The sequence below is a fragment of the Megalops cyprinoides genome, chromosome 13, assembly GCF_013368585.1.
Source record: "Megalops cyprinoides isolate fMegCyp1 chromosome 13, fMegCyp1.pri, whole genome shotgun sequence".
Classification (NCBI taxonomy): Eukaryota; Metazoa; Chordata; class Actinopteri; order Elopiformes; family Megalopidae; genus Megalops; species Megalops cyprinoides.
The window spans coordinates 25,031,550-25,175,728 of record NC_050595.1 but is presented as its reverse complement, the minus strand read 5'-3'; positions in this window follow the sequence as shown (position 1 = coordinate 25,175,728).

Here is a 144,179-nt window from a genome sequence, read left to right as displayed (position 1 = left end):
GGGGGGGGGGGGGGTCCTTCTTATACATCAACAACCCTGTGCATTTTGATTTGGGATGCCAATTACATGCTTTGCTGAATGAAAAATGGGCCTCAGCTATTACGGGAGCTTACATATAATTATGAGACTAATCTGTCATCCATGTCTGCTTGACCTTTCGCATTTCCTGCCAGTGCCAGGACAGAAGCCTCTCGCACACCACGCTGCCAGTTCCAGTCTGCGTTAGCGTGGGCATCAACCCTTCTGCATGCACATATTTTTGTCGCCTGTTCGTGCCTTGCTGAAAAATCAGCTGCTAACTGCACCTGCTGAACATCTGATCCGCTTTACGTTGAAATGCGGGCAAAAACAACAGGACACCAGAGAGCCTCTGGCCTTTGTACATATTTAGCTCATGCTAACTGCCCTGGCTCCCCTGTTAAGGAGATAAACAGGTCCTGCAGCCCTGCTGATTTAAACCTCCATTTGACATGGTCTGGTAAAAGCAATTCAGTTTAAGTCTACTGCATCAGTGCATACATAACCATACAAGATATAACCTGTCAATCATCTCAAACAGGAAGCAAGTGCTACTTTCAGAGCACATTCACAAATCAAAAGAAAGAAATCCAGAATGAATCACCTTCATAATAAGCTCACTTGAAATAATTAAATAATTACCACTCCACATTAAGTGGCTGTTTCTAGAACTCAGAACTGCTGACATACTTCCTCCATGCCCAGCTGAACCCTGTGACACGTATGGTTCTGGGCTGGGGCTGTTCAGCCAGTGGCTCCAGGTAGGCCTAGCCTGGTGCCTCCACCAGAGCTCTGCCCTGAATCCGAGCAGGCCTGGAAGACATAGCATGCTGAACAATGCCACCTTCACCCCCATCCAGCTGAATCCCTGCAGACCCCTGCCTCACAGTCGGTCCTGTCGCTGCCTGGTTAGCCAGAAAGGACATCTGTTTGTCCTTTCAGATCTATTTATTCCCTTCAAATCCTTTGCTTGATTCCCAGTGCTCAAAACAGGCAGGAATTAAAGCACACAATTAAAGCGACTGGAAGAAAGAGTGGTCTCTGCCTTGAAGCTATCAAAAATTCTCCAAATGGCCAAATATTTCATTATTTTCAGTAACTCGGCACACGTTGGAGACGGGCCGAAAAACCAAACCATTGCAAAAAGCAGTCCTGCGTTTTCTCTGAGCGCAATCCCATTTGAGCTGACAATCACCTGACGTCTTCTGTAGTTTAGCCCTGTGTAAAAGCACCTCTGATGTGGTTCTATGTCAGCGCCCGCGAGCAGATGGAGGTGCACTCGATATGATGGGCGGTACCTGCCGATTCAACTGCTAAGCCAGGAATCAAGGGCCTTTCCTTCAGAAGCAATTAGACCGTCGCCTGCTTGAGCACAATCTTAATTAAGTGAATTATAAAGGGGCGTCGGGGCCGATGTTGAGAGCGCGCTTTCTGCACGGAGGGATTTGATGGATGAGAGTGGACAGAGGAGCCAGGCTGACCCTGTTCCCCCTGCACCCGGTAAAAGATTACACCTGTAGGCAGTGACATTAACTAAGAGATCTGAGGCCGGGGAAGAGGGAGGCCCTCTAATAGAACCAGTGAAATGTAGCCTTTCGTTCGTTGGGGGGGGGGGGGGGGGGGGGTGACAGCTTATCTGTGGTTTTTCATCTTCTCCGTCGACACCGGGGTTCAGCAAATGCCACCAAGAACAATACGCCCTCTTTCTCTCTCTCTCTCTCTCTCTCTCTCTCTCTGCAAGGCCGTTGAAGCTTTTTCAGCTTTTTGTGAAGCCGTTCGCCGGCTTGTCTGAAGCGCGCAACCTCGGAACAGGTTGTACTTAACTCGCTAATTGGGTTTGCCAGCGCTTGATGTTTCCCGTCCTTTGTGTTTCTACTTGACCAATGTTCCCCTCACTGTTACGCCCTGCATATGTGCGCTTTCATTCAAATATCAATACTGACACTAAGTCAAATGACAACATCAGTACCGCTAACGCTGACAATGAAATTATTAACAACAGCTGTAGTGGTTATAATAGCTCAGGAAGGCAGCAAACGTGCGCGGAATAGGTCAACACTTTTCCACTATTACGGTTTGCACACGGTATTATGATAACGAGGAAGATTGACTATTAAACCCAGAGCACCTGAAGGGGTGATAATTTCCTCCCAGAGACCTGAATACGGAGCCTCTTCTGCAATGCAGAGGTCGCCATACTGCAGCACCGCCCTGCAATTTAATTCTCACATCAGCGCACAAAAGACTGAAGGTTGAATACTAAATGTACATTGCACCTATAATGACCTGGGAGCACATTCAGCATCTGCTCTCATTTCCTCTGGCTGCAGCCACTGTGTACATTTCAGTGTTTGTTGGCCCTTCTCCTGCAGGGTCTTTCGCTTCTCAGGTGGTCCATGGAATATTGTTGGCAGAGATCTATGGCGCTCTGTGCAGCTGTAGTGATTATAATTTTCTCTGCACAGAGTAATGATCATTTTCTGTATTACAGAGGCTCAAATGCATAATAGAACTCTTATAATTTTTATTTTATGTTAGGATTCCATTTTGTGCTTTATTAAATATCTGTTACTATTACTTTTTACTATCATATCATGCATACAATGAACCTAAGTTACAAGATTGTTCATAACATTTTATAATGTATCCCTAAATGAAATTATTTGAATTGCACCAGTGTAGAGTGCAGGAAAAAATGATGAAAAAAACCTCAAAAGAATTAAATCTCTAGCACTCTTGAATGGTTTAACTAAATTATAAACTGATATCAACTCATATGAACTATAAAGCTGACACCCTTGAGATAAATCTAAAAGGGTATATGGAGTCGGACGTCACTCTTTTTCTTGGCAGGAATGAAAAATCACCTGATCGTTATTAGGAAACGGCAGTAATGGTTCTAAAACCTCGTCAGGTAGCACATCATTAGCCTACACACATAGCCTCCTGAATAAAACTGAAACAGAGGATAAAGAGAGCATTGGCATAATGTAATTCCCACTGGGAATGGCCTGTCCTGTTGAGATTAATGGCTATGATCAATCTCTACTGACGTGAAGCCGGGAGAAAAGCAGCATTTTCCTAAAGTGAACTGTGCGTTTAATTGATTCCATCTTCTGTCTGACTTACACACTCACAAAAAGTCTCCAGCACTGATTTACACTGATTTTATTTTTTACCACTGTGGACTGCAAATAAGCAAAGAGTTTGAAGGACACAACAAAAACATTAACAATCCGCTTTTGTTGATTAGCAGTTTGTTCTCAAGGACTGACCTGTCCACCACTGCCAGGTGCAAGGTCAACGTTTAAGTCCCGTGGGGGTGGGGGGGTCAGGTCAGCCATGCTATACCTTGCTGGGAATTCAGCCGTGCTGAACAATGGTATTGATTGTGAATTTCAAAATGCTCAGAGGCAGTTCATTTTTTTTTTTTTTTTGCCACAGAACTTGGCAAAGGGGGAGCTGACATCTGGCAGACTTGGAGACACGCTTAGCCCAATCACTGTGACCTCTTGTTTCAGATGGCAGGATTAAGCCGTCTTGGGGGACAGTGGCGAGCGGAATGCCGACGAGGTCACGCCACGGCCACGTGTGGCCCTGTCACCCTGTTGTCCTGTGCGTGATTACCCTCCGTCCACGGAGCAGATCTGAAATGGCATCTAAAATTAATCTCTCGATGAAATGGCGGATGATGGCAGAGGAATTCTGGTGAGCGATCAGATTAAAGCAAGCTCAAAACAGTGCCTTTTAAGACTGAATAAAAAACCCCAGGAGGCTAAGTATCTTTTTATTTGATTTCCAAGCAAGAACAGTTGAAAAACAAATTGTAGAGCCACTTTGAGAAGAAAATAAAAATAAATCATTTCAAATAAATACCCGCAAACACAGCCTGGTCCTAAGTGAGCTCATGATGCCTAGGCCTGCTAATGTCATCAGGTGTTAATTAAAACACAATGAATGAGATTCTTATTGTTCTGAATCAGCAATGAGAGCGGTCTCCAAGCAGGGTGTGCTATTGTAACAGGATGCAGAGCGGTGCTGAGACACATGATATACATGTGATCTGGGACAGTGATTAAAAGTTCGTACTGAGTGCGGAAATGTCTTTGTTCTCTAAAGTCTACCCAACAAGCGCGGCCACTGAGATGTAAACAACCCAAGACATTGATTGGACACGGCTTTCTCTGCAAAAATGTCATGTTTCCGTTTATACACCTACAATGTGGTTCTGATGTGCTGTCACAACTGTGGGGTTGCCGTGTAAAATTCCAGGCAATTATGAGCTCTCAGGGAATATATCAAAGCCTTTTGTGCTTGAAATAGTCAGATAGAAAGCACATCCAGAAATACCTTTTAGTCCTTGCCAGTCTTTGTGCTGACGCCATTAATCCATTCATAACTAATCTGCTGAAAATCAGGCTTATTTGTCCCACAAGGACGATATAGGGGTGATATCAAATATATCTTCTACTTCTGCATGCCGGCAATGTAAAAAAAGGGGTAAACAAAACAAAAAGACCATAAAAAATCAGCGCCAAAGAGCAATGGTGGTAATTGCAGATAGCCTGGCAGGAAATTAGACAAAAATTATTGCGGGTCGGAAGCTATGGAGGAGCCAGGACCTGAGCGGTATCATCCTCCACGCCCCGGTGAAAAGAGGCAACACTTCGTTAATCACGCAGAAACAGCAAAGCCCACAGAAATGGATGTGTAACATGAAAAAGTACTTAACTGAAAATATGGGAATGCAACACCACCAGCTGGGCGGCGCAAATGGGTCGTTCCTTTCTGTGACACGGTAATCTAATAACACGCAGTGGCCTTGAGTGAAGAAAAAAAAAGCAAGTTTATGGCCCGCCCCCAGCCTGCCTCCACCACAAAGCTGATATTAATTCATGTTTTGCACAATGCATAAGTTACGATTGCTATTACAGAGACTGCGCAAATGACCAATTAAAAATATGTCGTGTACAGACTAATGACTCTGCAAAGCATACAGCCTTTTTGACTACACTGCTGCAGTGAAGTAATTTCTACTTAAGAGCTGGTCTCCCTCACAAACACTGACAAGCATTTTCACCAACTGATAGTTCCAGTAAACAACCACTAAGTACTGTACTGTCCTGCTTTCTGTGAAGCACCTGTGAATACTGTACATTCATTACAGATTGTCATACTGTACATCAACAATACAGTGTCAGAGTATATAATGAAGCACTCCAAACCTTCTTAAGGCTGCTTGTGATCACAGACACAAAACATTTTTAGAAGACTTAACATATTACGGACACACATTTCATAAAATGTTATGACATCAAGCATATCATTTATTATAACATTCATAATGTATCGTTACCATATTATTTTGTGGTATGAATACACTCATAATACATTATAAGGAGGTGCCTCATAGAAAGTGCTACCAATAACCTTTTATGGGACAATATAACATAACAACACATATAATATACCCCATGTAGTGAAACACATTTAGCTTGGAGTTACGATGCGCATGAATCATAAACTACTCCTGCTGAAATAGGACAAACTGCACCCATGAAGGTAACCTTGGCTTCCACATCATAGTCTTGTAAATTAAGACCAAAGTAACAGCTTGTAGAGGCCTCCTGTGGATGAACTTTACAAATGTGGCCCCCACTGGAGGGCTCTCTGATGGCTAAATCAGTCCCTCTGTGTGCAGTATTTCAGCACTTTCCCACTCCAGGTTCACCCAGGTGCACTCTGATTCATTACGTAGTGTGTCATAATACAATCAATGGACACAGAGTTTCACAGGGAGGGTGCAGACAGGGAAAATAAAATGAATGCTGACAAATTCAAATGCAATCGACTGTGCTATCCACATCAACATTTTTGTTTACAACACGGAAACACATTTCTAGGCAAGATTTAAAAAAATAGATTTTACCAAGACCTTTCAGTGCAGTACATACACTTTCATAAACAACTGTACCCATATACATTTCTATGTATGTATACTTTTTGAATACAATGATTGCATTAATATCTTTCAGGGCTGTACCTCTTCTCCATTTGCCCACAGTAATTTTCCAGCTGCGAGACCAGCATTCAGTTTTTTAAAAAGGAATTGGCTGCACAGACCTCTGTAAAGCTGCATCAATTTTGTGAATTGTGTGTGTGCACCTTCCTGGATGCACGTGTGTGTGTCTGTGTGAATGAACATTCTGGAATACACATCTGTGAGTGTGACTGTGTGTGTGTGTGTGTGTGCGCACGTGTGTGTGTGTGTGTGTGCGTGCATGTTGGGCTGGCACAGTGTTAGAAATAACACAAAGCAGCCTTCCTTCCACAGTCTGATCATTGCATCCAGGGTCATATGACAAAGGAATTCTTAACCTTTTACCCCATAATTACACATTTCTCCTGATTTTATCTGCCAGAGATGATTCTCGGTGAAAAAGTTATTCATCCAATAATCAGCTTTCCACCACTTTGCCATGACAATGCATGAGCCAATCTGCTCTACTTCCTCTCTCTCTGGTCCGGGGGTTTATTTCGATAACCACATTATTAGCAGTAATTTTTGATGTCTGCAACAAGTGTCATCTTCTTGTAATGATCACGCTCTTCAGTTTCATTTTCCACGCACCAAATTTTAGAGTCAAATATTTGCTTGGTGTTGCACGAGCTGTGGAAATTACCCTTATGGGGAAAATAAGCTGAAATTGCTCTTTACATGGGAGAATTCAATCCTGATATTACTAGTGGTTTTTATTATTTATTTATTTTTTAAAAAATAAGATTTCTTAGCCCTTAACCATAAATAGTAATGTGAAATTATATGACATTGAAGATAAATCTCTTTAAACCTGGCAGTAAAGAAGTACACATATGAGGAACAGTTTGGCATAACATTAAAATTCTTTAATGTAGATATATAGATAGCATGTATGTCTTGATGGATTGAAGCAAAGAGAGAAGCATTTGTGATTTACTAGTGTTGTCATTATCTAACATCTAATTTGCCATCATGACAGAAACCAGCCATCAGATTGCTATCAAAGCATGGCATACTACAAAAAAAAAGGAAGGTGGGGGCGGGTGGGTGTTAGACAGTTAACCGAATTAGAATTGCAAAATAACTCATTCATCAAAACTTAATTATTAAATGAACAATGAGCATTAACAACAGCAAAACCGTATCCACAGCAATAAGAGGCAACTGCTTCTTGTCAAACCTGACAAGAAGTCATCCTAATTAATTTAGCACATTGAATAATTAGAGCACTTTAATCAATGAGGCATTCTGCCACCAGGTAACAGATTCTAATGCTGTCGAACCGCAGCAGGATATTAATGTCACGTCCAAAGGTCTCCCCTTTGGCTCCTTCCCTCCCCCCCTCTCTAGTCTTGCCAGGGTAAATAAAGCACATCAGCTCAGGTATAAAGCTGTACCAGGACCGTTTACTCACAATGCTATGGGGAATTTCACTCCCCATCTCTAGGGGGGGATTTGAACTTGCCGAGGGGTTACAGAATGCACTGAAGCAGTGTCTTCAGGTTTACAGCTCTCAGGTCATTTACTTTACAGGGGATGAGGCATCCCAGCGTGGAGGAACATGCCGATTTCGGGGGGAGGGAGGCGTTCCCTGCTGTCATTTGTGCACCTGTTGGAGGCTGTACTCAGGCAAACCAGTGTAGATTTAAACAACATGCACCGCGTGTGAGTTCCGTTCCTGGGAGGGACCAACCACGCCGTTCCGAACATTTCCTAGACAGAGGACAGACTTCCCGAACCTTGCTCAGAACTATAAGAGGGAGAGGAGTTGGGAGGGGGCAGGCAGTGGCTGAGGGTGAATAAAAGACATCTGACTCAGCCCGGCAGGACTAAACTTACTCCCCTGGGTGCTGCTCAGGGGCGCGAGACGCCTCGGCAGCTCCTCGCACCCCAGCGGGAGCCTCCCATCTGTAACACCTTCAGTCAAAAAAACGGCTTTTTTCATCTTAGCGGCTCTGTTTGTCTCACTGAGTGCAGAGCAGATTGCAGCTTTACAGCGGCAAGAGCACAGCAAGGATTTTATTTATTTTTTTTTGTTCCCGCTCCTCTTCTTTCACCTACGCAAGCGGCTGCTGGCGCCTTCAGAAAGCATCCGTTTTGTGTATAGGTCCTAGAAATATGCTTTCACAGATCGAGGAAAGAGAGGAAAAAAAAAATCACCTTAGTCTGCTAAATCAACCATTTATGGCCCTTTAGTAATTTCAATAAGGGTGAAACAGAATGATGAAATTTAATTTATTCAGTGGCAGGTGAAGAAAAGGACACCTTCCACCCATTTGTACCATGTGACATAAGGTCAATCAATGCCAATGAATGGAAAAAAATGGAAAATTTCAGCTACATGTGTTTGAGACCTGAGGTTCACCCTTCGAACCTGAACTCCCCTGAAAGACGCATTAACAATTCAGACTGGAACTGGCACCCGTGTCAACAGATTTGCAGCGCCGAGACCATCGACCCTTGAAGTGCGCATGACCGAAGGGAGCTGGATTTCGAGCTAAGCGACGGGATCGGCTCCCGCCCCGGCGGTGCAGCGCGGCGGATGGCGGCGCGGCGTGTCGAGTGGCGGGAGGCTTGGAGGAAACAGAGCAAGAGGCTTGCGTGAGCAGGTGTTTTCCCGGTGCCAGAGCTCCAGGATCAATCACAGAAAGAGACAGCTCCATCACAGGCGCTAAACGCTCTCACTGCGGGCTCCAGCCACACCCGTCTCCCGCGGTGGGGTGTTTCACTGGATGGCGGTAAAACCTGTGCGGATGGGGGGCACCATCGCCCTTCAACCCAAACCACACCCCACCCTCCCCACCACCCCCAGATGAACGCCCTCTCATTCTGCGACTGCTTTCAACGTCGCCGAGATACGTGAAAAGGATTTCACAGATTTTACAATGTGTGCCATACGCTACATCCTCCGTCAGCGAGCTGCTGGGATTCTGAGCCCTGCCATGCTTTATACCTTCATCAGCGACTCTCTGGAGAGATGGAGAATAGCCGTGCCGCTCTGAGCTGCTCTTAAGTGTTAGGAAGAAAAGGCTCCTGCCACACAGAAGCTCGCGGGGGGTGAAGCACATTGCCGGGCCTGGAACACGCCAGTTGTGCACTCGTCAGTAAAAGGAAAAAAAAAAAAAAAAAAAAAGCAACGGCACCCTGGAGAAAAGTCCCTTCTGACAACGTTACCGCGTCAACAGTGGCTAAGCCAGCCTCGGCAGCCACCGCATTTGCATACGGTGATAGGCTGAGAGCGAACAGTGGCGGTCCTCTTCTGCAGCGAGGCAGATAGAGTAATTCCTGCTCCGCGGCTCAAAAATCACGTTTCATGCTGCGCTGGTGCCAGCGCGGACAGCTGTCAGCGGGAGCATGTGTTAACTTGCCAGGAACTGGGAGGCCGGTGTTTAAAGCGCCCGCCCGCCATCCGATCTCCGACGCGATAACGGCGCTCGGAATCTATACCATCAAGGCTGTGCACTGCAGCTGGGCAAATGACAGCCAGTGGCACAGGCAGGGCAGGAGCTGTCTGTTCAGGTGTCTCTTCCTGCATGTGCCCTTGCCCAACACACACACACACACACATACGCACGCACAGGCACGCGCACACACACACACACATGCACACACACACTTCTATTTTCATTTATCTTTCAAGCAGCCGGGATTTATGAAAAAAAGATTCGGAAAACAGCATGAGTCATTCACTCTAATATAAGCAAACAATTAAGCCATGCTCTTTAATTTGCACAGGAGTTTAAGCCTTTTTAACTATGAAACTCTTTCCCAGCATTCCAGATTAGAGGTTTGCTTTCTTGAAAACAGGGAAAGAGCAAAAAAAAGAATACAGACTAAATCACTTATTCTCAGAACATTAGATAAATTAAAATTAATTTCACAATTTCATTACAATGGTTTGGATGTTTTTTTCAACATGCTGGCCCTTGTACTTTTAACTCCATGATGATGTCACAATGACTGGATTCTATTCAAACTGGTTGGCGAGGAATCAGATGACTGACAACAAAGAAGGGCCCTTTAATTTTTTTTACTTCCATACCCGTTTCATGACTAGAAACCCAACAGCCCTTTTGATTAGCAGGTCATCCAACTCTCTCCAGTCCAGCCCACAGGAAGGGCAAGACACACCAGGGCTGAGTGTCCACTGACAGGCCAGCTGTTCCATTTGCAAGCAATGAGGCAATGACATGCAGGCCACATAGCTATCAGTCCATCCTCAAAGACAAGGAGGAGAGGGAATCAATAGCATAGCTGTAGTGCTGCAGTAGTATCTAACAGAATGAAATTATCTTATCTAGTACCGTACATATCAATCACTGGCCTGGATTCAATCAATATTTGTTCTTTGATGATTTGAATAAAAAAGAAGTAACACTCACATTTAAATGTAATTCAAATTTAAGAACAAATTTAAATTTCTTCCTAGTCTATGTCCCTTAAGACTTCATCAAGCAGACAGTTATTTTGGTTGTAATTATTCTGATTGATCATGTGGATGCAGGGGTACTTTTAACAGACGAAACAGTTTCGTATTGCATTCTAAAGCAGTAACTGTGCTGAACTGAATTCCCAATGGCAAAACGCTCCCAGTCTCTCTCGGTGTGCTTGTATTCAGTATGCTGCTTGAAGAAATTATAGCTGTAGTTGATACTGAGTAATATAAATAAAATATGTGCCATCCAACAACTAATAATATTGACAATACAGTTTAATTTGAGATGAGGTAAATTGCTAAACGTAGGCCATGCATAAAATATAGCAAATGTACTGATGAAAAAATGTGGAGATAAAATGATGTTTAATCCCCTTGCAGTGATCTATGCAGTGTAGTCATTTCATTTCTAAAGCACTCCCAACAGCATTTGGGCCCTCTATTGCCATATTTTGATGTTCCAAAAATGACTACTACTTAATTAGTCTCTCCTAAGTGGCAGCAGCAACTAAGATGACTGACACAGAGGCATATAGAGATTCTTTATCATGACACACCCACAAAACTAAAGAGAACTACCTTGTGTGGTAAAACACTGTCAGCAGTTTTGAGTACAAAAGGGCAAAAGGGGCGGGTTCTGAAGCTCTGTGAATGTGCCCCAGTCAGGGGTCACCTGTGTTAAAGGAACATGCTCCCTGTTATGTCCTCTGGTTGGAAGATTAGATTCCCAGGCATTGTTGTTGTATTCTTATTCAAGATACTTCTCCCAGACACCTTTAATAAACACACAGCTGTATAAATGTATGATTTTGAAATGGCCATGCTGAATGGTTCAGGCATGAGCTGATATAATATGACCTCTCTAGTTTTCCCTCCAAATTGCTAAATTGGGGGGGAGCCATTAAAAGTACATTCAAAATATGACCTGTCAATTCACCTGTGTAGGAAGAATATTTTTTGGGGAGTTCCCGGTTAGTCATTATTATTCATCATCCACCGAAGGTGCTGATGGACAGGTCCATCAGCACCGGTTTGATGAACAGTAATAACGTGCCCTACTTTGCACGTTTGAGGCAGCCTCAATAGTTGCATAGGAAATCAGTAAGTTTATGTGTAACAGGTTTATGTGCATTGGCGATGTCTGCTTGCAACAGGAAAGAGCCATAAAGAAGCTACAGTATAGCGAGATGAATTACGATGGCTTTGACTGCTTTCCAAGTTCTGAAGAAGAGGAATTTTAGCCTCCACTGTCTGAAACATCACAATGAAGATTTAAAACACAACGGAGGGTAACAGCTGTCTGTGTCTGAGGCAGCAGCCAGCAGCCAGTAGCGATGATTCTTAAGGTTTTGAAGCGAAGAAGCAGATTAAGAAATGGTATCCGCTCAAACGATTTTCAACAAAGCTGCGGCTCTTAAGGCAAAAGGTAGAATGAGACCCATCTGTGTGACCACTCCTGGCAACCAATCACAAGGCAAGCAGTAACCATTTTATACACAGACGATTGATTGTCATGTTCAGATAAGAATTTCTACAATGGCAATGAGTGACTCCCTTCAAAAAAAAAAATCCATGCTATCAAAGTAATATGATAGATCCATGCTGGACCATGCTGGAAGAGCTTAGGCCAGAGTTAAATCTTTGAAAGACTGCTTTCCTTTGAACTTTGTGGCACATGTGAACAATTACAACAATTTGCTTGTGAAGAGGAAGCAGGACAATGTGATTTGATGCAAAAGTGGTTTGCAATTCAATCACAACTGTAATACCTCCTCTTCTCAAGTGTGCAAACGGTTGGTTTTCTGGTTAAATCTAATGAAAATGTAAGCTTGTTTGTGTATGCTGGTTTTGTTTCACTTAGTTCCTTTCCACCATCAAAAGCGATAAACTATCTAAAACAATTTCAGCCTGTAGTGCATCATATTGGGCTACATGATACATTGCCTCAGGCATTAAATAAATGATAAATCAGTAGCCATTGGCCACTCTTGCTCTTCCAGATAAACTCTAGGTTGCGCACTGTGCATGAGCCATGAATGACATATAAGGATGATTTTGCTTGTAACGGTGAAGAAAAATTTAGGTCATTTCACTGATTAGATACATGCTCTGTATATTCAGTTGGTATTTTTGTACATTTAAACATTCCCTGAGAATATATTTGTTGAGAATATATTTGAGAGAATACATACAAATATGTATATTACAGCCATTTTGGCATGTTTGCTCATGATATATCCTTGAGTTGAACAACATATTTCTCAGTATATTGCAATATATTTCATTTTTGTAGTTTCAACCCTGAGCAGCGCAAAAAAAACAATCACAGCAGGGAAATAGCACATTATTTCCTCCCAGAAACTGGTTGACATTTCCATTAAGCTAAGAGGTCAGTGACTGAAGGACTGAAAGTGCATTTGCTTGTTAAGTTGAAACTTGCCTTGTCATGATCACATCTGCATAATGGTTGTTTTTTCCCCTGTCAGATTACCAACAGGGCAAAGGGCAGCAAAACATTCCCATAACCATAACTAATGCCATACATGAGATAACCACAGATTGAGTGAAGTTTGTACAGGGTAGATCACTTCCAAATTATGGATATTAAAATAGTTGAATTGCATTTCAGCTGTAGTGACACTGATTCAATCATTAACCAGAGACAAAAGGCCTAATTTTCATGATTTTGGACTCATACAAATTCTCTAAATTTAAGCAAACTAGAACAATAAACCAGAATGATACTCAGGCAATGGTTATTTGACTCAGATGCAGAGAATTCAGCTTGTCCTGCATACGTTTTGCTTGTCTGTCTTCGCTATTGTTTTTGCTGCAAATTCAAATCAACCCCCCTCCTCCAACCAAAACCCTCACAAAACAATCCCCTGCTATCTCTCCCACACCACATTAACAGCGCAATTCCCTTCAGTGAACTGTAAACAGACAGAGCCGGCACAACAGTGTGGACGGGCGAGAGGGAGCGACCCTGGCATTCCGCATGGAGATAAGGTGGTGGCAAACACTCTGTCACCTAATAAAATGGCTTGTCTTTTGATTGCCTCCTCTTGTCCTGTAATCCTATCCATGCATGTGGGAGCCATGGACACTGGCTGATTGCAGGTGGGGAAGGGGGTACACGTGGTGTCCTGGGTGGGGGGTGGGGAGTAGGATGGGCATTATCACCACGCAGCTGACAGCTCTGCTTGTGTTGCCTGTCACCGCAACATTACCCATAGCCAATGTGATTGCAGATGGCAAGATAAAACAAAATGAAACAGAGAGGTGGGGGAAAAATGATGATAGAAAAACACATAATGTCACACTTTGCATCAGGCCTTGCTAATGTTCCCTGGACCAGAGTAAAACATCCACATTAAATTGAGAAATGCCATATTGATGAATGAGCTGATATCAGCACCACTGACTCTGGTGGAATCTCAGAGAACCCTTTTCACAGTTATTAGTGCTACGAGCAAAATATGGCAGCGCTGTTTTTTTTTTTTTAACCCTTTACACTTCCCACAATGCCAGAGTCTGATCATGTTCAATTATTACTAAAATTAGTACAGAATTATTCATTAATATTTCACATGAATCATAAATATTAGCAACAAAATTATTAGTGCCAAGAATAGTCAACCAGGGGTCAGACTCCACATCTAAAGTAGTTAAATGTGGTTTGTCTTGTTGCAAACTGTGAGTCATTGCATGGCAGGTGTTAATAATTATGTACACAATGATTATTATCAGCTTCTGGTGAATTTATAACCAAAGCAGCAAAAAAATCACTTAAACTTCATCCTCAAAGGAAAAAAGCAATTGCTCCAGAACTGAATACAGGGCAAAAAGTCTCTGGAATCTGATGTGTGTGTTTGATTTATGGCAGCGCTGAACTCTGGGAAAGATTGAAAAGCTTTAGCATTTAAAAGCTGGAAAAGATAACCACAGCTATCAGCTGTCTCTTAACCACTTTTCAACTGTATTGTGCCCTCACAGTTTGAGCTACCCAGTATCTCGGATCGCAGTCATATTGCTGAACCGTTGAGCTGAGCGGTCACAGTGAGAGGGAGGGATGCCAGGACCTGAGGTGCTTTGGAATGAGCCCCACTTCTTCTTTTCTCCTCCGCTGGTGTTTTTAGACCATCTCTTTTATAGCTTTGGCTGACACAATGCCAGTATGCAAGCAGGGAAGAATCTGTGACATTCATCTCATTGCACAGTCCGAGGAGCACCGGACTTGTGATAACATAAAAAAAAATAAATAAATAAAAAAAACAGGGAACAGAAACAAGCATCACTTTAAATGCCAGGCCAGCAACTTTACCCGCTCCCCAACCAGAGGCCACTCATTGATGTTCTTTTCAAAAAATGAACAATACACACTTCAGTGAGACCTTGGAGCGAGCGATAAGGTCAACAGCTCTGCGCGGCGTGATTCTGCAGCACCCACGCTGCATGAGGCTGACCTACAGTACATGCCGGGATGACTTAAAACACTGGAATTACTGCTCTTTTCTGCAGAACAAGTGAGCGAGGGGAAAGGGGGAGAAGGAGATGAATGAAAACAGACAGAGCCCTTGTGCTTTCCCAGGCTCCGGGACAGGAGGCACTAGGACTCCTCTCGGGGAGCCCGGCTCGAGAGGGTGGCCCTGCTCTGCTCCCGCTTTTGATTCCGTTATTTTGACAGAGCTGAAATGAGCTGAGAAATGTCTGCCAGCGGGAAGTGAAGGCGGGGGGAGCGGGGCAGGGGACGGCGGGGATGGCGGTGGCGGTGGCGGTGGCGGTGGCGGTGGCGGCTGGAAGTGGGAGGGGGGCCCTGATTGGGGTGTCATGATCAGGGCCCCTTCGAGCGGGCTCAGAGGCGCGGGAGACGGACAGGTGGAGCGTTTCTCATTTCCCGCCGTCCCTTGACAATACGACCCGACGCGTCAACCACGTGTGGCTCTTCGCGACGGGCGGGACCCCGACTCAAACCCGGCAGTCTGCTGTGATCGCTGATCCCTCTGATACGCCGGCCTGGCTTTCACAAGGACAAAAAAGAGGGAGGAGAGATTCACCGTCTCTCCGGGGACAGGCCATTCCAGGCACTTGGGCTCCTTTTTTACTGACAACAAACCAGAGCTGAAAAGCTTTTATGCTGTTGTGTCTTTTTTTTTCAGAGAAAGGTGCCTGTATCAGAAAAGCTTTGGCTTTATCTCTCCAAACAAACAAGGTTACTCTCATGCAGAGTGCACATAAAAGACTGCTGAAACAGGTCTCAGTTTGATAAATATTAGAAACAGGAAGAAGTCAAACAAACCTAACCTAAAGAGAGGAGTTTTTGTTGATTTGTTTTGCTGTGAAGCATTAGCATAATTGTCTCTGACTGTTACACAGTACTAAAAAAGATGGCAGGCGTGAATAAGCAAAGTTCTTTGATAAATTCAGAAAGATGTACTGATTGGAGGATTGGATTAAATTCAGAGTGACAAAGCAGTTCATACAAAAATTCATATCATTCCTAATAATTTAATCTTTCTTTCCCAGTCCTCCAGCAGACTGATCAAAAAGAAAAAGATTACCTCTCCTAGTGAAAGAATTAAAGACAGCACCTTCACTAACCCATGAAATTGATCTCATTCAATAACAGTCTCAAAGAAAGTGATAACATGACAATGAAAGTTATTTTCTAATTGTTAAAAGATTGTGAACCTTCTTAGTGTCAGAGACTCAGATCTAAAAAAGAGAACCACTTGGGTCATGGATATTACATTAAAGGACACCTTTGTCAGATAAAAAAGAGTAGTTTACCTTAGCATTTTCATTTAAGATGTATCTAAGTGAAGCCTGAACCTTTTCTGGAGGAAAAAGTCAGTAATTATTTGAAAATTAAACCCAGTGTTTAGAGAGAGTCATCAACTCTGTGGCTGATTCACACTTGGTTCACCCAACCAAACACTCCCTGGATTTTATTTTCTCACTGACCCACACAGGATGGCTTTTAATGGATTGCCTGCATTGCAAAGCATTGTTTTAGTCAAGACTAAGGGGTCAGCTGGGACAGCAGTACCCATTAGGAAATGCAACACTGGAGCCAAGAAGCCATGAATGGAGCAAGCAAGAGTGTATACCAACTTAAGTAGTTTCCATCCATACTATCCATACATATTTCATAAGATAGCGCATTAAAAGCCCGGGAATAAGAAATGCCTGGCTAGGCAGCTGGGTTATTTCTTTTCCCTTCTTTTTTCTCTAGGTTCATTATTTCTCTTTCAGTGTGGATTGGGTTTTGTCACAGAACGCAATATCCGGCAAAGACAATGTCACCTGGTTTAAGCCCTGGGGAAATGGAAACTGGTTTGCGTCAGTGGGCTGACGCACTGTCTTTGAATACATTGGCAGCTCCTGCGAAGATGGCCGGATTACCCCTTTTTTTTCCTTTATGCACCTCCTCCACATCCTTGAAGGATCTTGGCTTCAAGACAGCAAGCTACCAGCAACAAACAGCCACAACGACAACGAAATATGAGACCAGGAGAAGCTGTGTGTCAGTATATTTATGAATGATAATTATGGGCACAAATGCAGGCATCTTTTCATGGGGCAAAAAAGCAAGAGATGAAAAGAGGGAAAACACGCGCACGCGCGTGCACACACACACACACGCACGCGCGCACACACACACACACATCACAGTGATTTATGATGTGTGTGGTGTCAGAGGTCAGTCCCAAGTCTCAAACTACAGAGACCAGACCAAATGTTCCTCACTTCAGTTGCTAGTCAGATTTACATGCCGTCTCTTGGGGAGTGGAAAACAGATTTCTTGAGCAAACCATTCATTCATCTTTTCCTGTGTATTAATAAAAATCAAAACCCTCATACATTTTCCATCTGCGTGAGCAATGACCATTAACCCTGAATTTTAATCAAAATGTGATTGCCAGACACAGAAGTCATGGGTCAATAAACCCATCCATAAACAGCAATTTCAACCTGGCAGTATAGTCCTTACACTGTACAGTATAAATGTAAAACACATTACAGCACATTAGAGGTGGATATGGACTTACTGCAAATGATAATACAGCAGATATATGGCTCAAACAAACAGGAGACCATTAAAGATAATCCCTGTTGCCCTTTTTTGTTCACTTTGAATGTTTGAATGAACTGATTTCAGCAAGTATTAGATTTAATAGACAACTAATGCACACCATTACACATTTTGAGGTCAATGACACAAATGAAAAATATGATGACAGTTATGATCATAATAAAAGTAATATCTGCATGCACTGTGTTATTCAAAGTTAAGGACAAAGCACCATGGTGATTACATCAAATGCCCCCAACCCCTGCCCCTCCCTCAAAATCCACTCTGAATGAAACCAGCATGGCGATCTGTTATGCTGTTATTTTGCTGGCAGAGGGAAAATGCAGGTCTAATTAGAACTAGGTTCCAGGCAGCGAGGTCCTCGGAATACGCGGGTCTGTCGTACCTGGCAACCAGCACCTGCAGCCTGGCAGCTCTCAGCCAGGGCCAAGTTTGAGTACCAGGAGAAGCAGCTGGCACCCGCTCAGTGCCACCTGCAAGCCTCTGGGAGCCAGCCCCTCCTGGTGGGGTGCCAGCCCTCCATCACGGACAAAACTGAAATGAGAAAGAAAGGGGAAAAAAAAAAAAACAGATCGTTAAGGAATAGAGCACTGTGTGCCTTCACCTAGTCCTGCACGGTGAAAAACATACAGCGCAAAGCCACACTGTTCTCCTGTGATGCGCCACAGATTCGAAGGTCTGCATTATTCATCCTCTTTCTACGATTTCTCTTTCACGTCCTGCTGTGCTCAGTTGCTGAAATATTAAAAGTAAAGGGGGAAAAAATAATGAATGACTGAATGGATAACAAAACACACACACGTGCATACCACACTGCTCACACACATGCAAAGTACTTTAAATAGCCTGGCAGAAAACTACTACTGCATTTTAAATCCCTTTTCGCTCATAGTCTAGCCTGCAATACCTCCAAGTATAATTAAGCAATAGGATTTTTTATTATCATTGTGTTAAGGAGTAAATATATAATAACTACGGTTTATTATCTCCTGCAAATGGGCTAATTGCTTGCAATCTACCATTGTTTCTCATAATTGTCAGAAGCTTTCAGCAGATTGCATCACTCCTCTTTGATTACCAATCTCTCTCTCTCTCTGGAGGTCAATAAAGATAACATGATAATGCACTCCAAAATAACAGTAGCCATTCTTGACTCAGCTCATTGTTGGTTTCCCTCCTTCGCTTCAACCTTTTCAAATTGACTGCAGTGCAAACAGCATTATGTGAAACAGATATTAGATATGCCAGATACTGTACTGTATATAGCAGCAATAGCTAATTACATAGAGAAGACACTCAATCAGGAGACAGAGCAATTTACAAACGATTAATTATATACATCGTCTTCAAACGTTTGTTTGTATAACTGTGTCATGAGTGGGTGTTGACAAGTTGACTCACTTGAAAGATTATGACATTTGTTTTATAAGCTGCAGCTGATTGCTGGAACTGCTTTCTGCAATCGGTGTGCTTGTCTTATCTCCCACTGAAGTGTCCAGTCAGAAGCCTTTTGTTTGTTTCATAACGAACGCAGCGGTGCAGCTTTGAAATCATATCCCCTGAAATTTGCGTCCAGACTGTTTGGCTCAAAGCGTGGACAGACTCCCGCACTCTTTTGAGCAAATTAGAGATCACAGTGCTCTTTTCAAGCAATTTCATATGTTACTCCATAGCTCAGCCTCAGGCCCAGACAGTGCCCGCTAGCAAAAATTTAATCGCTTCTCTTTTTTCCCATTTGTCTGCTAAGAACAATTCAAAATTAATAATCAAAAGAAAATGTGTCTGTCTCTGCACCCTTAAGCTTTATGGATGAGATTTCAGAGACTATTCGAAGCCTCTCTTAGGTTTCGCAAAAACCTCTCAGATAGAATTTAGCTCATACTCCACTGGTCTAATTACTTCTCCCTTTTTTCCTTACTCAGTTTGCTTCACTTATAGGACAAAGGGGGTCTACGTGGTGCATTCAGGACACATAAAAAACTGCTCTTGCGCCCTGCAGGAAAGCATTCAGAGGCGAGGCCCCTCACTCTCACAATATTCATTTGGTGGACTGAAGAGATTCAGGAAGAGCTCTCCGTGTTTCAAAAACAATCAGAAACCATGCGTCACAAGAAGCGACAGACTAATGTCTCAAGTAGACCCTTTAGTTTACTGCTAATTTGATTCCTGCATTCAATCACATGATGTATTCAGTGTCTCCGCAGCTGACGACAACCAGCGCGATCCCATCACAGCATGGGGAGAGCTTCAGCACTACCACATGACTCTGGCTGAAGATTAACCCCAGAGTCACCCATTCTGAGACATCCCTGTCAATTTAAAAGTACAGCTCAAAATGTTCAGATCTCACTAATGTTAAAAAAGGAAGCAGCAACAGAATAAAATAAATGCATAACATACCTAACAGGTACTTGATGTAAAGTTCCTATTTTAATTAAGAGAATATGAGGATACAGAGACATTTCACTATTCTCATATAACCTAACAGTGTACGTCATTTCTAGTCTGACTCATGTGACCTTTCCCCTTGAAGAAACTCTCTCCTTCCCTTTTTTCTCCTTTTTCCAATTGCGAACAGTCATGTTGCATATGTCAAGGCAGGATTAACAACCGAAAGAACTGCAAATCCTTTAGAATATGAGCTTCTGCTGGCTAAAAACAACCAGCAATGTCTATTTATTTCATTTTTACATATGGGTAAATCAAGTTAGATTAGGTAAAAGAATTCCCTAAAGCCCTTGATTATTCAAGTAAAAGAAAACTGGAGTATAGCTATTAATTTATTCTTTTTATGCCACACCACTCAGTAGACCGTGAACTACCTCTTCTTCAAAAGAACACATCACTGGATTCATGGGAAATGAGCTGAACATAACGAGACTTTAAAAACAGACTTTGGCGGCAAGTTTTGTTTAATGTCTGCTGGGGTTTGAAGGGGTGACCCAGACGAATCAGCTTTTTGAAGGAAGTCAAGGGCGAATTCTGCAGTGGGAAACAAACAGAGGCGAGAGATCTCTCCCGTTGTCAGCGCAGGCGCTCGTCAACGCCGCCGCCGCCTTCTTCTCTCTTGCCCGCTGTCATTTGTTATTCGCTTCCTTCCCTCGTGGGTCCGGCATAAAGTCCAGAAAACCAGGGGCTGCAATTCCCTCTGCTCCTGTAAACAGAATTCAGGAGACATCAATTCCCCCAACCCGCTGGAGAGAGATGTTCCATCCCAGAGACTCCATCCTGCTGTATATTTATCAAAACTGACAGGAAGGAGTCACACTTTCAGCATTTCCCACAGAATCAGTTTGTTTTTTAATGGCCAAAGCGTACGGCTCATTATCTCTCACGCACTTGGTCCCCAGCTGGAGCAGAACTCAGTTAGTGGGTTTCACTGAAAAAAAGAGAGTTTGTCTTAAATGCAGAAAACATGGTGATTATCCCCACAATGACTGCAGTTTATGTTAAGACATAGACACAGTCATCCCAAAGAGGACCCATGTTGTGCGTCCAAGACCTCAGTGCCTCAGGTGAATCCACTGCACTCAAAGTGTGATGTAGAGGTTAGAGCATTCCTCATAGGATGTGATGGTAACCAATTATGCTAGCTTTTTTACTGTCAGAATTATCAAATCCTTTATGCGCACCTATGTCTGCAGGTGTGACCACGTTCAGGAAAGTCATGTTCTGCCTGCAGAGCGGGCCTGGATATTTTATCTCACAAGCAATGAGTAACCAGAGTGGATATGGAAATGGAAATGTTGTGCATCAGATACTTCCTAAAGGCCTTTTTCCAGCTGTGAGACCCATATCAACTATGAAGTCATTTCACAGCAGTAATGAAATACTGTAGCAACAGTCCTTCTGTCTGAGTCTTATTAATGTTTCTCAAGGTTCCAGTGGAATCTAACTGAGACTAATACTCCCTTTCCACCAACGCAAACTAGGTGCTAGTTCTGGGCTGGTGCTAGTGCCAGTTCAGAGTTGGTTCACCTTCTAAGAACCAGTTTGCTTTTCCACGGGCTAGAGAGCCACCATAGAGCCACGTCATCACGTCACTATATATGTCTGTATACGTCTCCGCTTTCCCGCTAGCGCCAAGCACACTTAGCTAGGTGGTTGCTAGCTAGCTGTTGGTCAGCTAACATTACCCAAGCAAGCATAGCTACTAATTTCTCGCATCAATGTTATGAACATCAAACATAACATTGATGTGAGAAATTAGTAGCTATGCTTGCTTGGGTAATGTTAGCTGACCAACAGCTAGCTAGCTAGCCAACTAGCTAGCCATCAATGTTACATTCGTAACATTGATGTGAGAAATTAGTAGCTCCCTAAACAGCTCGCGCTGTATCTGTTCGAACACCGGTTTTGTTCCTGAAGTTCCCTCTAGCTCTGTTTTTTTTTAAATGGCAGCCACAAAATTTTAGTTGGTCTTGTTGTTCATGATAATCCCACCCTCCGCCCCTGATGTAAGCGGTTCTTGGTTCTAGACCAGCAAGGTGCTGGTGCCACTCTTGAACCAGATTTCCAGGCCGAGAGCCGGTTCTTTGGCTGTCGAAACACAAAGAACGGTTTCGAGATTAGGCATCAGCTCTGAACTGGCCCTCAAACTGTCTTGGTGGAAAAGGGGTAGCAGAGAACATTCTTCACTGAGAGGTGGAGTACAGCGAATTCACTGATCTGAGATGTCCAGTTGAGCAAGAATTGGAATGACCAATAAGAATGCACAACTGGAGCAGGAGAGGGGTCCCAGGCTGAACTGTGCCCATGGGATTGGGCAGGAAGGAAATGAGTGTGCCATGTCGTTTTTCACTATAAGTCCATGAATGTGACTGGCTGGCATTTGGGCCTGTGGTTTAGAATTCTGTGGGGACAATATCCTGTCCACAACAGTTGGTGGCCTACAGCAATATGGTGTTTTGTTTGGGTAACCTTAGCAGTTTTCCATAGAACCTTGTGCTAATTCAATTCAGTATGTTTTTATTACACCATTGAACATATGAAAACTGACTTGCACACCACACCCACATAATAGTTTTGCTCAGAATAACTTGAGGTATTAAAATCCAATTCCTCAATATGTCACATTTAATCAAGCTTAAAAATGTGTGTATGTATTTATACATATAATTTTTTTACCTGAAGCAAGATGTATAAACACTCTCATTTGATTCTTGAAAATGTAATCCACAGTTCACCACTGTAAATTTAACAATGATTAATATTTAATAAAGTAAACATGCCTGGAGGAAAGCTCTTCTCCAAAAGAAGAAATTTATTTTGTTCAGTAACACAAATGTAAAAATAATACCAAACAATCTGACAGATAGCCTGCATGAAAGGAAGTAATACTATGCTTACAAAATGGAAAAACAATTCCCCTGATCATTTAGGAACTGCAAATTAGAAATTAGAAACTTATGGCTGCAATGTGTCAGAGTCGAAATACATGACAAATTCATTCCAACTGAAAAAAAAAACTGAAATCTGTGACTCTTCCCGAAAAGTACATAGAACAGAAAAGAGAAGAAGAGAAACAGTACACACTGGATTACTATTATCATCACTATTTATTTGCTTTAATACTTGCTAACGGGAATTGAACCTGCAAAGAAGTTTCATGTTTAATATTACTAGCACAGAAATTAATAAAAATACAGTAAAAACTTAATGAACATTCCAATTATTATTATGACAAATGCATTTTCACAAAAGTATTTTGGAGATATATATATATGTGTGTGTATATATATACATATACATCCATCAGATATGTGCATGCATATACTACAATAGTATAAAATAATATAACTCTGGCTTCACACTCCCACTTTATATTTTGCCACGTACACAAAGAGTGAGTAAAAGAAAACATGCCTTCGGGTTCCATTGAATGTCTGCCGAAGACAGCCTCAGAGAGGTGTTTTTAACAGCGTGAAACACAACACTGTCAGAGGTGAAGAAGTTATACACAGACAGTAGTGGCGGTGAGCACAGCTGGGAAGGTTCAGAGTGCCTGGGATTTATTTCTGTGGCATTCAGACCGCCAAAGTGCTTGCCCACCGAAGGAGGCTTGCCTTGCCGGGGGAGATGGCTCTAAATCTAAGATAAATCATGTGAGTCTCTGTGGCCAGTACCTTTTGTAGCATGCCTGAGTTTGTGAGCGCATGATGCGCCCTTCCAATGAAGGGGGAATTACAGCAAATTCTCTTAAAAATCAATGGGGCTTTCAGAATCAGGAAACATAATTGCCTATTAAGTAAACACTGAATGTGCATGCCACTGTATTTAATAATTCATGAAACAGAGGAAGGGGTTCTATATGTTACGCAGATGAAACTTGTGGTAGTATAAATCATTTAAAGAAAATATTTAGTTAAAAAATGTAACCTATTTAAATATCTAAACCCCACTTTGAGTGTTTCTAACTTTATTTGCATGTGCTTTTAACATTTTAGAGACGGTGTGAATCTTTAAGGCTCCTGTTCTGCCTTCTGTCCTTGCCTGGTATAGAAACAACATTAGTATCCCATGGCAACGGCCAGGACGGGGCTGAATGAGGGCTACATTTGGGCACTTTTTGATGAGGGTCCCTATTGATTACTAGCCTTCTGTATTAAACGGGGGTTTGACCTGCCCTGCCATAAAGTGCTCCGGTCGCCAGGAAGGCGACCCATTGGCCCTCCGGTTGCTACGGTCGCCGCCAGTGACCTTCGGCCTCTCCTGGCACGCCACGCGCAGCATTAATTACAGAGCCCCTGCACATCGGCTGGTGTTGAGTTATCTGCCTTTCTGGCACCGTTTTTATCTGATGACTGATCTTAATTAGAACTATTCCTGGCCTCCACCTCCACCTCCGCCTCCTCCTCCTCCCCTGTGAAGGACGCTCTCCGTCGACCTTGGCGAGGTGCTTTCCGTGGGAGGCAGCGCGGTGCCTGCGCCGGTGACCTCCGAGCGCCTCCCCCGCTCCCCCCCCCCACGCACACCGCTCCCTCCGTCTGTTTCCCTGCGCCTCCCGGCCCGAGGCTGGGATGACAATGGGTTTGACAGCGCCATGATTATATTACGCGAAGGCTGTCATCTGGCACGTGATGTTTCGGTCAGGAGCTAGACCTCTGAGATGTGCATGAATTTATGCAACCGCAATGCCAGCAAAACAAAAACCGGGACAGATTCAGTGTGCATCAATAACCAGCTTCCAAATGATGTTTTTATACCATTTTTCTTCCAATTTCTCAGCCTTGTGGTTATTGTATGAATATTTAATATCCTAATATCTTCAGTATTATTTTATACAGTATAATTAAGACTCCTGACTGTGATTTAAGGGATAATAAACGATTTTAACCCTTTGTGAAGAGCAGCGATCATAATTCTGCTGTGTGAACAGTGTGAACCAGCAGAGAGTTCAACAGAAGGGTCCAGGCCTGGACTCCACATCCTTGCATTTGGCCAGCATCCCTCTCTCTCTTGCCCACTGCGTGGTCCAAGCCAGGCTTTCTGCAATGGATTAAAAAACGTAAGACAGGCTGAACTTGCTCAGACTCTTTATAGGGAAAAAAACCAACTGAGCACCAAGCTGCATTCCCTTTAGGGTTGTGTTAGCTTACACAGTGGAAGGACTTGTGTAAGCCTCCGCAGCCTTGCTACGTAGGGCATTTTAAATGCTTCATCATGACAAACTGGAGAAGGAAAAAAAAAACCTTATTTCATGTCCAGCTGAGCAGGATCGGGACCAGGGCCGAATTCAGGTGAAACCTGGCCCCTGTGAAACTTTAATTTCCTGTTCTCAGGGTACGAGGTCCATAATCATGCAGAGAGACATCCTGACACAAATATTAAAAAAATCTGCACTCCACTGCACAATCATGCACATCTACGAGGTCTGCATGCTTTCTGATTTTATACTCGACACACACTGGCTTACTGAGCAAAGAAACAGCTTTTTCAATTCTTGAAATTTTTGTTATTTAGGTTTACAAGAAATAGAGTGCTATTAAAAACATTTTAAATATATACATATATATAAAAACACCTTGATTATTCTGCTCTCTGGGCTTTTTGCGAAACAGTCCTGTTCTTTAGAATGTCCACCCTTTCACACATGCTGTATCAAAAAGAGCCAGCTGCCAGGGACCATTACTTTTGGCAACCCAAGCCTTTCAGGGTATTTACAAAATCCAGTGGCTCAGTGGGTCAGGATTAAGCACAATCATCTATAATGTAGCCTGGTGGATACGAAGCAACTCCCCCTGCATGACAGCTTTGAAAGTGAAACAGCGGTAGACTGAAAGGTGTCCCTCTGTATCAGTGTGTGTGTGTGTGTGTGTTGGGGGGGGGGGATCAGAGAGCTTCTAAATAATTCAGCGCATTGAGCCGAGCCTGGCGACCGCGCCCTGGCAGACCAAGGACAGCAGACCGAGGCTCACACTGCAACAGCCAGGGAGCGGGGGAGGGGGGGGTGCCCCCTAAACCCCTTAATACCCCATGATGTGACCGCTATTAATTTACCATGAGAGACTCAGGTGAGCTGCGTTCATTTTCCATAGCTGTCCACTTCCATGTCACTTTCAACCATTTTGCTGGAGCCATAATAGCAGGAATGTACGTTTTGTTCGCCCATTTTGGCACTCACATTAGACATTGGTTATTACAAAACCCCTCAGAAATGAATTTCCCCAACAACACACATTGGGCAAAGATTGGCAGCTATTTCCCGCTCAGTGGCTATCATTGGTCAACACTATAGACGTAATGTCTGTTCATACACTTTCAAGGGATTTTTATCACAGAATTTTCACGACATGGTATATTAAACAGTACTTAATCCTCTGACTCCACAAATAATTTATCTGTAGTTGGTATCTGGATCAGAAAAGACTCTATGACATTATCATTACATTGCTGAAAACTTTTTGTTTCACTTGAGTATGGATTTTTTTTATTCATAGATCTAATCTAATTATAGTGTAAAAGACAAATTTTAAAAAATCTGAGTTTTTTTTTTACATCTCTGGCATATCATCCTATTAAAGTAAGTCTGAGCTGGATTTTCTAACATACTTGAAATGCATTTAAGGTTTTAACAATGTCTCATTTACGATTCCATATGCAAATGAAACATATGTTTTGCCAGTAGAGCTTTCTCTTAATTTGCTTTAACACTGGAAAGCTGATAAATTAGCGCTATAAAACAATTATTACATTTAGGCCAGTAGAGTGCACAGAAAAGCAGGAACATCTGGAACAAAGTAATTTAAACTTTTCAAGATGGAAATTAGTTGTTCATTTCTGAGTAAAAATTCCTGAAGTGCCAAACCTGAACAAGGGATCGCACGTAATGGATTTAAGAAACTCCAAAACTTTGTACTGGTTAGACAGTGATTAGACTCAAACAACAAGACCACAGTATTTCACACTAACACAAGACGGGATCAAAATCTGACACCAGGGACACAGTTTTATATGATCTGAAACATTCCATTCAACCTGTACCATTTCAAAGAAAAGCACATGTCTTGTGGCTGACTTTACCAGTAACCAGAATACACACCACAAACATTTGCCATTTAACAATTTACTGAATAAATGACTAGTTTAATACTAAAACACAGCAGAACAGCACAAACAAAAGCAAAAGAGAGAGGACAAAATGCAAGAAATGCATAAAGAAGTAAAGATATATTTAAACTAAGGACTAATGAGCTCTATTAAAATCAAAACCATTGAAGTATTTTAAAAATAACAGCAATAATGCATTGTCAGACAGGATGAAAACACACTTCTGAATTATTTTGCAAGGGTTTGATCACTGAGGCAATTCTAGACCCACTGAGTCAGTGGGCTGAACTTCTGAAAGCTTCTTTGTTAGGCAGGATTGACACATAGCAGAGAAAAGGCCACAGAGATCAGTCTGTTCTCAGTCTTTGTGGTACTAATGGGAGAGCTACTGTATGACGAAGTTTGTAACACTGAAACATTATTTATTTATGAAGCAGTATGCTGAACTTCTTTATACTGTTTAATAAGTTAATGATATTTCCTCAAGGCAAGTACAAATAATCCTATCAGGTGGGGAAATGTTTTTTGAGCTGTTTCATGTAACCAGGAGAACACACCTGTTAAACCTTAATGCCTGGTTCACAGGGGCGATTAAAAAGTAATCGCTGCCTTTGGGTTCTGTTTGAGTCAGGTTTTGAGATGCTCCCACACAAGAGTTGTAGTTTAAACAAAAGGAGCTGCTTTTCTGAACTTCAAAGTAGTCCATACATTACTGCATGTCATTGCATGTCCTGCCCCCTTGAAAAGTGTATTTTTTTATTTATTTATTTATTTTTATTTTTTTTTTTTCGGGGGGGGGGTCCATTTGGCTGGTGTGTCTTTCTGTCTGCAGTTGAAGCACAGTGGGGGGCCTCAGTGTCTGCTTCAGGATTAATGAAAAACAATGACTTCATGCACAAAGGAAGCTTTTTTGTAAAAATCAGCGTGGAAGCATCATACAGCTTTTAGGGTTATTAACCAGTTAGCTTCAGCTCTGAGGATTCATATGCACATTTGTACTGTTGGTTCATTATGGTAGGGCTGAATGGGTCTATCTGTGTCTTTTCTGAGTATGTTTCCATTCGATTGCGTACTTGTTGTGTTGGACAGTTTACCAAGAGATTAATCTTTGCTGGAACTGATCTTGCTTTGTCTGCAGTTTATATACCAATTATCAACACATCCTTTCATTTGCCATTGATTGGTCTTATCTGCTAAATTACCTGATATTATTGTTGTTGGTTACATATGCCCAGAGAAAACAAAACCAACTTGTTCAAATAAATCAAAGAAAACAATTGAAAGTACAATTTTAACACACTCTGTGATTTAGTTTACAATTTATTAGGAATGGAAGTAGTGTCATTTTTACAGTACGTTACACTAAGGTCAGCCAAATTGAGTACTTTTATATACTCAACAGAAGCAGGAAGGTATTTAAGAGCCGTATATATTTTTTCCACACCATAACAAACGTGAACACACGGTAATGCACTTATTCCGGCAAACCAAAAGATGGTTTCTCAACCCTCCCCTCTATCCCATACAGATTTGTCAAAGGATTTGTAGTGACTCATGGGAACAGCAGACAAAAAATAGATCAAAAGTGTGAATCAATAGGCTTTTACATTGCCTCGTGGCGAAGCCATAAGTCGATGACTACAGGAAATTAAGCTGTTGACTAAATTGAAGCTATAGATGCCAGTTACAAATGGCAAAACAAAACAAACACTTATACCTCCACCCCCCCCCCCCCCCCCCCCCCCACCAACCACCACCATCACCACATACACACACTTCCCAGAATGAGTTTTTAAAAACTATTTTAAAGCTATTATGTTTTCATGTCATGTTTTGTATCCGAGGACATGAGTTGATATTACCCTGAAGCCACGGAGCTGGGTTAGTAAGTTATTTATGTGTTATAATTTGTATTTATATGTAACTTCTTAATGTCTGTTTCACGGGTTAATACAATGGATGGTGACCCTACACAGTGCTGATCAATAACCTCTTCAATACTCTTTACAGCAGCAGCACAACATGATGGCAGAAGGGTACATTTGCTGTACATTTCAACATGACACAACAGCATGGGATATATTTATTCTCTCCCTCAACCCAAACCTGTTTGAATAGACTCCTATTGGTTGGGTAGTTTCCTTTTGTTTTGGAACACCCTGGAATTATCGGATTATTTCCCGTTTCATTTAGCTTTGTCTCCATGGCGCTGGAGAAGAATACTAGGCGTGGCCACCCCTGCTGTTTGTCAGAGCTGTCAGAGGAGACAGTTTGCAGTGAACCCCGGAGACAGAAACCGAAGCAGAGGGTTTCCTGGCTGGGGTGGGGTGGGGGTGGGGAGGTTCCAGAAGGAGACTGACTGGATCTGAAGGACTCTCCTGCTCAGCAAAGTGAGTGGCAGAGCTGAATCACATTAATTACAGAGCCACCAGTTAATGAGGTCTGTCTTTCCGGGGATAGTTTAATGGATGGTGCACTTTCTATCGTGAGTTAATTGCTTTATAAAATGACTATGTTAATTCATTACAGAAATCTCTTCATCTCTCCTGATAGAGCAGCCACTTTTCACAAGAGTTTCTGAAGTAATAATGGGGGGCAAAAAAAAAAATGTACGTCTTTTCAAATGAGCAAGCTTTCTGTAAAAATGTCTGAGCACTTCGCAATTGTCTGTCATTATGTACTCCAGTACAAACAAGCATTCCCTTGATTAAACAAGAGTGCAGGTATCTGAAAAGCTGGAGGTCATTGTGGGAGCTCCAAGTGTTTGCCACACATGAAGAGAAAGAAGCGGAGAAAAGAGAAGCCATGCGGAGGGAAGATGTACTAATCATCGTTGAGATGTTCAATGTGTATCTTCATTTCAGAATCTGAGGGTGGATTAATAAGGCACCATGGGAGGTTCTATGAGAAAATCTACCCCAGGGAAAGCAATCGGTAGGACATGCCAAGCAACTGGAAATCAGTCTGGCCAGGACAAAGCTCTTGATATGGGCCTGATCCCTCCATCCACTTGCACCTCGGGCTCACTTTCACATATTCACTGACTTTCTCAAGTCAAATTTTATTCAAGGTCCCATTAAATATACAACACAAATTGATTGATTTTAAAAATGCCCCTTTAAGGCAGATAAATGACAGAATTGCACAAAACATTGTGATAAAGCACAGGTCGGGGGGGGGGGGGGGGGGGGGGTTAGTAGTGTCTAAATTGTATCAGCTCCATGCACTTCAAAAACTGGATTTGTGAGGGGAAAAACTTATATATACATATCCATTCCCTATTCTGAGCATGAAATTGTAATGCAATGGCAAGTATTGTTCATCTTGTTTCAGGGTCTGTTTTTATTTATTGCCTTTTTTGTTCTATTACAAACCAGTACAAGAAATCAGACATTGTAATTTCACTGCCGCTGCCACGGACACTTTTTGCAATTGTCATACTGCAGTGGCCTCACACCCTTTACCCTGCTTTAATTTAGTTTATCACTGTTTTTCTCCCATTGCTCATGCACCCTGTTTGTATCAATCTACTGTCTCTGTATCAGTCTATCAAGTCCATTTTGTTTTGGTAATGCTCGTTATCTGATTTAACTTTCTAAAGAAAGAAATATTCCTTTCTTTATCAATGCCACGGTACCATCGGTGCTGCATCTGACGGAGCAAATCTTGAATGAGTTCATAACACAGCCAGTTACATCATATTCATATTCCTGATGCTGACACCATCACCATGCTGTTTCCACCTTCCAACTTGTGCTGATTTAATTGATGCCCATAATCATTAAATAGATCAGTAAAACAGCGAGCTCATTAAAAAGATCAAAATTCACAGCCTACATAATATATATATATATATATATATATATATATATATATATATATATATATATATATATATATATATATAATATAAACATTGACAGGATGGAAATAATTACATTATTGGTATTTAGAAGACACTCTTATCCAGAGCAACTTACATTGGTTACAGGTTTTTACAATGTTATCCATTTACCCATCTGGATATTTACTGAGGCAGTTGTGGGTTAAGTACCTTACCCAAATGTACAAAAGCAGCACCCCAGCAGGGAATCAAACCAGCAACCTTTTGGTCACAAGTACTGCTCCTTAAGCACTATGCTACACTGCTGCTGGCATTTTGAAATGGGATTTGAACTGAGATTCATACTGGACTGCAGGGAGTGGTGAGTCCTTGTGTGCTGCAATCATATACAGCACTAATAACCATCACTGCCTCCCGTTCAGTGGAACAGTTTTTGCCTGAAACTTTTGAAAGTGACAGACTGATACGCCTCCACAAATACATCTCACATCCTAATTAATTTAGTGCATCAGAACAGTTTCCCCTTGTCCCCACCTCCTCTCTCACAAAGAGATGGCACTTGAGGAATGCCTTACAAAGCAAAAGGGACCAGCATATAAGCTATAATGCTCTCCAGTTATAATTATGTGTAAGCAAACTACAGCCCGTGGTTAATTAATAGATAACAGGACGTGTACACTGTGGGGGATGATTAATTTGGTTGTCTCTAAATTTTTAACTTTAATCAATAATTCATTTTAACGTGGGCGCTTTATTTAAATCAGTCTGAATTAAAAAAAAAAAAGGAAAATAGCGAACTGAGAGCATTTCACAAGGGAAGTGAAGTGTGATAAAGGTAGACTCTTCAGTGTGTTTTGTAGCTGAGAGGAAGGCTTTCATTTCAGTCAGGAGATGGGAAACAGCCCTCATTACACCTTCCAGCATTACTCTTCTCCCAAACTTAATTACTCTCTTATGGGACAAAATGATCCATATAGATTTGGTCATTTTCACAAGCTTTAATGAACTTAAAAGCTGCGTGTGGAACTTGATAGAACTTTTCAAGTTCAATTGCACAGTCGGTGTGTCAAAAAAAATTCTCAGAGACTGAAACCTGATGTTTTCCTCGGGGTATGTACCAAGGTAACATGTGTATGTACATCAACATGTGCATGTTACACAAAACTCTAAGCTAAAGAGATAAGAGAGATTTCAGTGTAAAATTTCACATGCATCCCACGTTGTTCCGATACAACACCCAATCATGACGCAAGGCTAAAAATGGTAAATTACCATGCTGGTCATTGATCTATTGTTTGGGGTGGGGTTGGGGGTGGGGGTGTTGAGTCAAAACCACATGTGTTACCTGTAAATCCATTACTGGCAATCCTGAGTGATGAAACCCACGTGCAGCCCTGAGCTTGCCATCTCAAATCCATGACTTTGCCGTCTGTTGAGCGCGGGGAGAGGATCTCAATGATACAGTATAATTGGCTAAATACAGTAAAGACTGAGCAGAGTCAGCTTCCTGCGGCCCCGTGACCTCTATCATTGGCTCAACATTTCATGGGATTGAGTGTTATCACTTCAAAGCTGTGGTCATCCCATCACCGCCGCGGAGTTACTGCTGCTCCAGCAGTTCCACCGCTGTGTGCATTGAGGACGTAATTAACTGTCTGAGCAGAGGGGGGGAAGGCGACACACAGAACAGCGCTGGCAGCGCGTCCGCCCCGCTCCTCCGCCAGCCGCTCCACCAGCGGCTGACTGCTCCAATTATACTGCGTAGTTACACCGGCCTGGGGAGTTTGACATTTAATTCCAGAATTACAAAGGAAAGGGAAAAAAAAAAACGTACACTGATTGATATCCAAAATCTGAATGAGGATTGATGGATTTTCATTTCGCATGATGTGAATTTCTCCAAACGTAATAAAAACAGAGGATTTATACCACTGGCTCAATCACGCTCCGTCCCATGTGACTGTGATGTTAGCGAGAGAGAAGGCTTGTAACCTTGACAAATTGGGTCCTACAGAGTTAACGCATCTGTCTCGCTCCCTCCCGCCACTCAAACACTAGTCCCGGTTTTCATCGCCTGCCTTCCCACGCATGCGCGCTCAGTAAGGAAGACGCTAATTCACATTCTTGGTATTCATTTCTAATCAAATGTGCTTTTATATGATTATCAGCCACTCCTGTGACAAGAGAGGTAGTTAAACAGAATGCAAAGTGGGCAGGGAAACTGAGCCGCATTGAAACAGGCCCGTATCGATTCCAATTGTCCTTCCACTCCGGCGGACTCATCAAACATCCATCCACTCAGCTCAACAAACTATGGCTGACATTCAAAGCCCCGCAGCTGAGCAGAGTTCTCCACCTGTGCCCTGTGACTGATGGAAAAGAACTCATTTAAAGGTTGCCTGGGATTTTTCTGAGCCACAGTGTAATTGCATCGAATCTAACTTTAGATTTAAGTCTAAAAAACGAGCACCACCACTGATTCTGCATTAGTGCTGTTCACTCCAGTCTTTGCTTGGTCTCATGTTGTCATTGCGTCCAGCTGAGACAGAGCGTTTTTGCTGCTTATGTGCGTGCGGGTGTGCATCTGTGTGCAATCACGTGCGCCTGTGTGTGTTTCTACATAAGAGATGTACACTTTAGTACTAAATTATAGGGGAAGAGGTTAATTTAGTAAAGAGATCATTGGAATGAATAAAAGATGGGGTCCTTGTAAAACCCCTCCGAGAAATTCGTATTGACAGGCTCTGGTCTCGAATTTATTTTATCTGCATTTTTTCTGCTGTATTTTTTCTTTTTCTTCTTCTAAATTTATGCACACTCTTCCAAATATCCCAACGACTCCGCATACCGTCTGCATCCCAGTAAAATTCAGCCTGAAATCCCTTGTCTCACCAATGAGATGACTTCAGCATTTTTATCACTGTAATTTATACCCAACGCTCACTGCCTGCAGGAAGTGGTTTCACATTATGTTGTTTCATAACAGGCTATATTTTGATGGTATGACCTTATGTATGAATCTAAAGGCCCAGTCAGTCAAATTTATGAGGCTTTGTCCTTAAGTTTGACTAATAAATGTAAACAAGCATGATGACTTCAATAAGGAACACCAAAATGTATAATACTAATGTTATCTGATTATCTATTTGTTTAATGTCATTGTTTGAAGTTTAAGTACATTTCAACCAAAACACTTTAAATGCATTTATTTCTCAGCAATTTTCAATAAAGAATGTCTATTATTTTTCAAGTAATAAAACAAAGTTTTCTTTTGTGGTTTAATGACCAACCATAATTCAAGTAATTCAAGTCTCATACAAACCCCAGAATGCATTTCACCTTCAAATATAGAGAAGAGGCTCACACCAGATTGCTGTGTCTTCTAGGTTTTGGAGGCATAGAACACTTTTTCTTAACTGTCTTTTCTCAACTGTAATTATATAAAATGCAAACATCCCTATATGAATATAGAGCACATAAACATATAATAAAAATGCCAGCTGGTTTCAGGGACAGAGATCTCAGTATTCAGGAGCTCTCTGCTCCAAAAATAAAATGTAACATGCGGGAATATGCACCTGTTTTGAGATTAAATGTGTCCCTTTAAGGATACAGCCCCATAACAGTTAGATTGAATGTTTCTCTCAGTGAACAAACCTGTAACAAAGAACATTTTGACAGTTACCCAATGCAATAATTAAGCAATATTTTCTGATGAAAAAAGAACAAGTTCCTGTATACATATTAAAACTGTATTGTAATTTAATTAAAATTGTATATCATCAAATGTTCTTGACAGTGATTTTATAATGCAATAGATATTTCTGACAGATCCTGATAATGACACAGTAAACCAATGTTATGAAAACATTTACCAAAAGCACATTACATTAATTTCTTGAAATGTATGCTTATATGTCACCTAAAACCTGTTTCCAAGCAATACAAAAATAAAATATTTTATCTGACACAATAATTATGTTATAATTATACAGTATATGCTGTGTTATGTGTATGAGTGTGTATGCATATCCCGCCAAAACAAACTATTTAAAATAGCCTACTCAATAGTTTGAAATCACTTCAAATGTATTGTTTTTTTAAATGTCCTTCTCTTATGTGATGCTTGTTGGTGTTGTTGTTGCTGGAATTGATTGTAATTCAGTTATTATATTTGTAACTAATCTTGAAGAGAATAAGAAACTTGACATTAAAATGAGACCAGAGCTTTCAGAAGTTTCTGATTCCAGCTTTTTTTTCTGTAAGGGATTTGAGAAAATCTCTCAAAGCTGTCAGGTTTCATGTTTCATGAAGTCTGCTTTTGCAAGTTTAACCTCAGATGGTATTCCTATCAACAGTCAGCACCACTTGAGAGACTGAGAAATACATTTTGCAAAAGGAACTAAATACTAAAAAAAGTCTTAAGTGGCCACTTATTGAGAAAGTATAGCCTTCATTTTGAAAAGGAGTCGATGCCTGTTACCTTCTACCTTTTATGAATTGAGAGGAGAGTTCCGGAAGGAAAGAACACCCGCCTACCGGTAGCGCTACAAACCAGATCACAGGGTGGCTTCAGTTTGCGCAAGGCCCGATAATTGCCTTATGTTCAGCCAGTCGTTGTGGTCCAAAGGCCCCCTCTCCAGCTTGACACTCATCTCTCACTTGTCCCTGGATGTCCTCCGCGTGTGGCCCGCAAGGAAGGCTGATGGATGGGCCTGTCAGATGGGCCAGGCCTGGATCCAGGGGGGCCGGGTGGCATCACCTCAGCCCCCGTCCCGCAGTGGCATTTATCAGTCCACGTCAGGAGAAACCATCCTGACTGCCGTCAGCCGCACGGACCTGACAGAGGGTCAAGGTACACAGGTCTTGCTGAGCGGTCCAAGACTCCCATTATCCTTTAGCCAAGTCTCCATTATTCAAGCGGCAGCCCACATGCTCCTGTTTAGCAAGTCAGTGACTGCAGATCGTGATGGAAAAACAGGGCTTTGCATTGTCTCTAGACATTTGAAAGTGTGCACAACAATTTATGGAAGGACAGATATCTGATCCAGCACACAATACCCAGTGTGGTCTATTACCTGCTCTCTGCTGCTGGGTTACTTGGTATCTGACAACAAATGCAGCTTCACTATTTTTTAAACTAAATTAAGATGAAAATCAAAATATGTCAAAGGAATTGTTCAACATCCTCAAGAAAATAACTCACAATAAAAAATAATACTAATTAATCATTAGCAGATAATGGGACTGTAAAACTCCTTAATGGGATCTTGAATCTCAGCAAACAGTCGTCGCTAGAGGCTGAGGGGTAGGGTTCATCCCCCATGTTTAAAACGTTGTTTGTTCGGTTGGTCGTGGTATATTTCCAGAAACAGCCCCATATTTCAGTTTCCAGTGTTTCCCCATCTCTGTAATTTGGACACTAAAGTCTCTAATGCAACAATAAATCCAAACTAGCTCTTCCATCTGTTATGTGTGTTGTGCTGTGTGCCGATTCCTAGCGCCGAGATGTTCTATGGCCAAAGAGACAGCTTGTAGAGGCAAAGTGATGAGAATTGATTACTGTGCACGGCATGACTCATCTGCCTCAGGAAGTACTTTAAAGCATTATTGGAGGATTCCCTTGTAATGGATGTCCATGGGCAGGTGGGGGGACTGAGGATTAGATTACCCCATACATTCTCATTGTTTTAAAATAGGACAGCAGTTTTCAGAATGTCAGATCACATGTTGGATGGAGTTGAGTACATCATTTTTGGGAACTTGCCCTCCTTCATATAAATGTCAAAGCACACTATGTCTACTGCCCTTCGGGGAAGGCTTTTTGCAAAAGACCTAAGATACTTTTGCGAAGATACTTTTTGAATACATACATCCTTTTTGGAATGTGTGGAGACAGTGCATGGCAATACTGAGGGACAGAGAAGGTGTGACATAAAATCTATTTGGTTATTTGAAACTGTAACTGCTCTACTGCAAGCTGGGAAGAGTAAAGCTGACTTGCCTGCAAACATGATTCTTTCTTATGGGGGTGGTTGTGATGGCGCTTCTGAGAAAAATTGTGTTTTACAGCCAGATTGTTCAGTTTAAAGCTCATGGTTATGGTTAACGACACTTTAATTTATTTTGGTTTTCCCATGACTCATAATGACTTCAATGGTGTTAACTCCTGATGGTCGGATTGATCTTGAGGTCATTACATCATCATGTGATTTGACTTAGCCAGATTTCTCAAAGTCACTGTAGTCTGTACCAGGCTTTAAAGTTGATGTCTGACCAGAACCATCCCACAGATGTCAGATTTGTTCAAGATGACCTAGTCTAGTGGTAAATTGACTGAAAACATGACCTAAAAAAGATTACTATCCACACACACCTAAATAAATGAAATATTGCGATGTGTCAGTATTGTAACCATATAAATGTGCCTGGGAAAAACATGTTCACTTAGACAATGGTTTTGTTTTTATTGTCTTCATGAACCATATGAACCAGCAACTGAACAAAACGGAACAAAAAAAAAAAAACAACAAACTGCATGTATAAATTAAAATATTTGCAAGGAAGAGAGGGTAAAGTGAAGTTTGGAGTAGTCTGCCATAATTAAAGGGTGGACAGTAAGGGATTTCACGGTTCTGCGGTCATGATTATTCCCCTCACAACCTCAGCACCTGAGCTGAATAAAAACATGATTTCTAATTACAAATGAGCATTACAGGTAGGTTAATGTTCCTCAGCTAATGTGAAGTACAGCAGATGTTTATTAACATTTCATATTTTTCATGTCTTGTATAATGCTATGTTTAATATCTTTGATTAATTGTGGCACATTAAGTGTAATGCTCCCCTCCCCCCTCCCCCGCTCCGCCCCCGGAACATTCACACCCCCGTTAGTTTTGACGTTGCAAATTACAGATAAGCTCACCTCAGTGTCCCCAGTGCGGAGGTGCCACAGAGCTGTGGCAAGGTGACAGCATCCATCAAGCATCACATCTGCTTAATGGCATCTTCAAGGCAGAAGTGCCACCAAAATGCCACCATTTGCATTCCGAGGGCGAGGGGGGAATAGGAGGCTCGTCCAATCGGAAACCTCAGAGCCAGCTGACGGCTGATTCTCTCTGCGTGAGACTCACTAACCACTTACTTGGCGCCGAAACTCATTTTGTGGCCATATTGATTTTCCTAATGACAAAGCAAGAAAAGACAGTGGAGGGGGTGGGGGGGGGGGGTAGGCGAAGGATGTCACAGCGGGTCAGCCGACGCCACTCTCGACAGCTCGGCGACAATGACATGAGCATGTACGTACACTGTGTCAGGAGGACAGCGTTCAGCCGGGCCTCTGAAGGATGCCAGTTAAGAACACATCCATTCTCCTCGCTCATTGTGTGCGCCTTCGTGCCATAGGTGTTCTCCAGCAGTCCCTGCATTGTTCATCCCTGTCCCCCCCCCCCCCCCCCCCTTTTTCCCTCAGCTGGCTCTTTTGTTCCCAATTTCTTTTTCTCTTCAGCATTGTCTGTCAGAATCTTCTTTCCCTAACTACCGTGGCGAGTCTTCCATGCCAAAAAGACAGACGAGAATAACAAGCGATGGATTTAAGAAACTTACAGTTTCAAGATCATTGGCCTAAACGGTTATTCTCTTTCCCAGAAACAACGTTTTCTGCGTAAAACCATTTTGTTGTAATTATTCCCCGCTGATGCCCTCCCAGGCCTGCGGCAGATTGTTAAAAACTGAACTGAATACATCTTTAGCATTTAAAACTATATACTGCACTCTTGTTCCTTTTTAATGTTGAATCACATAACAGCCCAGGTGGGACAGTGCTTAGGTAGCCTTAAGCAAAGTACAATGGCCTGAGTAAAAACAAACTGCTCAAATGGGAATCAGAATGTCTAAGATGTTAAACTTTAAGTATTTGGATAAGGGCATCTTTTAAACAGATAGATGATGATAACATCTGGGACGAAGCAAGGTCCTCATTTTGCACTGTACCCACGGATGTTTGTGAAACCCTTCTGGCAGACCCCATTATGAATACATTAACGCAGACACAGACGAATGCTGATTATGAAGTGCGGATTGCGGAGTGAGAGAGTTAAGCACAGTGATGAAACGAATTACTCTATGAAGGCGTTGGATGTGGCATCAGGTTCCCTGTCCAAGGCCTGCGAGGTACAGTGGCCAGCAAAGTCTTCAGTCAATCAGAGCTTTCTGGCCACGTCGGTGAATATTTACTCTGCGCCGACAGGAGTGAGAACCACCTGGGAGGCTGGGAACCAAACTACAAACAAATTAAGTGAGAGGCAAGTGTTGACAGACAACAACTGTGGGCCTTTCCCAGAATCCTCTACTCCGGGTGCAGCGGAGTCACCCAGAAGACTTACCCACTAATTGAAAAATGAAAAGTTGAAAAGCCAATACTTGTGCAGCTGGAGCCTGCCGAGGAAAAAATGGGAGAGTGAAGCAGGGCTGGACCTAAATTCAGTTAAGTTCAAACCGGCCCGAAATCCCAAGTGTTGTTTAATGCCTGTAACTAAGGTGTTCTAACCTAAAAGTAGTACCATCCCTTCAAACAAATTCTCGCCTTGTACAATTTGCCCACTCCATTTCTCCACATTTCTGTGGCTGTGCATCATGAGCCCCAGAGTTTTGAGAAAGATATACCAACATATCCACATGCCACCAACTAGAACAGGAAAGATCAGACTGGTCAGATTGGATGACGTTTTACATGCTGCCATGTCCTTCTTTGGGTTGTTGTGCTTCTTTAAAAGTGAACTGACCCTTAGCCCTAAGTAAGGCCAACACAACTGACTAATTCCATCTGAATGAATGAAAATGAATGTAGCAACACGGCTCAGCCTTTCAAAGCTCCCAAGCTCAGCAGCATGAGAAATTCACCTCAGACGAACTATGCTGGCATTCTGCTGATATGTGCAAAAGCAGGCCATTTGAGGTAAAACACCTTGAGTCACACAAAAATCTCCTTTCTCAAACACCCCAGATTATAGGTTATTCAAGTTATCCACTTGAGAGTGTATCTCTTATGAATATTAAAGTCGATTGGTTAAATATAGCTCTGATTGTTCAGAAAATTAGCCCATGTCTACTTGAGAAATAGAGAGCTTTGCTTGAAATTCAAACTCTTGAAAGGAAATGCTTCCCAGACAACGATCTTAAGTGTAAGACATAGGGATAAATGATAATTAGAGTATGCCTCATATATCACATGTGCTTCATTCTTAAAATAACATTTAAACATCTGAGCAGGCTTACACAATATGTCTGTGCGGACAATAAGCAACCTTTTTGGCATTCAAATCACTTTAATATCTGATTTCATTGCAATTATTCAAGCAATCTAGTTCTTCCTATACCAATTACTTGGAGATGATGTTCACTTGCTTTAAGAATGGGGAGGTAATTACGTTACAACTGAACAGGCAGCAAATAGTAATTCATCTTTTTGACAACATGCATGACACCAGATACCTGACATTCAAGAGGAAACTGTATGCATATAGTGTACTTCAGTTGTCATCCTGTCCCATCCCTTCATTTAATGAAATAGCCTGAAAAAAACACCATTGATTATCACATTTAATCCAATGTTCATGTGCCTGAGAATTCAATATTGATATAATTTTCTCAACATGATGTTCAATTAAAAAAAAAAAAAAAAAAACTGGTGATATCTCACCCTGTGCACTCTCGAATGGCTGAAAGTCAGAGCACGTCGTCCATCTCACTGATTTGTCGGATGTTCAGGCAAAAGCTATTAAGATTTTTTTTATGGAGTTCAATTAAAAACAGAGAGTAAATGTTGACTATCTTTAAAGTCTAGGGATCCCCTCTCTCAAGCGGGGTCAGTTTAGCCTGCGCTCTTCAGTGCTCTAATTAGCCGTTGAGTGTCTTATCTGTAATGATTTTAAAAAATGTGCAATGACGAAAGAACACTTTATCCCCCCTTTCACACAGTGAGAAGCTTGTAAGCCGTTTCCATTAAATCCATGAAGGAGATTGTGTAACCATTTTAATTAATAAAACGGATTAAGTGGAAATACTGACAACATGAAATTCATGTATTTGTGTTTCACATTTTGTTTCAGTTTCATCGAACGTGAATATCTTTTTTTGAACGGATAACAATAAAAAACGATGCGAGTGAGGGAAAGAGGACGTTCCCCCAAGTTTGTGGAACCTGCTCATTCTGCCTGCTTCGAATGTTACACAGGCATTCTTCACTGTGACACAGACAGCCCTTGTCACCTGTCACAGTAAAGGTGACATAAAGTTTGCCCATATTCATCATATCAACCTCAAACATAGCAACTACAACAGGAGCAGTGTACTAATGTTGTGCTTCATTAGTAAACTGTGCTGGACCAAATCAACTCAGCGCAACTTAGCGCTTTTGTGAGAGTATGCTTGAACAGCTGATTTACACTGATGAACAGCATTTTGTCAAAGATTTTGTCAAATGTATTATGAGACCAATGAAATTAGCCTAATGGTCTAAGAATGCGTACAATTACTTTTATTACTGTTTGATGAGAAATGGGTTATTATTGCCAGGTGCTGAAGTTTAGACAGACTAATGACCTACTCAGAGCATGAACTTTACCACTCAGGCCTCATCGGGGCAGCAAATTATCGGACATTTCATGACTTTTTCATGACTAATAACTTTGAAGGGGTTAAAGTTATAGTCTGCTAGTTTTTTCAAAAGGAATATAGTATTTCTAAATGAAAGATTCATTTTTAACCATCCATAACACCTGGAACTTCTGTCTGCTGTCTGGCCCTCTGTGTCATGTAATGACTTCTCTAAAACATGACTTTTCCTCCTGAATAATTAATTTCAACCTGTGACTTGTCTTCACATTCTGAGCCTTTCTTTAGCATGAGGCAATAGATCTCATATCATTTAAATGCGCTCAGGTGCACTGGCAAGGGGTTTATGTGCAGGTTTGAGCTCCTGTGTGGATATTTGATGCAGTACGCAAATCGGACAAAACCGCTGATAAAGAATATTAATTAACCAGAGGTCACGACTCAGTGGTTCTGTTCATTTAAATGAATACCATTTCATTTAATAAATTAATTTCAGTGCTCCTGCTAATGCATTCTATTTCGGCAAAACATTTGATTAAAAATATTTGTGTAAATTGCATTTGATCGCCCAGACATAGTAATCTGATTCGGGACATGCCGTGTAAATAGGTGCTTCAAATTATACAGAGGCATTTAATTGCCAGATGGAAGGCATGCCAGCCATTGTGATCCTGTCCCAGTTGCAAACATGAAAACACACACACACACGCACGCACACACACACACATGCACGCACATGCACGCACTTTCACAGAACTACCATTCAGACAGCAGGTGCCATTATCAAGGACCTGATTCCCGATAACTAGAGCAGGAAAGTCTTTACTTAATGATGGGTGAGTGGTTGGACATTTAACGTTTATGAGGGTGTGAAAAATACAAAATAGGAATATTTGTTCTGGACCAGCAGGAAGCAAAAGGCAGGAAAGGCATGCACAGGCCATAATTGATCCTGCTATATGAAACTGATGGCATAAAATTGACAATAGAGCGGCGCGCTGTAGACATTTGAGTAAAAGGCTGAATCACCTGGGAGTCATTTTCTGCCTGAGCACAGACGAGGTGGTGTGGACACTCGTTTGCTTGCACTGAGTTGCTGTCAATGATCCTAATGTAAATGGCCGAGCTAAGCTGAGCGTGCTTTTTCATCTTCCAAATGAACCTCACACTCCGATGCCTTGGCACTCTGATGTAAGTACCAGTCGGGCACACACCATGTGCTTTAATGCAGTGGCAGCCCAGTGCTACTGTATGGAGGAACCCTCGCCTCCTCTGGCGAACGGGGACTGGTGGGAGGGAAAGGTACATTATTGGCAGGTGAACACAGGCCGCGTTTGTTTGCCTCCGCTAATTTGGTTTGAAAATTCTATTCATCAGCACTAATTCCCCCCTCGCGCGCTGTGGACGGTGTGTTTACGCGCCGCACTCCAAACACCCGAATTAGGTCACCTTATTCGTCGGATCTCAGAATGCCAATGAGAGATTTTACCTGGTCATTGCAGTCTCTGTCAGACCCAGGGAAGTGACAGGCAAGTCAAACTAATCGCTCATTTGGGTAATGTGTTCCCCTCTGCCCACTCCCCCCCCCCCCACATATGCCACCCCCCATCACCATTTTCCCCTTATATTATAGCTGAACCTCAACAGTCTGTTAATCATAAGAGAGGCCTCCAAGCAGCAATGTGTGGATATTGAGAATTGGCTAATGGATAGAAAGTACATTCTCCGACACATTAATTCCCTTCCCTGTCAGGCTGCATCATAGTGGAACGTGCATGATGGGAGACGCGGTCCCACCACACCAGGGCACCTGCTGCTTCTCCATCTGCCGTGCGGAACAGCCTCTTTCATTGCCCATTTTTCAGACTAATGGCCCCGTTTCTCCTCTCTTTGCGAACTTGAAAAAAGTGATTGTTTTCAAACCCTGTTCTTTTCTTTCGGTTGCTCTTGCTTTTTTGGGATGTTCATCTCTCGTGCTGTCTCTCCTTCAGAATGAGGGTGTCAGTTTTTAAGGAGCAGGCAGAGAGTAACACAGACCTCAATTCCATCTGCCCCCTCTCTCTCTCTCTCTTTCTCTCTCTCCCTCTCTCGCTCTGTCTCTCTCTCTCTGCATTGTACTTTTAATTTGATAAAGTTGTCATGGCAATGGTGTCTCAGGAGAAATCCTAAGCCGTGTGCATGACTGATTAAAGGAAATGGCTCGGATGGTACGCAGACTGGTACATATTTAACCCAGGGGCAGTGTTTCCTTTTGCCAGGAATAAATTGCTTTTGTTTGGATGCGTTTATTGCTGCTGGAGAAAAACACATATCCAAACCTATCAACAGTTTTGGAAAAATAATTTTGAATTGTTCATGTAGGTGACACTTTACATGGCAGTGGCATTGTAATTGTGTGATTACACATGCATGAACTACCGGTAGACTACTCTAAACACAATATCATTTGACAAATGTAACATACCTACATAATATATACTGTACATAGTTTGCTCATGTGACTGCCACTCATACACAGGCAAAGCATAAATGTATAATTATATTAGGTTTTGAGAGATTACCAGATTATGGTGTCATATTTTGTATATACATAGTACTTATATGTTACATGTTACCTTCCTTTATACTCATACTCGTAAACCTAAATGCTTTAAAATAGACCCAGCTGAGGCAAAAGAGGGTTCATTTATTTGAAGATTCATATACGGAGCCAAAACTATTTGCAATCAGCAACTTCAAATTGATGGCATCAGACAGTATTATAGCCCTTCCTGTGGTGATTCCATTAGGCCAGGTGAGGTCCACCGTAGAGTAACAATGTTATTTCCCTGCCCTCACTGTCCTACAGAAACACCGTTTTGAACGCTGGTGCTGTGGAACGAAGAGTGTTCATTGGAGTACTTTAAATCAGATACTGTGCGATACAAGAACAGATATAATTTTGCACAAGAGTCTGTGGTGCAGTGCCAATGGTTGCAAGTAGCTAACTCACAGCAAAGCTAGACTGTGTTCTGTGCAACTAAGTGCCCTCAACCTCAGAGCCACCTAGACATTGCGTGCTCAGCAATATAACTCTGAATAATTTAGCAGCATGATCTCACTTGTTGCATTTGAAAGACAGGGAATGACAGGACCATGTATAAAATGTGTTAACCATATTTTGCAAGGAAAGTCGCCCTACGTGTGACACCCACTCACACATGTGCAGTGCTCAAATGTGTTTTGGTGGCTAATTCTACTCTGACCTATCCAAACAACCTGTGTGAACACTGGAGCAACCTTGGGATTCATTCCCATACCTATTTTCTTCACTTATCTTCACCTTATGTTCTTCCAAGATTGGCATCTCCAGAGATATTCAACCAAAAAGGTTGGGACTGAATTGCATAAACATGCAAGAGTTTGCACTGTTTTTTTTTTTTTTTTACCTAAAGCCAAGAGCTATCGATGTGCTCTTTGCTTGCAAGTGCAAAGCAGATCAAGATGGCCCCTGAGAGGACGATCTCCTGCATTGTTATGCCGTTTATCAATAGCGGCGACAGGCTGTGGTGACCTTTGTACAGTGCAGTGATGATGTACAGTCTGTCTGACAGCTGCTCTCTGCAGCATCACTGCTGTCTGGAGCAGACAGACACAAGGGTATCTGGCCCCGGCTCAGGCCCACTTCTCGTGTGTACTAACCCTGTTTTCTCCTGTCAGTCAGAGGTCTGAACTTCCTACATTCTAAAACATGGGGGGAGGGGGATATTGCACTTTGTTTACGAATGGTCCCAGGTCTGTAATGTCTGAAGCTTGATTTCAGCATTGCTACAATGAATAAGAAAGTATGGTCTGAACCATTCACTTCCGCACTTGCTGCTATATATATACGTATACTCTCAGTGCAGTCTAGGCACCAGGTGTGTGCCGACAATATGGCCCTCCAGCAACAAAGCACAATTTTTCTGAGAGTTCTCTTCAAGTGAAGAACAAATATTGGCCCAAAACTCATCTGACCTCAGACTTGGGCTCTTTTCCCCGGCGTTCCTGTTTTTTGCATTATGAAACGTGAGCACCACCAGTTTCTGCTGCAGTGGGCCCCATATGCAGTTTATCCAGGAAGTGTTCCAGGTTACGCGGTACACACCGAGCGTGTGGCCGGTCTTCATTTCTCCAGAGCTGAAGGTGAACACATCTCTCTCTCATCTCCCCCACTGTTTCTAGCATACATTAAATGGCTGCTGAGATATCTGCATGCCAAAACACTACCCCCCCCCCCCCCCCCCCCTCCTTTTTTTTGGCCACATCTTCTTCCATTTCATGCACCTCATCTATGGGGACTGACTTGCTACTAATACTAATTGTCTAAATAAGACAAATGAATTTGTTGACACTGGCGACCTTAAATAGTAACATTTGTGAGGCACCGCTGAATTAATTCAGCACTCCAACCAACATTGACAGGCCTGTTGAATGACGAGATACAAAGTACCAGTCGAAACACTGCACCAATCTCCATTTTTGTATTCTGTGCAAAGACACAATTACCTCTGAAGGTTAAGCTAGCTGACACAACACAAATAATGGTTGCAATTCAAGGAGGAACACTGTTGTGACATCACAAAAAAGTGACACCTGTTGTTTTTCCCTACCCCCTTTTAGCTCCCCATCTTTGGGGTCTGAGGTAATGCGTACAATGCATCTGCAATGCTGTAAATGTTAACGATTTACTCCTTTGGGTCTCCTCCCTAACTCTTTTGTTGATAGCCATGCTTCTTTGTGACAGTAGCAGGGCCATTTGTGTTCATTACCCTGAAATACAAGCCGATGCAGCAAATCCGTTTATGTTTTCAATTTGCTCTGGACTGCTTTACAATAACTGGGGTCAAGACCTTGTATTTGAAGCAATTGTCATAGGATCGTATTGTTGCTGTTCTGGGTTTGATTAAAGACCCTTGTCAGGAAGACTCTCCATTCCTACAGTGTGGTTGGCTTTTTCAATATTTTTTTTTCAGTTTTTCATCACTCGCCCCGTAAAATTGACTCCTGAGGCAGAATGAAATTTGGGCTTTGTACACATAATAACACAACAACAACTCAGTAAGTGTAAGCCAGCAACAGCGTTTTGTATGGAAGAAATACCTTTAGCCACCCACCTCCATATCTCCCTTTACTTGAAAGAAAATCCTCTATGGCAAATGTCAAACAGAAATCCTAGGGTAAAGCGTTTGATTTAATCCTTTGTTTTCACCTGTGATAAAGAACATTGGCCTGAACGCGACACCTGAACAGAACACTGTCACGGGTTTTGACATGATAATTGAGTTCTTTCTTTTGACAGAACATGCCTTGGGGTCTGGAGTAATTTCAGTCTCTTTGTGAGGACAGTCCGTCGCCCGGTATCAGAGGCGTGCTCCCGTCCCACTGCAGCAGAGCCTGCCTTGGAACATCACACGAAGTGTGAGACGCGTGACCCTCAGGGCATTCGATTACCATGGTCAGCCGGATCTTAGCTGTCATTGCGAGCGGGGTGGGGAGGGTGAATTCGGGGGGCCTTAGAACAAATCTCCTTTTAAGCTATAACCAATGCAATGGACAACACAATCCCATTCTGCCCTGCACTGTTTTCACACCTTTTTGAGTGAGCACTGTTGTTCGGCAGGAGGAGGATGATAACGGAGCACCCCGGTTGTTTAACCAGATCGGTGTTTGGCAGGGAGAGGCGGCCTGGCAGTGGTTGCCATAGTAGCTTCCCGGGCTACCTACACCATCCGCAATCTTAAAATGCTGACGGCTCTGTTGCGCGCAGCCCCCCTCCACACCGGAGGAATTTGAGAGCTCCTGAAATGCAGCACTTAAACCCCGTACAGACTTAAGCAAACAGCTTGACCTTTTGAAGGCATCACTGTCTCCTCCAGAGCCCCCATCCTACACCTCAGTGTAACAACGCCGCATGGAACTGAAATATTAATGGCAGCTTCAGAATTTATCTATTTTTTTTCTTTAAATTGGTAAATCTTTTTCGCTGAGGCCCGGGCTTTGCAGGCAGGGGAACTGGTGAAGAATATCACCTGGAGCAATCCTGTTAGTTTTACTGAGTTTTTGAACTTTCTGAAAATTGAATATATGTGTAGCTGGCTTCCTTTGTGCCTTGGGAAACATGTTTATGGAAAAGGCCAAAGGAGAAAAACAATGCTAAGGAACAATAAGAACCATGCTTCTATTTACAGGCTGGTCTGTTGCCACCCCACCAAAGTGATTCGGTTTGAAAAATGAGAGTAGCATTGCAGTGGTCAGAGTACTGGATTCTGCACCGGAGGGTCATTGGTTCAGAATCCAGCTGGGGTGATGTTTACTTCAGCTGCTCCTGCAATAATCCAGCTGTCAATCAGAATATGTAAAGTGTATAATAATAATCTAGCGAAAATAAAGACGTCTACTAAGCAAATAAATAGCATCACGCAATGTGCACATTTCCAGTAAACATCTCAGCCCACTGACTGACTGTACGGCTTAAGATGCTTTTAAGTGACCTGCATAGCTGGCAGAGATGGTTCCAGGAAAGAGCATTACTGGTGTTTTTGACAAAACAGAAAACATTACAATAATATCATGACTATTCTGGGAACTCAGCATTTGCGCTAAAAACCCTACTGGTGCATGAAGTAAATGATTTAAATAATGAACTACTATCAAAAACGAATTTTGTTTCTGTATGTAATTTATACGAATGCATGAAATTCATATATAAAGGCACTCCAAACCCTATATTAATGCATGTGTTCTGAGATTGTTGTTATTAGACTAATTTTGTCAATCCACTACCCACGGAAAAAAGCACATAATTCAAGCACACGGAGTACTCCATCAATTACCTCCATTCGAGTGGCCAACAAGCAGCTCCATCAACAGCACTAATCTGTGTGCAATAACCATGAGAGAAATGAGAGGCTGTACATACCACACGCAACAGGAACATGGCGACGATGACACCATTTCAGGGGAATTGTGTTAAAAATGAGATGATTAACTTCACATTAATAAAGTGAGCGGTGAATTCCATGTACGCACAGATGAATATGGACACCGGTGTTATCAGTAAATGAGATTCGGAACGGCGGGTGACAGCGCTCTGACCTGCGGGTTCTGTCTTATTGGGTGTCGGCCCGGGCAGGAGATGAGGAGGTGGCTCGTGGCATAAGAGCATGTTCGAATGCAGAGTCACAGACTCCGGGGCTGAATACAAATGGCGAGCTCCAAAGCCCATCAAGCCTCATTCTCTACATCATCGGGATGGGCTCATACACTGGGAGGGTAGTGGAGGAGTAGGGGGAGATATGGAAATATCCATAATCGGCACCCTGAGGGTCACGACGCTCCGCGTGCTGGCGGCCGGTGAGCGTGTGGGCACACGTTTAAATTTGCCTCTCAGAGAGTGGCCATTCACACAGTCACCCCCCCACATACACTCCCACACCCCCACCTTTCCCGGAACCCCACCCCTGTGCAACACCGCAGACTCCCCCAGCTCTGTTTCATTGACCGGCGGGAGATCTACCAGTGCATTTCCGAAACAAGCCCTAATAAGCCCTCCAGAAATGATCTATTTTCCTTGAGGCGGTTATTATATGGCATCAGTGTTCTTGAAAAACACAAGCGTAGCACGGGCCTTTGAAAAGGGGAAGCCGCTTCCCTTTATCCGGGTCGGTTGCTAGGCTGGTTTTTTGTCTCTTGGATCAATGATCCTTTCATGGCCAGCCTGGCATGGCCTGTGCCCACAGGCTCATTTCGCTCTATAGGACCAGTGTGCAGGAACTGTTAATGCTCCTCTGCGCCCACATGCCAGTGCACCGGGATAAATGCCGGCCGCTCAGAGGGCTCTCATTTACTTTTGCCAACGTCTGTGCCGAGCGGAACACCACGAGCGAGGAGCCCATTATCAGGCCCTGAAAAGTCATTTACATGACAATAAATGGGCATAAAATAATTTGCTGTTCCCTGAGAAATCTATGTGACCCCGCACACTCTGAAAATCAAAGGACGTGATTTCTGATCTGCGGTTAAAGCCGTTCAACGCCATTCCGAAGGCACATGTAGGTTAGCTGATTTGAACAGCTGAATTTTTTTTCAAAGGTCTTGCTCCAGGGAAAGCTTTTACTGCTACATTTTCTGGAACAAAATGTTGTGCAAAAAAGCCAGAGGGCCCTGTAATGGTTTTAAATTACAATAGAGGAACTTCTTAAAAACCAATTAGCCACAACAACACATGAGTGTTATAAAACCTCACCTCATCCCACTATTAGGGAACAATGCATTGTCTATAGCCAGCGGTCACATGACTTGTGACATCATCTTTTTTTTAAGGCTCCAGAGGAATCACACCACTGCAAAACACAGGAGGGGGGTTTCATATCCTTAGATTTTTTTAACATGTCCAAAGGCAGTATAGATATTAATTGTCCTCTGGTAGTATTTTGTCCCTTTTCATATCAGCACAAAGGCTTTTTTACCCAAGGAGAAGCAATGGAGGGTATTCCCTCAGCTCCTGCCTGTCGAACTGTTACCATTATAAATAAAGGAAAGAACAAAGAGCTTCTGGATGTTCCCTCTGATGCTAAGGGACTGTTCCCTGTGTCGTAGTGAAATGAACTGATGCACTTCTGACAGGTTCAATGCAGTAGGCAGCAGAAGTCAAAAAATGTCCTACTCACACTTTTTATGGACAATCTGGAAATACAGATATGTGTATTTGTTGATAAAAGTGTGGTTAGGAGGCTGGCACTACTTAACATGGCAAAATTATGATATGAAAAAAATCTGAACTTTGAGACATTCCTCCCTACTGTGAGAACTCTAACGAACAGTGAAACTCAAATCTTCATTATGTACTTGGGTAAAGTGTACATATGCCCATCAGCCATGAACTGTGTTCACTTTGTCAAAGGCTTCTAGGGCACAAGATATACAAAAGATCAAAACACAATGTGTGCATGTATGTTTTTTGGTGTGTGTATGTGCATTTGTCTAAGGAACAACCAGTGCCATTGATACTGACCAGGTGTGCTTGATGACTGAAAGTTACCTTTGAACATACAGTATGTTATTTAAAAAGTCTGTATTCTCTCTGACCTCTTCTCCTCCCTATCTTTCCTGCTGTCTTTGTGTCTTTGTCTCTCTCTTTTTTTAAAAGCCCATTCATCTCCAGCACTTAGAGTATGCCACCACATGTATGCCGCTTTTGATTTATTGATACTAACAACTCCATTTTAACAAAACACAGACACATTAAATGAAAGAATAATCACCATAAATATAATTAACACAGACTTACAACTGAGCCGCAGTCTCCAGCTTTGTAGATGCTTTCATTCTGAATACAATTAACGCATTACACTGTAATCCACATCATTGCTCTCTCCTGGAAAGGGAGCTACTAACTCCAAAAAACACACTTTCAAAGATTAAGTGATTTATAGTTAAATAAGGAAATTCTTTAAAGGTCATGGTTTAAAATGACTGTACTTTTTAAACAGTTTTACGACAATATTAAAGTCTTTTGTCTGTTTCTTGATTCAGAATTCACAGCGGCTAAATACCACAGCCGCTAAGGTCAATTTCATCTCTAAAGTTTTATTAAATTTTCAAATGGTTTTGCTTATAGAAATTCTGTATGAAAAGTAAATGCTTTTAACAACTGCAGGCCACAAAAATTCAAAGGAAGTACAGCATTGACTAGAGTGGATAATACAAATGTGCCCTTTGTGTAGCCACATCACTCATCACACTAATGTTATTATTCTTTTCAATAATCGTCATACGAGAGTATCAATTAACACTGGGGCTGCAGACAGCAGACGAATTAAAGCTCCTTTTAAGATCACCTCTGGGCTAATTTATCTACAGTACACCTTGATATTGACTGTCTTTGTTGATGCTGCACAGATCGATAGCTCAGTGTCCCTGGAACTGAAACCCCAAGGTCAGCCACCTGCCACCGTGTACTGGGGAGAGGATGGCTTGGCACAGTCTCCATCCATCTTACATCTGCCAATGTCATTTCCAGTCTCCTTTTCTGTGTGGAATTCTGGGGGATGCAGAACAGTCATGAAGAGAAATGGAGAAAGCATTACTGTTACAAGTACTACAAGTATTACTACCACTACCACTACTATCACTACTACTAACATTACTACTATTTTTTATATCATTTAAATAAAGATTAAATGAGATTAATAAAGATTAAATGAAATAAAAACTAGTAGTCTTAGTAGGATAGTAGTATCAGTCTCTTAAGGTTGAGCTTTTTTCAAGACAGACCAGGAAGCTGATAGTAATTACAAACAAAAAATGGAAAATTGCATGTTTTCATATTACCAATTATGACAACAATACTAATTGCTGGGATGGTTGAAATACTAAAGAAAGGGAGAATAGAGGTGTTTTATATAAGAGGTGTCACAGGCCAATTAGAGACTGACCAGTTCTTACTTCACTCACAGCTGGGGCGCTGCAGAGGAGAAAGCTTCGGGATGTGACAGAAATGAGATGGGAGATCATTCAGAAACGATCCACAGATGAATTCCACAGCTAACAACAGCCATAAGATGTAAATCATTTAAATACTGGAGCAGGGGAGACACATGACTCTTCTATGGGATTTTTCTTGCCACGAAACAGCCCAAGGCGCTGGAAAGCACGTGATCTCGGATTAGACATTCTGGCAATTCCTCAGCTGTGCAATTAAAATACAGACATTCCCATCCTTCACCATCTCTGTGCTCCTGGAGGCACAATCCACAATCACCTGTGACTGGTTATTTATGATGAAAACTGAGAATATGCTAATTCTTTTCCAGGTGTGTAAAACCTACCCTCCATCATTTTCATACTTAAAAAAAAGCAATGTTCGACTTGTAAATATTCAAACCTGATCCAAGCCGTCTGAAATGATGATGCCATCTGCGGTCTGTGGATAACTGCAATTTAGGAATCACATAAAAGGGAAATATGACAGCACATTCCTGTCTCGTTCACTGGGATCTTAATTATAGTTACCGAGGTTGTGCTTCTTCCCTGGAACTCACAATTAACTTCATTAGTTTCCAGGTTAATCTCTCATTTGGCGTTTTTCATGGGAATATACACAGGCTATTGCTGTGATTGTGTAAAATTCCAAATAGAAAAAAACAGCCTTTGAAAAAGTATTTAAAAGAAAACAGATGAAGACAAACAGCTCTGGATGAGCCAAATGTTACTTCAGGGGTGCAAATTCACATTAAAGAAAACGTTTCTTTCATCTGCACATTACAAGTCTGAATTATAGATGGATAAAACTGGAATGAATTACCAGACAATATTTGCATAGATATACCCATAAATCTGAGACTTTATTACCTAACGTTTCTGATGAGCGGTTGAAGCCGATTTCTCAGATGATTAAGCACCATAATTACAAACAAGTGTCCATTCTGCAGGGGCAATGAAACTGTTTAATGGCAGACACTATCCATTTCTGAGCATGGTTATATGTGGTGCAAGCAATCATGCATATATATAAACATACATACATACATATCATACAAACACACACACACACATGTGCACACACACACACACACACACGCACACACACAATATCTAATTTATGTTTAAGTATCAGATACCAAACCATGCTTTCCATTGTATTACATTTCAGCTCAGCCTTCATTCTCATTTTAAAGGGCCATCCATTAATCTCAAATGTCTGAAGACTTAACACCCATATGATGCAATTAGAAAAGGGAATAACAAATAAATTGGTTTGAATTTGCCATTAGCCTCTCTCCACTTCGCGAGCTCGGGGAAGAGCCAGTGGGCTGGAAGGGAAGGCACGTGGGGCCTGCTTCCTGTCATATCACATCCCGGGGTGGCGGCTAACGGACGGAAATGTCCTCTGATTGAAATCGTTCCCTGGCTCGCGTTTAAGAGGCACGCCGGGACGTGCCGTCACTCCGCATCTTCCCGACGCTGATCTGAGAGGCCTAATCCACGCAGGTGCAAAAGCGGAACTAAACGACAGAGTGGTGGCCCCGGGGTGCCCCCCCCCCATCACTCCGGTGACTGTCGGGGGGAGGGGGGAGTGCTGCTACCCTCTGTACAACCCTCTGTCCCCTACCACTGTTGTGGCAGCTAGATGGGAAGCACACCGCCAACCGCAACAGCTGTTAATGTGCGCACAGGACTTCATAACACGGAAGCAACTAGACTAACACTTAGCATATTGTCTCAACATAAATATTTCACCCCTCTGCACTGCTGGCAACAGGGCATGCATAATCGAAGGAGTGCGGTCACTTAAAATTCTGCGTACTAAAATACTGATTATGATAATAGTATATTTTTCAAGCCAAAAAAAGCATATTTAGTTGACTGTGTGAGTTCGTGTGGAAATAAATCAAAAGAGTTTTTGATTAAAATGTATTTCTTAACTTCAGTCCATGTGGATTCCTTTTAAAAAAAAAAAAAACGGATCTTCAAAGATTAATAATCATTCTTTTTTTCCCCCAGCAGAACACTGTTAATGCTCAGTTCACTTAATCTCCTCTCTGACATTTACATTTCTAAGATGGGCACATTTAATATTATAATCTGAAATTTTAGACAGAAACAGGCTGCACTGTGGCTGAACACAAAGCATCCAGATATTTCAAGAAAGTCCGTTCCCTCATATTCATCCACATATTGTGTTGAAAGCTTCAGGCCTTGGATTATTGGAATGCTGCAATTAACAGAACAATAAAGAAGTAAAGTTAGTGATATCCAACTCAATTTTCTCAGGTAGTCAATTTAAATATGAATGAGTCCTGGGCTAATGAGTTTTCATTAGGTGACATGAAACATTAAGTAACATTGCATGAGTTGCAGATCATCAGCACCAATGTTGTAGGGCTAAGGATGACCTGTATCTGTTTTCCTAGTTGATTGTTTCATGAATATGAAAATTAGGCTTAGAGGAGTGTGACAGACACCTATTTTGTGGCAGTGGATCTGTTTAGATGAACTCCTGTACTTCCACTTCTCACTTCAAAGATTTAGTGGCGGTGTAATGATCATTCAGTTGGAAAGTTGCACAGCACTCGAATGAAAACCCTGATCAATGTTTACACAGCATGACAGCAAGCCATTATTGTGCAATTTGACTGTCCTTTTTTGAAAACAATGGCATGGTTCACTATCAGACCTTCACAATCTAATCAATTAAGTAAATTTCAAGAACCACAAGGGTCAATTAGAGATTAAAAGGCATGCAATGTTGGATAAAAAAGCTATTGACGCTCTCCAAAAGCAATAAAAGGCATTTCTGACAGTATCAATATTTGTTCTTGTTACTTGGGGTCAGATCCAGTCTAACTGCAATACACCTTGTTGTCTCTGAGAAACAGATATAAGCATGTGTTACATTTTTTCTTGAACAACATGAGTGTGGTGGTTACTGAAATGAACAAAAAAACCTTTACACAACTTTGCACTTTAGTGGGAAATGGCTCGAAAACATTTACTTGGCCTAGTGCAAAAAACACTTGCTTTTATAAAGGTTAAGGGCAAAATAGATTGTCTTTAGGTTGAATCTGGGGCTTAACTATTGTAAGTATTGTGCAGCCACTGAACAAATCCAATGGCAGAATAATTTCCCATACTGCCATATTGTTGGAACTCTGCGGTAGAATTCCAGAAAGGCAGGCTGTATACAGGCTATATACAACTAATAGATTGAGACCAGAGCTGTTCCTCCTCAGAAGGAAACTGTGACCTTTTTCCAAAGTAATTAATTCTACCTGCCACCATGAGAAATAAACCCATACACATTTTGATGTGTTGCCTTCCTTACTGTGCCACACAGATGTATCCCATCAAATGAACGATCAAAGTTATGTTCCTGTGATCATCATAAGTACCCCACAGTGCCACAACATTTCACATTTACAGAAACGATGCAATATAATTACTGCCTCATATTTTCCCTAATGATTCACAGCCTTTAACATTTCAATAGATTATCATGTACTGTCTCTGATTAATAATTATCTGAAATAGTGGGCCAAACAGTAACATGTTATGGGCCAAAACATGCCAGTGCAATTTAGCCACTTCAAACCTACAGTGAAGAAGGAAAAAAATTGGTCACAACTGTCCTTGTGAATATGTTCTGGAGCAGTAGGAACATACTAAGCTATGTATAAATGGAAATATGTTGTGGAGACATACTGTAGCCCAGTGTGATAGAGATATTAAATACATGTAAATTCAGGGAATGTTGTAATAATCATGATCATAAACCTCTGCAGAAGTCAGCCAAGGGAAACATGAGCTGCCATTTGTTAAATGACAGTGTCACCTGTGGATGTCAGGGCATTTCTCCAGACCTCTTCAACAGAGCGCTAATTACAAAAAAAAAGAATGCAAACTACTAATAAGTGGAACAACTGATTCACTCTGAAAGCGAGTTCTAATTTTAGCATGAGGAGTAATCAGGAGATGAAGAGACAAGAGGAGCTGGCGCATAGATAACCATGTCTGGAAGCGTTTGGGAGGGACCTTTCTTCGCCGAGGCGCTCGAGCGAGCCCACGTGAAAAGGGAAAGACACACAAAGAGAAAGCAGACGAGAAAAGAAAACTTCAAACTTGGCAGCGCGCAAAGAGACGTCCATCTGTGGATGCTTGTGGGGAGACACTGAGGAAGGAAACAAAGAGTTCTTATCTGTGGTTGTCGGCGTGTTCTCTCCTCGTCCACAGACCTGGTGGTGCTGTGGGTCTGTCCTCCCCCCTACCCACCCCCGAAACTCTAAAGAGTGCATTGGCACAAATCTGTGCATCCAGGCTGAGTGCTTCCCTGCTGAGGCCAGAGCAGTAGTGTAAGCTGGTGCTTGAGGTCTCCTGGAACCCGCGATGTGGAGGGCAGGGTCTGAGGTGCTAATCCCTCTCCCGCCGCTCCTCCCTCTGGCAGAGGAAGCCTCACCCTGGCACCGCTGCTCTGTCCTGCGGGGCACCGCCCTGCCGGGAACGGGTGGCGAAGGCCCCTTCCCCCAATCCGCCCTCAGCCCCTCCGGCCTCACTCAGGATTTCTTTTCCCCGTGACAGCCATCTGCTCGGCGAGTCTCCCCTTTCGGGCGATCGCATTTTCTTTCCATTTGGTTCTCGGCGCAGACCGGCAACAACAATCTGCCCGCCTATCGTAAAGCCAAGAAAACATCTGACAAATTCTGGGAAGGAGGCCTGCACCGGCACCTCGTCTGCGCCTCTTCCCAACCTCCCCACCTCCCCCCCTCCCCACCCCGGGCGCTCGTTCCTTTGCCAGACACAATAACGTGAGAGATCTGTTTCTGTTGGACTGCATTTCAGGGCAATTGGAGCCTGCGTCTATGGAAATGTTTCTTAAAGGCAGTGGAGGCTGAACGTATGGTGAGAGGGGGCTTATCTTTAACTTAAAACCCTATAAACAACCACACAGCCCAAATTAAACAGCCCCATAGTTCCAATATGATGCTGCTACCACCAGCCCACCTCCCCACCCCCCCACAAAAAAATATATCTATAAATATGTACATATATTTTTTCTAATGTCCTAAAATATATGCTTTCCCTCATCGTTTTACAGGGAGTCCAAACTGCAAATGGATTTTAGGCCGCACAGTAAGTCAAAACATATGTTAAAAGACCCTCACGTGGGTCTTTTCTCTGCTCCCCCTTAGGAAAGGATTCTGGCAAGATCCTTGTTTTTTTGCCAAGACTGTCTAGCTCCTCTGTGGTGGGGTTCATCCCCTGGAGCCTGCCAGCACACCGGAGGAGCTGGATTCTGGATAGTCAATGTGCAAAATCATTTATGGCGGTGGATGTGAATCAGAAAGGAGCGCAGAGAATTCCCCACTAAAGGGGGAGGCGGGAGGAGAGGTGGGTTTCAGAGCTCAACTCCCGCCAGGTTATCGACTTTTCTGTGGGCCCGTTCTCCCAGCTGCCCCTGCTCCTCTGCTCCCCAAAACCTCTGTGCGGACTCTGCGGGGAGGCGACTTGGGGTTAATTAGGAGAAGGAATATGACTGGGGGGGGCGGACAAGCGCTCTCTGAGGTCTTCGTCCTTGCGGAGCATCTGCCAAAGTCATCCCTCAGCTCCAGCAAGATTGGCAGTCGGCACCGCTCCCTGTTACAGTCCTGAACACATGTAACCACATGTCTCCATAGCCGTGGCCATATGTTTGTGGCTCCCCAGGTGTCCGTCTCAGGCAAGGCTGCCTCCAGTGGTTATTCCTGCATACGTAAAGCGGGCTTACAGTTTTCAAGCCCAGTTCAGAAGTGCTGTAAGAGGAGCATTGCTAGCAGAAAGGTAAAAGTCACCGCTGAAATATTTAAAGTCAGCAGCAGGTTGTAGTTCAGAGATTTTCTGTAACTCAACTAAAGCGAACAGACAGTGTAAAATGTCACCTTGGCCAAGGGTATCTCCAGCACAAGCAAATAAATAAGCAAACAAATGAAAACATATCTCGGTAGTTTAGGGCAACTTTTGTGCAACAGTATGTTCTTTTCTCTTCTTTTACGGAGGGTGACGTGAAAAGCAATTGCCCATAAAGGCTTTGATAAAGTAGGTTCATTACACAATCTGAAGGGCAATCTCACTTGTCTGCCGATGCCCGGAGAGTAAGATAACAGAGCGGAGCCTGGGAGTGCAGCCGGGAGGCTTTGATCAGCCATGCTTCCACTCCTGTCCCCATGCTGTTGAATCACGCAGCTAACCAACCAGGAGATGATCGGGGGAGAAACTGCCCCCCAACCCGCTCTATCGGAAAGTCCATTGCGTTCATTAGCCCTTTCACCGCCCATATTTTTCCTCTCATTTATTTCTTTGCTTTGTAGACTACAACGATTCATATACAAAACAATATAGTCAAACACACATCAGAGTGCTATTCACTCTGTGGAATGGATAATCTCGTTTATGCTGCACAAAGCAGCCAGATGTATAAATACACCCACTAAGTCATTACTCTACTGAGTCAAGGGTGAGTATGAATTGTTTTGGGATGAAACTAACACTGGATACTGTGATCTCAAGGCTACTGACACAGTCCATGAATGTTAATGATCTCGCTGCAATATGAAGATATTTATTTTCAGAGGCTTTGTGATGTTTTTTTTTTTAAGTGAATTTAATGTTTAATTTAATCTCAAATGCCACGTCTACATTTCTACAGCCAAATACTGTATGAAATGTACCATAATCAGTTTCATCAAGGGTCGCAAGAGTTAAAAATTCAATCCAGGGTTATCCAGGATACAAATAATATACAGCATGCAATACCAGCACTGAATTAAATGTCAAAGAAACCATCGACAATGCTACGTTTGTTTATGTACAGCACAAATGTTGCGTTTCTTGGAGATCATGTTTTCAAATGACCTTTTTCATAACTCATATCAAGTTAACGTCTCGTAATGAAACTCGGCTGAAACTGGCATTTATCAAGCCAGCTCCACAGGTCAGTGTTTATGCTGCTATGTGAGGAGTGTTGACAGAACAGTAAATCTCACTCGGAGCCCATAAACCTGCTTCATTAGAGTAATGTGCTCCACAGTCAAGCTGCATGTGACACATTACTGTCAACAGGATCTGTGATTGATGTCAAATTGTTAACATTTTCTGGACGGGGGGGTATCAAAAAGCATGTTAAAAGGGTGTTCTGTGGTGTCTGTGTAGGATTGAGTTATCAACAAGGAGTGCATGAGGCCACAATCAGCTTCAGATAAACTTTACAAACACACTGCCTTGGCCGGAGTAATTAGCAAGTAAAACGCGTTTGTTATCGAATATGTTAAGCTGCAGATCGGCACGCTCCTGGTAAAATAATTTGCAACTGAGTACCTTTGTTCTCCCCAAAACGTGTAGCTCTCCTTCCCCGGCGCAGGGGGGACACCTCTGGGGAAATTCAGCACTCGTATTTCGAGCTTGGCGCTTTCCCAAGGTTTAGCCCTGCTGGACACAGAAGTACAGGCAAGTTCTTTTTTTAATCTAGTAAAAATGCATTGCGTCGAGCCAGTCTTATGGAGGGAGGAATAATGACATGTCCATCACAGCCCGGCACCTCTGCATGACTCATTTCTTTGGATTAGTGTGGAGGAAAGGCAGTTTCTTTGGGTCTCAAGGCAATGTGGGCTGTGATGGAAACGGTGACTTTCGGCTGACCTTACTCCTTTGCGGAAGGTGAAGCAAACTTAGTTTAACAGTTTACAATTTCAGCCCTGGATGTCACTTTAAAGCACTTGTAATACAAGCAATAATCAATTGAATAATCAATTTAAAAATGATTTTTTTGTCCTCTCTGATGTGAAAGATGAGGAAAAAAATGGCACACACAGTGCACTGCCTTCTATTTTCAGTGGAAATATGGGCTCTAAAATGAATATCTTTTTTCCTAATGTATATATTTTTTTCAACATAATGCAAGCCGACCAGACTCATACCCTTTAAAAAGTCTTTCTCCAGTAACTGCTTTTTGTATTATTGCAAATGCCACAATAAACAATTGCACTAGAATTGACACATTCCTCATTGCACCACTGTTGAGTATTGATATGAGCATTGCATCATTATGCTCCATTCTGGAACCTGATGCATCGCAACTGCATTAGCAATTCCACCCAGAAGTGCTCTTTCAGAATCGCTCATCAGCTGCAGCCTCTGAATCCGTGGCAGAAGCCGAAGAAATTAACTTTCCTTTCACCCCGCCATAAATAATGTTTGATTTCTGCCATTTCTATTCCGTGTGTGAACAAGAAATGAAAAACACCGCCTTCAATGACATCTGGTTTCGAGCTCCTCATATATGATACTGAAACGATGTTAGCAGAGACTGAATACTAATGTTATCATTGCATTGTTAATCCGCAGGCACACATAAAGCAGCTGCATCCGGGAATATATCCCCAGACTTAATTGAATTTTATAATCAGTATTATTATACTTCCTTGCAGAAGTTTTGCAGGCTTCGGGGATTTCAGCCCAATGAAAGTGATTTAATGGCACAAGATTACCTCATGTAAATGACTTAATACTAGTCTTAATGCAATCCCTCGCCATGTGGAAGTTGCACCGTTGCACTTGGCATTCATCATATTGTATGTCTGACCACCAGAATGGCTAAAAGCCTCTGGCTTTTGTTCCTATTCATTTCTTCTTTTTTTTGTTTCCCATACTTGGATAAATCCCTGACAAATTTCTTGACATTTTCAGGTTTTGCGCACAAGTTGGTCAAAGCTCATGGATGTGTTTCAAACATGTTCATTACCAAAGGTCTAAGGCCAATCCAAATATGGCTCCAAAAATGACTCATTTGCACACATGTCAACTTGTTGCAGAAACCTCTCGCGGTCAGCAAAGTTACTGGCATGTTCCTTGTATTTGCAAATGTTTCTTATTGCTTTAGTTCTTGCATATTGCTTGATGAGGCTCAATGTTTACATACAATCAATATAATTCAATTATTTTTTTCTACCATAGAGGTTATGACATCAGATGACTTCGACTGCAGAGCCAAAATGGATATAAATTCTTTAACTAACACGCTGTTTAGCACAGAGTTAAATTAAAGGGGAAAAACTGTTCCACTCAATAAATTTTAAGAACTCAATTTCTCCTCAGTAGAGTATAGAACCTTTGCCAATTAAAAAAACTGCAGTGTGCTGATGCATTGCCCAGAGGAAAAGTTAATCATGTCAGCATATATTACCTATACCGTATGACTATATTCCTAAAAATGGCTCACAGACAACCCAAATTTCCTTGTGAAAACAAGGAAATCTGATGCACATACTGTGCTCTTCTACCCTACACAATTTCTGCATCCATTTATGGATGAATTTCATATGACCAACGTCTGGGGCACCACAGGTAATAAATGGCAACCAATTTTTTGTAGTGACATTTCGCTATGAAATATTTATTAGCTGGGACATTCCTCTCCTGAGGTAGTTAGATGTACACTTGCAGGCCCTGTTACAATTTGAAGGAAATGTACTTGAATAATAAAGAGCTGTATATGTGTTTTTCTGCTTGATTTTCTATTGTAGACTTCCAAAAAAGGCCTGATGTTCAGGCCTGATGATACCCAAACAACACTATGTCTTCTGTAATAGAATAAAATCTCCAAGAATCAGTGTGGGAACAGTATGCCAGGTATCAGGCAGGTCAGCTCTGAGTGGAGGGGCAGGACCTCCAGCTCTGTGAGGTGCTAATGGTAAAATTAGGGCTGTCTCTGTGGACTGATGGGAACACAGGCCAGACTGGGTAAGAAATATGTCTTAGATGTTTAGTATGGGTGACATTCCAATGCACACGCAACATGAATGATTGCATTTAACCTCCCATGCCATTCAGATGCTGCTTACATTATTAAGGTGGATTTTTTTCTGATGCTACCTACACTTGTCCGTATTATGTTTGTTTGCAAATAATAAGGCAACATATCTGGTCAGATCTGAGCAGTTGTTCCATAGTTGGAGGAAGAAATCCTGATGCTTGAGCTTGTGTTACTGCTTTTCTGGAGAGATCACAATAAAGAAAGATTCCAGCAAATGAAGCTCATTATATGCAGAGCCAGCAACTCCGTCTGGAGGCAAAATGTTTGCTCTCTACAGTGAACCAGACAGAGCTATCCAGCTAGGAGTAACCATTGAAAAAGCATTAAAATGGCTATGATACTTCATAGAGGATAAACAGGCCTTCTTCCAATTGATACACATGGGGCTCCATATCAAATAGTTGTTATACCTGGTGAGGGCCAGCATACTGTTGGCCCAGATCAGGTTCCATGAAGCACTCCAGCTCATTTCAGGAATAGCTGAATCATGGCTTATGGGTGCCGCTTTGCATTCTTGCAGATATTCATGGGTACCCTGTTTTAGGGAAGAAGGGTAAAAGGAGCACAGGGTATTGGGACGTGAAAAAAGAAGCTTTTTTGTTGTATGTCTGAAAGGGCTATTTGGTAGCAGTCACGATTTAAGTGCATTATGTTGGAGACGACCAAAGTGGCAAGGTGACCTTTGAGGAGTCAGCCGTGTGAAGTCCCAGTGCAATTTCAAATGAGACTCCGTCTTGATTGAACTTTTCCTTCAATTCTCCGAAGCAACTGAGACTGAACCGGCACAGCTGTCAGGGCTCCTCTCTGCTTTGTTTGGTGAACGCAGGCTGCCATGAAGTGTTGCTGTCATACAAAGTCAGAGGAACGCCGTGTGAAATCTCCATCCTGCCTTCACGGGCACTTCACAAGCGAAGGCGTCCGTCCGCCCTCACCTCCGGGTGGAATCGCTGCCTGAAACGTGGCGTGACGTCAGGCAGCTGGGTGCGCTATACGGCTCTCAAACCAAGCTCACCTGCACGCCACCCGCCCGTGCCATGGCCACAGAAACAGAGAGCCGCTTCGGGGCGTCGGCCCGTGATCACTGATGGATTTCTACCCTAGCAGGGTGGAAATTGCCAAGCAATGAGACAGAAATGAACCAAGCCGGGGCGATCGTGTAGCGGGGAGAAAGTCGTGCGGCAACAGCGGGGGTGGTGTGGAAAAGACCATTAACTATAATGGAATGCGAATTTTTCTTTTTTTTTTTTTTTTTTTTTACAAACCCGAAGAAAATCGCCCATTACTGTGAAAGCCCTGTTAGAGTGAAATCATCTCTCCAAAAAAGAGCTGAAATTCACAGCGCCTCAGAAGGCAGAAAGACTGACAGTTTGTTGCTGTTTTACAGTGAGGCGACGGCTCTGTATTAGCATGTCAGATACAGTAACCCTTCTGTTTAGCAGGATTACACCCTCTGCAGTCATGCAAACTCCGCATCAGGTATTATGCTGCCAGTTCAGTCTGTTCATACCTCAGAGATCCGCCCATATTTGCCTCAAGGCCTTATCTCTGTCACTCCATGGTCGCGTTACTGTCAAGCAGGTGGTGAATGATTGCATTGCAGTGGCCCTCCGCAATTGCAAAATGATTGTTCAAATATTTGGAGAAGATGAGCCTTCCCCACTTGTATTGGCTATTATCTTCCCGTTTGTGGATTTTTACTATAATTTTTTTTTTAACGGTCATAGAAATCCATCTGCTTTGCCTACTGAATGCATGCTAAGTGCGTGCGCTGCATACAGATAACACAGCCTAGCACACCTCCCCCCTAGATAACACAGCCTAGCACACCTCCCCCCTGGTGAGACCCCCAAACTCAACCGGCTGTAAAAGCAAGGGGACTTCAATTAATGGTTTCAGAAGGGGAGGACTATTGTTTTGTCTCAAGGGCAACAAGGGAGAGTAGTCCGAAGTGCAAAAAATGTGGAGTACAGGTTCTGCAGTACACCCCTCCCTTTTCCTTTCCTTTCCCAAAACTGAAGCCAAGCAGTTAGGAGCCATACCCAGCTCCAGGTGGCGTCAAACGGAGCGGGACTCTTCAGGCCTTGAGGAAGAGCTGAGAGTCCCAGGATGAGAGAAGACATCTGCAGCTGGGTTAGTCAAGACAATACAGGACATTATCAGGAGCGGGTGGGGTGGGGGGGCCGGGGTGTTCGTGTGAGAAAACCAATAGAGATGAACTGACAAAACATCTCAAGGGTTCCATTTGTCCCAGAATTCCACAGATGCCTGCCGTAAATCCTTCATCGCTTTGCATGAGCCGCATCTTACTGAATGGAAATAAATCCCTATCTGGCTAATCGTATTCATATTCTGATTTAAATGTACTTTCACAAATGGATGGCTGCTAGAAAAAAGGGGAAAAAAAACTGCATCGTGCAATGCAGGCCCATTGCTCATAATGTTTCAAATTTAATATTTGCTTGTTTCCAGGGTTACCTCCAGATGACCTCACCATGCCAAAGGAAGATTCTGTTTAAGGCTAATTTTGCCCTTGGGTGACAGAGTACAGTCATACAATAGAAGGCTCATTTCTATTTTAAACTATGTATTGGTGTGGCTCTGATGTGCACAGAGATACATGGATTACTGCTCTGTGCTGCAGAGTATAAATCAGCCTTAATAGAGTTTGGACCATCAATTTTTCACAGCGATTGTCTACATTCCATTACTCAACTATGATGTGCAGGATAATAACCTTCTTTTTACCGGAATAAATACTCAGAAGCGGGAGAGAATGAAACTGTTGAATGGAGGAAAGCATTCCTCTCCTAAATGAATGCAAAACAGGCCTGTTTTTTTCCCTCCCCATTTGTCTTTTGCAGGAAAATGACTAATTGATCTGTCTGTGGTCTGATTAAACCTCATCACAAGTTGATTGACTGGCTGTCCCGGGCGTTCGCCCCATCTGAATGCACAAGCGCGCGGGAAATTCATCTTAGTCAACCCGGGGAGAACGCAGGCACCTATCACTTGGAGCCATCAGCGGCACTTTCCCACAGATGCAAAAAGAATTGATTGAACACAAATTTGACAAATAGCAACGGAGAAGATGTAAGATGGCGAGATTGAGAGTGAGCAGCGCTCGCCTCGCTGACATGCCGTGTGTGGCGAGAGTGTTCACGGCATGTGAACAAAAAACCCGGCGCCGGCAGCCTCTCTCTGTGCTTATTGAAAACACCGTCTCGTATTTGCCAGACCTGCAGCAGAGCAGTGGCTGTATTTTTGTGTGAAGCTCAGAAATCCTATTACGAGGGAGGACTCCGGTTTGAAAATCAACACACACTGCATGCGTGTCGTCTTTGCTGGGATGGGAATGACATGTAAGGATAAAAGATTATGTGCACTTTGCAGCGACACTGTTGACTGGCCAGATCGATAGGACAGTCCAGAGGTAATTCCACATCAGGGGGCCTTCACATTACAATATGTTTCCACGTACCGTGCCCAGGACAGATTCCAGAGCTGATAAATTAAGCCGAACTGAGCTGAAGACCTAACCGTGCCAGAGTTCGTGTATGGGTCATGTGACGCGTGAAGTGAAATCCTTTTCACTGACCGAGGCGTAAACTGATCCATCCGAAAAGAATCGCAGCGCGTCTAGGTATATATGATGATTGTGCTTTCATATCCGTGGCCATCTCAAAGATATTCCATTTCTCTTTCACTCCGTGCTGCCTCCCCGGCTCACTTTACCAGTTTTGCCCTTTTTTCTTGGCCCACATAAACAAACAGACATTCTTCCTGTACCCATGGAAACAAAAATGTATCATCCCCTCCTAGCTGCAACAGGCTAGGGTGACAGCATTTCCCACCCAGTACCAAATTACACAACCCAGCTTAGCCCGGACTCTGGATCTCCGCCAAGCACACTAGGAGTCTACTCTCTACGATATAGTTTTGGGTGCTCGTATACCAGATAAAGGGAATTAAGAAGTCAGTCGCTCTCCAGTGTAGCTTAAAAAGGGATATGTGTATGCTGTAAATGACCTGCAGCGTGCAGGCAGCTCACTGCATATTTAATAGGAAAAAAAAAACGAGTTCTCCAGGCAACACTATAGCGAAAGGGCCCCAGATAAATCATTTGACTTGCGAACTTGAGAAAAATACTTTGCACATAACCAAGCCATTCTAACGTCATCAGTGTTTGTATCACTTTCACGGTGGTGATAATGATACCACGAAGGTAAAATACTGCCAGTGGTAATTTGATCTAAAAAGGGCCATTTACTATAAATTTAAATAATAGTGCTCAAGCCTCTCATCTTTAATAATTAAATGTAGCATATTATTTATGCTCCAGTGTTCTCAGATCTCGGGCACAGAATGTGATAGCCAGCGGTAACAGTCGTATGCAATAAACTGGGCTTTCTGGCTGTGCAATAATCACAATCTTGCTTCAGTTTTAATAGCGTGATACTATAACTGCTGCTCTGGCATTTCAGCGTTTGAGCTGGAGGCTGTGTGTGGGGATTTACTCATAGAATGCTCCAGGCATCACGATCTCACATTCACGACAAAGTCTGTGGACAGAGAACACACAGTGTGTCCACTGTGCGTGCCACAGAGGCCTTTCAGCTTTTATTGGTTTTATCGCCCATCATTCTTGTCCTCTGAGGACACAGAAGCACATAAACCCTCTGGGTGGATGGTACCATCGCTCCCTAAAAGCAATACAGCGCAATCACGTGACTTCATGGCCATGTTCTACACCATTAAGCCACTGCTCCATATGGTCGGTGGGGGGTCATATGGTTACATTATGTGCAACAAAATGAACAAAAAATGCAAATGAAATTTTGCTTTCTGATTCAAAAAGCTTGGCATTGGCAACACAATGACTTTTTACCATTTCAAAGACATATAACTGAGCTGCAGATGCAAAATACTTTTTCCCCCATTACATTCATCTTGAAGAAATATGCAGTATGGTTGGAACAGAATTATTAGGATATATTTTTTTGCTTTTTGCTTTGTATTTTTTTCCACAGATCAGATTGTGCTGGGGTTTCGTTTTGATCTCTGAAAATGTTTACAGCTATCTCCTTTAGCGCGATCTTAAGAAGGAAGTGCGAAGATCTCATTGGTCTCCTATTAATGTCTGACGAGAGGAGGAAGCGGGAACTCGAACGCGCGTGCCGCAATCACCCAGCGAGCGTTGCACAGTGCCAGAGCCCCTTATCGAGGAATTATCCAGCGGAGGGGGGCTTTGTTCGGCAAACCAAGGGAGTGGGAGCGGAGAGGAGGCGGGCGGAGAGCCGCATCGCATGCGTCTCCTCTACACGGGAGCGCTCTCCACAGCCTCTCCTCTGCTTTCCACCGACAAACTGCCTTTCAAATAATCAGCGCGTTTATGTGATCATTATCGTTATTCCCCCAGCTGCTGGGGCTCCTCTCCGCAGAAAGACTCAGAGAGTTCTTCTTCTCTCTTCTTCCCTTTTTTTTCCCCTCTCTGAGCCTGTTCTGGTCTTGCTCGCTGCCGGTGTAAGAGCCGAGGTGGGCGATTATCCCGCCGCGGCCCGCGAGTTCATTAGCGGAGCCAGGCGGAGGGGCAGCCCAGCTACAAATGAGACCAGGGGGCGGCGCCTCAATTCCCAGCAAACCCCATCGCCGGCGCTCGAGGCCTTCCCTCACGTAGAGGCAAGGTAGATCAAATGCATCATTTCTGAGGTCTTAATATCTTTCTTAATTGGGTTTAATTCGCTGCCGTGGGAGACAGGCCTAAGACATTAAAAACAGAGGCGCTCATTAATTTGGTTTTGTGCATGGAGGATGGAGTGAGGAGGGGGGAATGAGTTTGAGGGAGGGGGAGGTTAATAATGCCTATCCCGAGGTGTGGGATGTGACTGTGCCACGGGGGCAGAGGGGAGACGCGACAGACAGGGCGTGGCTGCCCCAGGGAGGGTGAAATGAGCAGTCGCTCTCGGCAACCGAGGGAGACAGGCAAACAGACCCTCTCTTCCCACCCTGAACCCTGCTGCACCACATATTCTCCATCCCTATTCTTCACATAATTACCACCTGGGTCTTTATAGATCAGAATCCACATGTATGAATGGATGCATGTGGTCCACAAACCATTCAACGTAAAATTCTTTCAAAAGGACCCTCCCAATTTTTAAAACATTATCATTGAGACACAGTGAGTCCTTCAAATAAACAGTTAACCATACACAACTGTTTGCCTTAATATACCACAGTGGTTTTACAGCCTTGCTGTGTCTGAAACTCCAGTTTGCTCTGCCCATCAACTTGGGTGTGAACGCTCATCACTCCTGACCCGCGCCCTCTCGCATGCCGGACATCAGAAGCAATCTAACATTTCCGTGGAGACTGGACGAGGTGGCGGGGCCCGGAGGAACAGCGGAACTGGAAGAAACACTGGATCTGCCGCCCCAAAATGCCTCCCGCCTTTATACGCGCCTCTCTCTGCATCCAGCACAGACAGGCTGTCAACGCATCATCAACAGTCATCTGTCACTTTTTTTTTTCATTTTGCAAGGAATAAAATAATTTGAGCGGCCCCCCAAAACCAGCCAGCGCCGCTCGACACAATAACACGATGTGATTCTCTGGCTTTATGAAATGTCAGTCCTCCCTTTCTCTTTGTCTGGTGGAGAGATTATGCCCTAGGCCAGTCTTAGAGAAGCACCAGCAGGAGGGGAGGCTGGGAGAAAAGGGGGGACAGTTGGGGGGGGTGGAAGGCGGGGGGGCGGGGGGGGGGGGGCGGGGGGGGTGCTGGATCTCATCGCTCAAACCACAGGTGCTTCTTATCTAACTCCTTTTAGCTGGAAAAGATGAACGGCGCTGAAGAGATACCCCCCCTCCCCGCAACCCCGCCCGATTCTGGTCCCAAAACATTCTATTATTTTCCTCTGTTTCAGATGGAGCCAATTTAATCTAGAATCTGTAACATATGGCATCTCCCAAACACTGCTGCCACCTCATTCACTCAAAGGCCGCCTTCACAATATATTCTGCAGAAGCTATTACGGATTCATCAAAAATTAAACGGATGTCTAGGATGTCTGCTGGGCAGGCCGGAAACAGAACAGCAGGAATACACCGTGCATACGGGGAGGGGGAACATGAAAAACATGCCATTTTACGGCAGAAAAAATCAGCACATTTGCTATTGCATTCAAGTCCATTTACACATGGCAGGAAAGCCTGTCTTCCTCTGCCTCATCATCGCTCAATGATAAATGCTAGTAATAAAAGCTACACATAACAGACAACATTTTTTTTCCTTTTGACTGCTTGACAGAGATAAATATTGATTCCCGTTTTCAGAAAACATTGCTGTAGCAACCAACACGGAACCCACGTCTGCATATAGCGGCGACCGTTAATATTCTAATCTGAATGCATTATTTAAGTTTAATTACCATATTTTTTGGCATGTGCAAAAGTAGAAAACTTTCAGTGGCGGTCATTAAATTGAAGGACGACTTCGAACAAGGGCAACAAGGGGAGGGAAAAACAAATCCACAACCAACCTGTGTGCACATCCCCTCTGAAACCCCTCATGAATGTTGTGAGGCAGTATTTTTATATCCTTCTCTGCATAATGTGTTACCATTGGCATAAACAACCACACACGCTCAGAGAAATACTGCTTTAATAAATGTGACATTGATTCACCATTGCAGATATCTATTACATTACCGAGAATTGGGGCTCGGAACATTAGGTGCAATGGATGGTCTTTTTTAGCACACACAGAAGCATTGTAGCCAGACTGCTTACTCATAGCTAAAGTGCCGGGGGACAGTGTTGGGGCATATAAACATGGGAAAGGCCATTTATTTGCAGAGTGGGTAAATACACTCTGTAAGAACAGCAATCCAACTGATGCATTTACTACACTGGAGAGTGTTGTTATTGGTGCAGGATTTGACAGGAAGAAAGAGGCGTGGCAGCCGAGGCCGTTGGCTGAGGTGACAGGCAGCCAGCTCTGCCAGGGATGTGTCCATCAAACGCGTCTCGCGGGAAGCAGGTGGCAGCAGCAGCGCAGGCAACATGGCCAAAGTGGAGACGTAACCGTGGTTACCCATGGGTATGGGCCAATCGGGTGCTTGAGGACGTGCGCGCTCTTCCATGACTGCTGACAGATGTGCTACACTTTCTCGAGTCACACCGAAAGCCCAAAATGAACTAGACACACCTGCCATAGCTTCAGCCACCCGTGACCCTACCAGCTCTGGCCAAGCTCTAAACTGTGCATGATAATATACTGTCTACAGTTGCTTTACCTGTGTTAGGAACCTAGCATTGATATAAGCATGAGAAGTAGCATAGCAAAGGCAGCACAGCACAGGTAGCAAAGTACGATGGCTATTAACAGACAGGCTATGAAGGTGCCAAGTCCATACAAAGGTGATAATAAGGAAAGGGGCTAGGAAAATGAGGTATGCCCACACAGTGTGCGCTAGCCTGAATTCCCCACAGTCAACCTGACTGACACCTATGGTAATCACTGTACAAAACAATGTCAGATGTTTAAAACATGGAACAAAACATACGCTCGGCATAGCAACTTTCTTGCAGACATCAGCAACATGCACCGCGGTTGAGACGCTCATATTTCACACTCGCCGGTGCCGCGGCCCGAATCGCGCGCATCATTTGCGCGGACGTGCAGCTGGGCTGGTTGAAAAGGCCACCGGTCCCGGCGGGTGGTGTCTGCACTGGTGTTTGCAGGCCGTGCAGGGGTTTCGCCAGTAATGAGCAGCGCTGTTTACCTGCTGGCCCTCCATGTCACGGCCACACACTGCGCGCCCCCCCGCCTCCTTCCCCGGGGCCCGGCAGAGGACTGCTCTCACATTGGTCATCTGGAAGACAGTAAACAAGGCCTGTGTTTTGCACGCAAGCACAAACGCTGTTGTGTGCATTTGAATGAGCTGCCTGTGGAAAGCCTCAACAGGTTTAGCATAAAAAAAAAATAAAAATTTTAAGTGATCGAACATATGGGGAGATGATTTAGGTACATATATAAATTATCTTTACACTGCTAAAGCCAAATGCCCTGGGACACTTTATACCAGCATACGTAATGCGGATAGGGTCATTATTTATCCTGATGACATTTTTCCAGTTTCTGCAACCCTGACAGCACTCAGGGAGGCTCTGCAAGTCACCGGGACTCATCCCCAGGGATGTATTTTTCCCTTACGTTACTTAAATCCAGCCAACCGTCACATGGACCGTTGTGATTAAGGTGTTCCACAAGGTCAGTTCCTTTCCTCAGCTGGGGGGGTCTATGTTTTGCCCTGTATGCATGCTCTCGGGACTACAGTGTCATCCTAACAGCCCAGGCTGTGATTGATGCTTGGGGTTTCACCATTGTAATAGTTTCACTACCATTAGGAGTACCAATAGGAGTACCATTCTCCTGTGTGCTGTGAATACTGTGAAACTTTCCTTCTGCCCAAGCATTTTTGCCATAATGTATTTATTTTTAAGTCCTGGGCTGGTCAACACTGCAATTACTCTTTCTATTAGTGTGAGCTGGAGCCAAGAATATGAGCACTTAATCTCCTTGTTAATTGCTGGCCCTGGCTTTCCAATCCCAACAGAAAATCTCCAACAGAAAGGACCAGTTTTTGATGCCAGCTCCATGCAGGGGAAGCTGGCAATCCTCCCAAAGCCTATGTGATAACATCCCTTTAAGACAGTTAAGACATCAAGTCTAGAGAAGCAGTGTGACTCCTCTGTCTTCACGCAGTACAGGCAGGGTGTCATAGAAACCAAATCTTTCCCTGCATGAATAGCCATGGAACATTTAAGGTGGTACATGAAGTTGGAACCCAGGAAGTGATTTTCTAAGGATATATGTATCTAGGCCTAGTTCCAGCTTAGATCCTGCAGTGGTTTGGGGAATCCCATGGCTTGGTCAGGACAGTACTTCTGGAGGCAAAGGACCTTTGCATACATTTTCCAAGGACGCCCCAAGCAAACATCAAAATACAACATTATTTCATAATTTATACATAAAGAGGTAGCTAATCTTCCCCTGCTGCTCTGCTGCTCTCTAAGCAACCAGTGGATCCAAGTGGCACTATACATTCAGGATATACGTCTACATTTTTTATCAGCATCATTTTAGCAGATGCTCTCATTCAGAATGGCTTTCAGAGTGCTAGTACAAATAGCATCTAACAAAGTGGTATGAAATAAGTCAGGATGCTACTATACCATATTTAAACATATGTCAGTGTCAAACATGCGTAATTGGTTCAACACCTAAGGGTGATGCAATATCAACATTATTATGTGTTAACTACATCATCCCAAACAGAAAACCATCATATACCCTATAGTAAAACTACCAAGTATAAATTTAAACAAAAGGGAAACATATACTAGCTGCCTAAACGAATAGGATGATTTTGTTCTATTCATGGGTGTATGTTTTATTAATGTTAACACAGACTTTTAATGAAATGTTTTTGCTGTCAATTTGATGAATTGATCATTCGTGACTGACCATGATGCACAGGAGTGACTCTGACTGCTCCATGCAGTAAGCACTACATCACATCATTAGTCAGAGATTGTGATTGATTAGGCAGGGATGATGAATTGATTTAACTTGTTGAGTGTCAAGCCTGGAACAGAAAAGGGAACCAGCAAGTCTCAGTTAACATAAAACACAACACTTTCATGCCATTGTTGTGTTGGAGTCAGGGACTGGGGTTTTCACAGCCAGCTGCTGGAAACTGGGGGACTGGAGTTTTCCTGCTGGACGCAGTTGCCTGTGAACCTCCTTCCTTGTTCCATCTTCAGGATGATTGTCTCACCACAAGGTCCGCTTTATCAGAAACACCGGACCACATCCTAGCCGTAACTCACGGGCAGCGCAGTCATCGTCTGCAAGCCAGACAAACACACAGGGCTCCTGCTCTCACCTGTTTTATTCAAAACAGAAAAATGCATTAGTAGCAACACCTGACGGGGGTAGTCCCAAACAATGGAGCCAAGTCCTCCTTTAGCAACAAATCACAGACTCATCCAGGCTCTGCAAGGGGATATGGGACGGAATTCCACATCATCTGACAGCATCTGCAACCCGCTGCACATCATGCATCACAGATGCAGAGCCTGTGCTGCTTTCAAACTGCGACTACACTTGCTACTAATTTGTGTCTTTCACAGCGGACCCCCTGTTGTTTATTCCTGAGGATAACAAATGTAAATCAGTATAATTAAGTTGCCAGTGACATGTATTCAGTAAAATGTCATCGCACCTTTGGCAAACAAGATTTTATCACTTTTCTGTTAATAACAGTGGGGATTTTTTTGCAGGTACCACTTCTACCAAAGGGTAAGGAGCATGACATCAGCCATTTCTGTTGTCAGATGGTATGAGTATTTTTAAAAAGATTTTTGGAAAAGTGGCACATGTATGCATGAATAGAGTGATATGCTTATTTTTACATGTCAATGTTTCTGACTTTTTTTTGGTAATGTTTTTGATTTTACAATCAAAGGCAGACAACCAAAGTTCAAGAATTTTTACCAGTACAAATGCATCATTTTCACAGCTTTTATATGGGGTTTCTTTCCTTTTATGATGGTTCTGGGTGCTAACTATTCAGAGTTATTGATGGTAGTAATATGGTGTGCCCGATATTGAAACTCTGACGTAGCATATTGGCCATAGTTATTTCACACCACATTCATGAAAGCATTGTCCTTCTTGATATGTTATTCTTTTTGATATGACATCATGAGAAGAATAATTAGTTCTAGCATGGGCTATTCATTGCTAATCTTTTAAGCTGTGAGATGTGAATACCAGTGAGCATGCAGTGTGCCTAAAATGGCATGGCAAGTGCTTACAGTGTTGTTTTCTAATATCCATTTATGTTTTCATTTTCCAGTTGTCCACTTTATTTTCCCGGCTCTTTTATGTGCCATCTTGTCTCGGCAGATATAAAGGGTTTACATGTCACCTAAAACGGTTTTATGAAATATTACAGGAGAACAGAGCCCACAAGCATGGAAGGCAGCCAGGCAGGGCCCAGAGAAGACACAGAACAAAGAGATTCTGGAAAAGCATGCTGTTATGCTATCTATAGACTGTGTGCAGTCCAAATTACATGTTATTACGTAAAAAAACAGGTATAAAATCGACAGTTGCATTTCCAGGGATGATTGGAGTACCCTTCTGCAAAGTCATTCATAAATATTCACCTCGGTAAGGCATGGCAGGTGGTCGGCTGAGGTTTACAGAAGGTCTTCACGGTCATTCACATAATAAGCACAGGTGTGTTCAGATTGTCATTGTTATCAAATTGCTGAATTGTTTTGTCTCGTCTTTCTTCTCTCTCTCTCTCTCTCTCAAGAACAGCGGGTGCTTTTCAGCCAAGCCTCTGACACCCCATTTGTTTGGGAGCAATCTCTCCCATCTGCAGGCTGCTAGCCCCGCCGCTTTGCGCGCACTCCTCGCAAGGACGAATGAAGGGGAGAGGGAGGCCGCTCTGTGGCCTGCCCGGGAGGTCAGAGGCTCCCTTGCCTCCGCACCAGAGGGAATTCAGAGGGCCGCCTGCCATTACAGTCCATTTGAATATTGCACGGAAGTGTGAAAACACAGCGTCCGCCTAACTGTCAGGGGACGGCGCGCTCACAAACAAATGCGCGCATCGATTAATTTGGCAAGGAACAGAAATGAATGCAGCCCGTCTCTCATTTGCTGCACAAACTCACTGGGTTCATGGACGCCAATTTGTCAGCGTATTTACAATGCGCAATATGCTCTGCGTCTTAGAACAGACACAGGTTTTTTTTTTTTAAAGAAAAAGAAAGAAAAAAAACATGTTTGATGCTTATATGAGAGTGCTCAGAATGGTTTAGGCTGCTGAATTTAGATACATTAAATTTGTGTTTACTTCACATTGAATTCATCACACCACCTTTGACTGCAGCCAGTCAAGCAGAAGACAGACGGGCTTCAACAACAGCATTCTGCAGGAATATATATAGAACTATATTTACATATAGTGTGCACCCACTATGACAAAACACTGCATCCTCAGCAGACCAGAACAAAATAATTTATATGCATATATAAATAAATAAAATTGTATTTTTATCAAGTTGGTCAAAACTTGGAAGAACTGAAAAACAACAAAGAGGGATTGCTAGGCACAAAATCCATGAAAAGCTCTTTGCAGCTATTTCTGGCAACTTTGTTTCCCAAAGTCATTTACGAAATCTACAGTACACTAATTAACGCGGTTGGATATTGACTGGTACCTTAGTCCGTGATAAATAACTTGCCCGTTTATCTCAAACTTACTTCACCGGATGAAATCAAAGCTGAAAGAAACTTCTCCAAAACCATCTGTCAGCCGCGGAGGAGGAGACGCGGAGAGCAGCGAAATGTGCTGCGAGTCGGATGCGCGTGACGCCCTTGCAAAGGACACGGACCACAAGCTGGGAACATACACCCAAGGGACCTCTGCTCACTGTCATAGCTATTTCACTTCGTAATGATTCCTGCTTTTGCAAGATGACAGTTGTCGAATTAGCTTTATTGACCAACCAGGAAGTAAACAGCACAGAGACTGAGAGTGCTGAGGGTGAGTGTGGCAGAAATACAGCTGGTGAGCTGCGATCCATCCAGCATCCAGCTGGTTTCCTTGAAACAGTCACTATTACCAAGCTCTCATGGTACACTTTCGTATGTCTCTTTTACCCACTGAACAACTTGTACCTGAAGCACCCAGTTCACAGCTAAATCCCATGAGGCCATGACAATGTTTGGCAGTGCGCTCCTTTTAACCTCAAGAACTTCTGATGCCGGGCAGTGTGCCTCTGAGCGGAGAGAGCGGTCTTACAGTCCGCAGTGTTTACGACCCAGAAGAGTCACAGGTTGAACGGTACCGCCGGCCCTCCATTTCATACGCCGTTAGCCATAAGGTGAATGACAAGCCATTACGTGCCAGGGGTTGCGTTTTACAAAAGGCCCGCGGCGGTATCGGCAGCGGGGCCGTATCAGTGATGGGTCGGTTCACGGCCTCCGTGTCTGGGCCGTGACGCTCCGTGCGCTGAGCGGATCTGGTTATCTCTGCAAGGGATTCAGGGTGCAAGTGAAGCATGAATCCCCATTTTCCTGTGGCAATACACTATCCATGAATCACAATGTCATGCCAAGCCGATCACAATCTTACTCTTCACGCCTCAGCCAACAACTTGATTTGTCAAGAGAACGGCACAGCAATCTGCCAATAACATTGATTCCTACCGGAGAACCGGAGATAATAAAGCCAGCACTGAGTTAATGCTCCTTCTGTTTTGTAAGATTAACGCTAATGTCTGAGTCTTTTTAATGCAGGGGGAAAGGACACTGGAGAGGAGACTACAGCACTGCCGAAATTCATGTGAAGGCCCAATCTAGCACTGAACCAGCACTTCCTCACTTACAAACTAATTTCGGGAACTGGAATGTGAGGAGAACTACTTTCACCATCCATTGCACAGCATGTTTTCAAAATGAATTATGCATATTCCTAGAATGCAATTAGGGAATGGTTTTGTGGCATAGCGTAGGCTACAGAGGAATGGTCCGAACACACATTATGTGAAGCAGAGATGGTTTTTCCAAGAATAAAAACAAAACATTCCATGTACTAAAAATACATGTGTACATGTCTGCGCTGTCTGTACACAGAGAAAAATCACTGTGGAGACACACAAAGCCAATGCAGCCACACTGGGAAAATGTCAAATGAGACTACCTATGTGAGGCAAAAGTGTTTTATCATGTCGCTTTCCATTTTTGATGACTTTTTGAGGGCAAATTTTGATATTTCCAATCTAAATCCCACAAAACAGGAGGCACTGGCTGCGTCCAACCCATAAGCACCATTTTAAACAAAAAAGTTGGAGGGTACAAATGTACTCAAAGTTTCTCACAGTCTGGCTGGCACGCTTTAATTAAATCCATGAATGCTGAAGGATGAATACTGCCCAGTTACATAATGGTGATAAAAAAAACAGACCTCATGATACATGCTCCTCTAACACGCCTATTTTTCACACTTCCAGCTTTGTGAGAATCATTATCAGTTATATTTCCATGCGAGTTTCTTTCTTCTATTTCCAAAAACTGAGAAGCAACATGAAAAACACTTTTGGAAAGTAAGCAGGAGTGTGACATTATCATTGACAAGCGCCACAAAATGGCCACAGCTACCCTGTAATTATCCCCCATTGTGACGAGTAGGATATCCTCTTTACATAAATTAGAGAAACCTATATGTAATGTTCATAAGGAAAGGTCCGTTAAAGTTTATTCATGAGGAAACTATGAAACCCTTCATGGTTGGTTTGTCTCTCTCCAAACAGGTGTTCAGTCTACAAGGGGTTTTATTTTCAAAATATTGCATCATCCTGCAACAGTGCAATAGAGGGAAAGGATTACTCGGCTCTGTTTTGCCCTCTGAAGAGCATAGAGTTACCCAAGTGAGAGCATCTGAATCCCAGACTCCCGTTACCTCAGAAAAACCCACAAGGCCCGTCCCAGAGGACAGCTCATTGATCAGTCTGCGGGGTCTGGGGGGCAAGCCAGAGGCTGCGGGTGGAAAGACAAACAAGCGTGCTGTATTCTGATACCTGCAAGGCACTGAGGGTATCGGATCCAGCTGATAGTTCCCTCCGAGTGTTTGACCTGCCAGGCCTGTCTCGGCATCCCCCATCTCGGCCGCCTGTCTCACGGCTGTTCGCGGGCTCACCGCACGCAGCCTGTGCAGAAACGCTTCGCACCCACGGAGCTGCGGCGCCTTGCAATTTGACGACCTTTCTGACCTTCTCCGCAGCGTGGGAGGACCCGCCGCCCTCGGGTTTTATGGCTCTGTTTAGTTCCAGTCTCGGGAGCACGGAGAGTGTGCTTCCAGGCGAATCCACCTGCACACACTGCCCACTTACGGTGCCCGCTGGGTCGCCCTGAGGCAAATGAGGACAGCCTTTGTGCTCCTCATCAGCTTCCGCGATATGAAACACACTTGGAAAAAAGCTCCTCCACCACTTTGTGCATTGAAAGAGAGGTGCTGGTCAGCCATCGCTCAGTTCACGCTTGCCAATGCACTTTCTCTGTATGTTGAAAAGGCTGAAGTGCGAGACAATTTCCCTTTCATTATCAGGAGGAGCATGATGTCAAATCAGTCTGACAAGACAAGACAAGAAGCAAAGGAGACCATTTATGAATGTAAGTGCTTTGGTTCAATCGGATTAACTTTGAAACATGACGTTTCATGTTAGGAATAGGCTTTGGTTTGAGACATCTGCAAATCTGGACAGCAGGATAAGAGAAAATAATCATCAAAACTGGTAGAAGTATGAAAAAAAAATCATCAGACATTTATGTGACAATTTCCTGCTGGTCCTCTTTTTGGCAAAGTTTCTGTGCTTTGACCATAATGTGACCAGCACTGTTTTTTATGCAGATTTAGTCATGTTTCCTGGCTCCTGATTGGATCCCCTTTGCAGAGTTCTTTTGACCATTTGCAGCAGAATGAGCAGTCCCAGGCCTGGAGGGTTGCAGCGTCTGCTGCTTTTGCATTCTGCCTCAGTGCTTTTATTGATTAATTGAAGTCATTAGAAAATCAGTTGATCTGGTGTTCCAGGTGTAAATCAGCTGCTAATTAAAAGGCAAATTTAAATCCTGCAGGCTCATCCCTGAATTACTCACCCCTGGTTTGTGCCTACACACAGTCACAAGAACAGTCTTCCCCTGCCCACTTTGTGATGTATCCATCAATGGGGCCAATGCACAAAGACAAAAATTATACCGTGAAACCATTACACAGATGAGAGTTACTGCTTTCAAATGGAGTTTCCACTTTGGCAGCTTTGAGAGGGATTGGAAACCTGTGAAATTTATCTTTAGTTGCCATAAGCTCTTTTCCCACCGGAAAGGTGGCATATGAACCATATCAGATGCCACTCTAAATTTTAACCAGAGTCAATTTACACATAGATTTTGTGATGGAAATTAGATGGCTTATCCCTATTTACCGTGAAAGCTTTCTATTTGATATCCCTGTCACTCCTGCACATGTAGAATTGCTCATTTGTGATCAGGACTCATGGTGAGGCTCTGTTGCTCAGCACTAGAGCTTTGCAGAGTTTAAGGCAAGGTTAGTTACATGTATTTACATTTACATTTGTTCATTTACATTTACATGCCACTTGCAGCAGAAAATGCGTGCCAGATTCATTTTCAGCTGCAAGTGGCACACCGAAGAGAATAACACAGGAGGCAAGAATTTCAAACTATTTCTTAAAAGAACAGAACAGACGTTTGATAAGCTATGATGTGGTTGGATTATGAGTGGCAAAACCATCAATCGAAATGTGATGCCCACCACAGCTTGCCTTGGGAACTAAAAGTACAGCTTGGTAAAGGAAACTGTATGATTAAGACCATTCGGAATGGCATCTGATTTCCACCGAGTCAACACCAGCACAGTGCCATATCCGAACTACGTGTTGAGATGGTCCAGGCACTGCAAATGTTAAGACTGCATTGTGTCTGCATGACATATTTACACCAAAAATTGTACCATCTAGGAGCCAGCATTACAATAGCATTTTCTCCGTGTAAACACCGGTACAGTCTGATAACTTTCTTTGAGCAACCGATACTGGAAAGACACAATCTTTCAAAAAAATCAGAATCCAGACAAAACTAAACAGCATGTCCGTTCCATCGCTTGTTGTCTGAGACTCCTGTTTACACACTCAAATGTTTTTTTTAACGTTTTTCTTGCGGGGCTGTCTTGATAGTATAACAGTGCCTAGTGAAGTAAAACAAACTGTTGAAGTCACCTTTTGGACCAGTGCACTGTCAACCAAACCAAAACAACCCCAGACAAGGGGTGATCTGTTAAAAGAATGTAGGTCTAGGCAAGGAGAATTTATGGACCAGGAAATGTGAGGAAGGGCAGACATATGTGTTGGTTTACAGTTAGGATTACCATGAGTTTTAGAATGGATTTAAACAAGCCGATACAGCAGTTACAGCAGAGTCAACAAAGGAAAGGGAAATAAATATGCATTAGGAGAACTATCTGGGATAAAAGGAATGAATTTGCTGTTATCTTTGTCCTTGTGATTATGAGGCAAAAAACAGACTGTACAGGTATTAAGTGCAAGCTTAAACCATCCAGTGAACTTTCCAGAATGTTCTAAGTCAATCTGTGCGTATTTTTCAGCTCCTTGTACAAACCTTTGAAGGCAGTCACAGCTATAGTCACACTCAGAGCTCAAGCTTGATTTTTTTCCACTGCCACCACATTTTAATGATTAAAAACTCCTTTTCCATTTGTAGGCTCTGAAACATGGGCGTTCAACTGGTATGTGCAAATTAAATTAGAAAGGAACGACCGTTTCAAACCCACACATGCCCGGCTTCCTGTCCATCCAATCACTGGGGCTGCGTAAACTGCAAGGGTTCCCCCTTCTCACTGCCTCCAGCAAGGCTCAACACACTTCTTTCAGCCTTGTCCCAATGTCTCAGAGAGTTTCCATTCATGGGTGCCCACAGGAAGCCCAAATGGCTATGGCTACAATCTTCCCAGTCCAGCACTAAGCCCAGTACATTGTTATAGCTCGCCATTTTCAATGAATAATGAAACAGAGTAATTCAATTCTTTCTCTTTGTTGAAATGTTTGCTTGTTTTCAATCAAATATGTTGTAAGTATCCATTAATTAGCATTGCTTTTGAGGTCTAAACACTGCAACCACAATTATAAGCAGTCATAAATTCTGGCAGTGGCACACCCCCTAATCCTAACCATAATTGTGTGAATGTGTTTAAGCGCTAATGAATGAGCTTAAGAAATGAATGTTACTAAAATATTCTTTAAAAAAATTAAATATCCCAAGAAAAGGATTCCATAGCATGCGGGAAAATCTGAGACAAGTCCTCTGCAGAAGTAGTTTTGAAGGTTTTGACTTCTTCAAAGGCAAAGGTCAAGACCATTGTGCACTGATGCATAGACTGACTTTCAGATCAGACCTTCAGAAAATCAAAAAGGCAAACATCACTGTTCTGCTTCGACAAATGATCTCATCTTTATCTTAGAAAAAACCTTCTTATCAAAATGTGGATTCGGACGTAGTGCCCAGGTCAATCACAATTTTTGAAGTGCAAGGAATTAAATGTGATTTCATTGGACAGAATGTAAGTTGCTTCAAGAAAGGAAGATTATCTTCAGTTTTTCGGTTGACATATTCCTTTTTTCTGAACTGTCTAAAAAAGTTTGAGCCTACGGAGGACGTAATCTTAATTTTATGCCTTTGTCTCTTGGAATAACTTTAGGGGGACAAATGTATATTGCTTGTGCTTACATTCAATGTAGATTTGTTTCAGTATTATATAGAAATATATAAATATTATACATATAACCATATTATGTGTGAAAGAAAACTACACGTAAACAGATCAGACACCACAGAAAATGTTTTTCCTTACTGCAGTACAAATGTCAATATCCATCAACATGTGAGACCACAGATTGTGTTCATCATCTCATATTTGCTTCATGAAGATGAAATTTTTATGTTTCTTATGATATTACAAAAGGAATAGAACATGCTTGAGGGTTGTGGTGTCTCCGCCCTGTCATATACAGTATCAATTACTGTCACTGTTTTATAAACATCATGAAAAATGTAATAGTATGACTGATTGTCCTACCAAATCATCATATCATAGTCAATGTGCAACATATGAAAACATAGTACACCCCATTTGATTCAGATGTTAGCTAACAAAAAGGGCTAATAAACATCAGATGGTTTGTTATTAAAATGCTGAAGCCCAGTTTTACAGCTTTGATCCGTCAGTCCTATGGTCAGGAATACACATGAGACGTGGCCATCATTGTTTTGTGTGTGTGTGTGTGTGTGTGTGTGTGTGTGTGTGTGTGTGTGTGTGTGTTGGGGTTAGGGTGGTGGCTTGTGTATGAGAGCCCTGTGCAAGATGAGAACTTAAGCACGCCTTCTCATCAACAGCATGGACCACGTGTATTTGTGCCCTCATTAAAGTGGGAGAAATATGCTTGCAGGGTTAATGGTGATTTATAATCTAGGCCACAGCTGCAGTCTACATGCTGTGTGATCCCTTTTATTGGACAACACCATGCTGCACCAGTAACTGGAAGACACTTGTGTGGTATAGTTCAACACTTTAACGCATATCATTTGCAGGAGCCTTAATCCTTACTTAAAATGCAAATTGCCTGGCTCTGCCAGAGGTCACTAATAAATCAAGGATCCTTGACTAGGTGGATATCCACAGGTTTTTTGCCCATTTTTAATTTTGCGCATCATTTGATTACCAAAAGAGAGATGTGAAAAGGGCAGCTCCTAATTCCGATGCAATCGTGTTCCGAATGCAGAGTGTAATCATGCACAAAGACTGCTGCTGAAGAGAAACATCAACAGATTTGCAGTGGCTGCATTTCCTATTAAAGGTTGGCACACCACGAGAGGCATGCCATATTTCTTTGGGCATACTGTGTCTTTTCTTTACCATGCACATTAGTTCTGCCCTTTCCCAGAGTAAATGAACCATAGAAAATTTACATAAGGAACAATTTCATCAAATTCATATTAATAATAGAAACGGCATCATGGCCTGTCTAAAACACACGCAATGAAAAATATACACACATACGCTAATCACTGCTCCATTGCTGTGTAGAAATTGATTAATATACACTACACATGAGCCAAAAGTTTAACTTTTGTCAAGCTTTGATTTATTAATCATCTACATTAATACTTCAACGTTTTGCACATAATACCATAATATATTCATCATGTGTGTTGTTAGTGACATTTAATACCTTTAACTAATCTACTTCCTCTGTTTTGGGAATACCATTAAACTACATACATGACAGTTTATTGTGTATTATATCACTGTATTGCCATGTTGTCATATACATTTATTAGAATACTTTTAACAAGCAAGGTCAATACAGCCACAAATCAGCACAAATACTTTACATTACATTATGTTCAGTATGCTCACAATATACTTGAGCCTATTTACACAGTGGTTAAAAACCGTTGTTTCAAACTAATGAATTTTTCAACTTAATCATATATCAGTTATAGTGCTGTATGTTAATAAGGTGTCTCTAAACCCCAAAAACAAAGAAATAAGCAAAAAGCTTATTCAAATGTCCCATTTTAATTTCTCATTTAATAGTGTTATCATCAGTATTATCAAAAGCAATCAATCTTTTCAGTGAGTGTAGTAGTATCCAAACATATTCATTTCTCAATAAGAGCAGTACATTGTAGGACTGCAATTTGGTTTGGCAACCCAATTTAACTCCACCCATGAGGCCTGACCCAGACACTGAAAAACAATGTTTAAAGAGGTTATATTCAAAAATTAAATAATGGTCCTTTTTTCTCTTTCACTTGGCCAAACCCTGTTTATTTCTGAGTATGGTCATTATGGTCAATCTGAAAATTCTGAGAGGTCTTGGGAGGACAGGGGCTTCACTATGCATGCGTCACATCCTCAAGGGATGGAGAAGAGAACGAAATGTTTTCTTCCATATTGTGTGAAAAAAACAAGACCCGAGACCTTTGGATAGTGTTTCACAGTTTCACATACGATGAGGCTTATTCGTGGGGCTTACTCCTTGCTGTTTTGTAAGTCGCTTTGTGACCGAGATGCATTTTACAATAGGTCACCGAGTATTTAATTTTCATCCTCGGTGCTGCTCTCAGGTTGCAGGTGATACCCAGTCAGTGCCGTTTCTGCCCCGATGTGTTTATAAGCAGCTGTGTGGGAGTTTCAGAAGGCTTAGAAATAATAAACTGCAAACCTCTGGGGCCCTGGGAAGCAATGCCTGTCGGTCCACAAGAGTGGAATCAAGAGAGCCAACCAACCTCACTTCCTGTACAGCCTCCACCATGTTCCTACTTCCTACACAAGCGGCAACCCCGACCACGGTCACATTTATGCACAGCAACAAAAGCCCTCTGCTTCAGAGCCATTATCAGATTCAGGATCATTCTTTTCTCTGTTTGATTTTATTTAATCACTGCAGCTGTAAAAAAAAAAAAAAGTTACACATTGGCAGTTCACAATATTGGGCTAATATTTCATCAGACACCCAACTATTAAACAGCATGTGAAATGGCTCTCTAACGAACATAAACTCATGGAACGCTTGGCCATCCAAGCATTTACCAGATACCTTTTCAAAAGAGCTTCTATTTTGTGTGCAGTGTATCTGAAGTGCCAGTTAGCTGCTGCCAACAGATGTATGTGATCCTTAGCTCGGCTCTGTGTGCAAACCACTGTATTTTCATAAGCAGCATAACAACAGTTAACATGGAAATATTGATTTTGTGTCCACATTCACAAGTCACAGTGTAGCAAAGGGTGCGAGCAGTCACCCCACCTGGTCTCGAACCCGGGTCTACGGGGTACCAAACCCGCAGCTTGACCGCAACAGGTTCAAGGCTGGGTGGGGTGACTGCTCTTACCCTTTGCTACACACAGCCATGCCATCGCTACTACTGTTTTCCAGTGTCATTCATGCATGATGTGTTCAGACAGGTGAGCAGTCTATGAGCTTATTTTGTCCACCTATCAATACCACAGCTCAGGAGGTGTTGGCAATGCACCTGAAAGTTAGTGTGCAAACCACTGCTAAGACCACAAGAGGAACAAGATGACGGCATCATTCATCCATCTTGGCTGATGAATCATGCCTCAGATGTTCCATAAGGGCTGCACTGGAAATAGAAACGTTCCGAGGCACCAATTGGTCGTGTTGCTGAAAGAACGCTACAAGAAAGTTGTTTCCCATCTGCCAAAGCACATGTACAGACAACACGTGGGATGAACCCAATGCTACAAGATTAACTCCAAAGGTCACAATGAGAAAATTAACAAAGAAAAAAGTGAAATGATCGATACCATCTAATCCAGCCGTGTGGAGAGGAGTCATATGTTACATGTTAAAATGTGATGACAGGGGAACATATCCCAACCAACAGTATGTGCGGATTGATTATGCAACACTATGAACCATAGTGAGGAGGGGGAGTGAGAACTAACTGTACAAAATGTGTTTTAGACATTCCAAATTTCATGAACAGTAACTAGTATAGCTTTCACACCAGTCACAGAGGTTGAAACCAAGAGAGCTTCGGTTAAACCTGCCAATACTGGCAGGGAGCAAATATGAGATATCTTACTCTCTGTATTAGCAGTACATGAAATCATGTCATTTTTCCTGTTGGATCTTTATTAAGATTTTATATGTCCCAGCAGGGGAGGAATTTAATATGGTAAATGGTACGCCAAGTTCTCAAAGCACGCAGTAACTGTTAGAGACAGGGAAAACTGACAGCCAGCCCTGCTCAGCTGTCCTCTCATTTAAGAGCTACCATTTTCGTTACACCAGATTAAAAAACATCACTGCTTAACAAGGCAACATAAGAGGGGACACTTGTTTTTACAGAGCACACAAAAAGAGCAAACCCTTCATTTTTTATAAGCACGGGATTACCATAATCCATCCCTACAAGAGCAGATCTGAGAGGCACTCTAATATTACTGCACATGCCAAAATTACCATTTTAAATGCTAACTGACTTTCAAAGAGAGGGGGTTGATTATCTGTCCCACATGTTGACCTTTGCCCTAAAGTTATGTCAAAATTTGCATGCCATTGCAGCCTGCAGCTCTAGAGGTCTGATACTAAAAGGAATCAAACTGTGACTCATCCTCCATTCCACAGACATTAAAAGTTTAGAGCACATTTAACCAAGACTTTTCCTCGAAACTACGGAACAGAGGCACAAACTGAATTTTCTGCCCCAGTAGCATCTTGGCAATGGCTGTAGCTAATTAGTTACTAATTATAACGCTGCTCGGTGGCAAAAGAGCCTTAAGTGCATCATTACATGGCCCCAAAATAAGAAAACAACAGGCTCACTGATGGAGGAGAACGGTTGCATTATAATGTGGAAACTGTATGACCTGCAAATGTGCCTGGAAATTGCTGAGAGGGTCCGTGGTGAAATCGCACGTTGCATACTTTGCAGTATTATCCCAGTGGTGGAATGAGGCAGCCAACAGCTATTTTTCACATTACAAGTTGCTCAGCGCACTTCGGTGGAGTGGGCACTCATTGGAGGATTGGCGTCACTCCACTGATGTCATCCAGGCAGCTCGCAGGCGCCTGACAACTCGCAGGCTGCCCGAGAGCACTTAGGCAAAGAAAAACTGGCCAACCTACCCAACCTTATCCCTGGCAGAATGAACCCAAGCTGTTCCTTCATTACAGGATCCTGGTCATTTTTGGCAAAATGACATGGCTAGTTTCAAACCCTGGCCATAGGGCTCAGCCTGCACTCTAACTAAATGCCTTGCCAGCTGAACCACTGGAGACCTCAAATGGGTGCAGTGTTCCTAACGTCGTATGCTTTCTATCAGCACTGTTTTTTTCACCTTGATGCCAAGGAACTGGCAGCTTTGTACCTCTGTTTTTGTTGTTGCTGCCGCAGCTGTGATGTGTATTTAATGCATCACACAATCTTAGCCTTGTAAGTCGCCTCGGATAAGAGCTTCTGCCAAATAAACAGAGAAATACATAAACACATCATAATTACTGATGTGAGTAGAACAATGGCCAATGGCATTCACATGGATCTGTTACCATTGCTGTCCACGCACTGTCAGTCATGACAATTGACACGTCTCCCACCTTCCTTTCCAGCCTCTGCAAAATCCTGACGGACTGACGCCGCCGACTGCTGTAACTGTGTGCAGGGGGGCGGGCTCTTTTTAAATGCCGACGATGACTTGGAGGCAGACAAAAATTACAGCGTGAGCGAGTGGGAAGAGGTCTGCCCACAGCCTTGTCAGGCTGCTGTGTGTGATTCATTTTGGCAATGGGAACAACAGTGCCAGGAAGCTCGTCACTAAATCAAATGAGTCTTGAAAGATTCAACACACATAGGGGTAACTCCGTGGTGCATTGTGCCTCCCCCCCCCCCCCCCCTCCCCATACATTATCACTTTTACTGTTGTACTGTGTGTGCTAATTTAATAATTCATTTCTGTCCTCACCCAGGTGACTAAGAAAGTCTGAGTGCTGCCTTCTTCACTAGCTGTAACCAACCCCCCCATCCCCCCCCCCCACAACCAACCAGTCTTTGCACCAGTTTTTCTGGATTTACATTTGTATCAGTTATTATTTTAATTACCTTCATCTATGTACTTTCTATTGTGATGACAATTATGATGGTTATTTGCTGTCTTTCAATGCGAGATGTGTGTTCTGGCTCGTTGCCTTTGTGCTAACTTTGGTGTCCCTGTAGGTTTATAGAGCTGCTTTTGTATGACATGGATGTATACTCTACCGCTAGCCGCTCAGCACACTCGAAAAAAATGTAATACGTGAAAATGTAAAGCTGTGAATAAACAACTGATGGAATCACTACTTTCAGCAGGGTGTAAGAAATCACACTTTCATCCTGAATACTTGTCCTATGAAAAAGATCTGCATAGATTACCCTTCAGGAGCTGATGAGGACAACACGGTTCAAACGGCGTCCGCCTCCGATGCACGGAATGCGGATCTACATGGCTGAGGCCGTGACAAATTCTTCCTCCATTTATTTTTCATGTACCGCTGTGTTTTTAATGTCCCCTTATAGAAGCGGCAAACCGACCTGCTCCGAAGCAAGGCGACAGCGAACAAAGGTCAGTGCTGCGCTATGAATAAAACATAGAAAATAAGTCACCTCTGACCCCCTACCTCTGTGCAGGGTTTTTTATTGACACATGCAGCAGGACTTGACAGGTATGATGGATATGGCCACTGAACTTGTCACACAAGCTTGAACACTCGAAATGATGCAAACATTTCACGAAAGGCACTGAAAGCTGGAGCGTGCGCCTTTTCCAGTGTTTTAGGGTGGAGTGGGTGTGCCTTGCGAGCCGAGTGGAATTCTCTCCTCGTCTAAAATCTGCCGCAGCTCATGGAGGGGAAACAGCAATTTTCTGCCCCTTCAAAGAGCTCTGCCACATCAGGGCCCCTCTCTCTAACATCGGGCCAAGAGGAGACATCTGAGAGAAAACTATTACTACTTCCCAATACCTCCTATTCCAACAGTCGTTATGAACAAAAAAACAGTGGGTACAGGCTGGTCTTTACCCACTAAATGATTTAGGCCCCTTTCACAGTTCCTGCAACACTGTTTCCCAATAAACACAGCAACTCGGGATAAAACTTTCACAGGATTAGAAAGTTCTTACCATCTTCCAAGTCAAATTACTGTTGACTTGTCAACCCCAGAGACAAAGAAGTGGTTGAATACAGCTTAGCCAAAAGAAAGCAACACATTCAGTCAACAGACTACATACGCAGCAAAAGTCAGTGCTCTGTGTCTCCCAGATCTGTGAGCAGGGATTGCTTTTTCAAACTTTCCTCTGAAACTTAAAGAACAAATGTGATTTGAGGGTGAAATGTTTTCATTCTATCAGGAAAAATCTAATTTACCTGCTTTTTATTGATAATTCAGTCAGTCTGAATTTCCTTAAAGGTCCTTAAACACAATGACAACAAAATATACATAGCAGGGAACAGGAGAAACTGAGGAAATTAAACAAATGTGAAGAGCTATGAAATGTGTCATGGCTTCCAACAATCACCTTCAACAGTGAGTAGGCTTCGGGAATTCATCGCCATTTGCACAGCTGGGTCAGGGTGTTCCAGCACTTATCATCCTATTATCATCAGGCGAAACGTTCACCTCATCTACTGTAGCCTGGAAGCGGATGCATCGGCTGGAGCAGTATCATCTCACAACCAGCCCTGCTTTTTCACACAGCCTCCTGGAGCTGACTGTCATCCTAACCCCATTGGACAGGAAACTGCTGTAAGTTTAAGTGCTCAATTTTGCTGCAGTTGTTGTGTTGTAAAGAAAACATGAAGGCCCATTCATTCGTGTACGGGTGTATACGAGGGAAGGTATTGCAGGCCGAGTTTTAAAGCCCATGACCAGGACAGCTTCCCTGCAGGGAATTGATACAGCATGTGTCAGAGACGGTGATAACAGGAATGAAGTATGGCCTTTCCCTGACCTGCGCTTTTGTTATGGCGGATGATGGGCTTCACTATCTCACTGGTTCAACACCAAAAAAAAGAGAAAAATTAAATAAATAATGAATAACAGAACGTCTGATGAAAGACAAGGCTGTTCTTGACTTTTCTTGGGTGCTTGAATTAGAAATAAACCCACTTCCCTGTTCTTCACCAACACATCAAGTCTGTAAACCCTACAGGGGCATGTGGTTAAGTTCTCATTTCCAGTGACTTTTTAAATCTTGTCACTTAATTTCTCACAGCAAAATCCAGAGCGTCACCATTATGCAGACACAGGGTGGATCAGCACATGTAATATATACTATTTATTTATGTAAATGTATACAAACACAGACATCATCTAAAATGCAACAGTTGGAGCAGAGGTTTGCTCTCAGATTTCTGGCTGGGCTGTACTCTGTGCTGGGGTACTGAGAGACAATGACTTTCTCCCTCCTGTTAATCATCCATTCCTTTCCTGTGAGCAAATTTTCATTTTGCTGATTTTACAACAACCAACTCTGCACTTAATAAGATACTGCTGAATGAAGAGTAAGTACAAGCAAGACATTGATATTACACCGCGCCCTAATCGTGGAACACTGTCAAGGAACGCATAAAAATGAATGACACTGCATATCTTACCATCTTGTGGGCTGCTTGGAATTCTAATTGCCCACTTAATCTTCCTGTTGTATAATGAGATTGCAACCACATCCATAATCTACTGTGGGGAGGGGGGGGGGGGGGTGGTGGAGGAATTAAGATTAAGATTAAGAGCAACCTCTTTCAGCAAATTGTTAAATTCACATGCATGACAAAATGTTTCTTTGATTTATCACTTTTATATTTTTATTGTTGGGATATGGGCATAGTGGAGTGTCTCGTTTGTCCAATAAAAAAATCATTTTAAAAGGCACCTGGTGGCTTGTCTCAGAAATTGTCTGTGTGCATTTCTTATAATGTGGGCAGTATAACCGCTTCCTGCTTCTGTTAAAAAACTAAGCATTCGCTGATATGCACTGTGAAATCTCTGTAAGCTACACATGTCATGCTTTGTCTTATACATTTTCACCCAACTGCGTGAAGGCACGCAGGAAAGAAACTATGAAACAGCTGACCCTGCACCCTGGTAGCCCTTATCGGGGGTTAATACATTCATGTAATCCCAGAGGGTCTAGACCCCTGCAGCAGGCCGTAAATAGGCAGCTGATGCTGACATTATTGAAGCTGGGCATGGTGTATTGGTGTACAAAGCCAGAGTGCATCCAGTTCACACTATTTAACGTAAGGCCTGTAACAGAGGACCTATGTGTTTCTTTGTGCTGTCCTTACTTTATGTCTGCATTTAATAATGTGCCAAAGTAATTACTCTGCACTTGAAACCAAAACCTGTCTCTACAACAGGTCTCACTCCTCCATCAACCCATCATTTGGCATTTGAGCAATTTGAGCTGAGCAGCTTTTACATAAAAGGTGAACAAAAACAGTTATTTAGCGAAGGAAGAACCTCACCAAATAAAACTCTCATCTCTTGTACTACCCATATATTGTAATATTGTACTCTGGTAGCACTCCACCAGACCCGCCCCTTCACCATGCTAATATGTTAATCCACCACTTTGAATCTAAAAGCTACCACATTTTATGTTTTTATTGCCATACTTCATTTGCCTTTTTGAGCCCTTTCCACTTCAAACCATTTTTTGTGAACCCTGTATAACCAACAGTTTACAGCATCATTTATTCCATGAGAATCAATGACATTAATTGACAGGTTGCCTGAGGTAAGAAAGAGAGGCTTCTTTTCGTTATGATCTAAAGCTACCAGTAAAACATGAGCCATCAGTGATCAAAGCTTGTGAGAAACACAGAACTGGTATCAAACTGAGAGTACAGACACCGCACTCTTAGATTTTTTTTTTTATTTTGGTAAACAACAACAAAGCAACCTTTTTTGATGTACCAAACTCCATGCCTGAAGTAGGGAATTATGAATAATTAAGGATCAAAGTGTAGCATTCTGCAGATGAAATATATATATATAGATATAGATATGTACAGCTTGCCCAGCTGAGTCTGGGAGGAAGCAATTTGTTGTGGGATGGGAGATGTCACAAGAGTTTGTGCAAGTGTTGCCTTGAATGTGGCTGAGGGGAAGACGCAATGGAGGAGATGTGTGACAATCGCATTTCACTTTTTGAAACAGTCGCGTCACTTCCCGGGGTGCCCGGGGAAGGGAAGATTACAGTGTCACACTCTTCCTCGCTGTGTGGAAGATGAAAGCACAAACCTGGTTCATAAGCAGATCGTCCCGGGAAGACTTTCAAATGTCACCCCGCTCCATTATATTCGAGCGGGGTGCTTTAAATATAACTGCCTGCATTATGGAAAAAACAGGTTTTGAGAATAGGAATGGTTGGGGAACAATCGGATATGATAAATGGCTGTCAGCCAGCACCATTGTTAACAGGAAGACACAAACATGCAATAATGGAAGTGTGTTATGGGACAGGGATAGCTGCATTGGGGGACAACAACCCCCCTCACACACACACACTCACTCACAAAGAAAGAAATGCTTTTTGAGTCGTTTCTAATCAATGGTGGAAGGGACTCGTCAATGTCTAATTAACCTTTCCAATGAAATCATTCTGAGGGGAACGGATGGAGTAAAGAAGACAAAAACAGTAAATCTGAAGGCCTCTTCCTGACAAACATCCAGGCCTCCACATTTACATAGCAAGTGAAATCTGTGACAGAGAATCTGTGCTTCCATCTTAATGGTGTGTTGCTTCTTTTTCTGTTCTACCAAATGTCAGCACCATAAATGCCAGCTGGAGAATTCAGTATGCCCATTGTGGTAAAATCAGGCTAAAAAATCAAACTGCACCCAGGTTAATTATATGTGGGGATTATGAAATACAACATTGAATATCAAAAGCAATCAATTATTTTGACATTATCAACATGGTAAAGATTGCCTTTCTATACATGCAACAAAACCAGTACATTTATCATCTTGCTTGTTTTCATTACACTTACAGCAGATTCTTATTCTAACAACCTGCTTCCCTGTGTTCCATTTCCTTGCAGTAAATGTGACCCGCGGATACTGTGTGCCTTTAATAGGATGCTGAGCCCTTGCAAATCTCCAACAAACGCTGAGCCCGGGACAAAATAAATGAAGAGCAGGCAGGTTATATCCATGAATCTTAATTGACATAATATATATTTCTGATGCACGGGCCGGTATTCCGTGACTCACTCATGCATGTTGGCGTCGGCCGGGTGAGGAATCGCGGCAGTTAACGTTATCTTCCTGCCATGAGACCGGATGACTTATCGCTGTGTGTGAGCGCTAGTTAACACCCACCGATCTGATAGGCACTTTCTTGCAGAAAGCATCTGATGGAGGCACGGGCAGAAATATATTCAAATCCCAGCGTAAATAGAATAAATCCTCCTTTGAAGGAGAGGAGAAAGATTGCTTGTCAGCGCAGGATGGAGTGAGCGCATTGTAATGTGTGCAGATTGGAGGAGGAAGTAAACGATTATAATTCATACCTGTTATGAGGCGAAAAGGGGCCGCTGAACAGTGGGAGGTTTTATTGGGGGCGGCAGAGGTGGCGGGCCAGTCTGCGAGCGCCTTCAATGTCACCGTGTTTTATGTGGTGTGATCATTAGTGAGATCATTTAAGCCTTTCTAAAGGTTATTATTGTACGGAATTAAGATAAGCATGGTAAATAACTCTCAAGAAATCAGCCATAAACCTCCCAGAAAAACAAATAATTCCCCAGCGCTTATCCCTTTTCGGTTAGCATTTCAAAGTAAACGCCTGAAAAATTCAGAAATACATTCAAATGTCTTGGGAAATACAGTGTTTAACAGCTAATAAGTCAAACCAACACTTCAGGTGACGAATGGCGACTTCTCTATCATACTCTGAACTTGCTATACCCAACACAAGCAAATTATTCAATTAAAACAGCATTAAAATGTAAAAACTAGCCAATTATAATTCAGATGGATGTCAAAATATGTCTAGATATGTGTAACATAAATTATGGGACTTGTCCCAGGTCAGTCAATACAGAATAATACTGAATCTTCCTGTCCTGCTGTACATTCTGTTCCTATTTCTTCAGGCAATTGTGTTATGCTATGGGTATGTCATATACAGTGCCCTCCAGAATTACTGGCACCCTTGCTAAAGATGATTGAAAAGGCTTATAAAAAACCACTTCATCAATCTTAATATTATTTTGAAATAGGGAAAAAATCTCACCTTTATTTGAGACAAGTTTAGTCTGAGAATAAAGCAACCATTACTGAAAAACAATTTTTTAAAAAAAAAATCACACATGTCACAATTATTGGCACCCCAAGAAATTTGAATTAAGGAAATGAAAAGGAAGTATGATCCCACGCATATTTAACAAATTTTAAGTTGGCCTAAGTGTTTAGGAAATTTTAAGCAGTCATCAATGATTTTCTGTTTCACTGGGGTATAAAAATGAGGTAACACAGGGCCCAAATCCCTTAGTCATCCATCACCATGGGAAAGATAAGGTAAAAATGTGTTGACTTGCACAAATCAGGGAATGGATACAAGAAAATAGCTGCTCGACTTAAAATGCCAATATCAACAGTTAGGGCAATCATTAAGAAGTTTAAGAAATTCAAAACTATCATGAACCAGCCTGGAAAAGGGCGCAAGGCCTCAGCAACCACAGTGAGGAGCATGGTCAGAGAAGTAAAAAAAATCTCCAAAGACCACAGTTTCAGAGTTACAGAGTTTGGTAGCATCTTGAGGTTACCATGTCTCCAAATCCACCATAAGGTGTCAACTCCATGCCAAGAAACTGTTTGGAAGGAATGCCAGAAAGAAGCCTTTCCTATCTTTTCGCCACAAGCAAAAGCACTTGGAGTTTTTCGCATGCCACTGGAACTTTAACTGGGACAGGGTGCTGTGGTCAGACGAAACAAAACGCTCAAGGTGGGTTTGGCGTATCAATAAAGATGGCTACAGAGAAAGGCCCCTAATACCAAGCGCTAAATATGGTAGAGGATCTGTGATGCTGTGGGGCTGTTTTTCCTCCAAAGGCCCTGGTAGTATTGTTCGCATACATGGCATTATGGATTCCAGGAAGTACCAGGTGATTTTAAATAAAAAATCTGGCTGCCTCTAAATGAACACAAAATCAAGCTTTTGCCATGGCCATCCCAGTCCCTTGACCTACATCCAATTGAAAACCTATGGGTTGAGCTCAAGAAGAGAGTGCACAAGAGAAGACCCAGGATTCTGCAAGATCTGGAGAGATTCTGCATTGAGGAATGGTCGAAAATCCCTTCTTCTGTGTTCTCAAGTCTTATAAAACATTACAAGAGAAGACTCAGTGCTGTTCTGTTGGCAAAAAGGGATTGCACAAAATACTAAATGAGGGGGAGCCAATAATTACGTCACACATATTCAGAATAAAAAGAATAAAAAAAAGAATAAAATTTATTGTGGTAATGGGCTCATATGGAATTTATATATTTTCTTTATTTGCTGAGTAAAGACAACATTTGATAAACAGTAAGGGAAATTTTCATCAGCCTTTTTCACTCATATTAAATAAGGGTGCCAATAATTCTGGAGGGCACTGTAGTATGAGGAGGTGGATTCCTTTTTTTAACAGCCGTATCTTTGCTCAGAAGCTATCTAAATCTGGTAAAACTGCAAGAAAGAGCCACAAGATATTAAGCTAGATATTAGTATATTATTTAATGGATGATGCAAAAATGTATTTCAATCCAGAGCTCACATAAGGCAACTACAGTAATGGAGCATCACCCCATACAGTAGCTGCTTTGTTTTAAGACCCTTTAGGCACAGAGGACAGCATTGTTAACGAAGCAGAGATTCGCTATCAGGCCAGCTGGCTTAGGGCATTGTTTTGTTTTCCTATTAACAGCAACACAGAAAGGCATGTGAATCGAAACATCCGCATCGGTGCTGAGTAAACGGCCTTTTCGTCACACTGGAGAGGACACACAAAGGCATTTTATAATACAAAATACTTTACATTGCTAGATGGCACTCAAGCAATAATCACTGTGGACAGTTCCCCCCCAACTTTGTTTTCTTTGGCACATTGTATGCCTGACCATGGCCACTTCTGAACCAAACTTCACCTGCAATAAGCAGGTAGTTTAGGATAAGTTCATGACACTTGTTAATACATTTTCAGATGTTCATACCAGATTCACAATGCAAGTATTCTTGGAGGTGCATGGAGTAGGTAATTTCTTTTGTTTAGTACTCAGTCTTGCTTTCAGCTCCATGATTACTGGAGACACAGAGCATCAAAGCTATTCCTGTTCAAACATCAAACAGTATTTTGTACATCCAGAGTCATGTTACATAGTGCCAGTCATTTTTTGACCTCAGCGATGAGGTGCTCCATGTCCATCTTTTCCTGTGATTCCATCAAATGGAAAGAAGATGCTGGGTCACACTTAGCTACTGCAAGGGCGTGATTATGGTCAAAATCAGCAAGAAACTTGAAAGAAAACAGGCCAAGCTGGGAGCAAACAAAGTGGCGACAGCAAAGGCGGAACAGAAAAAGACATTAACTATAATAGAATGCAATTTGTATTTTATTTTTAAACCCAGTAAAAGTCACCCATTGGTGCAGAAGATAAATGGTAGCTTGCAAACCACTGATTATCTTCTGGGGAAGAATTAAATGTTCCTGTTCCTAGATTTCCTTTAGTCAATCTCTTGTTTGAATGGCCATGATGTTTGAATTTAACATGAAAAATTGTGGGTTGCCGGTGAACACAAAGGATACTTAACCTTCCTGTTAATCTGATCTTTATAAAGAAGTTGCTTAGCATACCTAGTGGAAAAGACTTTGACTCCCCAAGTGCCAGGAAATTAAGCTGCATTTAGGGTACTCGCTGGAGTATCTGATTGGCTCAGCAAAGGGTTGTGTTTACAAAATCTTGTTTGGGAAAAACACAGAGCTGCCTGTTTTTATCTACATAGGACGTATCACATTTTTCATAGGTTTAAAAGCATTAATATGTTAAGATTTAATAGAGGTGTGTATATTCTATAGCATTCCATTCCATACCTGGGGAACATAATAACAGCTGCACAGCACATCACTATGCAGTACTTGTAGGTTGTAGCAGGGCGCCTCAGAGACCCATAACAAACCCCCTTATTGAAACGCAGAGAGAAATGAAGAGTTATCCAGTTAATAATTTAACGAATGAACCTTGTCAAACTCTATTTAGTAAGGCCCACTTACATGAAAATGCATGATACATATTTTTTTCTAAAATCACCTTATTATTTGGTTTTAATGGATGTAAACCAGTTGATCTCTACAATGTTTATACATACAAGATCGCCAACAATAGAAAACAAGAAACTACTACGTAACATGAACTGCAGGTTTGCAAAAAATGTGCAGGTTTGTTTGTGGCAGCACTTTTGAGCTCTGAGATCTGAGTCATCATCAAACAACTCCTTGAATCCCTCAGTCTTCTCACACAATATGTCTCCTAAAATTGGAATACCCCAGTCCCACAGTTGTGCAAACCATTTAAACACAGCTTGATCCAACTGTTCATTCTGTGCTCCTCTCAGCACTTTCAGGGTGCTGACAGGCAGAGAAGCTGTTAGAACCAGACTCAAACTTGCTTATATCGACTGCCGACTTTTTGACAGAGGTCACACTGCTCTTTCCTGCACCAAGATCAGGAGATATTATTCCTTGTGCCTAACATTTATAGAAGCAAGCCAATTTCAAGTTGTTTTTTTAACAGATGACATCAATGACTGACAATTTTGCAAATGAATGAAACTGGTCCGTTTTATCAGATGGATGTGCCCAGGGCATAACATGTGGAATTACTGTGTCTCACATTCTAAAAGAGCGCAAATTTATATGCCGATGAAACATCAATCACGCATGTTCAAATCCCCCTATGGGAACAACTGACCAATATTCACATAAATCTCAAGTAGCCCTGAACATATCCCACAAGCACATTATTGCAAATATGAAAGTGGCACGGGAGACGAATAGTTTTCAATATGTGCAGCATGTTATGACATTTATTTTAAAAAATATATAATCCTTATATTTTAATTTTACATTTGGCCATATGCAAGCTTTTTTTTTCTCATAAGGAAACTCTTCTTCCCTTTCACTTTCTTCTGTGGCATTGAAATTCCACAGGTCATTCCTGGTATTTCGAGACACCCTGTACTGAGCCCCTGCTAATAATAACCCTCCAGAGCAGACAATTGTTGTTATCATAGTCTGAAGCCTGCTCCCTCCTCTCATGTGTATGCAAACAGCCAATCCTTCAGCGACTAATGAACTTTCCAGTTGTGACAGGAGACCCTGTCGTGCGCCATTTGAATGCAGCCGAGGGGGCGGGCCCGTGTTCCTATTGAATCCCGAGCTCTCTGGAGAACAGCGCATCGAATACAACGGATGTCACATCCTCTGTCTGTCTCTGTGTTTCAGTGACTACATTTGACACTCTTCCTCCCCCGTATCCTTCTACGTCGCCTTCCAAAAACGCTGGGAGCTACGCATCCTCGGTGCCTGTGGGATATCGACAGTGTGTCGGAGTGGGCCGTTCGATACTTAAGTTTGCTTCCACTGTAGGCGGCAAAGCATCTGCTTCCAAGTGCTCCCTACTAGCTTAAGCCTCTTTGTGAAAGAGGTGAGTAATGGAGGGAATACACAAGCTGTAACAGTGGCTGGCTGGGCATTGGCTGAGGTCCTGGATGGGTTTTCAGGAGGGATTTCCAAAGAGCCCACACCCCCCAGCTCCCCCTTACACAACGCCCCAACACACACACACACATACACGCACTTTCATTCCATCCCTGATCTCTGTGACTGCGTGTCCAGGCATATAGGGAAGGCATGAGCAATGATGATGGCGCTGTGCTGAAAATATTGGGGAGGAAGACCTAACCCATAACAGCCTTGCTAAAGCCTGGTACTGCTGGTGTGGTGGCAAGGTGGTACATACAGCAGTGACTGTCAGGGCCTGGTCTCTGGACCGATTTAGGTCTATTCTGTGGCCAAGTAATGGCAGTTGTGTTCCACGTTAAAACACAGCTCAAAAATAATCTCCCATCTGTCCTTGATGCCTTCCACAGACAGTCTGATTAGCCTGGTACAATAGGGAAATATATCTTAGATCCTTTTGTTGTTGCCGCAGATAGATTAACATGCAGAGGTAGATGTGGAAGACAGGTAACAAAAGGCAGCAATCCGTCTTATGCATGCGTCTGACCTTAGCCAAAGACAGACAGCTGAGGAGCTAAACCATCATCAATGCAGTCTGTGCCACAGACTCTGCTATTTTTGTGTGCCAAAGTCTCGATGTGCTTAAATTCCAAACACAATGTGAACAGCAAGGGCATTCATTTGGAAGCTTGTTTTCGACTGGATGTATTACTCGTGTGAGTTTTATTTAATGTACAGCATGTACCTAGGAGACCTGACTACTAAGCCACCCTGTGTATCCTGTTAAAAAGGAAAATGTACAGCTGTCTAGTGACAACACACTGATGTCTCCAGATCCTCAATCATATTGCTCCCTAATTGTCACTCGCTTCTATTAGACATGGGAATATTCAGAACAGAAAATAAACATTGTAGGATAATTGCTGTTTATAAAAGTGTGGATTGACTTGAATGGTAATGCTTTGAAAACGCTGCGCTCTTCTTGTTTTTTTTTTTGCTGGGCATCACCCATGTAGCTAATTAGCCTTAAAACTCTGTCTGCTGAAATAAGATGAAAACAGACTAACGGTGTTAATTAATCCTCGATATCCGTGTGTGTATCTACATAGTCCAGCAGTTTTCATCCTTATTCTTATTTACAAACAAAGTATCAAGGGAGCAAACCATCAATTCGTTTCACACTGTTTCAATTGTCTGAGAGGGGCTCAAATTCCTTATCTGCCCAAAACACATAAATTCCCCTCCTGCTCTCAGAGAGAATGCTTTCATTATTTCTCTCTGAATTGCTATTCAGTCGAAAACGGGAGACAGAGTATGGCATTATCTTCTGATTGCTAAACACTGTCGCTGTGTAATTTGGGCACTTGGAAGGGGGTCGTGTGCAACTCCCTGGAGTTTAAGAAATGGGCAGAGTCTAGCTCTATCTGCTCAGCACAGAGCTGCGTCTCCAAACACCGAGCAGCCAGCTCAGAGGAAAGTACTGTCACAAATCCTCACAGCCCACAGGAAACTACAGCAAATCCAGCCGAGAGGAAGCCTCCCCTCTCCCTATCTCTGAGCAGGCTGAGATTTTAACAGCTCAATCAGCCCGAGGAGTGCCGAAGAGCCCGTTCCCTTTGTTTCCTGCGGAGGCCACTTAACGAGTAAGTCTTTCTTTTTTCGCTCTTTCTGTCTACCCGATCCTGAATTGTAGGGAGAGTGCAGCAATCAGAGCAGGTTGGACGCACTAGTCTACTTTCTCCTGTGAGTGGTGTGAAGCACTGTCCTTTTTCCCCCTTTTTTCCCCTCTCTCGCGTTCGGGAGTCACTGTGGCTGTTTCTCGGATCCCACAGCTGTCTGGTGTGGAGGAGCTCTGTGCTCTGTGCTCAGTCTTGAATTTGCATCAGGTGAAGAATGATGGGTGCACGGAGAATAGAAGGCAGAGAGAGGGGGAATTCATTTCTTCTCCCTCTCCTCCACAACACCGGGTGGGCTTTTGTGCATTATGATTTCCCTCTTGTTTCAGATGAAATTGCGGTGGTTAATAATTGATGTCTGGAAAAAAAAAGCTCACACATGGTACTGATCCGGCATCTGTAAACATTAAATCTAAGATGCCATTTCGTGCCTTGGAGCACGCCATGTGTGTTAGCATCTTGGCTTGGTTTTTTTCTCTTTTGTGCTGGCTCATTGGAGAAAGTTATGAAGTTCTGATTCACAGAGGCTATATTTGTATCTGCTCTTTTATTCCTTTGACTTTAGAGTGTGAACAAGTGTGAGCGGTGTATCAGTAGAGTCTAATTACAATGACCATAGACTGACTGAATAATTTATAGCCCTCTTAAACCTGATGTATGCTGAAAAATCCTATCTACCAAAAGCACAGCTAGTAGTTTATCACAAAGAATGGAACGGTCGACAACCAAACTGCCCATATCTGGCAGTGTGATAATGATGCTCTTCGACATTCGAGTGAGGAATCGCAGAGGTAACTTTGAGAAATGCTGCATAGCACTTCTCAACTTCTCATCCTTACATCTGCAGGACAAACCTTAGAATTCAATAACACATCCATCTGCATGCAAATGCAGGTACAAGCACATCTGTTCCGTTACATGGTGTTGAAACACCCCCATCAAAGACAAAAATCTTATTTCGTTCCTTTCAGTAGTGAATCTAGACTATCAGACAGATTTTCACAGCAATGACAGTTCCTGTCACACTCCAGCGAAGAAAGTGTGGGCTGCCCTGTACTGCGCAGCCAAAACTCTGACGGCTAAAAAGTGTCTGAGAGGTGTTAATTTGTCTGTTGGTTTGTTGGATAATTTTTCTTTCTTCCTTTATCTTTCAGCCCGCGATATAGAATTCCGGTGCTCTTTGTTCGTTTGCCAAAGCTTGGATGAATCAGGCTCTCCTGATCATCCACCAGCTCCAAACCCCACCCACCTCACTCTGTTCAATGAATAATAAATGCCGGAGAGTTTCTGAGTATTGCGCACCAGATAAAGCAGCCATGTGGCTCCAAATGACAAGTGAAGCGAGTTCCTCCATTCGTCCGACCTAAAATGTGCTTAAGTGGCAGATAACCTGGTGCCTCTTTAAGGAACCATCCGCTGACCCCTATTCTCATGGTTTAGTAGGAAATACTCTTCCTAAGAGGAGGAACTGGTTTAATCTCCTGATGCACTGCGCTCTTGTGGGGATATGTATGCATAACTGTTTTCAAAGAAAGCCTGTGTTAATTCCCCCTGGAGTTCAGCCCTAGTTTTTCATCTTTTTATATTGTTTTGCACTCATTTCTGATTTGCTGTAGAGGATGTGCACATTTCCAGATACTCCACACGTCTGTGGGTGAATGTAAAATATCTACCAGGGGAACTGAGTCCTCATATTTGCGTACAAGAAGTGGGTGATTACTTATGCAGAGTTTGGCATTAACCTGAAAGGGAAAAATAAAGAGAAACATAAGCTGGACGCTTGTTTAAGACGCTGAAAAAAATGTGTGGTTATTAAATTTCTTCTATGCGCTACAAATCTGTCACAAACACAAAATAAGCACCCCCTCCCCTCAAAAAATACTGTCCTTTTTTATTAAAATCCTGCCACAATTCTTATATCACCACATACCATATTCCAATATTTCAAGCCAGATCGATTCTAAGGACCACAAAGGATGAGAAGATTACATCACTGTAAGCCAAAACCATAACACAATGGTTAGGGTCAGAGGATAGCTCCTAGTAAGTCTTTCATCTTATGATTACACTTTTGGTGGCAGTTCCTTTTTTTCTAAATGAAATCATATCTCTTCAATGACTGTGTAGATGGACATCTTTGTGCAATATCCTTTTTTCTAAGGCCCTGGCTTCCTCCTTTGGTAGCTCTTTTCAGCAATGGTACACTACTCTATTTCTCATCGTTTAGGACCAAGCCGCCTGTCCCAGACACCCAAGCTTGTTCATCTAGTATGCAGCATTTAAAAAGCTGGAAACTTTCCAGTACTTAATAGATTCTAGGGAAAAAAATCTGCATTGATTTACCTGCTAGGTTCCTCTTAGTCTGTCTTTCAATCAATCTATCTCCAGACCCTCATCTGGATGCTTCAGCCTGTTTAGCTAGGCACCTTTTAGGGTTTTTGTGTACATCAGCCTCCCTCTGCTTCACACAGAATATCATTAATTACCCATCAATGGGCCTTCAGTCCACCCCTATCTCTACTCTTATCTCAAAGTAGAGGAAAAAAAATGCTGCTAATGTACAGACCTGCTGTAAACAGCTCCTTGTAAAGCTGGATAATTAGTCTTAGTCATTGTTAGCAGACCGCATCAATCAGTGGAGCTCTTCGTGTTATTGTGGCTCTATTTAAATCCTTTGTGAGGTTCTCTGAAGGGCAGCCTCTTAAGATCGCACTCTGCTGAATGGCTGATTCTGTGATGGAGTCGTTTAAAGAGGAACATGAGGGATATGAAGGGATGATGTCACAATGCCCTGTAGACTCCTCTACTGCCTGATATGTCTTCATAAATGTTTTTTTTTTTTTTATAAGAAAAATCAAACGTGACATTTACACTGTGCATTGCTCTAAATAGTTTTTCATGTTGAGCACAGATCAAGGAATACACTTGAAACCAATAAGAATTATGCTTTATCCCTCATCCATTTATACACACACACACAAACAAATGCATGGAAGGTTCAATGTAAAAGATTTCATTAGAGTGACCGCGCACAGAAAGCCTACAGTTTTCTACAAAATGCAATTATCTCAAAGTAATACAATTTTCATTTAATATTTTCCTCTAAACAGACCAGCAATGCCATTCCACAGTTGAAAAGCTGAGCAGAGAAAGCAACATTTGTACCAAGGTGAACTCAGCACAAAGAAGGTTGTGTCCTCACCCCCTGAAGTGAGGTTGAAAAAAATATAGTCTTATCTCCTCATCCAGGCAAACAGTCCTGTACACCTCTGCTGGAGGTAACATTGGGGAGAGAAGACCTACATTTCACAGAGCTGCTTCACAGAAACGACTCTCTGAACCACAAGTGTACAGGCTGTACATCTCATATTCCTCTTTTACATTTTGGTTATTGGATTAACAAACTACACTACATAACAAGCCAATATAATATGAGGATCCAAAATAACTCCCATAATGCGATTTATAGATTCCTGTTTTCTTTTTTTTCATGGCACATATATATATATATGATAACCACCACAGGGAGAACATGTTCAACACTATATGAAACTAGCAAGATACAGAAGACTTAAAAAGCGATTTTGAAGTCTTAAGGAACTTTGTATGGCATTTTCAATATGAGTGCATTTTCCACTGAAAGCTATAACCAACAGGGTCACCATGGATTTATGAAACTTCATGCTTGTTTTTAAATGAAGAAAATAATAAGACACTGGTCTAAAACAGACTTAGAAGGTCTTGTACCAGGACAAACTGCATTTATGGCAACTGTTATTTTCATTCCATTCAATTCTATGTACAAACCATATGTAAATGAGTCACATACTGTACAATATTGAAACAATTCATTTTCAACAAGATCCAAAAAATGTGATACTGTTGTAGTATTGCAAAATATCAAATTTTTATAGCCATGATTAGCTATAAAATAGGTCCTTCTGAAAAAGCTAAATGAGAAGGTGACAATATTAAGTATTTTCTGTAAAGTAGTTGAATGTGTATATGGACATAAAAATGTCAGCTCTGGACCAGTTGCATTATCAAAGGCTACCTGCTCTCCTCATATTGCCAGCACCTGATGTAATAATTGCTAAAACATAGTAACTGCTTCCTCAAATTAAAGACTCAACAACATGTTCAACAGTTCTCTGTACTACAACAAGTTGCACGTTAAATACATAAGGGTAGGGATGGATGAGTGACCGGGGCTAGAAATTTACTAAATGTCTGATTTGGAGGAACAGCCTGATACTTTATTGATGGGCTCTCTCTCTCTCTCTCTCTCTCTCAGACTGTTGCTTAGAATACATCTAATCTATCTATCCATGGATTTATTATATGAATAAACAACTTCTGCTTTGATAATAACATTTTTGTCTTTTTCCTTTTTTATATGCTGCATTATTTCTGCAACATACACAGGTCCAGAGTGCTGAAAACATGAAATAAAATGTCAGCGTGTCCTATAACAACAACTGCACTGTAACTTCATGAGCCCTATGTACGTCCTTCACGTAAAAATTTCTATTTATCATGTCTTTGTAACACACTTTATCACAGGTATAAGCATAGTACACCATGTTAGGTTGTGTCAGATGGCATCTGTTTATGGAGTAGGAATGATACCAAATATTTGATATTGGATACCTTGAAATCACATACAAGTTACTTGAAAATCAGTATTCAGCTGCTTCTAAATTCACAAAAAAAAACTGAAGAAAAAATCAGTTTCATTCTTTCTCCTCAATATTCATGAAGGAGAGCCTGAAAACCCTGCATAAATTAAGATTAATTGTCATAATTAATTTTTCTGCCTGAAAGAGTGAGTGAACATGAGTGAGGATCTCTTTGCAAAGAGTCATTTACGTAGAAAGACCTTGAATTTCAAATAATGCATGGGCGAAAAAAAAGTGTGGTCTGATTATCTGAATATTTAGTCTTGGGAGCCACAGAATATTCAATGTCAAATTATTCAGAATGTGCTTTCCTATTATGTAGTGCTTGAGAAGGCATTATGCAGTTCTAATTCTGGACCGAACATGCAAAGCATTACCCAATAAACTAAGTAAAGTGGAGAAGGTCAACACAAGTTAAATAAATAAATAAGAATAAGAGTAGAGTAAGAATGAAGTGGAGTAAGAATGAAAAATAGGAAGGAACGCCTGGGGCTTTGAGGTATAAGGGCAGTAATCCATCTGGAGGAGAGGTGAGGGTGGAATCTCTAGGGCTCCACTGCTATCATACTGTATTGTAAAAGTGAAGTCAAGGAAAACCACCTCACATCCAGCCTGCACCTCTGAGTAGTGAAAACAGATAAACAATAATATGGAGCCCATCCCTGAGGCACACTTTACCCCCTGGGGGGTGTGGAGTTTTGTAGGTTCTTAGTGCAGAAGATGCAGAAGATAATGTATGATTCCTCATGGGAAACTGCACAAGTTCTGATTCACAATCAATTGCTTTACACAGGCAGGAAGACACTTTAGGCATCCAAGCCCTGCGATGGTTTTCACTTGGCCATAATTACCAGATACCTCAAGCTCCCCTAAAGCAGATTGCTGTAGAATCTGTTTCCAGGTGATATGGACACTGAATTTTATTCCAGACATGAAACAATTTATAGGTTACCAACTGTTTCAAAAGGTTAGGGCTGGAAAATGTTCAGATGAAGGTCTGAACTGAAAGGTTAGCTCAAGTCAAACAAAAGAACATGGTGATTTATGCAAGAAGCAACGAGAGAGAGAGAGAGAGAGAGAGAGAGAGAGAGGACAGATAAATGAACAGATGGACAGTTTAAAGAACATTTTGGTGAATTGCCCCTTTAAACGCACTGTGACCAGAGAGACAGAGGGCTAACAGAAAGGGTTAAGTGCTGGGGAACCTCGCTGCTAATGCATGTGCCTTTGCATCATTCACTAAAGAGTGCTGTGGCAGAGGGATTTCCGGAGAGATGACATCACCAGCCATTACGGACCACGCAGCTAACAGGCTGAAAAAAGGAGTGGGAGTGCTTTCTGTAAACACAAAACAGTTTCAAGATATTTAGGTCAAAAACATTCAAAAGACTATGTTAAAAAATCCAAGCCAATGATTAAAAAAAAAACAAGTAGTCCACAAAAGGCGAACAAAGACAAAGTGTTGTATTAATTAGTGGTATTACAGTGGTACACTTGTTCTGTCTGATTATCTTCTAATTAACCAACTGGGATAAAAACAACCACGCAGAGGTGGGATTAAAAAACTCCTTAGGTGTTTTCTTTGCTGTGGTGGAGTCAGACTGGCGGCAGTGAAGGAGTATGTCGTTTACCTGGTAGTTACCAGCACTTAGCTCACCGGCACACCTTTCCACAGGACGGCCCACTGTGCTCTCAGACAATGAGGAATCCTCAGCTCCTACATTTTGCACCCCCTCCCACACCCCTCCGGATTCAGTGCAGCTTTGATGGCCTTGGCAGCTCAAGCAGCTAAGTCCTTAACGAGGACGGTCCCCCGTCCCCTCCTCGCTTAAAAGAGGTCGCATGTCTCCGTCTAACAAGGGTAGGGCTCCCGCAGTCTGGAGACTCACAACAGAGGGAGATCTACGACCGTCTGATATCCCAGACAAAGCGGTGCCCACCACAGCGTAGTCCTGCTCAGTGCCTGATAAGGATTACACCCTAAGGGCCGAGGCACCTTCTCTAAATCCCCAAGGTTAAAAGCTCCATTTCGGAGAGAGCTGGGCTCCTTCAGTGCTAAAAAGAACGTTACATAATCCATTTACGCAGCGCAGAACATGTTGTCTGTTGAATAGGGTTAGCCTCCCTACAGCATCTCCCATTTAAATAATGCCATACCAGGACAGGGAAAACTATTCTCTTGAGACACCTTCCTAAAATGCATTTTGACAAAGTAAGGTAGGAGGAAATGAATTAAAGATTACATTTGTTGTCACTGACATGTTTTATGTGCAAAACCAAATGATTTTTCAGACTTGCTCTGCATAGCTTTATAATGTTATACTGTACGGACCATCTGTTTCTACAACTGAATTAGCAACAACGTGAGACCGTTATATATAAAGGCCTTCTTTTATGGCAAAGAGAAATCCGACTGTCAAATCCAACTGGATCCCACTGCCTAAGGCTGGTTTACAGACCAGAAAGGAAGGCATTTAGACCCATCCATCAAGCCTGTCTGACTTGGTATCAATGCAGACTGTCCCAGGGAGTGGCCTTTTGCATACAGTACTTGGAATTCTGCAATCCCACAGTCATTAGGAACAGCTACCCAGTCAGGTTAATATAGGGATGTAACATTTTGTCATGTATTTGCTTGACCCATCTAACATAATACAACCCATTTTTCTCTGCAAATACAGGGAAGGTTTACCAACAGTATGCCTTTGAAAATAAATATTGTAGCATAACAATGGAATAAGGAGAGTATGGCAGAGGACAGGATATTAACTTTATCGTAAAACATTTGTATTTCCCTCTCTTGACAGCTGAAAGCTCTGTTGATCAGAACCATGTAAGAACTCACAATAGAGATAACAAAAGATTAGCGCCATAGGCTCAGTGGTAGCCTATTCCTTTGAGCAAATCGAGGCAGGCGCACTGTCTGAAAAATAGCATCACAACCCTTCAAATGGTACTGCTAAATAGCTTGCTACTGGCAAGACCAGTCTCACAAGCCCGATAAGAAAAGGTTACTTTGATGCATGTGAAATACTGACACAAGCAATAGTAGAAGTAAAGGAAAAAGTAATCAAAAAAAGCCCTCACACTTCTGCTGCACACTGAGTGGAGTTCTTTATTTGCACATATATGAGCAGTGCGAAGTTTCAATCTAGGCTGACCATCTGTTTAGAAAGAGAATATCTGAGGCAATTGATTCCATTCTCATTCCTGCAATGAAATCCAAAGCAACTAGTTTACCAGCTCACAATATCACTAACTAGACATAGCTATTCACAGCTATTCACAGAATATGGGTTTTGTGTACTTGTTTACTTTTACCCAGACTGCTTTAAAAAATATATCAATAACAACATATCAATAACAAAATGACTAACAATCGGACTGAGATGCTATATTCTGTTTTAAAAAATCTGAATAAATTATTGTTGTATGTAAACAAAATTAACAATGCAAAACAACTGTATCTAGATTTAGTCAGCTGGCAACAGTATCTACTTTTTAGAACATAAAACTAGATTTCTAATCTGTGATTAAAATACACTTTGTGTCTTCCTGTTAACATAGCCAGATAAATCCAGTGAAAGACACCAACAGTAGACTTACAGAGATGAAAGCATGAACAGGCAAATGCTAAGACTAACCTAAGAATTCATTCTTTTAGTAGCCACTTGTTTGCACTTAGATCAATTGACAAAAAACTTTCAAAATAATTCAAAAGACTGTGCCGTTAGAATGTCTTACAAGATATTTTCAAATATTGATATACTCATTACATATTTATACACAGCTACACTGTATGTGCTTATATATTTTTATCACCACAGCAGCCTTCTCTGTGCTGTACAAACTCATTTCAACAAGGAAATCCAGACAAAAACAAATAAGGATTGGTCTGGCCAGCCAGTTTTCTACACAGAGCTGGCATTAGCGTGAATACCACTCTGTAATTTGTCTTTTAAACCTTGTCCAACAAAAAAGAACAACAACCAAAAAAAGTTAGGACCAACTCAATGTTCAATGAGATAAGGTGGATACAATTCTCCTCGCTCTGTCCAGATAAAATATCATTCCGGGGAGTAAAGCAGCCCAGATTGGAGCTGATGCCCAGCATTCGACACACGGCCATCTCAGTGTGGAGACACTAGCCCGTGTGTACTGACACTTCCCTCTGAGTCTCATCTCATTGTCTTTCCTCTGTATCCGTGGAAATCCTTGACCGCAAAACGCAGATTCTCCATTTCAGCCATGAGTAAGGCAGAAAAATGCTCCATGTAGATGATACAGTAATATAAGACACATACTGTCAGAACCTTTTTATTCTTCAAAAAAACATCAGTGAAACAATTACAAGATTTTGTAACAATAAATGATAAAATACTGTAACAACACAGCACATTATCTTGCACCTTTTAGGTCTGGTAAAATTTTTATGAAAAAGGATATGAAAACCTAGTAATTGTTTGGCAGTATGAATGGTTTATAACTGAATAAAGAAAAAAAAAAAACTAAACTAAAAAAACAACTCCATTAGAGCTTTTGTTCTTTAATTATGATAAATACCTTGTGGCACAAGAGCATGAGTCCATTAAGGCCATGCTGCAGCAGGGAAGAAAAAAACAGGAGGTAAACCCTGGTCTCCAAAGCAGTTACCTCACCCATACACAGGGAAAACACTGGCACCTGTTCAGGGTGATTAACAACGTGCCTGGTACTGTCACTATCAGCGGCTGGCGAGAGTCTAACACATCCCTAACCTGCTTAACCACCGTCCATCTGCAAGGTCTGACACACAAACGCACAAAGGCGCTGCTCCAAAACAAATGTGCGTGCATCTCTGTCTCTCATAACTCACAGCGCACCGCACAAGCTGTTCCGTTAATGGCTTTCGGCAAAATTGTTTTTAAAATATCTCCCACCGGGGGTCTCTCAACGTGAAGGGTCCTAACCCCTCCAGGAAATATCGCCTTTAAACCGCATCCTCCCCTTTACGTTGTAACTCACGCCCGTCCTAATAGGCTGCCATTGGGTGACCCACTTAAGACGATCCAAGCTCAGATTCCTCTGTCTTCTTAAACCCGATTTACCCACAAACAACTGCTTATGAGGTTAACTAGCATAAATCACAAAGTCAGTGAAAAAACAGCGCCAGGAACGAACGGGGGATTTAATTGGTCGCTCCCGAGTCGAGAACAACAGCGGTGTGTTTCTTGGAATTTGTTATTTCTGCGTCTATTACCAATGACCTTAGCTTCCGCACATCAAACGCAGATGACAAGAACAACACAAAATAATTGGGAAATGCATTGTGTGGCGTGGGAGTCCCAATTATAAAGAGCTGTTTTTCATTATTGTTAGCTTGAAGATAAGAGATAAGAAGTGCAGCTGGGGATTGGCAGTAAGATGACAGAATGAGATCCAAAGCAACGGGAAATTGTACAAGACAAATTTCTACACCCAGTTGTTTTGCATTTTCTCGTTTGTGATGCTGTTCCCCCGGCTCTGTTTACCTGATTCCTGATCAGGAGGCTGTTTTTACAAGCCGGCCCTGTCAAGAGAGCAAAAGGAGCGTAATTAGCTTTCTCTTTGAACAGAGACAAACATTGACATCGGCGGGGAGCTGGGCTCCGCCCAAATTAGCCCCTTCCTCCACTGCATGGCCATACTGTGACTCCACCTATAATGGGTTTATTTCAAGCACGGGGCCGAGATCAAGAGGGGAAACTGCATTGATTTTGGAGGCAGTGACATTTCCCCGTGTAGCAGGTGCAGGTCACCATAGTCAACAGCTGCTGGGCAGAGGAGCTTTCCCCCGCTCTCTGCGGAGTGCCCTCGCAGAGCTCCTGTCTCTAATAGCTCATTAATCTGAATGACCGGACATCTAGCCGGGCCTACCAGAATCCTCCTCAACCCACCGCATCTGTCACCAGGCCTAGCAGGCTGGAGACACACTCCAAAATAACATGCTCTCAAACACCGCCTCGTATCTCCCCACTCTCCTCGTGCCACTTTGCGGCACCTGGAGCTGCATAATTAGGGTTTCAGCACACAATGGGAGCAGATTGGCAGAATGATCCTTTTCTTCCTCGTTTAAAGGGAACAAAAACTAATTCGCTTATCCGCCTAGATTAAATGTCAGAGCTACTGAAGCATCTTTTGTAATTTAAGGCAGAGATTTAAAATTGTTGAACGTTTCTTGGTCGAACATTTTTCACGTTAAAGTGAGGTTTATTGCCCGCCACCATCCAAACTCACATTTATATGTGGCGATTGACTGATAAAAATCATTTAATTTTCCTAATTTGTTCTTCAGTTTCCATTACAGGAGGGGTTGTGACATTATTTGAGATGAGCAGTTCATGAATACCTAATTAATAAACAATTCAGGGAAGAGGGGGTAATCGCCCTGTAAGAGAGAAACTCAACATTCATAGACCATTTAAGAATGAGTAAAATGGGTCTAAAGAACACCAACAGATGCTAATTAAAGAGCAATTATATGTTTAATAATGTCCCCATCAAGCCATTTTCCCAAAGTCCTTGATGGGCTGTTAGACACACAATTTGCATTTCATACATGGGCAATGGAGCACTACTTCATGTCCAGACAATATTAAGCAATTATGAAAAAAAACCTCCTGGGAAATTTTATCCAAAGTATTAAGTTTTCCACTGATAAGAACTCAAAAAATGACTTTATTACTATGTCTTTGCCTTGAAGTTTATTCGGTCTAAACACAATGTGCTTTTCCCTTCACTTTGATGAATATAAATAAGAAAGAAAAAAGTACACCGTGTTTAGACTGTATCTGGTCTTTGTGGATAGACTAAATACTACCCAAAAGAGTTGCTGGGATTTGTCATTGTCCACAAACAGGTATAAGTGTCAAAAAAAACTATTTAAGGAAGTGGCAAGCATGTATTCAGGGGAAATAGTGATTACTGAAAGAGCTTCTCTGCGCTGGAGTATTTCACTGACCGAGCTCTGGAAGTCCAGAGGCTTTTCAGAACCGCCTGCCAACTGTGAATAATTTGTGCTGCCTTTGGTTGCGGTTTTGTGATGCCGTCCACAGTTAGAGGAAGGAACGCAGAGGACCGGGCTGATTTCTCTTGTGAGCCTGCCCAATTGAAAGCATTCCAGAAATAAATGAGCAGAAATCAGGGCTGTGGTCCCCATACTACCCCCCCCCCCCCCTCCCTTCCGCGAAACCCCCCAAGTGCTCAGTGTCCTTCGATGCTAACCCGCATGCAGTTCAGCTGTGAGGCCCCGGCCGCATCCAAATAATGTGCGCTTTAATCATGGCGCGAAGGGAAACAAAAACGCCAGACGCACGCACGGCCCGAAAACAGAACGGCACATTGTGGGCCGGGTACAGCTGTCCGAGGAAGCCCTCTCCTCCGTGTTTGCTCTTCTCTCCACGGCACGGAGGAGGGTGGCATCCGTCCAAGCACCACACACTGCAAGCGAAGGAGCTGCATGCTTCCTTGTGACCCGCATCTTCTTAAGCGAGAGAGCTCTCCGCCGCGGAGGCTGGGTAAACGCTGCCTCGCCCCTTGTCTTTATTTATACATAACCTGCTAAACCCGAGCAAAAGGCATGCATTTTTTACATGGAATTGGCTGACCTATTTTAAAGAGTCTGGTCAGAATTAAAATGAAATCCTCTTCCTCTTGGAGGAGGCGGGTTTTAGGAACGCGGTGGAGAGGAGGCTCGGGAGTCTATCCGGGACGCATATCACTAACATATGGCGCACTGCACCCGTGCACACGTGAGTCAGCTACCACAACATCAACATAAACCTGCAGTATGCACAGCGTGCAGCAGGTATCCGTTTGCACGTTCCACAGGTCGGAAATGCAAACACAGTCACGAAAGATAAGGGCACAAAGTCAGGGAAGCAGGACTTCAAGGGTGCCACCCCACTGTCTCTCAGAACTGAAGAGGCTACTGTAGTAGGTGACTCATTTCAAGATCTGGCACATGAAGATCTATGAAGGCAATTTCCTAGAGTGTATGAGTCACTGGTGTTTAGGAACTTTAGTCTGATGACTGTAGTCGCACATGTTTGGTACAATGGGTGCTGTGATTCTAATTCTGAAATATATTTTGTTTTAAAAAATAAGAATAGGTGCATGGCCTTTAAATTACTTTCTGATAGCATGCAACAAAGTGTGAAAATCCTTGGAGTAAAAATCTGTTTTGTTTGTTTACATATTTCATTATCTTTAGAGTTTCTAACTGGACTAGACTGCAAAGCCCTTTTTGGGGAAAAAAAAGACATTCACTAGAATTTTTGTGCAATATAACACCTCGCTTAGTGATCTGGCTGAATACAGATTCATGTTCTCCTCAGAAGAAAGCCAGAGCCTAAAAAAGCAATAGATTGTTATCGGGGATGCAATCTTAGTGGCGTATTGCTTTTGCTTTTCACTGCACAGCAGAGAGGCTGGAAATGCATCCTCTACAGTTTTAAAGTTTTTTTATTTAAGTCCAGCAAAAAAACAACTTTCCCCAAAGGTTTACACCATTTTCCTCCACCAAATGCTGATATTACCACATTTCTGCATTGGACATAATGTGCACTAGGACTCCTGGGAAATATTTGGATGTCTCTTTCATGCCGATTGCTAGTTTGTCATGTCATGACTTGGAGACAGGTGGTTGCCTCCAGCCACTCTGGAGCGCTGATTTCTCGCCTTTGGGTCAGTAAACCACTGATCCAAAGAGCAGATTGTCATGTCAGACTCCATTAACAGTTTGGGTGTCCCGGAGTTTTAATTACTGAGGTCGCTGTACTACAAATCCCTGGTGCTTGGCCGAGGCTTACGCAGACAGTGACCTGGAACTCTGGCAGCTTAGCATCCCAACATCGGAATCACAAGACTGTGCGCGTGAAAGCCCATGTGGGCAGCTGGGAACGTGCCTCTAATTCAGTCGATCAGAGCTGGAGGGCTAACCCTCAGATGTCTCTGATGATCCCAGATACATAACCACATTCGCACACTTCCACAGGCCTCGCTCCGTCTTCATTACCACCACCGCTAGTCAACCGACTGCCCCTCCGCGCACATTACATGAAGGGTCTTGTTTGTGCTGACCACCATGTTTCAGGGTGCCAACAGTACGTTTTCTGTGAAGCTAAGATCTAATTCAATCTGTGACTTTGATCTAATCTGCGGCGTGGTGGCCCAGCCACCGGTCACCAATTCCTCAATTGAGGACAGAGCAACTATCTGACAAATTCTGATTATGAGTAACAGATGGCATTTGCAAAAAACAGAGCGAGAGAGCAATATAACAAATGTTGGCCACTCTGAGCAGCGTGAGTCCAAAAACATCATACACCTAATCACACAAAACATTAGGCTCTGAGAGCATCCTGTTAGCCTTTGTAAATTACAGTGGCTGTAATTGCATTAGTTTGCTAAGTAAATTAAATCATTTACTGAGTGGCCTGGCCCATTCAGACTGGTGTATGGATGCAACTTGGTTGTTGCTTGCTGTACAGTCTTATGTCCTCCAGTCATGTTTACCAGCTGTGCTGTCACAGCCCATTAAAGAATAACAGCCATACATTACCAAAAAATATCGCCTGTTCTGTCTCGTTTTCAGAAACTCCGCTGCGTAAAGCTGAAGGCAGAATTCTGCCGAACCCCTGCCATTGATTCCATCTTCCCCTGTCCCACGCCTCTCTGTTCTGTGAAGCATGATTATTTCTCATTTCCCGAATCTCAAAAGAACGTGGTTTTGAAGAGAGGGTCCCGCCAGCTTCCCCCGAATCACATTGCGTCTCCCTCATGATTAGGACTTTGAAATGTAGGTGGAAACAAATTTAACAGCACGATGGCCCTTAAAAAATTTACAGCACCTCGTAAATGCGTGCCTCATCTCCACCACGCATAAAATGTTTGTATTTCCAGGCAAGCATAAATTATTCCCTTTTAGGATATTGTTCACATTTTTTTTCACATTCTGAAATGCAGAGCCCCCCCCTGGGAAGCTCTCTCCCAGTGAGGCCTACCACCCCGCCCCCGTTGCCATCATCGCCATGGTCGCCCATTGACTTGCACTGTAACATGAACCGAAAGGGCACAGATCGTCAATCAACGGGTCAAGGATCAAAACGCACCGCAGGAAAAAGGGAGGGGGGGAGGGTTGTCAGTCTTAATCACACCGCTGCTGGAGCACTATGTGTCTGGCTTAAAAGTGCAGGAAAGAGAGCTGCTGAGGGCTGCTCTTGACCCCGGGACATGTGTTCGGAGATTGACCTTGAAACCTTCACCGCCATCGCAGTGCAAATCCATGGCATGGCAGAGCTGCAATTCAAGCAAGCCACCTCACATTTCGTCAGCGTTACAGCATCCAACAGACCTATCATTCTTGTGATTGTTCACAAATGTGTACCTTTTCTTCTATCCATTTCTATCCGGCTTCAACCAGGGGCAGTCTTTGAGCAATTGAATGATTTTTGGCTGTCTCTGACTTCTTAATTGAGCGCACAGTCGCACAGGGAGCATAACCGTTGCGTTCTGTCAGCAGTGGGAGACCGAGTTTCTGGAGTTCTGGCATCCAGCAGATTTTTGAGGCTTCTCTATCCGCAAAAACACTGAGTAAATTGAACAATTGGCCATCTGGATTAACTAAGCCTGACAGTTGATTCACTTACACAGTCAGAGATGTGGAGGTTTAAAAAAAGAAACAGGCCCCATTGGCCCTCCAGGACTAGAGCTGCCAACTCCTGCTTTCAGTCATTCATGAAGTTCAGACGAGTCGAATGGCCTTGTGTTTGGAGTTACCATGGTCTCAGTGGAGACACCAACTAAACCTTCAACACCACCATTTGCTGTGTTTTCTCCAGTATATACTGAAAATGCAGGTAAATTTGTATCTAATATACAGTCCACATGCCATGCAACACATGCTATAAACTTAAGAGTAACAGTTTGCATGGTAAAATATCTTCAAATTATATTCAGCCATCTTCAAATCCTATGCAGTCATTGTGTGTTGTTAAGAGGGATTCTTACAAGAGAATAATTGAATGCATGTATTCTAATCAGTGACAGCACAGAGACAAAGGGGACTGCGTTTAAAAACAATAATGGTAAAATACAGCTTTTCATCACTGCGGCTCTGTCAGCCTAAGATGGAATAGAATTGAAATTCCATCACTGAATTCGATCGGCTGATTCCATCAGTCCATCACTGACATGATTGAAGTGAAACTCATCAATCACCATCTGTATGAGAGAGGATGATGATCCTGACTAATCAAATCGAAACAAAACTAATCAAGTCAAGAGCGCAGGATGAAAGAAATGTTTTTCTGAAGGGCAAAAGAAAATCCATACTAAAAAGGTTAATGATTCTATAATTGCAACGAGCTGCACATGTATAAACAAACTGAACAAAGAAACAAAGACAACCAAACAAGAACCATCCTATACTGACTCTTGATGACTCTGTTTCATCTGAAGAGGAGAGCAACAAACTTCCAAGCCTTAAACATCAAAGCAGATAAGTAAACAGTACACTTCAATTTTGATAGACAGCGAACCCACTGGCAAGTAATCAACTGTTGAAGTTCTGCGGTTTTTGTCCTCCACAGTGATGTTATTTAAATTCAGAAGAAAGATGCATTTTGACAAAGTTGGTGTCAGAGCAACAGCCAGCATCTCATTTAAGTCTGACTGTCTACTTCCAGCCAGGAGCAATATTGATTGGCTAAGCTGATGTTGAGCTACAGTAGGACTGCTGGGGGAGATGTGATGATTCTTGCAGCAGAACGTTATTGTATTTCTTCTCCGATTTTATATTATATTGGCGTTGAATGAATTGAGATGGCCCACCGCCTGAGGGAAAAGGCAAGGCCTGGCAGATGGCTCGATGCATGATCCTTTGTCTGTTGACATTGCTCTTAAACTTCACTTCCTGAGGCAACGGCGGTGTGTGCGGTAAATAAATGATAAACACCATTTTTCATTCCAGGGGACTGCATGCCGGATCTGTTCTTACGGCACGGCTCCGCAAAGGAAGCTCTGAGGTTAATATATTCGTAAATAATTAACACTCATTTGCTACAGAAGCTTTACCCTTTCTCTGCTGGGTAGATAGACTGAAGAACTTAATTCAACACACTGGAATAAAGTAAAACTATGATAAATCACCACTTTTCCTTTCTGCTTCTGAGGGAGCTGATACGGCCTTATTACACACACTGCAGGCCTCCTGACAGTCGCTAGTTCTGAAACATTAGCACCCTTTCTCCCTCGCCTGGTGTCTGTTCGTTTGTTTTATGCAACTTTTACATCACAACCACGGTTTAAGGGAGAGAAATGTAAAAAAATGGAGTAATTGCTCTCTGTATACAGATAAGTAGTACAGGGGATATATCAATGGCAAAGCACAGGAACAGAGCATTAAGTTCCAAGGAGCCCAGCAAACCGTTTCATTAAGTTTTAATGGGATTCGCAGAGCGCCCAGCGACAAGAGAGCAGCTCCTCCCTTTGGTCTTCCGGGCCTTGATCCTGAGCCTCGGGGCTCCCCTTCATCACTGCCAGCGCGGGCCGGAAAGCCTCATGACCAGCCTCCACTAAAACCGAGGGTCTCTGCGTTCGGCCCTTGTGAGGCCTATCAGCTAGCTACTCTATCTCTCCTCTTCATGATCACCTTTTTGGTTTTTTTGCCCTTCTTTTTCATCCCACCATCAGCCCCACTCTTCTCCAGAGCACTAAATTATTTTTAAAATATTTAGCACTGGATAAATTAGTATTGTAATTACTGCAATTACAATTTGTTTATAAGAATCTCATTTTTTGCCCACCACTTGAGAACTGTGAACCCCCCTTTTCCCCCTTCCCTCTGTCCTTCTTGCTCCCTACCTCCATTTTATCCTTCCTTTTTTTGCAGAAAGGGCCAAGAAAAAATATATCTAAAAATGTGTGTTCACTATAATAAATTGAACACGTGTCCCATTTGTAACCGAGGCCCATTTCTGTGAGGCTTTGTCCATGAGTCTAAGCTTGGCAGCATATTCGGTGCTGCAAGTACAGATGGCAGATTGATTGTGCCCTCACAGATTCAAACAAATGAGGGAAGTGGACAAATAGCATGAACTTGGACCTTGCAGTGCGGAGGGGTTTTGGGGCCAAGCATAAGCATATTTTTGCACAAGCCTAATTATTAAAACCATGAGAATGAATAAGGAAATAAAACAAATGGTGTGAGGATAAATTATGGGTAGTTATTTTTGGAAATCCCTGTGCTAGATCAAAGCAGATTGGCACAATTTGGTTGTGTTCATTAAAACCCATGTATAATGCATATCAGTGCTAATAGTTGTTGAAACTGCATATGGGTTTAATGAACTGCTGTCTATTTTGGAACAGTCCAAGGCAGTAAATGTGTGCTTGTCAGATGAAGACTATGACAGACAATGCTAACTGCTTGTAGACTTGGGATTACTTCTGAGAAGAAATATCAAAATGTCTCATTATCAAAAGTGTATTTTCACTCACCAGTAATATTTGATCTGTTTTTACAAAGCTTCTTTTTCAGTTTTATCAAGGCCTTTAGCTGAACAGAAAACTGAACTGGCCCTAACCTCTGCTTTGATTTAGCTGGGCATCAGACTGGTGGCCTTTTAATGTTTCAGTGAAACAATGCCATATTTAATCTTAAATGGCAAGGGCACAAGTCAGACACACATACTATCTATTTCCTAACATTTTGGCGAACCAGGAGTTTGATTGCTTTTGAGGGATGCTCTGACCTCATGACATGTTGAAGTTTCATTGCAGATGGACACTAATCCTGACAGAAATACAGATACCAATTGTTTAGCAATGCATCAAAGAGTGTACCTAGAAGTTATCTAGCCCCTTTAACAACAACCACCAACACTGGACATAATTGCCCCATGACTTATGTAGTATATATTGCCATGACATCACCCTTAAAATGTGTGGGTTTGGGCAGGTAGAGAGTGAGGAGTGAGTAATTGCTGTCTCTATGTATTATATATTATCATACACTAAATCACATATTACCCTTGCGTAACCGATAACTAGATTTTAAAGATAATTGGTCATTTGAAACAAGACATTATACTACACAAAACTACAAATGAATAGGTAAACTGATCATACTGCAGCAATAATGGCTGCATTGCTTCTGAAGAGGCCTGTGAACCTCACCACCATCAATGAAGCACCACCAACAATGCTGAGCCCTCCACCATCATCAGTTGGTTATTGTTATAGACGTAACTTCACTTTAAGTCAAATAATGCTACTTTCAGTCGGATGAAACACAGATTTTTGAGTATCTTATCGGTATTGGCACTGTGCTTTCCATTTGTGGTACACCCTGACTATTTTTAAGCATTACTCATTTTTAAAGTGATGGAAAATAACAGTTTTGGCAGCTCAATACTCTAGAGTGTTATGCATCCATCCCAATGACTTTCCAACAGAGTACTAAACACATGCTTGTTATTTTATATATAAATGTTTAGCTGATATTTCCTTGAGTTGTTCAAAAATGAAACTGAAAACCTAACAACAGAAATAAATAAAACCAGTGCCAGCTCCTGAAAGTGCATTCTTATTGAACATTTCATCAAAATGGCATAGTTCTGTGTATGCAAGCCTATGAACCAATTACATGATTAATCTGTCAAAATATCTAATACTGCTGACCTTTAACTGCTTCTGAGCTTATGGTGCACCTCAGACCAATAAAATTTCATAAGTACTATTTAAACGAAAGGAAAAGATTGACTGTCTGGTTATTGTGGGTTCCAAGGCACAAATGGCCACCTTTGAGGAAACCCAAGAATCAATGATGAATTATAGACCTGTGTGTGTTTCATTTTCCGAAACCAATTCCTTGCAGCTCCGTTCTTTACATGACAGCTTATGCAGCTGCAGAACTCCAGTCGAAGTCGAATCATTTTGCCTTGCTTTCAAACACCAGCGCCCGCCAACCAGGGCTCACGCTCCCTAAACAGGTCTATTAGTCATGCATGATATTCAATTTAGGAAAACAAAAAATATTCTAAGGTAGTAGCTAAAGGCCAGGGGCCACAATTTTTCAACAGCCTCTTATTTAACAAATTGCTTTCAGTGGTAAATGTTATGTGGACCTTTCCGTTCTAATAGGCAATGACATGTACAGCGAGTGATTAGCGAAGCACGGGCACTGATGCAGCTAATGGGGGAGAGCAGGGCATGGCTCTCCAGCCCTTCCAAATCAGCAATTAGCCCTCTTAGGCTCAACAACTCCAACCCATTCCCAAGAGCCCATTCTCCAGAGGGATTAAGAACTAGAACAAATTCTCTGTTAAAGACAAAGACTTGTGTTTGATTTCGAATTTTATACCTTAGGACGCACAGTGTTCGAGACACTTTCTTTGAAAGTTGAATATTAGAAGGTTTTAAAAGGAGAACTCCGGTCAAAAATAAATATTTGATGTGCTTTGTATTTTGTTCATGTAACATGCACAGTGACAAGCAAGGCTTGCTCTTTCAGCAAGTTATCCTCAAATGAAAGGATCTGTTAGAATCAGCTCTAGTTTCAAGTTATGTTTTAGCTAGGTGGCTTTTCCCTGAACTTCTAGACAGCACAATAACCTCCATGCAGTAACTGCACCTCCGTATACTCATTTTAGACACACATTTTTTACATGGTTCTTGGTGTCTGCAGATGGTCTCCATAATAAAGAAAATTTCTTTTAACAGGGTTTTGTATTTCTCCATTCACTTTAATAAAATTCTTTAGCTGGTATTAAGGCTGGCTTGATCATAAACAGCAGGAGGGCCAGGTTCTAGGGTACAGGATGTAAGGTGAAGTGTTCAATAGTGCATGCAAGTCAACTCAATACATGACGTAATTTATAACAAAAAATGTATTTTTACCAGAACTCTACTTTAATGTTAGATTGTGTGGCAATCCTATACCAAAATATCTCACTCTTCACTGTTTTTAGCATGCTACCATGACCATGATCAGTCCCATTAGGTTTAATGAGAGCAGATCAAATTGGAGCATGCGTGGTCCTTTGAAACCGCATAGTTGTAAGAGATATATTTGAATAGCCTTGTTCTGGAAAAAATCCTGCCATTTTAAAATGTATTATAAGGAAAAAAAAAACATTTGTAACTAGAAATGAACATGCTCATTCCTGCTAAATGATCAAAGAATTTGAATCGGTTCAAAAAGAGATCTCCTGACAGCAGCAAGTTTCTCAGTTCACTAGTTCCTCTGTCAAAGCCACTACGGTTGAACACTGGATATTTTGGAAGGTGACAGTCAGAGAGTCTAAAGGCCAGAGAGGCCAGGGCGTCACCTCAAATGATCCCCAACCCCCCTGGCCACCACCCCACCAGCTCCCTGAGGGGTTCGCATCCCCTAATCTAGCACACTAACAGGGGAGGTTCCCCAGGGTTCTCCTGCAAAAGGCACAAAGAAACACATACAACACTGCTTTGTGCACTCGACATCACCTCTAAGACTTAGCTTCTGTGGCTCAGGATCAGTGTTGCCTGGCTACTTATTGGGTTATTTGCACAGAACCACATTATGAGGGTTAAATTTGATTTATTCTGGTTATTTAGCATGGCTGTTGGCAGAGAGAGGCTGACTGTGTTATGGTGGCGTGTAAATATTGCCCTCACGAAATAAGTTTGGGAAAGCAATAAACCTGCATAATGGGCCATATTTGTGGAGAAATACTCTACCATGCTCTGAGACCAAAGATAATTCTAAAAAACAAACTGGAAAAATATCTGAATCAAAGTCATTCACTTTTTCTTATGTAAATATTCTGAAACCTACTTACATTTGCAAATTATATACACATTGTTATAAATAATCATGTAAATATAAGTATGGATGCCTACCCATACACACAAATAATTTCCTGGCAGTATGCACAAATATTCTCCTTGTTTTATAATCATACCCATAGGTTTAAAATGCAATTGCCATCAATACAGCTGTTTTTTTTCAGCACTTGGGCTAATCTCTGAGTGTACGGTTCAGATCTAAATAAAGGTGGTGTTGTTGATCTTGGATTTCCTATTGAAATGCTGTGCAGTGGTGGGGATAATGGACTGCTGTACAGTTGTAGAGCAGTCGTGGCACAGTAGTTAAGACTTCAGTACCTCCCCCTGTGGCTGGGCTTATGTTTCCCCTCTTTTCATCTGCAGGAAGGCGTGAGCTTGCCAAACGAGCTGCTTATTAGTTCCTACAGACTTGAGTGCTTTTCCCTTTCCCCCCCCCCCTCCTCCTCCTCTCGGCACTCTTCAGTTCTGAGACTATCGGAACTTTTGTTTTGCGGTTGGAAATGGCTTTCAGGCAGTTCTGAGCGATGCCTGGATCACAATCAAATAGATGGGGCTGACTGAGGCCCAATGAAAGGAAGTAAGGAGCTCGCTGCTACTGTACCGCGCACACCCACGGTATCCCAGCTGCGTCTCCCGTTTGATGTTGCGGTCGGGAATCTCTTCTGTTAAAGATCAATACGGCCTACCAGGAAGGCATGAAAAGAGCCACACAACCTGAGCATCTAAGTAACAATAAACCAAACAAAACTGCATTGAAGTAGTGGTCTCCTTTGTTGTGTCCAGCTCCTAAAAATAACATTAACCTACAATATGAGCTCACATGGTAATATTCATGCAAGTGGTGGGGTTCTGCAAATGCATGAAAAGTACTATTGCTGGCATAATTTTTTTTAAACCCTGTGAACCTCTTAAGAGAATTACATACAACTGGGTAAAATTATGTATAGGATATGACTTACTTTAAAAGTTGAACTGTTTCAAAGCCAAAAAAGAAATTCACTTTGAATGCCCTTTGAAGGCCAGTGCGGCCCTCCCTGATTTCCATGGCAGCCGTTCTGCGCAGGTCTAACGTTATTAAAACCGTGAACTTGGACCAGTTTTGTGTAATTTAATTCAACACACTTGCTATGTGGACATTAAACACACCGGAACACCTGAGTCCAAAAGCAAATGAAACTTTTTTTTTTTTTTGCGTTCAGCGGAATAAAGACTGAAATTTATTTTGGAGAACTTTAAAAAAAAAAAAGAAAACATTTAAAAAGAAGGCTTAGTTTATTGCATAGTGCTGCATTATGCTGGTGGTTACTGGCGTTATTTCCCTTGGCTCTCGCTCTGGGTGTCTTGGCGTGCCGCAGTGAGCTTGGCCTGAGATGGCATGGTGCCACTCTGACCAGAGAGGCCACTTGTCCCATTAGGGAGAAGGGGGGTTTATACACGTTGCATCTGGCAAGGTCATGCCGCATGAGGGGGACAATGGGTGTATACATTATACGGGAAAAAGCAAACATTCAAAACGGTGTGCGTCAGTCTCCCCTCCTGAAAGGGCTGAATGAGACCCCCTTTCTCCTAATCTCCGAGATGAGCCGTGAACCCCATCCGTGGATTTCACACGCTCAAATCGGGCCTGTGTTTGCAAAGAGCTAATGCCGGGCGCCGAGAGGTGTCCGTTTGAGTATCTCACCGAGGATGCCAAAGGTTCGCATTTTCCCATGATAGTCCCCTCTCTCTGCGCGAACTTGAGTAACCAGGAAGGAATCTGCCTCCTTTCATTAGCCACTGAAAGGAGAGCCGTGAAATTGTCACCCAAATTTAACTGCCAGCAAACAGAAGGTTGCAGAGATCATGTGCAGAGCAGAATTGGCTCTTTGAGGCTGATTCTTCTCAGAGGCCAGACCTCCAGTGTTAAAAAACAGTTTCTCTTCAAAGTTCACAAGGAATGCAGGGATTTCTTTTACATATTAAAAAACAGGAAACGCTTGTTTGCAAACAGAGATGCCACCTGCTGTTGCTATCTTTGGCGACTATGACGGCAGTGCTGTTCATCTTTGAATTTGCGATGTTGAGTTAGCAGCGGCTCCTCCTTAGAAACTGTGTTTAACGTAAATGTTTAATTTTGGAATTCAGACAGCTGTTGAATGAATTATGTATTCTCCGCTATCCTTCTTTGCCTCATGCATCTGTGACCTGATAACCCCTGCGTAGATTCATTATTCTTACAAGACGCTTCCCATCACAGCTGGAATTACTGCAGCATGAATGACTGAACACAGAACAAAACTGACCACACACATAAATTAACTTAAACTTTTTTATCCAACCCTTTCGTTGCTATGCAACAGCTTTTGTAGCTTAAAAGTAGCCACCCGAGGGGGGTTTGGGGGAGAGAGGGATGAGGCTCCTGGACATGAGCATCCTTTCAAAGTAGAAAAGGAAAACGTGTAGACATTTTGCATTTGTGTCCAATATGTATTTTAACTTAACATGTCTTCATTAACATGCATCCGTGATTACACAATGTCTGTTAACTACCCAACAGGCTCTTGGAGATTTTAACAAGGTTATAAACTTGAAAGTAGACCGCACAACACCCCTCCCAGGAACTAATCAAATCAAAGCAGAATTAGCACACCCACTCTGTTCATCAGAAAATCAGCTTCTGAATGAGCTTCTCGGCTTCATACAGCAGCTGAAATTCCATCTGAAACAGTTAGTATTACTAATTCCTAATCTCCCCTCTTTAACCTTATGGGGCCTGAGCACTGTGTAATCAATAAGAGAACGAGGTGCCATCAGCGGCATGGTGAGGTCAGCACAATCATGAGCGCAGGAGGGTCACAGACAGGTCGGCTTTTTAATTGAGCCCGGAGCATTGAAAGGCTGTTTGCAGTCAGATTTAGATGATGTCATTCCAGTAGGGCTTTGCACAAACAGGGCATTCAGTTCAATGTCAAAGACTGCAACCAGCGAGGAATCACAATAACTGTGCAAACAGCAATGTGGCCTCAGTGCCAGAGAATGTACAGCCTTTTTTTCAACTGGACTGTTTTGTAACACTTTTGTTATTGTCGCTACTGATGTCTTCTGTTTTGTTGTAAATGTATTATTATTATTATTTCCCCAGACAAAATATTACATAATTACATTGGTGATTATAATAGCACTAATACAGCTCTGGATCTGATGATGGCTGAGTCACGGACGTGTTGTCTGAACTGAGCCCTGTCTACACTAGAAGTAAACAAGATGGCTTCAGAGAAAACCACATGAAGGGTAAAATGGTCTACACATGCGCTGGATTTGGGCAACGACACTAAGGTGGAAAATATGCTGATTGCTCAGGAAAGGAAGAGGCTGACTGAAATATCCTCCGACAGGGGGAGGCTAGGGAAGGGGGGGGTTGTGTTTAGTAAACATGTTCAGTTTAATATGACACAGCGCAGGTCTTCCCAAATGCCTCTTCTCCGAGACCGTTCACTGTCACGCACAGACACAGAACCCTGGCAAGCCTCACATCAAGAGCACCACTAAAGAAGCCGCTGCGACAGATGCAAACCCGCTTCACAGACGGACGAGCCCGCTACCTCCACAAACCCTCCCTCCGGAGGATCCTCTTATCAAAAACGCTCTGCAAGGGGGACCTGATGTTTTTGCCACAGGCTTTAAAAAAGTACTTTTGTGCATAATAAAGAGCTTAATAATCAGTCCCTCTGTCAATGTCAGCTTCAATGACAATGACGTGCTTGCTGTATTCATTCCGTTATTTCACATCAACAGGCGTGCCAAATTATCGCTCTGACTTTACCTTTTCTTAAGCGGTTGTGGCCTCCTGTTCTCCCCCTCTCCTTGTGAAGCCACTCACGCTGATGGAATTAATGTGCCACCTGAAATTCAAATGGCTGTAAAATAAAGACGTGTTTAAACCTAAATGAGGTTCTGAGGTGCACTCACCATGCTTTTAAAAGCCTGGGTACTTTGCTTTCGTAACGCAGCTGAAGCCTAAGGCCCCGATTCAATCTGAGCCCAACGTGCACTGTCCTTTCTGCTGCTTCTTTGCTTCTTGCACAACATTTTTTGCTAATTTGAATGTGCATCAAGGATAAATAGTACATGCCATGGGGGAAGAAAGTGTCTTAAACTTCTTTAACCTTGGTGCTCAATATGAAGGGCTAAGCAGATTGCAGCAGGATTAAAAATGTTCCTAAATCTTAAATGAGATTGAGATATTGGCCTCGAAGTTACAAGAAAATTTTGAAATCTGGCTTAACATACAATGCAAAAACTCAGAATATTACTGCCAAGAGGGAAAATCCAACTGTCATTCGAAAGATGGTACTTGATCACTGCCTATGATTGCCTGCATCAAGTCAATTTCAGTGGAGCTGAGATGGTGTAAACACTGAGCCATACATTTATTAAAATGTTTCGTTTTGCAGGCCATTTCAGTCGGTCGATACAATTATCCAGATGAAATCGAGCATTTCATTATGAGGGAGAAGTCAACTGAGAACGCCTTTAATAACTGGTACAGTGAAAGTCTTCACAGCTGCCTTCTTTTTGCCTTTAAACTTCTTTAAAGTGGTCTGCTGCACCAGCTACTTAAAGAAGTTTAATTTATATACTTTTTGATATGGTTGTTTTTGCTTTGAATCCAAAGGGTTGCTCTATAACAACATTTAAAAATGGGAACGCTAAGAGGCTTACCATCTTCACAGTTTAGCAGCAAAAAGGTCACTTCTGGAAATTGGGATCATTAATCTTCAAGAATATTCCAGCACCTCTGAGACACATTTCATATACAATAGTAGATTAAAGTATGTCTTGTAGGTCATGGGTATTTTGGGGTGATTTTTTTTTTATTTATTTGACGAGTCCTGTGCAGAGGGAAATGGCACTTGAATTTCCTGAAAGAGACTTCTCACGTCCTCCGGATCAAAATAAGTGCTGATTGTACTTCAACAGAAGGAGAAATGTCACACAGAAGTGAAGCTTAACTCAGCTAAACAGTTAGACCATTAAAAATAACTATGGAAGGCATCTCGCTTCTGAGACCCTGACAGCCATTTTCTTCCTTTCTTTCATTCCTTTATTTTCCTTTTACTATTTTGCAGGATTCTTGGATGTTTCAAACTTTTACCAATGCTAACATGTCCCACCAATCGACGAGGTCTGAAATGAGTGCAGATTGCTGCCGTTGTTTATAAAGGTAAGAAAAATATTACTACAGTCGGTTTCACTGGCCTCATGTGTCCAGCGGAAATTCGCTGCTATGCCAACAGTACACATATAAAAGGCAGAACGTTTCCTGGCTAGGGTACAGTCACTATCAGCACCATGACTTCATTTATGGGAGTGCCGTTTTAAAAAAAGGACGTGCAGCAACAGTTAAATTCATATTTTAAAGACTCAAAAGTAATGGCTATACCATATGAGAGAGCCTTTTAAACACCATTATGATCTAAAATGACACGACTACACTAAGATGATAGTAAACATGTCTCTGTATGGTCATTTACACTGAAAAATACTTTTGGATAAAGCACCTAGTTTTCATATTCTTATTTTTGTACATGTATTATTCTATATATTTATAGATACACTTCCCTTGTTGCCAGGCGTCAGTAAGCTGACTGAGAGAAAACATTCGCTGAACTACAAGCAAATTCATGGTATATATGAAATATTATCTTTGATACATCTCATACCTAAGTATTCTGTAATAATTATAGTTGCTATATATTTTGTCTGGACTGGGGAAAATAGTGAACCAGCCATATTTCATGAAAAACAGTGGGAGACACTTCTCTGAAGAGTGTCTGTGTAAGAGCCTTGTTTTTCTGTTGTCCGGGACTCGACCGCACTCCTGCATTCATAGCTTATTAAGGCCTCTCTAGGCCCGAGCAGTCATGGGGAAAAACCTGATGAATGGCCACATAAATTAGATCTTGGTTTTCTAATAAAGTTAATCAAAATTTCATTTCGCAATTTTGTTTTGATAAACCATCATACTCCAGATGGCGGTGTGCGCTCCCCTGCACTGTTCTCTCATAATGACACTCATGAAAGATTTATGGTTCATAAAAGCCTTATTAAGTCCTTTCACTATAATGGCATGGATGGTCAGTGGTGTGTATCCAATCACCAAACATAAATATATATTTTTTGGAACGATGCCGGCTTAAAAGCTATTTGTTATCCCTGTGCTAACTTTCAGAACTCATGTGTGAGGATGTAAGACAGTGAAAAAGACTGCTGACAAAATAATCTGACAAGGACATACTTACAAGACTGCATGCTTCTGTGTGAGGCTGAGTGAGATCTGTGCAAACGCATGATAATTACACACGCATTTGAGACCTAGCCTACGATGAATGTGTTATTTAAAAAGTGTTAATTGCAATGTAGTCAACACGAATGAGCCAAGGAACAAACATCTTGTCATATTCGATTAGTTTAAAATATTTCTAATCTGATCTCTCTAAATTACTATTTCTTATAATCTGCTTAAAATAACATTCACAAAATCCACATTCATTAATAATGCGTCAAGCTGCGGTACAAAATTTATTCTGCAAAGACTTTCTCTGTCAATCACTTGAGGCACAGATGGAGAACAGTGTCAGCCCACCCCCACCGCCCCTCCACACTTGATCCCATTTCAATTTCATATTCCATCCACTTCTGAGAAATGATGGCGTCATTACACCCTGTAATTGTCTTACATTAATGTAGCGCTATTGGATCTCAGGCGTGTCTGAAGACACAATTAGAGGTAACTTGATGTAAACTCATTCAGCGATGAAATAAGTCGTGGGCCTTGGCAGACGGTAGGGAGATTGTATCAGCATCAAAGGGCCCTCCTTTCAGTGTGTCTTCCACACATCCTCAATGGGCTGGGACCGGGAGGTCACAGCGTTCGTCACATTATCCTTTACGCAGCCCGACTGGGTCGCTGAAGTGGAGTAACCAAATACAGCCGGGCGAAATCTGGACCTGGCTATGGGCGCGATTGAGTCTTCAATAGCGAACCTGCTCAAGAGCACCTGGAGGGTCAAATAGGCTGCACATTCCTTGATGATGCGCCCATTCAGGCAGGTCTTCCGCAGTGTCAGGTGACAACACACGAGTTTGAATATTTCCCCGAAGCCCAATTGGGGAAGAGGATGATGGGATTGGAGAGGGGGTCGGCATTGCGGTCTCTGCCATTGCCATTAGCTTGGTCTCTCCCGGCTTTAGAGAGCTTTTCGGCAGGGTTCCATTAGGTGGGCAGCCAAATAAATAATTAAAACGAGGTTTCCTCTAGATTAAAAATGACGGCTTGCGGCTCAGCTAAGAGTCCAGGTGCCGCGGTGTTGTTAGTGTTGATTGCAAGTCAGCAGGAGAAGGCCCAGGGAGAAGTTAAGAGCGAGGGGACTGCCAATTTGGAAGTGCTAAAACAAGTGGATCTGAAACAAGTGGGAGGGTTGGAGGGAGGGAGGGGGACAGGGCAGACTGTACTAACAAGGATTCAGCCTGGCAGTGAAGTCATTATTACTTCAGTGAAAAGCAGAGGTTGTGGCTGACATTTTACTGCCACTTGAATTCCACCCTTACTCTCTTCAAGTCGCAGCGACACCTCCTCCAGCGCACCAGAGCTGCATTCAGAAAGGGAGAGCATCGTCACGCATTTTGTTGCAGCGACTTGATCCCTTGTTGCACGGCCCTAACAAGGCTCTCCAATTCATGAGCAGAGCGGTGGAAACTGCGGCTCCCAGTTTGCCGAATGCACTCTGTCTTTACTTAAAACCCAGGAGCACAGAAGCCTGTTAATGTGTGCTAACATGTTTTAGTAGAGTGTTAAAATCCTGGAGATATCCGAGAACTTCCAAGACTTGTCTGTTTGGATCACTTCTCATCATGTTTTGAGTTTAATGTCAAGCATGTGGGAATTTCCCCCAAACAATTTTGGACGTAAACACAGCCACACACAGATTTATGGAGCATAAATAAGCAGATTTATTTCCTTGAGTCTGGTACAATTGGCACTGGTTGAGTATTTCTTCAGAGATAGACGAGACAGTTTGGCAAGTATAGACTTATCTTCTGAAGGTATATATGTTTTTAGGTCAATATGTTTTAAGTTATCCCCATATATGAAAGGGTGTGTATGTATATATATATATGAATTGTTAGGACAAAATGCATGAAGTCAATAGTTCTATGCTTCTGCTCAGGGTGAGGCTTCTAGTAAAGGATGGGTTGAACATGAAAGATATTATTTAGGTGAAGAAATTACAGTATGCAATTGAGAGTATAGTTTGTATCCTCTGGTTCTGCAAGATGGTGGTACTGACATTTTTGGTCATGGTTTGATATATGTGGCTTCATGGTAAACAAGGTTGACCTGACCTTGACCACTTATTAATGATTAAGGCCACCCGGGTCAACAATATTACAATTACTCAGCTTATTACTAAGAAGACAACAAAGATGAAGACGAATGTGCTTAATACATTTAATATCAAATGGTCAAATACTGCCAAATTCACTGACTTACTGAGCAAAGTTAGTCTTAATAGTGTAAATTAGGTATTGTATAACATAGGTGACAAGTGTTTTTCAACAGTCTTACATCTGGCATGGAGTGAAAAGGTCTGTTTATTCTAAGGGCTGTCACAACTGAAGGATAAAAATAGACTTATTTCCAGGCAGACGAAAATGTGCATGACTGTCGAGTACATGCAAATATAGACTATTAATGTATTCAGAAAAATCAATAGCTAATTGACTGAGCAGCATAACGATGTGTGTGATGAGGACCAATTATGATGCATTTCTTAGCATCCTGGTAGGAAATTACTGACTCTAGCTGGACCATAAAAGCTATACAGGAAGAGGGCTTTTGAGGGATCGACTTTTCGGCAAGACTCCAACTCCTTGTTTGTCTCTTGTTGACCAGAGTGGTTACTAGTTGATCAGACACACCCTAAGAACACTATGTGTTCTCACTTTGTGAAAACACTTTGTGTTTCCTCTTATTTCCAAGCAATAAGAAATTTCTTCAGCATGGGTGCCTGAATTGTGTGATTAAGTGATAGAATTATATGTCAGACCTATGCATGTCTGATGCAAATGGGCATTTCAAACGCTCCATCAATGAGATGTAAATCATAACTTGCTCAGCTGAATGGCTGTTGAGTGCCTTCTTTCGCTGTGCAGGAACAGTTTGTTTGATTAAAAAGTTGAGTTCGGCAGGTTATTGTTTGTGTGGTGAATTAAGCATGGCAGGAAAGAGCCATTAGTTGTGCCAATGAACAATGAACTATCTTTGCTCCCCATATATATCAGTCCTGCTGTGCAGATAAACAGCAAAAATTAAGCTTTCCTCTCCAGATAGTCATTTGTTGTGTAGATAATCAGTGAACTTCCCAGAGTACACAAGCACAAAACATCCACCGCCTGATTTCCCACGTGCACAACACAACACACAATCGTATTTCATCTTTTTTTATTGATTCGCGGCACATAGCAGGGAGAATTTAGGACACCTATGAACACAACACGTCACAGTGCAGTAAGTTCTGGAAAAAGTCTTGAGGAGATCCTATAGTTTTCCATGAAACAATATAGCCACAATTCCACACAGCTGAAGAAGGAGGGGAAAAAACCTTGCCACATTACTGAGCCAAGAGAACCCAAGCCAGGCGAGGGAAACCAGATGGTTAAAGAGAGGTCAGCAAGAGGTGGCCCTGTGGGCTTTCAAAGGGGAGGTCTCGTAACAGACTGGACCCTCCCTCTGTCGGAGAGCTCTGATATTCGTAGTTCCAGATTCTTCCTGCAGGCTGAGTCCTGCCTCTGACAAAGCTTCTCGAAGCAGCACAAAAGAAGGGCCCCGCTCAGCATGGAAAGTGCTCCGCCTGTCGCTCCCCGCTCTGAGCACACTGGCCTCATAAAGCCTGGGCCTCATTACATAAAGAAACACCATTAACCTTTGACCTTTTAATGGCATTGTTCATTCAATTGTTATTTCAACCACAGTTACAATCTTATTGTTAAAGTCAGCAGTGCACCAACCCCATTGCAATTACCACAGTAACTATGTGTGCAAAGTTTGCTGCATCCATTTGTCATTTGCAATGATATTTGGTGTCCAATCTGTCACTGTCTCACTCATCAAGGTGCACGGTACACCTGGTTAACTACACATCATACCATAAATCTACCTATGGACACTCCTGTAAACTAGTACAAAGTTCCATGGTTTTATTCTCAGCTGTTTCCTTTACTAAAAATTCATACATCTTTGTATTTTTTATGGAATGTAAGTCATTAGGCTGATTGATGGGTGAACCAAAGAATTTGGTTTTACTGATAATCCAATTAGGGGACGTGTCCTCTGTATGACAGTTACACATGTTCTGTATCCTCTTTAAAATTCAAATGACCCTGCCGTGAATTGTTTCTTCACATTCGTGTCAGGTTGAAAAGTGTTAATGAGCAAACAAAACATTATTATTTGGGCCATCACTGAATACACAATTAGCACCTATTATCTACATGTTACAGCCTAGCACATATTTCTCCGAAGAACAATGAACACAGCAGACTGCTTTTATATTACTGTGCCCATCAGGCTCAGAAAATGACACCCGATATTTATGGCTGTCAAGGTGTTTTGATCCAATTTAATATCTCTTCATAGTCGACAGGTTTTCAATTTCATAAAAATTGTATTTGGATATTTTTTATCAAAATAAATGTGTGAAATGAATATACATTAACTTTTGTTCACTTAAATTTAAACAGAGGTGTTTTGGGAACACTGCAGTTATGTAGACAGATAAATATATCAAGCAAGCACAAAAATGAAAACAAATCAAGTACCATATTGCATATTCAAGTGTGGAGGAATTTAATTTCAAGCAATGCACGTGTAAAATTGAATTAAAATTCTATTCATCCCTGATGTTACATTCTTAATGTTTTAGTACAAACAAATTGTCAATAAATATATTCATTATTTGAATAATTGCACCATTGCATCATTGCATACAACAAAGGTTATATCTTATTTATCTTTTTTTACAGTCACTGGCCTTGTCATAGTTTGGTGTTAGAAAAGAACATGTGTCTGTAACACCTCTGGCACTTCCTCAAAGTGTTTTGTCATAGTTTGTTGACATAATACACATACACAGTCCTTCTGCACTCCTGATGTATTGTGGGATTTGTAGTATGGAAAAAACAGCCATTGGCTACATGTGAGTGCGCTGGAGGATTGCAGTCCTCCTGCATGAGCAGAGTTGTTGCTGGGGTGAAGGTGAGCCTAATATGTACAATTGGTGAGTCTAAAATGGACGTGCATGCTTCTAAAAATGGGCAGAAAACATCTTCTGTCAATAAACCAATTATGGTGCTTCATAAACAGATTACTCTACAAAGTTAGTTTAGGTTAGGCATGGATCAGAGTCCTTGCCTAACATCTAATTGCCTGAAATATAGTTAAATACTCTTCCAGTGACATAGCACAGGATGCTGAGAAGCTTCAGCCTCACATTTCCAGTCATAGTGACCTGGAGTGGTAGGGGGGCTGGCCTGGTAGGGGGTGTTCCAGTATTAACGTGAACCATGAATTTCAACTATTATATAAGGAGGAAATATATTAAAAAATTAAAAATACATATGTGGTGGGTGTCTGTATATATTATCCCAAGGCTAATCACCAAATTATGATTAACATAAGGCTCTATTTCAGTAAAAACTGCTAACAAAGGAGAAAAGGACAAACCACTCTTGTTTTTCAAAGTCCAATATTCCCACGTTAAGGCCTCTTATTATTCCTCTCATTTTCTTTGCCGATGAATAATTCAATATCAAACATTGATTTGTGTTATGAACTCAGATTTTCCCATGCTGTGTCTGAGTTAAACATTAATCAGATTTAATGCGGATTCGTGTCCAGCAGCACATATGATCCCAGCTTGCCTTGGGAGTCAGGTCAGAAGTAAACAAAGCTATATAAAAGCGCTACTGCGCTGTCACATGAATTTGTCCACAGGACTTGCAATTGTGTCCACGTTCTGCTATTTTGACTGGTGCTGCTCTATCAGTGGGGGTGTTGTGAGGTTCAGAGTCATACAGTCAGACTCACTGACAGGATGACCCTTTGAAACAGGGACCAAACACCTAGCTTGGCATTATAGGCTCTGTTTACCTGCATGTGTGACTTCAGACAGGCATTGTAGAACTCAATGACAAAGATGACTCCCCTCATGCGTGACAGTGTGCAGCATCTGCCTTTGCTTGAACAAGATGGAGATGTCAGTGACCAACACATCCCTGATACGGTGATATACGTCATAAACCCTGACTCCTAAAAGGCACTCAGCATCTATGTTTTATTATATTATGCCCTGTGATATAATGAATCATTCAGTATATAAGATGACGCCAAATGAGGATTTAGAGGGATAGATGCCTGATGGTGTTATACATATATCTGTACACATCTGATAAGTACCTTTATGTTGTCCTCCATACTAACCCAAATGAGGCCAATTGCAATCTTTTGCTGTAGTAATGTTCAATCCAACTGTATGATAAAAAGTAGGCAAAATCTCTAGTAAATGATACTGTATCTTAACTGCTGACGATAAGCTCAGCAAAGGCCCTTAAACAGTGTCAAATAATTGGATTTTCTAAATGGAAGGTAGACAATGTAATCTTGGAGTCTCAAGGTAAATCTATATAATTTGTCTTCTAAGAAACACATTTATGTGTGTGTGAAATCTAATGTGTTCTCTGTTCAAAATAGACTTCTGGCAGTAAGTAAATCGCTTTTTAATGAGTCAGGGCTTTGTAAGCCTAATGCACTAGTAGATAAGCACCAATGAAGAAACCTGCCACACATTTGAAATTAATTGGAGTGAGTATTCCTAAAATCATATCTAACGTCTATGTATAAACAAGTTTGGCAATATCTGAATACCTAAAATTACTATACTTCTCCACGGTTTTAGCTCTTTACTTACACAGCAGGAAAGTTTTTCTAATCTGCCTGAGCAAAGACACACAGAGACCCAAAAGAATAAATAGGTTGATAATCCAAACCCACGAGGTATTGTGTTTGCTGCAGGAACTACTTCATAGAATTCAATATCAAAATTGACAGAGAAGATTTTCGAACGCATGCGTTTGAATTTGAATGTGTGCGAAGGTTAAACAACGCTGGGAAAAGTTCTCTTTGGTAAAGTGAGGCTCGCTCTGTGGAAAACTGCACAGCTGCCGTGTCCTGTGGCAGGGAGAGCCAGGTGCCTGAACAGTCAGGTGGGTCCTACTCTATCAGCTCTTTCCCTGTTATGCATGGAGGCATAAAAAAGGAAAGAAATGATAAAAAGTAGCTAGATGTGTTAACCCCCCCCCCCCAAACACACACACACACAGCATGACCATTTGGCGAGCAGCTAGGAGGTCACCTAAATTATCAGCAAATTCATATAATTTACAGGACAGGTGACATTCAGCAGCTGAGATCCCTCATTGAGACAGTTATACTGGCAACAGAGTACTTTTTGCTGATCAGTGGTGTGACATGCAATTTCAGCAACGCTGAAGAGATAGCCCTGATAGTGAAAACAGATTAACATGTGACAGCGTTATCAGCATAAAACATGCATTGGCATCAACACAGTACTAATATGATGATGTAGACAAAATGATTTAGCTAAAGTGCATTCGATTCAGGAATTATTATTCTCAAATAACACTGAATAGTTTGCAGCCAAACCATGTTTGATGGAACATTAATAATTCAGGGAAAAGACAATGTATGGACATCACAGTACAGCTACTTTATTTGTGTTACGTACATTGAAAAGATTCAAAAGTTTAACTGATTTCATTTTTTTAACATCAAGCCTTTTCTTCAGATTACTCCTTCAGTCTGAACAAAGCTGTGACACAAAGATATCTGAGGATATTGATCACACAGACAGACAGATGGAAAGTGACAGAGTTATTGATCTGACGTTTTGTACTTTACCTTTGATCTGCTAATTCTGCCACTGGAGCTGAATAAAACAACCCGCAGCCTTTGAACTTTGAATTTGATTTAAGGTCTTTAGGTAGTGCGCATCTCAAATGCAAATTGCTCTCACGTCGTGTCAAACAGCTTCAGCCCAAAAGTTTTAATTCCAAATTCGGTCAACTGCGAAAGTATTGACCAAAAATTTCTGAAGAGATTTTGTAAGGGGGTGGTGGGTGGATGGGGTTGGGGGGGGGGGGGGGGGGGGGTCTGATATGACAATCAATATCAGAATTGCGGATTTGACACATCATTAAAATGATTCCCCAGTCGAGGTTCATTTACATCGTGCCTAACGCTGGAGACACTGGGCTGCTGATTGGCCCTGTAAAGCTTAGATGTGACAGAATTACATGGCCTCACATTCATGCAGACAGAAAGAGAATCTGGTGTCTCTGTCTGGAGGGAACAGAAGCAAGAAAATCCAAAGTGATTATCAAAATTAGGCATCATGGAAACCACTGCACTTCCGCTCTCATTGTCTGTCTCCCTGAATGTGTGCTACACACAGACTCGTCGGTTCATTAAATTATACTGTGCTCCTAATGCATTAGCCTGAGAACGGGGACTATAGGTTATACATGGTAACTAATGACAAAGTCTTTATGTTGCCAAGCGCATGTATTAGTTCATTTCTTATTTTGTCCAATGGTCCCTTTGCAGCAGCTTGTTGCAGCCCTTGTGGGTCATGTGACAGGGAAGTAAATTACTAGGGGGGAAAAAGATGATGCTGACCTCTGTTAAAGGGAAACACAGGGAATCTTGTCTGACACTTCCAGGGTAATACACTGACCTTGTGCCTTTGGACTACTAAAAGCTAATTATACTGGCCCTGTGAAGTACTGCAGCAAGACCCTTTAAAAGAAAGTACTCCCTAAACTGCCTTTAAAGGCCTCTACATTACAACTGCATGGGATACTCTCATATCAGGGCAAAAGTGAGCGCATGCTAGCCTGCCCTGTCAACAGCTCCTTCTTTTTGTGCTTATTACATTATTAATAGCAATGTTTTCTTCACAGCGAAAGCTTTGCTGTGCTGCCGAAGGCTTAACAACTCTAAAGTATAGCCGTTCCCTGGACAAAGAGAGAAAAAAAATGCAGCCAGTGCCAAACAAACCCTGGACAGCATACAGGAATAAGCCTGTCAGTTTTCATTAACACACGCCAATGGATTTATCAGGATTTTCAGCGCTCACACAGTGATAGCATCACTTTCTGCATGGTGTCATCCCAATGCCTGCTGCACTGTTTAGAAACGAATTCATCTGCTTAAAACCCAAAACAGGGTACAAAAGCCCTGCATGTAACAATGGAGGTGAGCAGCAGACAGCAGAGATGGGGGATGGAGACAGAGAGAGGGAGAGAGAGAGAGCGAGACGGGATTATATTTCCAAGAAGGATTCGTTCCCAGTATTTTGCGAGTTCGGGCAGGGAAAAGGCCAAGTTGAGCACAGGCAGCGATCTAGTGTGGGAGCAGTTGGTATTTCTGCAAACGCTGGACTCAGCAGCCCTGGCATTTGGATCGATCCCTGACCCGTCGCTTGGAGTAACAAAACGACCATACAGCAACAGCCTATCAAGTGACGTAGCCATTCAATTGCAGTTAGCCGATAAAGGCCGGATCTAACTCGATGAGGTCACACACGCAGCTGTGCTACTTTCCCCACTGGAAGCTCTAATGGCACTGTAGAAGCACACGCCCTCAGAGTAAAGCTCCCACTTCGGCAGGAGGTATTCTATAAGGCATCCAGTGAGCTTATGAGTCATTCTCCCAGTTTTACCAGACCTGCTGTTTGGTGCTGGTCACGCTGGTTGCTTCCATGTGCAGCAGGAGTGGGAACTGTAGGGCTCAAGAGCAGCCTGTGGGTTTCAGATTGGCTTCCTTGATCCAAGTTGTTGGTGTGACAGTGATTCTAACAGGGGCGAGGGATCCCAGTGGTCTCATTCCCTATGCTGAACTCACCACAGCGCCAGCACTGTCTTTCAGGAAATAAAAAGCCTTACAGATTCTGTAGTTAAGGTGGTGACATTGTCCAGCTGATACACTGAGGCTCTATAGATGAGCTCTGTTCTGCACTCTTTGAGTGTCCAGCGCAGAGCATCCGTACATTCCGGCTGCATGCTACATTAATAAAGGTGCACGGTTATTTTCACCCAAACAATTGCCTTAATGGAAGGCCCGAGACAGATGGTATCGTTGCCCCCGGCCACAACTCACTCCGGTATTAGCCTTTAAAGCTAATGGAGGAATTCTGTAATCAGAATTAAAGGGCTTTCGTCAGCTAAGCCACTCTGATGGATAACTACATCTGGCAGTAATAACAGCTCTGTGCTTTATACTGCCGATAATGCACTAAATCCTGACCTTTTATGATCACACTGGCTGCCACACATCTATTTACTTAAATAAAAGAGATCACTCGAAATAAATTGGCTACATTAAAATGGCCCAGTATGAGAATGTCTCCTGGAAACTTTCTCCGTTATTTCATCAATTGCACATATACATAGGTTATCGTTTCATTATCCCATTATAGCATATTATCATTGTACATTATGGGGTGACATTAAACTGCATTTAGAGGTTCACCATGAAGTGCGATAAATGAATTAGTTCATAAATGAATTCCATAATTAACAATACTGCAGTACCGTACACCTACTTATCAGGCTTCTGTACTTGTAACATGAGAAAATGTATTTCCTTTGCCTCAGTTTGCTAATTCTGATTGTAAGATAGTTGACAAGTACAAATTATGCAAATCATTACAATTATGCCATTTGCTCAAGACTCATAAACTGCAAAATATTCAAATATGCAGCTGAGCTGGCTATTGCTCTTATTTGGGAATTCAGTCTCACATTCCAACTGCATGTGCTTACTCAACAAACCTCTTAATATAGGAAACAGATGTTACTGCAGCTAAATTATCCTTTAATCAATCTGCCAGAGGTGCTATGACTAAATTATTCTCAACACTAAAATCTTTCTCTGGTCAATACGGACAGTAAAGTCAATCCATATGCTTAACCAGTCTGATGTAGACACTATTATGATCTGCAAAAACAGTTGTTTCTCTATCAAAAATAAGCATTTTTTCCATAGGTTGAACAGTGTTGCCTCCAGTTTGTGACCTTATACTGCTTTACAGTTTTGATTTGTACTGAAAAGGGTCATGTGTTGTTCTTTGAATACATGAAAAATGGTGTTTTATCATTGTCTTTTTTGTTATTTGTTCTTTTACATCTGGTTGAACATCTCTCAGCATCAGCATTGACCTGTTGTGCTACGACTGCAAGCACAGCCTGTGACTCTCATTATACAAATAAAAAATGCTATCAAAGCATAATCCATAAAATGTGGAAAAATAAATGCTCTTCTGTTATATGAGTGCCAGGCCTGGTGATGCATTCTAACTCAACAAGCCCACTCTTCAATGATTGTACTTTGAAAAAACGTGATCTACAAAATTAAAATTTGCCTTTGGAAAGCACACTTTACAAGATGGAAAGCAATGCTAACAAAATTCAATAATGTTATTTTCTCAAATGGATACACCAGCCCTTGAAAGGCAACATCACACAGGCTCACCACGTCTCTCAACAATTACGCTTGATTTTCATACAACAATCCATCTTGAATAATCCTGAATATGCCAAAGACTGTGTGATATCTTCAGGTGCAGAATAAAGCTTTGTTCAGATTACCTTTCCCGTGGACCTGAGCAGAATACCCATGCGCTGGGGAAGCACCAAACTCATAACATGAACTAATGCGATAATATTCACGCCCCTCCTCCAACTCATGATAATGACACATCATTGCTCTTCCTGCATAAGTATTGTTTTTAAGATTCATGCTTGCTGCATCCCATTACCAAAGGGTTTTCTCATGAATAATGTACATTTTCATTCACACTTATTCATCCGGCAGATGCTCTTAACCAGAGCGACTTACAAAAAGTGCATCCAACAGGGTTAGGCAAGTATAGCTGTATAGATGCACAATCCTTAGTGCAATACTTGAAAAATAGTGCTGTTGTGAGAAACATTGCCATAAATGGAAAAAGTGCTATCATAAGGCAAGCATATACTTCAAACATATACTCCAGGTCATGGCATGCAAAGCAGTATGTTTTCCAGCAGATCCTATATTAAAACTGAAAAACTCCTGGTAAGGTGCGGATATTATGAACGTCAATGTTATTGGCAGCATCTGTTGAGAGCGTGATACAAAGTCGATGCCGGCTTGTTCTCTCGGAGGCGCACTGATGTGAAGATGAATTTGCAAGGCAGTGCAGGTCTTTGGATCTTATCTCTCCCGCGCCGACCCAGTATGATGGACAAGCTGCTGAAGTCAATAGCAGCTGCTGTCTGTGGTAAAACGCTGTGCTTGTTTTATGATCGCTCAGCAGCCTGGGCCCATCGCTCAGTGCGTTGCGTGGGAGCCAGTTTGATCAGGGAAGATGGAAGCAAAAAAAAAAAAAAAAGTCATTGAGAAAGCTTTGCTCTACAAATGGCAGCACCCTTGGCTATGACGGCTGACTGGCGGATCGTGGTTATTCAGAGCAAGCTGCAGCCTTTCCACTGTGCACTGACACAGCGTCTGAGTATTTCACTGCAAGATTTATGAAGCACATCTGGCCTTATGATTGGCTCAGATGCTCATTTTCATCCAGAGGGTATGTTTGTTCATGAATGATAACAACATCATGTGCTACATTGAAGGACAAGGTCAAAATGTATATTATTAACCTCTTTTTGTGATTTTTTGGTTGAATTCAGTGACTTGTCATAGATTAGTTGTTTTTGGTAATTTGGTGAGTTGTTTACGTTGCAATGTCTCATTTGGTTGTTGACATTACAATCACATGCCTGCTGCTGTTATCACTTGAATTTTACCTTTGAGGACCAAAAAAGTGTATTCAGTTTTACCTTTCATAACATTCTGAGCAGAGCATCCCTCCAAAAAAGTTCTGATTGCTCCTTTTGTTTCATTTGCCCCGCATCAAGGGGTTGAGTGGGCAGGGATGTGATTGGACCCACCTTCTCCATTTCTCCTCCCCTTACCGATTGCCATACAGCCCCCTCCCCCCCACCCCCCACCCCCCACCCCGACCTTCACCTGATCCGGGGGCAATCAAACACATAAAGGCACAGGTCCCCCAACCAGCCGTCCCTAATCATGTGCATCTTCAGGGCCTGCTGCCGCTGCAATCACATCTGATTAGATCAGTGGAAACGGGGGGGGGGGGGGGGGGGGGGGGCGTCGGTGACAAGGCCGAGGTGAGCACAGGAGCCGGGCCTCGCTGAACCAGCGACCTCAGCAAGCGCTAGCAGTTCTAGCACAGCAGTTCTCTGAAAACCCCTCCCATTGTGAGACGCTAAACAGAGAGTCAGCGTTATCGGTGCCCCACCCCCCCCCGTCATAGGCCAGGGGTCACCTACAGACAGTTGTCAGTCCCTAGTCCCCGCCCCCCCGTCATAGGCCAGGGGTCACCTACAGACAGTTGTCCGTCCCTAGTCCCCAGTTTATAGCCAAGATCTGTGAATGGGAAGGAATTTAAAACCTTGAGTTTTTGAATTTGAAAGCAATGGAAAAAAAAATCTCAACAGTGGGATCCCGCATTAAAATAGAACACATTATCATCTGCAGTTTCAATAAATGGATACCATTTGAACGTTCCATTTGCTGAGAAAGGAAAAAAATGCTTTGAATTCACAAAGAAACCCTGAATGGTGCACAAGATATTAGTCCTCTTAGATTTGTAGGAGTGCTAAATTGGTGTGTGTTTTGAAAGAATAAAATCACGTAGCTGGGAGTATTTACCAAGGGAGTCTGAGGTTTCGGTGTTATCGAGGCAATTAGCCTCACCCTCGCAAACAGGGCCTGCATGCACAATCACAACTGAGAAAACTGGTGTGATAAAGATGTCAGGTGATCTTTACTCACAGAAAAGACAACCAACAAGCAATTACTGAGCACAGATACACCAGTGTGCGAGCACAGTGAGGGGTAATACACAATTCAGTCTCCCATTCAACAGGTAAGGGTAAAAATCACGCTGTCAACAGTAATAAAAGATATGCTGGTGCCATATGGCAAAGGCTGCTGGAGTTATCTCCTAATTAAAACTAATTTACAAAGGCTCATACCCAAAGAAAAAATCAATTGACCTTTTAATATAGTTTAATACATTAAATTACTGATTATATCTGAGCAAACGTGAGCAACATATATGCGTTTGTCGATTTTGTTATATGTTATATGTTTGTTATATTATTAATATGTGAAGATATCCCTAAATGTGTACAGTGCATATACTATCTGCAAATGAATTAAAAGTATATTAAGAGGCAAGTGAACCAAATTGCTAACACAAAATAAATCCTAAAATGATGGAAGCGCTGCTCTACAGAAATGGTGTGCATACGTGGAAGTCTAAGCAACATGAGAGCAAACAGGAATAAATAAGCGCTGTTGAGAGCTTCTGCCCAACAGAGCTTTCAGTGTGCAGATTCTGAAGAAGCTCCAGTTTGAGGGGGGCACTGAGCCGAGACTGCGCACTGCTGCAGTATGTATTCTGCCAGCACACAGCTGAGACGCGGCCACCTGTGTTAAATTGGCATTATGTTACAGTTCATTTGTGACAAGCCAGGGCACGGCACAAAGGCGCACGGGAGAGACCGGCGAGGTGTATTCCCAAACCGCGAACCCGAGATCGCGTGCACTAACGAGCAAAGGGAACAACTCCACCCCGAGGACGGTTTAAATTACCAGAAACGTCCCACCCCTCTCTCCCACAAATACGGTACCCGCTCCTGTCTTTAGTAAATACAAACTTTGAATGCGAAGGATTTAGAGAGTGCAGGTGAGGCAGAGACGATTTGCTCTGCTCCCACGGAAGGATTTTGGCACAGGTCTGCAGACAAATCCAGATTTGGTCGGTGTCTAAAGATCACTGTAGATACCCGTCCTGTGTGTTTCATAGCCACGTACTCAGATTCAGCAACCATTTCCCTGGTAGTGAGTTTGTTGTCTCCTGTGGTATTTTGTGAGGAAACAAACCCCATATTTTAAGTTTAAACGTTCATTTAGCACACGCCAGTTGAAGCACATATTTGTTTCATTTGAAGTTTGATACAGTCTGCTATGGTTCTGTTCGTTCTGCAGCATTCGCTCAACAAAAACGTCGTCCACACATTCATGTAGAGCAAGAAAGTCAATCAGGTTAGTGAGGAGATGAGCGGACGACTCATTGGCTTCAAATGCCCCGGAAAACCTAAGATAATAGTACAGAGAGACGTACCAGGAAGCAACTTGTAGTTGTATTCAAGTTTTTTATTATTATTCTTTTCCTCACTCGCACTGACGTGAACATCTGGTTAGAATATTCCCGGCAACAACACATATGTTATACTTAACAGTTTTTTTCTAAAAAGGGCAATGCATAAAAATTCCCCTGACGTGGAAACATTTGTCATGCATGGAAATCACACATGAATATTCCCTTGCTTAGAACCTAAGGCACGCGTGGCGCTTCCATGAGGCAGAGAAGAGACAGAGACTACTTACACAAAGCTGCGTGCCAAACGTGGCCTTGGCAGGATGTATTACAATTTAAACGTCAGAACACTCTGCGACTCAATGCCGCCTTAATCAGATGCATCGATACTATCACTAGATGGACAGCACACTTATGAATATAAATAATACACAAATACGACTTCATAAATAAAGTTTTCACTTACTAAATTGACACATTCATCCATATCACCGGCATAACTATTGTTAACCTACGGTCTCATTAACGCATTTCATTTCCTTCCTCCAGATTCCGATTCAGTCAACATCCTCCTGGTTTGAAAGTCGGCCAGTTTATGCCGTACAGCTCATTCCACTACAATTAGGATCTTGTTCACATACGCGCGGTGCGCTAAACTAAGATTACTCAGTTTCCATGGTATATGCTATATTTATTCGCTTGCATAATATGACTTTCTTCTCCTTCTACGAGCTGCCAGAATAGTGTTAAATTGAAAAGGGGGGCGATAGTATAACTGCATTTCACTTAAATGAAAAGTGCGGGCCGTGTCTTTACCGAGCTGGAGAGCAGAAAACAAAGACGGCGATTCGGCAAACAGCTTAGTCAGGCTCATTATGTGATGAGTCAGAAAATCATGGCCCATTCAGTTCTCACAAAAACAGAATTGTGGGGAGATAATCCCTCCATATTCATCTCTAATCTTTATTTTGCCTCTCCGTACGAATTGCGAGTTCTGAGTAATGAAAAGGATAGGATCTAATAATAACACATTCGCACATGGGGAGCGAAGAACATACTGTAAACAGCATGCCTCGGCCTCTGTAAGTGTGTTTACCGAATCTGAATTTGATGAAATACTGATATGTTTGATGGCGCTACTGTGTTTGATCAATAGCCTCACCACGCCCACCAGGGCTGTGTTTACATTAGCACCGCCGTCATGGAAACCAAAGAGAGTACCCTGTGCTCCGACGACCTGTAAGCCATGGTCACCTTTCCAGCCAAATAAATCTCTACCCTTCTTACCACGTTTCAGACGTTGTACAAATATTCATTCAGAAACCACAGAGCAGGGCAAACGGGGCGCTCTTCCTGCTTCATTAATATTAAAACTGCTTCAAATTAGTTTTGCTTTCTGCTTATCATTCCAATTGACACGTTCGCTGGGTTTTAATTATCTACCGTATTCAATTATGTCAGTTCCACAGCTGCATGGTGAAATTCAGATTTTCGTGGGCTCACAGACAACACATCAGCAAAAATGCCACACGAAAGCTGCATCAGGAGAGAGTGTGCACTAACAATAATTAAAACTGTGAAGCTTTTTGGAAACGTCTGCCTGTCTTCTGCTATGCACTTCCAGTGCTAAGTAGTTCCTTAAGACAGGAAAGTGAGACATTCTTAAAACTGCCAGTTTGAAAAAGAATGCCCACATTTCCTGAAAGAATTATGGTGTACTTG